The following is a 144,179-nucleotide window of genomic DNA, read 5'->3' on the forward strand; positions in this document are numbered from 1 at the left end:
CTGTACTGCCTATCTTCTACAGAAACTAAGTGATGAGATTTAAGGAGCGCATTTCACTTGTGGTTTGAGAAGATCTAACTTGTAAAGTATTGTTATGATATTCTAGTTTGGCTGCTTCTACATAGCATTGTCAATGCCCTCCTGGAATCCACAGTCTGGACTGCACACAAGAGGAGTAGCTGTATGAGAAAGAAAAAGTACCCAAAAAAAGTGCAAGTAGGTTTTAGGATTGAAATTAGTCACTTCTTAATCTTTTATTTTTTTTAAGGCTTTCATATTTAGATATGGCCAATAGTGATGAAATTGTAGTACAGAAGCAATTATTTTGATGAAAGCTATATATATTTACAATATCCATGTGTTTTTTTTTTTCTTGCTGTTTTGTTCTTCGGTTTGTGAAACAGAAGTTATTTCCCCCCCCCTTTGACCTAAACAATCTCAAATAACTGAATACAACTTACAAAAAGCAAAAAAGTGGATGCTTGGCAATGCTTCATTAACTCAAATTCATTAACAGCCACTGTGAATCCCCTCACTTCTAATCATGGCAACAACAGAATACACATCTACTTAGCTTCTCTAGGGTATTTCAGATCATTAGTTAATATGTATAAAACAGTATATGAGTGAATGCATTAATAACAAGAGAAGGAATTTTTAAGATGTCATACGCAACCTTAAGCGGCAAGGTTTTGGTAGTGGGGGGCCATAGGGGTGGCTTCTGTGAGAAGGATCTAGAAGCTACCCCATGTTTGGTAAGGACCCCACTGCTGACCAGAGCTGAGCCAATAAGCGATGTTGCTTTGCGCCTCTGTGAGAGCATATTTAAGTGAGGGGAAAACAAAAACAAAAAACAAAAACAACAACAACAAAAAAAACGCTGCGATACACAGCAGCTGGGAGAGAGAGAGGAGTGAGGAACAGCCTTGCAGGCACCAAGGTCAGTGAAGAAGGAGGGGGAGAGGTGCTCCAGGCACTGGAGCAGAAGTCCCCTGTGGCCTGTGGTGAGGACCATGGTGAAGCAGGCTGTCCCCCTGCAGCCCATGGAGTACCACAGTGGAGCAGGGTTCCATGCTGCAGCCCGTGGAGGAGACCACAGTGGAGCAGGTGGCCCTGCACTGATGGAGTCTGCGGCCTGTGGAAGACCCCTGCTGGAGCAGATTCCAGGCCAGACCTTTCCAGGGTGGACCTTTAGCCTGTGGAGAGGAGCCCTGGCAGGAGCTGCTGCCCGTGGGGGACCCAGGTTGGAGCAGTTTGCTCCTGAAAAATGGACCCTGTGCTACAGACCCATATCTGGAGCAGTTCTTGAAGAGCTGCTGCCTGTGGGAAGCCCATGTCAGATTAGTTCATCAAGGACTGAATCCTGTGGGAGGGACCCCACAGCACAGGGGATGAGAGTGACCGAGAAGGAGCGGCAGAGAAGTGCTGTAGACTGACCATAACCCCCATTCCCCCGTTCCCCTGCGCTGCTCTGGGGGAGAAGGTGGAAGAGGGTGGATATGGGGAGAAGGTGCTTTTGATTTCTTTCCTTTGTTTCTCGTTTCTCACTTCTCTAGCTTGTTACTAATACGTAATAAATCTTACTTTCTCCCTATGCTGAGTCTGTTTTGCCCATTGCAATAATTACTGTGTGATCTCCTTATCCTTATCTCAACCCCTGAGCCCTTTTCATCTTATTTTCTCCCCATTCCTCTTTGAGGAAGGAGAGTGAGAGAGCTGTTGTGGTGGAGCTTGGCTGCCCACTCGAGTAAAACCACTGCATAAGAACGTAAGCAATGGATTAATGTGGCTATGCTGTGTTTGCTATGACTGTTGTATTACTGATTTACATATGCAAATCTAGAAAAATATTTCCATTCCAGTAACTTTTAGGTGACTGCTGTGATCAGAGACTTATTCTGACTGGTACCATTATGCTTGCATAGTTCCCATCCCATAGAGCTTGAGATGCAGCAAATCTTTAGTCTCTGCTGGGGGTATATCTCTGCTTCAGAATATTACTTCTATCCCTATTTTTAAAAGTATACTCAAGCTCACTTAACAGAAACAAAACTAAAAAGAAAATGTTATCTTTGTGGTAGAAGAGGGAGAGATCTAATAATTAGAGTCAGAAATCCTTAAAATCTTCTAAAAACCCTCTAAGGATCAAGAGGTAGCAAGACATAAAGGATCCAGATAATTCCACACAGTGATGCTCTCTGCTGAGGGAATGTGGCCAGAACAATATTCTAACTAATCTTACTTTTCTTAATAAAGCACTGAAAATACTGTCTCTGCATAAAGCAGTGAATAATATTCATCTCTCTGAATTTCCCTGCAAAGGAGTTGTCAATACGTTAGCTGAGATTAATATCAAAAAAAAAAAAAAAAAAAGATTTCAAAATGGCAATACAAGCTTTCCACTTTCCCCACCCTGGACAGAATTATTTGCATTGTATTTGACCTTTCACTTCAGTCTCTTTAGCATTGCTGAAGGATAGCGTCCAACAGCTAAGGAGTACCCAAACCTTCAGAAAAGAAGTAAAAGTTTCCTTTAGCATAAGGAGTGCAGCCCATTGAATTATGGAAGATTTTGTGAAAATGTTCTCATTGAGACACTGTATTTTAGCAGTATTAGTTCTGCTTGCTCATAGCTAGGTTTCATGTAAGGGAAGAGTGGTGGATGGGAGAACATATTTTTATGTATTTCTAAGAGTAAATATGACCATGTATGTTGTTGACACCTTACGAATGGCACTGCATGCACTTTTAAATTTAAATCTTAAAATATTTCATTGGCTTACTCTAAGGACTGGCAGTGTTTATGTTGTCAGATGTCAAGAAATGATGGGGTCTCGGTCCAATTCCTTTCTTGAACTAGCATTCACTCGACAAAAGCCTACCTTCTCTGTGAGCTCTACTCATGTTCCATGTTAGTAGACTGTTACCAGCAAGCCAATTGGTAAACACCACAAGAAGTGACTAGTTTTCAAAGGCACATTAGGAGACCCTTTAAGTTGTTTTATATTTCTTTCGGCTATTGGTCTCCTGTTGGTCATAGGGAAAGTTTTTTTTTTTTTTTTTTTTTTTTTTTTTTTAAAAGAAGAGTTCAGTTTTTATTCCATCAATGATGAAGATGGGTAGACTATCACCCAAGAGAATTTTGGCTTAGCACATTTAGAGATCACAGAAATACAGTAATTGTAAGCTGCTGTGAGTATTCTGGGACATAGCACACCAAGGAGGTCTCCTGGATTTGCACACTTCCTTTGTTGAGAGCTGAAGGCCTGCTGATAGAAGCTGAATGGGAAGTTCTACTTAAAGAGAGTGACTTGGAGATAATAATCATGGAGAGACCTACAAACATTTCTCTTTGCTGCTGGCTTGATTTGAAGCCATTTTCACATTTTCTGGAAAGAAGGTATATTTTGCAGTGTCTTCTTCCTGTTTCTATTGGTAGCAGCAAACTAACATCCAAGATACGTTCACCCAAGTTAATACAGCTATCTATTTATATACACTGCTTGTTTTCACATGGTTAGTGAAGCTTCTGACTTTAGGCTAAGCTGGGCTTTTCTACATTCCCTGTTTTGAGAAAACAAGACCTTTTTAGCTCATGCTGCCTTCATGCTGCATTTGTTGATCCCAGGAAAAACAAGTTAAAAAAACAAAAATTTCCTATCTTTTGGGTTGATGTTTGCTGTCAGATGAAGCAAAGACAAGTCAAGTAGTCCCCCTGTGCACTTCCAGCCTCCAAGGATTTCAGCCCCTGGCTACAAGCCATTCTATAGCCTTGGGGGCAGTAGAGGCAATCAGCTATGCATCATCACTTCATGCTTCCCTTGTCTTGTTAGAAGCAATAGCTTCCAGGATTAATGAGGTCAGGAGTGTGCTTGCATTGCCATAGGGGCAGTTAGATAAAGCAGGGGAAGAGTACCCGAATGGTATGATGGGAGGCAAAAACATCCCTGAGTCTCTTTGAAAGAGACTCAGTCTCTTTTCTGTCTCCCTGTTTTCTGTCACAAGAAATAAGACGCTTTATATTTGTATGTGTTTTGCATTCTGTATTTTTTTGCTCTTTTTTCCTCACCCTCTCTCCAGAAGTATGCAGGGCCCATACTGGCGTTTCCTCTGTCCTTCTCAATACTGTACGTGTGGGTCCTTGTAGGAGGCTTGCTAGTTTTCCCTTGCTTTGGTTTCTATGCATTTCCATTGGGAGAATGAGATATTAATTTGTGGCATTTGTTCCACGAGAATAACAATGTGGCAGTGTCCTGCCATGCGGTGACACAGCTGTGAGTTAGCTGCTGTAGCTGCCTTAGTATAGGTGTGTATGCTGCAAGATCATTGTTTTAGTGTTCAGGACTGTGGCAGAAAATGCATCAACAATGCACTACAGTTGAAATATGGATAGTGGCAGAATTATCTTCAACAAAACAGGGGGCACAGCAAACTGTTGCAGAGCTTGTTGCTGAACTCCAGTTTTCTATCTTGCTGCAGAGTAAGGTGGCTTAACAGTGTGCACTAAAAGAGTGTAAACATCCACATGGGCTTCTCTGGTTGTGTTTCTTGCCTGTTCCTGAAGGGCTTTATCCTCCTCTGTCTACTGAGAACTTTCACTTCACAGGAGAGTGATATATAGCACAAACCTAGAGACTTTCTGTCCTGTTTTGATAGCTGGATGGAACAAATGAGACCAATACTGTTGTCTGTGGGATGGCTGCGACTTGCAGAAAATGGAATCCACGATCAATAAGATTGTAAAGTAGGTATGTTTATTCAGTGCTGGGCAGCACAGGGGGTAGTCCCACCAACATCGCGCGCACTTGACACAGCAATTTGCTGTGGGTATATGCAGCAGAGTTACATATGCATGAAGTTTCACAATGCACCTATAAATATTCACAACCGGTCCCCACTTCATATTAAAATTAGTCCCAATAAGTCATTTCCATAAACCCCTCCCATCTGCACTTGCTCAGTGTATCCTGGTGGTGGTCATCAGGGGTTGTGGGGATGAAGATTGAATCTTCCCCGTCACCGCTAGTTGACCTCTTGTTTTTGTGCAAACTCAGTTGCTCCTTGGCTCTTGTCCATCCACAGGACCAGTTCCTAATAGTTTCTTAAGGTAAAGATAGGCTCACACTCTTATTAGGAGACTGACCTTGGTAAGGGGCTGAAGGCTTCTTGCTTTAGTTAATTTTCACAATGCACCGTAGTTAGTAAAGACACTAAGTAGCATCCTAGTTTAATGCTGTCAGCACTCTATCTCTACTTGATAAGATTCTCCTAACTCCCTCTCTCAGCCAGGTGCCATCAAATGCCCTAAGTGTGAGCAATAGAGAAAAGTAGGAGAAAGGAGAAAATAAACTACTCATTTCTGTTTAGCCTATATGAATTTTGATGAACAAATGACGTAAAAGACATACAGATTAAAAGGTAAATATCACAGTTTTGGTTTTATTTTGAAAAGATTATTTGAAGATGGTATCTTATATCTTTGGTTTTGAAAATGTGTATATGTGCTGTGTCATGAAATTGATAGTGTAGGCTCTCATGTTCCTCTGATCATTCTTTTAAGAAAACTTTTGTGTGTGTGTGTGTGAAATATTCCAAGCATTTTCATCATTCAGCTTCCATGGAGGCAGGAGTAGGGTTCTAGCTGTCCTTTTCAATAAAATCTGAATATCAAAATGCTCAGAATACTGAGCTTAGCTTTCAGAAAGAGAAAAAAATTACAAATATTTAATTAACCTAAGTCTGAGGCCAAACACAGCATGTAATTTTTACATGCTGATAGATCTGAGATCTAAAGTGTGAAATTTCATTTTAGCTTGCTGTCACAGGACTGCTAGAGTTCCTCGTATGTTCACATTGTTTTTCTGTTAAGCAGTATATGCTATGCTACTATAATATCTAAGCTCATCAAGAGGTTCTGCTGACAACGTATCAAGAGCTTCTCAGCTGATGAGTAACTTCCTATGTCTTATAGGGGAGTAGTTGGTGAGTTTGGACATTATGATGGGGGGTGGAGCAAAAGGAGTATTCAGTTATAGTTTGAAAATTTACTGTAATAGGTATTGTAGATCTACTAGCATGTAAAAGATAGTTGTGGTTTTGATAACCCCCAAACGGCTGTGACTAAAGGAGAAATGTAGTTAACAAGATTGTTGTGTCTACAACCTAAAAGTGGTTTTCTGTGCATGTGTGCATATTTAAACAAAAGTATGTGTTTACATTGCGTGCACATTTTCATGCATATTACTAAAGGAGATACTAAAGAAGATTTTTCTTTAGTATTTATCATAAAAGCCTTTAAAAAGGCTTTGGAAATCCAAACAGATTGAATAGGGGATTCTAAGGTCATCAGACACTAGAGGAGGTAAACCTGTGTGTTTGAATTCCTACAGGCTTTTTTGTTTGGTTGTTTTGTAGCTAGTGTCATTCAGTCATTTCACTGTTTTGCATTGTTTTGAAGCTTAACATTAACAGGAATGTATTGTAAGTCTGCATAGGAGTACAAAGATACTAATCTTTTCTATTTACAGCTTCTACTGCATATAGCTGTAAAAAAAAAAAAAAAAAAAAAAAAAAAAAGGAAAATAGCATGGCTTAGATAAGCATTCATTTTTTTTTTTAAAAAAAAAAAAAAAAAAAAACATTGTCACTAAGGGGTCAGCATTTTGATGATCATTTTATCATTTTGCTCCTAGTAAGTTGTATTCAGTTTTCACTAATTTTAGAGAGGGTGTTGCAATGCTGAGAGAGATGAATAGGTTTCTCCGAAAAGTCAAGAGGCTGTTCCTGGGTTTTAACACATCAGTGATCCTTGTGTTTCATTTGTTCTGCTCTAGTTCCTAACAGCAGTCAAAAAGAGTTAGGACTTCTTGGGAGAGTCGGATAATCTGTGAAACTGTGCAGGTAGTGCTTAAGCAAGGACAAAATCTGGAGGTTCAAGCTTTAGTCCTATATCTGGGTATTACTACAGATTTCTAGCCCACAAGTCCCAACTCAGTGCTTTCAAAAGGATTGAAAGTGTGTCCGTGTGCCATGTCACATTTGGGAGTTTGCAAACTGTGTGTGTTGCTTATTGTCTGCAGCTCTTTACTATGCTGTTACACTGCCCTGTCTCTTTAGATTTAACTTATAAATTGAAATGGATGGCAAACCTGCTGTCAGTTTTCAAGTTGGGAAGGGTTTCCGGGAGCAATGAGAGCTTCTTATTGTTTGTTGCTACATGGTTACAGTGTTATGGAATTGCGTCAGTACTAATGGCAAACAAAAAATGATTTGAAATATATTAGCTGGAGAAAAGTGATTTAACCTTCAGGCTGCTAGCAACAACACTTCATATTTGGTGTAAATTGCTTGAAGCAAAATCTCTTTTGTAAAGAGGATTATCATCAGGAGTTCAGTCTGGCTGTGAATGTGCCTATCTTTGAATTGTAGGGTTTTATTTCTTTGAGCTCTAGTAGCATCATTAGTACCTATACACAAGATGGATTATGTCCTTCCTTTTAATTCTGTAGCTGTATGGGAGAAGGTTAATCTTTGCCTGTTTATTGTTTCTTGGTTAATAATGTTATTAACTATGGAGATTCAGCAACCCATAAGTATTCTTTAACTTGTTCCTACACCATTTTAACATCATCTTTGCCTCATTTTCTAAAATCTCCTCTATCTCTTTGCAGACATCAAGTGTCACAAACTTTAATGTATCTAAAGACCTTCAACAATATATTACATAACTTCAGCGCATCATTGTTGTTACTATGTAACATCATTTGTTGTCACAAATGGAGTGCAACATTGAACTAACATCCTATCATATTCTGAGATACTGTTATTTGTTACTGAAAATGCAGAAAATCTTCTTAATGTAAAGGCTTAAATCAGAACTATTTTTCATTAATCCCAGCTGAAACATTCATCATTGATGTGGTACTACACTGGTTGTGAATTTGGCCAAATAAATCAAGTCATTGGAGCTGAGTGGCTGAACTAACTCCTTGTGTTACCAAGAAGCCAGGAGATAAGACACTATGATGAAAAGCAAGTCATTACTTCAGATATTGCTAGTGTGCACAGTATGGGACCATGCTGTGTGACTCTAAGACCATAGCATGCTCTATTATTTCCAGATGTCTTGGAGCTAAAAATAATCTGTGAAATCTCTGAAGTAGAGCCTGGTAATCAAAAAACCTTGAAATCCATATAAAACATATCAAATGACAGAGCATGCACAACAGAGGCTCTTGCATACACTCAAGATTTCATTGTGAATTGACAGCCATTGTTACATCCTACGGTTTCTAGAACAAGTGTGTAAATAAAATATGTAGATGCTTATTACATTTTTCCTTTGTCTTTTTAATGTTTGTTCTTTAAGCACAGAACAGACAATTGTGTTCCTGAAGGAATCGATCGGTTAGAAAGTTGCTTTCTTTCAGTCTTTTCAGTCTTTTGCTCCATAGGACTTGGTGTGCAGGTGTCTAACTTTCAGCTATTTCTGCTTCTTCATCCATATACATGTTCTTCTTGGATTATACTGATTTGCTTCAGACCATGCAATTTCTGTTTATGTATTAATGTTGGAGGAAAACTGCTTGTTGTTCAAGTACAGCATCTACTGACCACCAAAGTGAAAAGGTCAAGCTGTTCCTAACTGCTCGAGTCATAATCATGGGATTCTTTATTTGCTGGTGATTAACTAGCAATAAATTATACACAGATGTTTTCGGGCACATTAGATGGCATGCACATTAGAAATAATTGGTTTTATGTATTGTAATTACGTGTAGATTTTGTGGAGTCTTTGTCACACATTGCGGGGGGGGGGGAGTGGAGGGCGATGATGGCAATTGTATGAAGATACATTATTCAGGCATTCCCAGTATTAGGTCCATTTTAAACTCATAAAACGGTTAATAGACTAAGGAAGCAAACTGATGAGATTGAAAAAGTCTGTGTCCACTTTGTATTGCTGCTTCTGACCTCAGCTGTATAAGTTATCTGAAGCAATACTGGAATTTTACTTTCTCTGAATGTCCCAGGTTAATTATGAATCCTCCAGAATCCTGATTAAAGAAAACTGTCTTATGTATGGTGGGATATTTTCAGGATTAAAAAATTATATTCAGAAGTGACCAAAAATATTTTGTCTTGAAGGAATCATGCTGTCTGTATTTTTGTTTTAAAAATGCTTCTTATTACATTTTTTAAAGATGGCTCATCACACTTTATATGTCTAAAAATTTAATATTGATATTCTGACCCTCTTGTTTATAGAAATTACATCCCTAGGTAAAGTTGTGAAAGTGCATCAGACATGAGAAAACTCATCTAAACCAGACTAAATAGAAAGAGATGCAGAGAGACCACTTTTGGGTCTAGACATACATAGATTTGCATACTGTCTTTGCTCTTGCTCTGAGCTCTCTCCTTTTTCTTTTTTGATTTTCATTTTGTGTTGCTGAGTTGAAAAGGCAAATATCTTAACAGATTTGCTTGTGCGATAGCCCCTGTCCAAGTTGAGTAGGGCATGGAAATCTTAGTGTTGAAAACCATAGAGAAATATATTAGCCTGACCTGGTATAACTAACTCTTGCTGTTTGTGCTCCATCTTGCCATTTCTTCTTAATATTCTGTAGCCATGGACCTACTCTGGGCAGCAGGAGTAGCAACGGTGAACGAGATTCAGATATATATTTCCCTTCGTATTGCTGTCGCTTTGATAACAGCCTAACTTCTGGCATTGCACCATCCTAAGATTTGGCATCGTTAAAGTACAGGAAGTACAGGGATATAAGTTGTTTTGTTAAATATCAGCTCAATTGTATCCGCTCTTGGGGGCGGGCGAAGCTTTACTTTATGCTTCTGTTGAGTTTGTGTGGGTTTTTCTTTTGCAGGAGCAAAGTATCAGGTCAATAGGAGTCCCATCTTTTCTGTTGCTTGTCTCACCCTTTGGCATATGCCCTTGGCATAAGACTGCTTTGTAATGCAGTGCTGCAGATCAACCTTTATGTCTCATGTACAGGAAACTGGTACAGGTATCAGTAACAGAGCTTTACCTTTAGAGCAGCGTTTGTACTTGTGTCTACAGGAGATCTTGTGTGATTCTTAGCTGTGTGTCTAAAAGGTGTGTTTTTTTTTTCCACATTATAGTTTGAAATGAGTCAGCATCCGTGAGATGTCTACTGCTGCAAAGATGCTGTGTTCAGTAATTCAAATGGCATGGCACCAGTGATTACTGTCCTACTTTGATTAGTGCCTAAACTGTATGAGTTGCCTGCAATTAATCACCTGAATTGGACTTCAGGAAGTCTGTGTGTGGGCTATTTGCCACAATTTAGTGGCTTTCTTAATGCCAGTCAGTTCTGGAAGCAACAGGAACCCCAGGCTCTCCTTCTTCAGCTCCATGGGGGTCAGCTCACTGGAACTCCTGACTATGGTTCAGACTTCAAATAGTTTTCTCTTACCACATGTTTAATTGGTTGGGAAATAGTTAATACCCAGTGTTGATTGCTTATTCCTTAAAATGAAGAAGAAAGTATAAGTTTCTGCAGGAAACGTGTGTGTGTGTGTATATATAATTATTATTACATTCAAATAAATAGAAAAATCCGAAAGGAATGTAAGCAGTTCTTTGTACTTTGAAATAGGCATCCAAAGGTTCAGCAGGCAGTGCTTAAATCACACCTTTTGACACTAGAAATACCCTTGTTTCTTAAAATTTCTAAAACTTTGTTAGCATTTTCTTTATAAAGAACAGACAATATCCATTAAATCAGAGAAGAATACATATTGCTATGAAATCACACTCTTAAAAATACATTAAAAATAAAACTCTTAAAAAAAATAAATCAATATTCCCTGACATTGAAAGACAATTAACTTATTTTTTTAAGGGCATATCCTGAATAGAAACTGGAATCTGCATTTGAATTTGGAACCTAATAAAAGCCTCTTTAAAAAAGCCTCATTAAATTTGTTAGAACTGTGGAGATTCAGGGATCTGCCTGAATGTAGTGGATTGCAGAATTGTAGTTTTTATTTGTGTCATGATCTCAAAACATCAATTTGTTCAAGCAGATTAAGCAAATACAAGATTCTCTTTGATTACTGTGGCATGAACTGGGTGCAAGATAATTGTGTGTTTTTGTTTTTTTTTTTTTTTTTTTCTAAATCTAAATTAGGAAGGGGAAAAAGTAGTAGAGAAGACATGAATCTGATCCTGTAATAAGCAAATATGATTGCATTCCTCATGGATTTTTATTGTGGATGATGTCCTGAGCACCCTGATTCAGCTCTGAAGTTGGCTCTGGTAACTATATGCTGCCTGACTTGGACTGCATTATTATGGAAAACAAAGTTTATTTTTTCTTACCTTTTCTTCTAACCCTACAAGGTTAAGCAAATAACTAAGTGCAATCTGCTCTAGAAGTTCACTTTTAGATTTGTTTGCTGTTTCCATTGCCATAATATCAAAATTGTTTTGAAGATGCATATACTTGTGTGTGTTTTCCTATTTTTTTGACTTTTTTTTTGGAGACAGACATTTTAGATGGTCTTATACTGTATGGGAATACCTGTCAGATGTCTTTCCAGAAATCATTAAAGAATTCTGGGTGCAGGGCTAATTTTAAGTAATGCTTTGTAGTAGTATGACTTATTTCTTCTTTCGTTATTCTTCTAGAAGGCAGCAAACATCTGTCCAAAACAAATAAAGCCAATTTGGATAACTCAAACAGAGAACCCCCATGAAACAACATAATAAATTTATGTCCACGGTTGGAAACTTCAACAGCTATTTTTGCAGTAGTCTGTAAATGTAATACAAAGAATTAACACGTAATGATGCATTTTGGAAATGTTCTGTGCTACTAAAGTGTGGGAAGGAGACCAATTATTGTTAAATATTGTAGTAATCTCCAAGTCTGTCATGGAAAGTACTTCAAAAATTTGCCTTCTTTTCCAGCAGATTATTAGGTTGAGGTTAGGTTAGATCTTATCTTGAGAAAGTGAGTTCAAAGTAAGTATCCTCCGACTGAAAATGGTCTTACATTTCCTCTTTTTGTTTCCTTATGCTCAGTAGAATTTTTATGGCCTGTAGAGATTAAGGACTTTTCTCCTTAATTTGTTTACTTTGCAGGACATGTCATACTCTTAAGTGTTTTGTCACCTCCATCTTTATTTGCCGGAACTAGCACATACTTTTGGATTGCACACCCTTCCACATGCTTTCAGGTTCTTTAAATTTGTCTTCCAATATCACTCAGTCTTTCCCAACCTGAATGAGATGACTTTTTATTATAAATAATTATCTAATAGTTTAACCTGTTTATCCTTCTTCCCAAGTGGCCAGGTCTTTGATAGAAACAGGTTTTTAATAGGCCTGTACAAGCCTGTTACATTCATTTAAGCTGTGATCTAGGTCATATCTGAAAGTAGGCTAATACCTGAATTCACTGAGCCAGAATACCCACAGCTAATAATATGTAAAATACTGTCCTTCAGAAGTTTTTCTTCTTGACCCACTTTCTAAACTTGGGGGTACACCTGATGATTTGTTAGATTTCTTTCAATAGAAATTTGGGTATTTTCATTAGACGCTAGGTCTCTAGTATAGCCTACTAGAAATATGTTTTTAGTGTTTTACATGTAGCTATACAGTTACTGTGAAAACTGGCAGAATGAAAAGTCAGATATGGGTAGATGCACCAAGTGTAGATGTGGATAATGACAGCACACTAACACAGATTGTGGATTGTTTTTTGTTGTTGAGAGTGCTTACGTCTTTGGGAAAACAATCCAGCTAAAGGCATTCCTGAGTTGTTGCAGTGAACAATGTATACCTTGTAAGGATGATCTGCATTGTCCTTCGTGGTTCGCATAAATGGTGGTGAATTTTCCAGGTGAGATACCTCACCTGTTCCTTAGGAAGATGTCAGAAGGTGTGGGCCAGTGGACAAGACACATTTCTATCACAATCCCATGTGATAAAGGGAATTTAACCTACCGTCACATGTTCTCGAACTTCTTAGAGTGCTTTAAACTCTTTGCTCTTGTTCAGCTATGTTGGTCCATACATCACATAAGGTGTTTCTGCATGAAGACTCGCAGTTTGTGCTCTAAGTTCAGTTACTTAACTGTATCTGAATGGCTTACTAGGTCTCAGAAATGCAGAACAGTGGGTGAGAAAATGGAATCTTGGCAGACTGCAAAAGTGCAACAAATGCTACATTGCAGATTCTATATATTTGTGCTTTTGCAGCTGAGGAATTAGTGTACAGTTGTCCAGGTCTCCCCTACAGAAGGGGAGACCTGGAAATTGTCAGATGGTGGTTGAGGTTAAAATGGACCTTTCTAGTCATTCCACATCTCTCTTGTACTGGCAAGCCTATAACTGTGTATGGTACTCCAGATGGGGTCTCAACAGGGCTGAGAAGAGGGAGATCACCTCCCTCAACCTGCTGGCAACACTCTTCCCAGTGCAACCCAGAATACCGTTGGCTTTCTTGGCCACAAGGGCATATTGCTGGCTGTCATGGTTCTCAGGCACTTGAGTGACTCCTCTTGTTTCTGTTTTGAATTTAGTAGGTTTGTTTCAAAGCATTTTTCTATTTTATGCGATCCTTTCACTTGCAATGGAAGTGTTTTGAACATGTTGTGAATTCTGTAGCACTTCAAAGATAGGTGGGGGTTTCATGAGTTAGCCTATTAAAGAGAATGGCTATTCCATCAGGATTCATTTCAGATTTCAGCCTTGTTTGAATCAGCATAGCTGGTGACATGCAGGCCTAAGACAATTGTATCTAATTAAAAAAATACTTAACCGGGACACTTCGTGTGGAAGCCTAGTCATGTCAGCCCCCTTGTATAGTCAGTGGAAGGGGTCAAAGATCTCTAGCAAGCATTTCAAACCTAAACTGTTCATGGATTGTTAAGAAAACATATGACTTTTATGTTCCTTAGAGTTTAGTGGAATGAGTTTTGGCTTTAACAGACAATCAAATAGGTGATGACCTATGCCCAAGGTCTATACTGCAGTCTTGCAGAGCAATGTCATTGTACTGTGTCTTCCATGAAAAAGCGTGTTCTTCATGAATTCATTGCAAGCAATGACAATAGGGAAAGACTGAGCACATTGCAAAGCGATAGCTGACAAGAAATGAGGCTGCTTGGCTGTGGTGATTTTACTCAGCTGGGCAGCTGAACTCTACCAGAACCATTCTCTCACTCCCTCTCCTCTAAAGGAAAATGGAGGAAATATGACGAAAAGGACAGGGACATCACTCAACAATTATCATCACGGGCAAAACAGACACAGCATAGGGAGACTGATGTAATTTGTTACCTATTATTAACAAGTAATTAACAAGTAATGTTTATTACTTGTTAATAATAAGTATGTGTTGTGTCTGTGTCATCCCCACCCCTCTTCCCGCCTCCCTACTGGTGCAGGGAAATGGGGAGTGGGGGCTGTGGTCAGTCCCTAAAACTTTGTCTCCGCCACTCCTTCACGGTCACTCTCTGCCCCTGCTCCACGTGGTGTCCCTCCCATGGGATGTCATCCTTCCCAAATTGGTCCTGCGTGGGCTTCCCATAGGCAGCAGCTCTTCAAGAACTGCTCCAGATATGGGTCCGTACCACTGGGTCCATCCCCCAGATGGCTCCAGCATGGGTCCCCCACGGGCAACAGCTCCCCCCAGGCCCCCTGCTCCTTCATGGGCTCCTTTCCATGGGCTACAGCTCCGTCCCAGGGCCTGCTCCTGTGGGGGCTCTCTTTGGGCTGCAGCCTCCTCCAGGCCACATCCACCTGCTCCACCAGGGGCTCCTCCGCGGGCTGCAGCATGGCGATCTGCTCCATGTGGGACCCACGGGCTGCAGGGGGACAGCCTGCTACACCAGGGGGCCTCTCCACAGGCTACAGGGCAACTGCTGCTGCATGCCTGGAGTGCCTCCTGTCCTCCTTCTGCACTGACCTTGGGGTCCTCGGTGCTGGTTCTCACTCCTCACTCTTCCAGCTGCTGTTGCCCAGCAGTGTGTGTGTGCTTTTTTTTTTTTTTTTTTTTCTTGAATCTGCTATCACAGAGTCTCAACCAATGTCACTCATTGGCTCAGCTCTGGCCAGCAGTTGGGTCCTCTTGGAGCTGTGTGGAACTGGCTCTGATCTAATGAAGCAGCTTCTAGGCTCTTCTCACAGAGGCCACTCCCGCAGCCCTGATGCTACTAAAGCCTTGCCATATAAACTCAGTACCTTGGCACAGTGGAATTCCACAGGAAAACACAGCATTTGAGCCTGCAGTGTTTGTGAGGAGATTCCTACTTTGTCTCATAGGGATAACTGCATATCTTCATGGCCAGCACTTAACAATGAATGAGATAAATGTGTTTCTCTTCATAACAAAGGCTTGGAAAAAACTCATCTTTAAAATTACTATTGACTGACCTAATATGAGCTGTTATAGCTGACAGACTGGGAAAACCTATCTCTGACTACAATTCCCTAATAACTGATCTGTCTTATCTCAAAAGCCTGCTTTTTGTATCTTCTCAGGTACCTCCTGCAGGCAGTTAAAGGAAGGACAACAAAAGAAAGCACCATGTCTTCGGTCTCCGCTTATTACAATGGAAAGACCGTACTTATCACAGGAGCCACAGGTTTCATGGGCAAAGTGCTGGTGGAAAAGCTTTTGCGCTCCAGCCCTGAAGTGAAAGCAGTTTATATTCTTGTAAGGCCAAAGGCTGGACAATCAATGCAAGAGAGAGTGGCCAACATGTTGAAATGCAAGGTAAGTTTCTATATTTTATTCTTAAATCTAGTCTGAAATCCATTTAATCTGGTATGCTTATAGGAGTTCTGTTTTACTCAATTCATAAGAACAAAATACAATCTACTGTAATCTTTGCATAATTTTTGTTTTATCTATAAAATGAAAAGCATGCATGAATCTGAATCTGTCTCATTTAGATGTGTGATACAGGATTTTACGTTGTACTGATATACCTTTTTTCTTCCTTTTTCTGTATTGCTGTCTGAGATTTTTTTTTTTTCTGAAAACACGCCATGTTAGGAAGTGTCCTTTTTGGCAAAAAAAAAGTGGCATTTTGTTTTCATTATCTAGCTCTTTTCCTTCCTCACTTTCAAAACTTATGTTTGAATGATAATTGAGTGATAATATTCCAATATTGAAACCGAGTGAGCCCATTACACCCTTCTCCTTGCACTTAAGGTGTTAAACTTGCTTCAGAAGAAGCCTAGGGGCAACAAATAGTGTCTGTGCTTTGCTGCAGTACAGTAGGGCATCTGCTATCTTCTAAAGTCAGCTATAGTTTCACCTCACTTTGGAAATGACAAAATACCGTCACGTTTTGGGGAGTAGGGGGGAGTTTTCCAAACTTTTGGTCTTTTGCTGCAGACAGCATAAGTTAATCTGCCTTGCGAACTGAAGTACAGACTTTTATGACTTCCACCCACGTGGCTTCCCTCTCCAGTGAGAACCACATCTCTAGTATTAGAAGGATGTCAAAAGCCTCTGTTGCATTAAATGTAGAAATGTGTAAGAAGACACTGGTAGACCAGTTATCTAGAGTGGACTCCGGGTCCTCAGGAGCTTAAGCCAGTGGTTAGGTCATGAACTTGCTCAGACTCCTCCAGCTGTGATAAGTGGCAGAGTTCACGCTAATGCTTCCTGCTAGTGTGAATTTGTATGTAGACAATGTGGAATGAGAGGACGGAACAGATCTGACCCTAGGAGGCAAGAAATCACTTGAAATTAATCCAAGACTTGTCAACATATCCTTAGAGCATTGGTTTAAAATTCTGAGTACGACTTGACTGGAAAAACAATTCTACTGGAGTTGGAGGCAAAACAGGTCTTATAGATAATAATAATAATAATAATAAATAATAATAATAATTAAAACAAACAAACAAACAACAACAACAAAAACAAGTAGAGTTTGGAGAAGGCTTTTTTCTCTATTGTATTTAGGCATCCAAACAATGAACTAGAAAAATCTTTAATATGCCCAACAACAGTTTGATTTTTTTGTGTTTTCAGCAGATGATAGATTATTTTCCTGTTTAAGAGAACTTTTGCATTCATAAGTGCTATAAAAGGAAACCATCATGCTAGTTGCTTTTTTGCAAGTCTGTCAAGTGCACAGTTTTTCAGTACTTTTCCTTTCAATGAACATTTTCAGCTTTCATCACTGACAACTGTGGGTAATGGTTTTCATCATCAAACAACAAAGTCCCAAATATGTCATGCTTGCATGGTTTTTTGCATTTTGATATTTTTTTTTTTCTGTTTTGTTGTGGTGGTGGTTTTCTTTCTTTCAAATAACTTAGAAAATGAGGAGGAACCAAGCTATTTTCCAGGACTTCTACATGCTTTGTTTGCATTTTCTATATAAGTATTACTGTTTTTTCTTTAGTTTGTCAGTACATCTTAGTGTTGTTGTTAGCTCTAGGTGAGGTTCCCTAGTAGCTGTTTTATTGATGCAGCTGTACTAGATGTACCCTTTTTTTTCCTAGCATGTGTCAGCAGTTTTAGGCATGCCAACAGCAAACAGGACTTGATAACCTCTCCTTGAACCTTTGTCAGACAGCTTCAGTGAGCCTTCAAGTTTACTTGTTTTCAAACAAGTAAAAGGAAGAGGAAAGTGTGTAGGCCTTCAAAAGGAAGAAAAAAAAAAAAAAAAAAACTCAGTGGGTATGATCACAACTCATCCAGGACCCCTGAGGAAGAAGGATGTATCTTTGATGCTATTCTTTTAAAAATAAAGCAATAAGATAACTGGCTCCTGTGAGAACACAGCTGTCTTCCATTCAAGGAAGACTGAGAGGGCCAAAGAGTTAAGGTTTCATATTTCTTCTACATTTCTTCTACGTACCTAGATATTATGTCTTTTGTAGAGATGTAGCATGTTACATGAGGGCTTTGTCCAAAACCAAGAAAGATTCTTGTTAAAGATTAGGTCCTGAATAGTCTCTAAAAGAAGAGAGCATCTTTACTTTGATTAGTATAATTGCATCTTTTGTTACTGATATAGAAGTGAGCTCCCCAGTGCTAAGGCACTGTTATACATGGTTAATGTATAAGTAGACCTCAGCTAATCAGCAGGGTGTGAATATGGTATTGTAAGTTCAAGGAACAGCAGATTCTGTTTAGCAGACTGGTTCAGTTTACAGGGTCTGTATCTCACGCAACCAAAAATTTGAACTCCTGTTGTGAATTGGTCAGGTGTGCTATGCTGTGGTCCAAGGAACAGTGGTGGGGCTCAAAACACTATGGAATAACCTCAAGAATAGTTTTCCTCCATGCATGGGATAGGAAAGTACAACAGTCCTCCTTGGGGAAAGTATGCAGAAATGTATATGTGTACACACGGATGGCCCTTACCAAAATAACAGGCTGACAAAACATATAGGCTCAGGCACTTTAAAATGTTCATTTAAAACTAATAATAATAACAAAGTTTAGGTCCGTTTAGAACTGAACAATTAAACCGTCTCAACAGTCTCTTGCAGTAAGGGTCACACTGCTTCTAAAGATCCCATTTAGTCAGGCCTGAGGTGAAGTTTACTGCACGTTTGTGCAGTGTATTTTCCCTCAGTGGTCTTGTCCAGAAGGGACCAATCAGGAAATGGTTCCAGAAAAGTCCATCATGACAGGAGGAAGGCCACAAAGCACTATGGCTGGTCTCCCAGTTCTGCAAGTCCCCTTGACTCCACCTGTAAGAACTGCTTTTGGTGCTGATCCCAGCTATGGGCTTTGTAGAAACCAGGATTTAGAGGAAGAATGCTTCTCCAAAGCAGAAACCTGACTTGTCAAAGACAATTTCCATATGGAAATGTTGACAGCGTTTGTTTTTTTCTTTTCTAGAGATTATATTGTTAGTTACAGAAATTCATTCTTGGTAGGTGAAGAGTGCAAGAAGCATTAACTTAACATTTTTGCAGATTGTTTCCAGTTAAGTCATCTGCATGTCTATAAACCACATAATGAGTTATTCACGGTCTAAAGAGTACACTTGCCATTTACAGTTTTGGTTTGCATTCTCCAGTTCGGCAAACCTCTGAGCTACATATCAAATAAAAATGCAAGAAAGCTTATTCCAAGTCTGTATGCAACATTTGCATTTGATGTTCTTGATTATAATCACTGATGAAGAATGCGTGTATTAGAGTATGCACAGAAAATTTAGAATTAAGATCCTTCCCTTCCTTATGTATGTATAATTTCTGATCTCTTCTGCATCATTATTCTTTTGCTCCACATTATGTTGGATTTAATGCAATACATTTCTTGTATATGTTCTTAGGAGAAAATACTTTTTCTACTTTTATATGTAATCTTATTTACTGACCAATCACACATCCACTTTAAAAAATAACTCTTCTTCTACATTATGCCTTGACCCATATTATCCTCTGGAATTTCTAATTTTTACATCCAGAAAATAAATTTTTCAGGAAAGACAAACCAGAGAAAACCAGGTTGCCAGCTTCTAAATATTCTGGACAAGCAGATAAAAATATTATTTAGGATGAAATAAGATGAAAGTAGAGAATTAGATTGTTACAAATGAGTTGCACTGCCTAATGCCGAGGTTCTTCAGGTAATGTCCTCTGGGGATTCTTGATTTCTGGTAGTACGTTACGCAATTTATTTCAAAAACACTGTTTAATTTTTTATTTCTCTTCATGTATCTCTTAGCACAATCTGTGAAAAAATAAATATATCTATTATATCTATAGGGGTTTAAGCTTTGAGGCATTACACCTGTGAAACTGCCTTTTTCATAGTATGTAAATGTGCATATGGTGGAAGATAACTCCTGCTGAATAAAAAAACAATCATAAGTAATGAAAGTGTGATGCAATGTGAAGGAACCAAATACCTTAGTGTGTTCTTTTAAAAATATTTATTGTCTGGAATTTTTCAAATTCTAAATCAAACATGAAGAATAAAATTATATATTAAAATGATTAGAAATCAGATTTTTTTTTTTTTGCAATGTATTCTGGAGTAGATGAACAGATGGCATTAAAATGTAACAATACTGATTTTTCTCAGATCTTGTAAAATTAGTTCTATATGAAGTTGTGTTATTGCATTAATATGAAATGTATAATGAGCAGATCCTTAATTACCTCAGCATTAATTCCAAAATGAATGTGTGCATTGAGGAATGTATGGTGCACGGTGACCTTGCCTGTTTATGAATGGAAATGTTCTGTTTTCCAGTAGTAAGTCTCCAAGGGAATCAGGCTATTACCCCGTGCTTAATGAAATGCCATGTCTTTGTGGCACAGGCAACAGCTATTAAACACACGCACACACACACACACACACACACACACACACTAAAATAAAATAAAATAAAATAAAATAAAATAAAATAAAATAAAATAAAATAAAATAAAAAACAAACAACAACAACAATGATTGTGTCCATAGATGAGGATCACAAGGCAAAGCTTGACAGATGTCTTATTCATTAGCTGATGGGAGGTGTATATTTATCAGAGGTAGGGCAATGTTTGAGTGTTCTTTGTCTCTGATTCCTCCTCATGCTGAAATAGGCAGGAATGCATGGAAGTGGGATGTCTCAAATTCCATGGAGAACAATTACTGAGCTAATGCTGAGTCACTTGTACCTTTCAGCAAGGGAGAGCAGAGCATGCCCTGCATGCATCAGACTTCTGTCACTTGCAGTTGTTGGGCTGTTTCTCAGGTCTCTTCATCCAGTGCTCCTAGTTGGAACGGTCAGTTAAAGCAGGGAGTGGAAAAGACTCTTGCTAACATGCCTGATAGTTCAAAGGGAAGAAGGAGAGGCTCAGAACCTGTTGAAAAGGGGAAGCAGATATTGCAGGATATCTGCTATATCCAGAAATACTATATACTATAGTATATACTGGATATGTATAGTATATGGTTATATAGTATTATATATATATATATAGTATGTATAGTTATAGTATAGTAAATGGATATATACTATATATCCATATATCCAGAAATACTATAAAATGCTACTGCTTTTTAATACTAACTACAGTTTACCCTCGCACTGCCAACAGTTGCAGAGAGAGTTTCTATCCTGTGCCTCTTTCTTACAAAGATTTGTTTGGAAGCCCATGTTATGATTCAAGTCTGAAAACTGAACACAAGTCCAGCATTATCAGACACCTTTCCATTCTTCCTGATCAAGTATGTTATATTTATCAGCAAATACACAGTAGAACTCTGGTCCTATAAATTAAGCCAAATCATGGCAGATGTCTCTTCTTCCACTTCCCGTGAGTGTCCCTACTTTCACTCCTGGGCTCATGCATCTTGATCATCACCATAAGCTGTTGAAGTTCTCCATGTAAAACCACTGCAGTGGCACTCCCTCTGGAATAGTGTCCCCTAGATTTGCTGTGGCCACTGCAATGGGGTATGCATCAGTACCTGGAAGAGAGTAATGAGATTTTTGGTTGATGGAGCAGGATTCCGCTCACTCAGTAAGAAGTGTGGAAACTGCTAATGTGTGCAACAGAGGTGAAGATGTTTTCTGTTTTATTATTTATTTAGCTTTTCTTCATTTTGGTCAGTAGATTATCCGACATAACTTTGATATTTATATACTGAGGGGACTTGAACAAAAAATTGTTTTTATTTATTTATTTTGCTGACTCCATGACTTGTAAAACATATGGTAAAGAGGAGCTAAATCTTAGGGATGCTAACATAACAGACATGAATGTAGACCAGGGTCTTGAATCATTCTGTGCCTCTTTCCTAAGCTAACACTATCTGCCACCTTGTTCTATTTCATTTCTTTTTCTCATTTTCTCTCTTTTCTCATTTTCTCTTTTCTCATTTTTCCAGTTTGTGAAGAAGAAGGCTGGTGAGGTTTTTCTTTGTATATAATCAGGTCTTTGTATGTAATCAGCTAATAGACTGTTTCATGCAGCACAAGAAAAGGAAAAAACAGCTGGTGATTCCAGCAAGATAACCTTTCACACTCAACAACAACAAAAAACACAGCTCACTGGTGTGATCGCAGTGTCGCTTTCTGCTGTTGAATGTTTGCAGCCCTGCTGCTTCTGCTGCTCCTTAGCTCCAGGCTCTGCATGACCCTGGGCATCTGGAACAAGCCAGGTGCAGTAGCACTGATTTTTCTGGTTATTGTGATAAAGTGAGTGCTAAGCTGCAGTCTTGTATGGTGACAGTTCCTCGTCACCTGATGCACATTCAACCCATATTGTGACTCAGGATGTGGAATCTCACCCAGCAGCTTTCAGCTAAGTTGGGAGATCTGGCAACCCTACCTGCTGTTTCATCTGTTCTCTGTTGTAAAATCCATGTGTACCAGGAGGGTAACTGAGAATCATAAAGGCCCATCTTATTATCAATTAGCTTCAGCAGAACTTGGCTTCCTACAGCTCCTTGCTCTGTTGCATTTGCAAGGCTGTCAGCACAGATTGTAGTCTGGAAGTGCTGGAAGAGCAGCTAGGTGGAAATGAAAAGACATTGTTAATGCATGCTCAAACATCAGAGGAGAAACCGTGAAAAGAGAAAAAGGGAAAGAAATGTGATGTTTGAAATTGTCATCCATTGCATCAGTCAGGTAAATTCAAGCTGTGATCAGCTGAGGAAGAATGAATGTGTGTGTGAGACTGAGAAAATTCCCAGAGAAAACAGGTTTATCTCACACTTCCATAGTCAGAGTGCAGTTTGCTGCTTCCAAGTGTACATGGATGCTGCACAGTAATTTACAACTTCTCCACACACTGTAAGTTGATCAGATGCATTAGAATTACTGATTTAGAACAAAACTCTGCAAGTGATTAGTGACAGTTTTGTAACTAATAACTATAATTTTCTGTATATAATGTATTTCTTTGCTAAAAACTGTTTCTGGTGAGTCTGACTCATCTTGGTGCCCTTTTGTAGACTAATTCCCTTTGGAATACTTTAGCTTAATCTTGAAAATGGAGTCCCTCAGTATCAACAATGACTCTGAAAACACTGGTCAGCTTACATATTTGAAAATGTTTTTCATGTCCATTCTCTTTTTTCAAACATACAACAGCGGGTAAAGAAGAAAAAATCTGGTGAGGTATCTATACCCTTTTTTTTTTTTTTTTCTTTCTAATGAAGCTGGAGAGAAAATACAGGTGACAGGATTGTGATGCAAATTAAGTGTTCAGGGACAAAGAGGAAGCAGTTAAATAATGAGTTGGTGTTATTGCTAAAGAAAGGACTTACGTGTGTTTTTTTTAAGAAGTTACAGTGAACATCAAGACATACAAAAGAAGAGATGCAAGCTAAGTTCAAAGACAGGAGAGAGAGAGGGAGAAATGGGTCATGATCAAAAGAGTAAAGAAGTTTATGACATAATGGTGACAGCAATGGAAATATTAAGAATGAGGATAAAGCAGTACAGATGCGGAATTAAAAAGGCTGCAATAGAATTGAAACCTTAGAGATCCTGAAGAAATAACAAGAAGGGGAAAAAAAAAAAAAAAAAGAGAGCAGGTCTGCACGGGCTATCAGAAAATGGGGAAAAAAATGTAAAAAGCATCAGAAAAATTATGAAGAGTCTTTACTGTTAGTGAGAGCATAAGGATCTGGAAGAGAATGGGATTGAGGATCTAGAAGAGGGAAAAAAGTAACAAAATGAGAAAAACAAAAACAAAACAAAACAAAAAAAAAAAAAAACAAAAAACAAGAAAAGATGTTGATAGGGATGAGGGAGAAGAGGAATCATCGTTCTTTTCTGAAATCAATGTAATATGTTTTATTTACCTTATTTTGACATTCAAGATCTATAGGTATGCAAACACAGGTCTTTGCACTAAAAATCTTTGGTGAAAAGTCTGGTCATAAGTAGAAAGGAGAGCAGTAGTTTAGGGTGATGGGAGAAGTAGCTTAAGATAATGAGAGAGCCAGTCAGAGTGAATCAATATCACAATTTCTGGATTACAAAAAGGATTATACCTGATTTAAAACCGGAACCCTTATGCCTGTCATATAGCTCTGTTGAATTCATCAGTTCTCTTATCTCAAGAAGACAAGACAATGTTTTCAGCCTTATTTCAGTTTATGCCAAATACATTCATCTTCACTGAGCTTTTAGGAGTATGGGAGAGGAGTTTTCAAGAAGCTTAAAGAACTTGTCAAGAAGCATTCCAGAAAGAAGGCTTCTGTCTTCCACTTAAATGTTACTTTTAAATTTTTGTGGTCATTTATTGGGAAAAAAAAATAAGTTGTTGATGAATATCTACTAAACTAACCGTAAGTTATTCTTTACCCCTTGGTCTTAATTATGTTGCTGAACAGAAGAGATTACATATGAGTACTACCCATCCAGTTCTTCTCTACAGTAGTTATCTTCTCTGCAGTTCTACAAAGTTATTCAGATACGTTATTTTGCAGAACAAGCTCTAAACTATTACCTTTTCCTTTAGCCAGTTAACTTTTCTATTCCCTTTGCTCTCTACCTGTCATGATATCATGAAGACATTCATGTGGTCTGAGTAATTCTCTGTTCCTCCCAGTCACTAATATCAAGAGTTTGAAAGAGGTAGTGCTCCAGTTTGAGAGGAAAATGAAGTCTCTTTCTTGTCTTCTAATTAAGATCATTCTCTGATACAGTCACAATATAGTAGCCATTCCCAGAAAACTTCATCTCCTAATTTAATTAGTAGGGAATCTGACAAAGAACACTACAGAGATGATATTATTTTAAAAACAAGTCTATTTGCTGCAGTTTCAGCTAGATTTTTATGAACATGAAAATGCAAAACTTCTTCCTTCCTAACTTGTTTTCACACTCCTTTCTCCCTTTATCAATCTGTGCAAAGGTGCATAGAAAATCATCAAGGTTGCCAGGGACCTCTGGAAAGACCCCCCACTCTCAGAGCAGGTCAGATAGAGCCACTTTGCCCAGGACCATGTCCAGTTGAATTTTGAATATCTCCAAGGTTGGAGAAAAAAAAAAAAAAAAAACAACTCACAAAACTTTGATGTTCATTGTTTCTTTGTGCATTGTCTCTTATCCTGTCATTTGGTATCCCAAGGAAGAGTTTGGCTCCACCTTCTTCTTTGCTCTCATCATCAGGTATTTATGCACATTCATGTGATCCCCCTGAGTCTGAGTCTTTTGTTTTCCAGGCCAAAGAGTCACAGCACTCTTTCTTCATCACCAAATCTCACCAAAGATGTAGCAAACTAAGATTTCAGTTGAATTACAACTTTAGAGGATCTTCATAACATTGCTTGAGTTTGCATTTATGCCTGCATGCTTTTTGGTTTGCATCCAAGGCCTAGCTCCTGAAATCAGTGGAACTTCCAAAGCTAAATGAAAAAATACCAAGGATTAAGTGTTTTGTGAAGGGTGGATTTCAGAGGAAACCTTGGAGAGAAGTAACTTACAGTTGTCTTTTAAATTATGTGTAGTGGTGGTGGATTTTCTTTTTGTTCTGGATGTGTTTTTTTTTTTTGCTTTCTGAAAAAAAAAAAAAAGCATTTGATTTTACTGCCAGTATTAAAACTTCAGTTGAGTTTGATTTAAACGTAACAAGAAGTGCTTAATACAGGAATGCAAATGCATTTAATCATTCTCCTATACCTGAGAAAACAACATTGCCTGACTCCAGCCCAAAAGCCTTGAAACATTTGGAGCATTGGCAAGATAGGCAGTGTCTGAGTTGGGAAGGAACCAAAAGCAAGATGCAACATTTTTATCGGTACTCTCATCCACTTCTTTTGCCCTCACAGTTGCGTCTGAACATGACCCAGGGCATTTTCAAATATTTCTTAATCTGTTTTTCCGTAGTGTGTGTACCAGGGCCTGGGATGAAGGGTCTCTTTTCTCAGGGTGTCCCGATAAATGCATACAGGCACAAAATTGGCTTCCCTTCAGTGTAATTTTTCTGGAAGAGAACAGAGTGGTGAAAATGGAAATCCAATCCTAATGTTTAACTTATTTCAGGAGAGTAAAGGGAAGATTTAGATTCTGTAATCCAATAAATTAACTCCTCTGCTAGTCAGAGATCTCTCCATCCAGAAATTCATCCGTTTTTGGATGTCACTTTCCTTGCCAGTAGAAAGCTTTCAGTATCACCAGTACTGTTGTCTGCATGTCCTAAGCAGTGAAAGTTGAGGAAGTGGGAGAGTGTGCATGAGAGATATGAAAGAGGCACAGTTGAAGGTGAGTGTAAAGTGTTCAGTGTGAAGTTTTCAAGAGGACAGGAAAAGCACAAAGAGCATTGAAGAGAAAAGCTCCGCTTTATAGGCTTGAGTGATTACATCAGTAACAGAAATAGGACTATTTCCCAGCAACTTGTGCTGGCCTCAAGGCCGTGGAGCAACATCATTAGAGAAGTCCTGTCAGGCATCCTTTGTAACCTTCAGATTTCTCCCATGTTCGTGTTTTGCTCAGGCACATAGGAAAGCTGAGCTGTTAGGCAGCTGCACAGCATGTTTTGTGTTCAGAATTTTGCCAAGTGACCCGTTCACCAATTAGGCCTTCAGCTAACATGTTTTTAAACAATGTTTGTCATTTTGCCGGAGCCTGTGACTTGGCTCTCAACGTGTGCGAATTGGCACAATTCCTTTTTGGGCTGTTGCACTTCAGAACTATTCTGGACACCCATGGAGCTGCTCGTGTACTAAAGCTCATATGCAGGCTTGGGTGTTCTGCATTGAACTGAGGTTGAATAAGGACACCTAACCTGGGGCAACCTCTGTTGGGAACATCTTGGCCTGCAAATCATAATTAAGAATAAAGGCTTATGTTTTTTCTTAAATGGGTCAGTAATGCACCTATCAGTCAGCACCCAAGGAATAAAATTTGCTATTTGGTCATTCAACAAAATGTAGAATTATCATGTTTCATCCTTCATGTCCAATTTATTACATTCTGACCCAAGCTGCTCCTTCCAGATTTTCTCAAAGAAAGCTTTTCCATTTTCCTAAATTTAACCGTAGGCTTTCCTACTTATTTTTTTATTATCTGCCAGCTCACTGAATGATGGATGCTAAAATCAGTTCTATGCCAGAATGCCTTAAAAAGAAATAAAGCTTATTGTGAAAAAAAATGTACAGTTTAAGAACAAACCCTAGATACAGTGGCACAGAATATTCTGTGTTTTATTTTGCCTTTCCAGTCAAAGCTCTCTCATATGGTCACTGGATAATGCTTTCTACAAATAAGGTTGTTAAAACAGAGGGGAGATAAGAGTCCTTAAAGCTGAGAATATTCAACGTAAGTAAGGTTTAGAAAGAGCTCCTGCTTGTGACACTGATACATCTTGAAATGCACAGTCCAGAGTATTTGATCTTCCAGGCTTCCTGCCTGCAGAGCAAAGTGGCTGGCTCATGCAGAGCCACCATACTTGCATATTCATCACCCTTCTCCCACTCCCTGGCACTATGACTGAAATAGTGAAAGCAGTCATAGGGTAGTCCTGTACAGCAGAATCCTGTGGCTGCTAAGAAGGTGATCATAAGGTCACCTTCTGACAGGTACTGATGGCTGAAAGAAGTACCAAAAAGCTGACCCAGAATTGATCCCCTACAAGACCAGAGATATTAAAAGTTGTCTGAAGGTCACCCTCCACTGCAGTTTAGCCTACAAAATCTAGCCTATTCTTTTCATTTCATTTACCAGACCCGTTAGGACTGCCAAATGTATTAGGGAGAATGATTTATTTAAAAACTGTGAAGTTCTGATTGACATCATTGCAGATGCAAATCAAAATGTCTGAGTTGTGCCAGGGAGCCCAAGTGGGAAAATCATTTCTTGGTAATTTTCTGGGGATTGCATTATGTTTTTTATTTTCCATTAAGGGAAATGGAAGGAGAGGGGGAAGGGTATTATCAGTGTTAGCTGTTTGTAAATTAATTTGGCTTCTTGAAAGAAAAACTGCTGCAGAAAAGCAGCTCTTCCATTTGTACTTAAATGTGAATGATGACATGATTACAAACACCAAGTGATTGGTGGCAACCAAAATTCAGAGTAAGCTGGTCTGATTTTGTGAAAGGGAACCTTGCTAACTCTGTGAAAACGTGTCATTCGCTCCCACACTCTGGATTGTGGAGGTAGCTGTCCAGAGCTCATTTGTGGCCAAACTTGTGTTTGTTCTGGAGTCGGTAAAGGGAAAGGATTGCTCTTCTAGCTAGTTGGTGGTGAGTTTTTATTTGTTTTTTAAAGTCTACACATGCCTCATGCACTTTGTTAAAAAATTATCAGACTGATTTTGATCCTAACAGCAGACACATTTGTTTAGTTACTATAGACCTCCACTTTTAAAATCCTAATGATAAGACACCTGATTCCAAGTGTTACTTTTGGGTTTGAATGTTTTCCTACATCACGGCCCCTAGCACCACCATGCCATGTCAGGTAGCACTTTGATTAATTGGCAGGGTTTCATGTTCTCTGTCCCTACTTGGCTGTCACTGCTTGTGTCTGTATCTCTCTTGAGATAGAATTATGTGATTTCCATTCTTTTCTTGTGTCCTGTGAGTTCATTTCACCTAACCAGTAAAAAGCTAAAATAGCAGCAAATCTGCTGGGAATCTGCAGCAAATAATGTGGTAGTGGCTTCTAAGGAAGTCTGATTTGATCTAGGGCTTTATGGTGGTGGAGGCTGTGATACTCAGGTACCTGAATAAGAGTCTGGGTATTGTGATGAGAAATATTTTATGAGCCTTGTGGTATTTGTTTTCTTTGGAGGGATTTGGTGTGTTTCTCACTGGCACGTCATTCTTGTTCTGTAGTTTGGGTCAATATTATCCTAAATTCAGGAAGGTCATGTTGAACTGGATGTTGCTGAAGCATTAACGTAATCTTGTTTTGTGTAGATACGGACTGAATTGGGTGAGTTTTGCCAAATATGTGGCTCATTACTTTAGGATAGGATTTATGAAATATAAATGATATATTCCTAAAATTTTTTTTTTAAAGTTTGCGCGGCAGTTCGCGCGGGCAGGGTGAGCGGGGGGCCCATCGTCGCTCTGTTGCAGCTGCCTCTCCCTTCGGTGCTTGTAACCTGCTTGCGTAGAACCTGACCATGGTATCAACCAGGCAGAAAACCGTGGCCTCCGCATCTCGTGCGGCATCTCCAGCCACGGTCGCCAGTGTGGCTACTCAGACGGAGGGCTCGGGGAAACACGCAGCCGTCCAGGTCCTGGGCTGCAGAGTGTGCCCCAGCCTTCTGTCGGTCTCCGACAGCAGTGGTGGGTATGCCTGTGGGAGGTGTGCCCAGGTTGAAGAACTGCTCAGCCAGGTAGCGGAGCTCCGGGAGGAGGTGAACAGGCTCAGGAGCATCAGGGAATCAGAGAGGGAAATTGACTGGTGGAGGTGCACTCTACCCTCTCTGAGGCAGGCTCACGAGACTGCCACAGCACAGACGTCTCCTGTTACGCAGAAGACGGAGGTTCCCTCCTCCTGCCAGGCAGCGGGAGGAGACCTAGATCAAGGGGGGGAATGGAGGCAGGTGCCTATTCGGGGTGGTAGGCGAGCCCTCTCTCTGCCCACCTCACCTTCTCATTTACCCTTAAATAATCGATATGAAGGACTAGAGCAAGACAATCTAAATGACAAAGTAGACAAAAACCCGTCCCAGTTGGAGGGGGCGCCTAAGACAAGGCGACCTACACATCGCATTGCCACATCATCCTTCAAAAAAGAAAGAAGGGCTATTGTTATGGGGGGCTCCCTCCTGAAAGGGACAGGGGGACCGATATGCCGACCGGACCCAACCCGCAGAGAAGTCTGTTGCCTCCCTGGGGCTCGGGTGAGAGACTTTGCCAAGAAAGTCAAGCGCCTGGTACGGCCCACTGACTACTACCCGCTACTGGTCTTTCAGGTTGGTAGCGATGAAGTAGCAACGAGAAGTCCGAAGGCGATCAAAAGAGACTTTAGGGATTTGGGGCGACTACTTAGAGGATCAGGGGCGCAGGTGGTGTTTGCCTCTGTCCTTCCGATAGGGGGGATCGAAGCTGAAAGACGTGCCGTTCACATAAACTCATGGCTTTGAGACTGGTGTGACTGGCAGAGTTTCAGTTTCTTTGATCACGGGAAGGTCTACGATACACCGGGCCTGATGGCACCGGATGGGATGCGCCTCTCTCGGAGAGGGGTAAGGATCTTTGGTCAGGAGTTGGCAGGGCTGATAGATAGGGCTTTAAACTAGAGTCGAAGGGGGAAGGGGCTAAAACCAGGCACGCCGGTGAAGACCTAAGGGATGGTACGCTAGAATCAGAGGGGCTGTGTGCCAGTGAGGTCCTTCGGTCAGATCCACAAGGTGCTGAGTGTAAGGAGACACACTTGAAATGCTTTAACACAAACGCACGCAGTATGAGGAATAAAATAGATGAGCTAGAAGTCCTGGCCCAGTCCAGCATCTACGACATCATCGGCATAAGCGAAACCTGGTGGGATGAGTCCTGTGACTGGGGTGTTGCGATAGATGGTTACAGGCTCTTCAGGAGGGACAGGCAGGGTAGGCGAGGTGGTGGGGTGGTGATGTATGTGAAGCAGGGGCTGGACTGTGTGGAACTTCAGGTCAGTGATGGCAAAGTTGAGAGCCTCTGGGTAAGGATCAAGGGACGAACGAATAAAGGGGATGTCATTGTGGGAGTCTATTACAGACCGCCTGGCCAGGACGATAGCGCTGATAAATTATTCTTTACAGAACTAAGAGAGGCCTCGAGATTAACTCCCCTTGTCCTTATGGGGGACTTCAACTTGCCGGACGTTAACTGGGAGTGCCACACGGCTGACACGAGCAAGTCCAGGAGGTTCATGAAGCACCTAGATGATAACTTCTTGGTGCAGGTGCTAACGGAGCCAACTAGGAAAGGTGCCCTCCTAGACCTGTTGCTAGAAAACAGAGAGGGTCTGGTGGGAGATGTGGTGATTGGTGGCCGCCTCGGTCATAGCGACCATGAAGTGGTTGAGTTCAAAATTTACGGTGACAGAAGGAAAAGTGCCACCAAAACCTCATCCCTAGATATGGGGAAAGCGGACTTCAGGCTGCTCAGGGAACTAGTCAGCAAGGTCCCCTGGGAAACTGCTCTTGAAGGCCTCGATGTCCACCAGTGCTGGTCATTCTTTAAGCGATGCCTCCTAGAAGCACAAGATCAGGCAATTCCAAAATATCGCAAGTCAGGCAGGCGGGGCAGGAGGCCGGCGTGGCTGACCAGGAATGTTCTAATGGAGATTAGGCGGAAACAGAGAGTGTTTCGCTACTGGAAGGAGGGCCAGGTGTCATGGAAAGAATACAGGGATGCTGTTCGTGTTTGTAGGGAGAAAGTTCGTGTGGCCAAAGCACAGCTAGAGTTGAAGCTGGCCGTGTCTGTGAGAGAAAATAAAAAGGGTTTTTTTAGATATGTAAATGGAAAAAGGAGAACTAAAGAATACATAGGGCCGCTCCTTGATAGGGAAGGTCTCCTCACAGACGATGACATAGGCAAAGCAGAGACGCTTAATGCCTTCTTTGCCTCTGTCTTCAATGCCGATGATGGGCTTCGGGACCCAGGGTGCCCTGAGCTGGAGGGCCGGGACGGTGGGGATGACAAACTCCCAACTGACCCTGAACGTGTGCGGGATTTGCTACTCCACCTGGATCCCTACAAGTCCATGGGTCCGGATGGGATTCATCTCCGGGTGCTGAAAGAGCTGGCGGACGTCATCGTGGAACCTCTTTCAATTATTTTTCAACGATCCTGGGAATTTGGAGAGGTCCCGGTAGACTGGAAGCTGGCAAATGTTGTGCCGATTTTCAAGAAGGGTCAGAAAGAAGACCCTAGCAATTACAGGCCTGTCAGTCTCACGTCAGTGCCTGGTAAAATCATGGAGAAGATGGTTCTCGAACTTATTGAGGCGCACCTGGGGGACAAAGCAGTCATTGGTCCCAGCCAGCATGGGTTTGTGAAGGGTAGGTCCTGCCTAACTAACCTGATTTCCTTTTATGATAAGATCACTCGTATGGTGGACCAAGGGAAACCAGCCGATGTGATTTTTTTGGACTTCAGCAAGGCTTTTGACACGGTTTCCCATAGGATCCTACTGGACAAAATGTCCACCATACAGCTAAATAAAAACATCATACGATGGGTGAGCAATTGGCTAACGGGCAGGGCCCAAAGGGTTATGGTAAATGGGGCTGTGTCAGGCTGGCGGGCGGTCACCAGTGGGGTCCCTCAAGGCTCCATTTTAGGGCCGGTACTTTTCAATATTTTTATAAATGATCTGGATGTAGGAATAGAGGGTATTTTGAGCAAGTTTGCTGATGACACCAAACTTGGAGGAGTTGCGGACTCAAATGAGGGCATAAAGGCCTTACAGAGGGATCTGGACAGGTTGGAGGGCTGGGCGATCACCAACCGCATGAAGTTCAATAAGAGCAAGTGCCGGGTCCTGCACCTGGGACGGGGAAACCCTGGCTGCATGTACAGACTGGGTGATGAGACGCTGGAGAGCAGCCCAGAAGAGAGGGATCTGGGGGTCGTGGTAGACAGCAAGTTGAATATGAGCCAGCAATGTGCCCTGGCAGCCAGGAGGGCCAATCGTGTCCTGGGGTGCATCAAGCACGGCATCGCTAGTAGGTCAAGGGAGGTGATTGTCCCGCTCTACTCTGCGCTGGTGCAGCCTCACCTCGAGTCCTGTGTGCAGTTCTGGGCACCACAGTATAAAAAGGACATGAAACTGTTGGAAAGTGTCCAGAGGAGGGCTACGAAGATGGTGAAAGGCCTGGAGGGGAAGACGTACGAGGAACGGCTGAGGTCACTGGGCCTGTTCAGCCTGGAGAAGAGGAGGCTGAGGGGAGACCTCATCACAGTCTACAACTTCCTTGTAAGGGGGTGTCGAGAGGCAGGAGACCTTTTCTCCATTAACACTAGTGACAGGACCCGCGGGAGCGGGGTTAAGCTGAGGCAGGGGAAATTTAGGCTGGACGTCAGGAGGGGGTTCTTCACAGAGAGGGTGGTTGCACACTGGAACAGGCTCCCCAGGGAAGTGGTCACTGCACCGAGCCTGTCTGAATTTAAGAAGAAATTGGACTGTGAACTTAGGCACATGGTCTGAACTTTTGGGTAGACCTGTGCGGTGTCAAGAGTTGGACTTGATGATCCTTAAGGGTCCCTTCCAACTCAGGATATTCTATGATTCTATGAAAAAATCCCCCAGCAGCCTGTTGGTGAGCAATGATGATGGAAGAGTTCAGATTTTTCAGAAGATGAACTGGTAGGGTCAAAAGATTGAGGCTGGAGAATCAGTAACTTGTTTAGCATTAGAGGCAGTAAGAAAAAGTCAAAGTTGGGAAACCCACTGATGCCAGTGCTAATCTGCTCCCATAGTGGTAACACTTTGAAATATTTAAGAGAGCACAGGATTACAAAAATATAGAACAGGACAAGAGCACATGAACAGAGGATGCACCAAGACGAATTAGTAAAGGATGAAGACACCAGACAGACAAAGGTAGAGGTTTGACCCTGCCTGAGCAGGGGAGTTGGACTAGATGATCTGTGCAGGTCCCTTCCAACCTCAACCATTCTGTGTTTCAGTATACTTGCAATGCGTAGCATGTTGTATCTGTGATAACAGCAAGATACTGGGTCTGTCGCTAGAAAAGCAAAATTTACCAAACAGTTGTGGTCATCATTCTTCTACCATAGCTTGTTGGATTAGAGGTGTGCATTTGAGAGCAGAAATTACTGATTCCAATAGTTTTCATTTGTCTGTGTCTGATTGTACCAAGATGTAAGGTTTAAAGGTAGGTACTCAGCATGGTGTACTGATTTCTAGATGGGACAGTGCTGAAATATAAATAACAAATAATAACATCTACATGTTGCTTTAAAAAAATAAAAAACTTTTGATGCTAGCTAGCTGCGTGTGTACATTTAGTCTGCATTTTCATGTATTTAGTCACATCTCTCTTGTCTATTCTGCTAGTTGTCTTCTTTTGTTGCCATCATGTTTTTTAAAAAGTGGTTTCAGAGCTTAGTTTAGGGCATAGTCTCTTACTTTGTTTTCCTATCTGCAAAACCCTATATTCTGTTTTCATGCCTTCATGATACAAAAGAGCTCAACAAAACAAGAGCCTGTGTCTGGCTCCAAGTAGAACTTTATTGGGCGTTACAATTGTTTATAATACTGGGAGTATTACACACACACACATATATGTATGATATATATAATGTAGTGTTTATGATAAACAGTCAGTGTCTTCCAAGTAGGGAAGGAAAAAAAATAATAAGGAAATAGGCTGTAAGAAAATACAGCAGGGGTGCGGCATGGTAATAAAAGGTTTTCTCATACTGATTTCTGTGGTGACCACCTCTGTACCTAGTGGTAAGGTCACATTTCACAATACCAGGAGGATGCAACTGTACAACTACTGCATTTGCTCTGGTATTGTATGTGAACCCACACCCAAGTAACAAGCCACCTAAATTATCCATCTGGAAATAATTCAAGAGCTGATCAGAAAGGGCATTTTAATACAAGGTATGAGAATTTTCAACAGAGGAGCAGGAAAAACATTTTAATGTTTCTGATTTCTGTTTGGAGAGGCTGTTTGCATAAAGGAATTAACCTTTTAAAAATCTGAACTTTTAGTATGTTGTATTCATGCTTTAAGGCACACTGTCTCCTTAATGTTTGATTCCCAATTGTATGTGAACTGTTTGCAAGCTAGTGTCCTTACCATGACCTCTGGAAATCTGTATTTTAGTAATGCATTTTAGTGTTATTGTTTTGTTTTAATTAAGTATTTTTTTATAGCAAATATATTTTCTACAGGAGCAAGGAGTATGAAAATCTATGTATTTCAGTTATGTGAGAAGCCTCTAGATATTCTAGATTCTAGAGGACACTTGTGGGTGGAGAAGGGACAGTGTTGCACCCGTCAACAGGAAGGTCAGGAAGGACAATTCAGGAAGCTGTAAACCAGGCAGTTTCATTTCTGTCCCTGGAAAAAAATCACAGTGTGTGTTTTCTTGGAACCCATTTCTGACTATGTGAAGGAGAAAGTGACAGTTGGGAATGGTGACCAACCTCGTTGTGTAGTGTGATAAAACGACTGAATTTGTAGATGAAGGGAGGGTAACCTTGACGTTAGCAAAGTTTTCAACATAGTCCCCAACAGTATGCCAATATCCAGATTGGGATGTTACAGACAAGATGTGGGGGAATAATTCTGGCTGGCCAGTCATACTGCAAAAGTAGTGATTAATCATCATGGAATCCCGGAATCCAGTTATAAGTAGAATTGCCTTGGAGTTTGTCTTGGGACCTGCCCTGTTTAATACTTTTTTTTTTTTTTTTTTTAAAAAAAAAAAAGTCTCCAGGCAATACTGCATTCTCTCTGTTAGACTACATATAACCAGCAGTGCCTTTATAAATAACATCTGACTTAAGAAGATGGAGATGAGAAATGGGGAAATAACACTATTCTGCTTGTCTACCATCCTGAGGTCTGGTAGCTTCCCTTAGTCTTTTCATATATATCTTTGCTTTTTCTCTCTTGCAATTTATGTGCAGTGTTTAGTACAAAGAAGTTTCTGTGTGCAAGAGGCTACTTCCTAAACAAGCTGTAGTTGGACAGGCACTCCTGAGAGCATCAGGCATATCCTTTCAGTGTGTTCTAAGTCAAAGGAATTACTGCAATTGGTGATAGTGAAGGAAGTGGACAGCAAAAGGATTAAAATAGATGCAGTGCAGTTAAAAATACTAACATACAGCTTCCAGCCAAAGGTGTCAAAGACATGCTTGGAAGCCTGTTGTAATTGAAGGTCTAATTCAGTGAAGGGTTATGCACCTGCTTTAATTTAGAAATGTGAAAGCTACATACCAGAACTTTGTACTGTTAGGATTTTAGGACATCTACTGAAGTAACTGGCTGAATCATAATATCATTCTCTCACTTCTTTGTCTGATAAATTAATATTATTCTCTTTTTTTCTTTTTCTTTTTTTTTTTTTTTTTTAATGAGGGAGGAGATAGGTGTGTAACTTACAGACCTTATGTGTCAAAAGCAGACCTAATACAAAACTTGATGTGAGTTTCCATTATAGTGAATTAGTTTTAAATAAAATACCTGCTTAGGCCTTTTACTGAGGCAAGTGCCAAGTACCAGAGCCCATCAGTGGCAAAGCAAGAACTGGAACTCGTATCTCATGAGGTCTGATCTATGGCTTTAACCCAAAGACCTTTAATAGCAAGGTTAATCTTCCCTAGCTTTAGCTTCTAAAAGAGGCATTTACTTAAAGGGTGCAGTTTTGTGGTTGACCTGAGCCAAACAAAGTTCCTGGTGGCTCCAACAAAAAGCATGGGTTTCACCATGTGCCACATAATCCGTCTACTTTTCATATGCTGCTGTTAGCCCTTATACATGAGTATATTATAACAAATCAGATAAGTAGTTGGTCTGGTTGAAAATCCACAGGCAACTCTTTCTAACCACTGGGGGGGGGGGAGGGAAGGGGGGAGAGATGACAAAGAACCCCCAAACCTGACACCAATAGCAAGAAAACCATTTTTGGCTGAAAATTTAACTCCTTGTACTGGTCCATCTCCTGATGCGGCTTTCAAAGGCTGGTGCTAGCAGACAGGAAACTGCTATGGGAGAGGGGCTGGACTTTCAGTGGTAATTTGGACTGTGATTCAGGCTCTCACATGAAATTAAAGTAGCTTAAGTGCACATGCACTTAGTTCAAAATCTTTAGCCCAATCTGGGAAGCATTTTAGACTGAATGCTGAGCCTTTAGACATCTAAAGTTAGAAAAGATGTTGCAAGTATGTGAGTCTTGGAGAAGAGTACACCCATGAAGAGTATGTCTTTTGTGAATGTCTTTTCATATTCTAGGGGTAGAAGTTTTTAACCCACCAGATTTCCACATTGCACAGTCCCAGGATAACCAGAATGTGGTTTTAGAGCTCATTTGTGTGACTGCTAATTCAAATATTCTCTTGCTATCTGCTTTCTCTCTAATACTTCATATACAAGGTGCAGCTCAGCTTTTTAGGTACTCTATTCAAAGGATATTAACCAAGTTTCTAAGAATATAGAGATGGTAACTACTAACTTCTTGTAAAATATTATCACCATTTTTCCTGACTACCTACTATGTTAAACAATCTCTATATGCATGATCCTAGGAGACCAGAACATAAATTCAGGGATTTGTGTTTTGCTAGGGAAAGAGAGAAGGATTAAGAATTTCCAGGCTTGCATCTTTACAATACGTAAATATGTATCCTTTTTCATTTTGACTTCTAGGAAGGCTGGGATGATCTGTCCTTCAAAGCCATGTGGTGTTATGGAAATTATACAGAGACAATAATGACGCATGAGATTTTAACCTAAGCAACTACGTACAGTTTAGTCAGAATGGCTTAGATTTAGTTTGATTAGACTTAGATTTAGTTTTTAGGCTTAGATCCACACCATGTCGTCTTTGAGATATGCAAATACTCCTCTGTGAAAACTGTGTTTACTTTTATATTATTTTCAAGGTAGTAGAAAAATTGAGGGTGTTTTCTTGTTTTGTGGGGTTTTGGTTTTGTGTTGGTTTTGTTTGTTTGTTTTGTTTTGCGGTGGCAAAAAGGGCACAGAACCATACTTGTGTTCTGTGTCACAAAAAGTGGGAAAGATTAGAAATTGCCTACAGTGATAATCTGTACTGTAGATAAGAATTTTGACAGGGATGTTGAACATGTCTAGGCATATCCAGAAAGAGATGCAGAACAAATACAGACTTGCTGAAATGACTGAGAGACAAGACTGTCTTCTTTGTGTCCATCCTTTTGTTTCATTCATCTGCTCAAGCTTGTCATCATGTAAGATCTTAAAGAAAGGCATTGTCCCTATTGTCCCTGTGCAGGGCTTATGCTCTTATTTATTAAAGTACAGCCAGGTTTTGATTTCTGATTTTTATGGTGATTTAAAGTGTTAGTCCTTAGCATTCCATATGAAATATCAAAATGACTTTTTTTTTTTTTTTTTCTGGGGCATTAATATAATGTTTTAATCACTTCATAAATGTATGGCAAAATATTGATTTAGCATCTCTTTCAAGCATCAAATAGTAGTTATTTATCATAAAGAACATTTGACAGATTTACACTAAGAAAGGATGTGCGAGAGGTCAAAGCATGGAAGTTCAAAGGAAAAATAAATCTTTTGTTTTAAATGCACATGCAAAAAATACTGTGGCATGTTCTCTCATTCTAATATTTTAACCCAATCTATCTGATCCTTTAAAAGATTGATTTCTGCTAGAAATTCTGAATACTGAATCTGATTGTCTCTGTTCTAGCATGAGCAGAAATACAAACTGTGATCACTACCAAAATGTTGACTTTGATGTCCAAAAGGGCATCAGGACACGGCAATTGTAGCCTGAATACCAAAGAAACAAAGAATAAATGAAGTTTACTGCAGTTCAGAATTTTTAACAGCTTTATGATTTTGAAGTTTTATCAATGGAAATTCTCTGAGCCTTAGGGCATGGTAATTAGATTCTTCTCTGTCAGTTTTTTTCCATGTGCACAGTACATTGAGTGAGAGGACTGTAACCATTCTTAACACTGCAGAGGCCTTGAACTTCAAGGCGCATGGAACCGCTAAATCATTTTGTCAGCCTTCCAAGAATTTTCCTTTCAGCCCTTCATTTTGAATCTTGGAAGAGTATGCATCCTTCCCCTATTACTTCTTCTATTTCTTTCGGACAAGCAGGGTTTGCTGCTTTAGGGTCCAGAAACATATTTTCCTAGAACTTTCCCCTAGCCCCAGAAATTTCCAGGGAAAGTTTTGGTTACATCACTCTAACATTCTGGCTGCACCATTACATTTCCAAGTCAACACTGACGCGAAGTCTGTGCCCAGTTCTACTTCTATTTTCCATGTAATGATCTGTAGAGTGTTACAGCCATCATCTGCTCAGTTCCTTTTCCATGTCTCCTTCAGCTGCCAGTGTTGCCAGGTCACCCATTCCTCCCACATATTCCAGCAACTGCAGTCAACAGTAAGTAAATTATTTGCCATTTCAGTGTATCATTGCAGATGGGGGGAAAAAAATAAAGGTGAATTTGCTGAAGTTTGGGGCATGCTATCTCTGTGTTTCTGTGCACATTGAGCCATCAACACATTTGGGTGATAGCCAACAGTGCTTCCTGTTTCCCTTTTCTCATCAGCCTGGGCTTTTGCAGCTTGTTTTTCTCACTAACAACACAGGTACTTTTGGAGGTTTCAGTTTAAACACGGTGGTAGAGTTGCTGTTTCCTACCAGCAGCCTGTGGTGTTGCATACAGTCTTTGTGAAACTCAGAAGAAATGAGTATATGTCTTGTATCTTGGGTTTAAACTAGAAAATGCATGTAATGAACAGCAGGTGATGGTTTGTACCTGCTTGTTCACTTTTTTCCCATTCTCCAGACCATGCAGGTAAAGCAGCTTTCATTAAGTGCTTATGGCTAGGGAGCTTTCACAGCCTCTACTGATTAGTTTAGGGATAGCCAGTCTGAGTGCATCTGCCCCAGAGTGTTTCCCAAAGAGCTATTCTGACTATTCAGTGTCTTTGGAGCTACTGAACAAGGATGTTCACACGTAGAGCGCTCAATTATATCTTGGCAGTTGTCTAAGCTGATGTGCTGTGCATGTATGGCTGGACATATGCCATGTCTGAAATGAGGCAACAGAGCAATGGCACTAAATGTGCTGCTGAGCAGTGTGCTGTTCCCTTGTCTGTACACGTTGCACTGTCCACCTTGCTAAGACACCTATCTTCTGTTTCCTTTGGCTATGCTCCTGTGCTCTGGCAAGTGTTGAATAATGCTTTAAATAGCCTAGCTTGCAAAGAAAGAGGCAGCCATTACCTTTACTGATATCTTTTGAGGTTCGAATAAAGCAATATATTCACAGGGGGGAGTGGGTGTGGAATACTTCAATTGTTCAGCAGCAGTCTCTTAAAGAAAAAAGTCTAAAATTTGTATTTTTAGTGCTATCTCAGGTATGTTCTTTCTGTAAGGCAGTGCTAACTCATCTCATGTTTACTCTCATAGATATTAATCAAATTCATACCCAAAGAACTCATGTCCAGGAGGACCTGGCTAGCTGACCTTAATGGCCATCTGTCTTTAAGAAGCAAAGTTCTTTTTTCCATACCCTTTTGTTTGCTTTGTCTCCCTCTCAGTATAATACATATCCTTTACCTTTTTTTTTTTTTTCTTTTTTTCTTAAATGGGATTAGATATTTGCTCTCCCTTTTTCCCCTTCCTTCAAGTAAAGGGTTTTCTATGTGCCCTTCTTCCTAGTGCTTGGACAGCCATGCTAGAAACTTATTTCTCATTTCTCACCTTCCTTTTTGTTCTTCTATTTTAGTTCATATTTTGATTGCTTTGGTTATGGGCTATCTTACTTCCCTGAACTGGTCGTTTCCTGCGTTTATATATCTCACAAAATAGTACAAGCATGCATACTGATATTTCAGGACAATGTAATTCTGTGCTAGCATCATAATCTCAACAAAATAACCAACTTAAGTACATTTGTATTTTCCAACTGCAGCCACAAGATGAACGCCATATTCAACAGTGTCAGAATTTGATACCTCACCAGGGACAGAGCATGATCTTATAAGGTCCCTTCCTCCTACTCTGATTTTTTTTATTTCTATGTGTGAATTTTTTTATTTTTTTTTTCCTAAAAAGGACACATGTACACTGGGGCTACTGTCTACCCCATTTGAGTTACTTTGGCACTTAATCTGAATGCCATAGTCTGAGAGTCCTTAGCAGTTGGGAGGGGAGGTGTAAGGGGGTGACTAGCACTTGTAAAATTTACTGACACATAGAAAAGAAAGTAGCAAAATAGTAGGTCAAATATACAACTCAGATGTGCTGCAGGTAGAGTAGCTATATAATAATTAATAATTCTATACTATATATAATAGATATCTATAATACATATTCTACAATATAGATTATATTATTATATATAATATAATAATTCTGTGTTTTGAGTTTTGTCCAATTGAGAAGACTTTCCAGTAGGACTACATCAATAACTTGATATGCTGAGCTCACTCTACTTCATGGCCTAGAACAACTTTTCTTTTTTTTTTCAGGGAGTGGCTTAGGTGTTATATATATCTGCAATGAGAAGTTATAGTAATAAAGATATAGATCGGTTGTTAAACTGCCTGATGTAGACAGTTTTCAGTTTTTACATTAGACAGCTGACACATTTCAAAGGTTATCATTTCCTTAAGAGCCTTGAAAGAGAATGTGTTGCCTTCAGGTCGTTATCTTATCAGACAGGAGTGTATTTAATGTTAATTTGCTGTAAAATATTAACCATAAGTAAACTACAAAGGAATTTGTTGATGGACATGTTCCCATCTTCTGATGTACACTGCAAATGCGCTCACGTTTGTAAGTAAAAGGTACATCACACTGAGAACCAAGATGTATGAAACAAATGAGCCTTTGTAATATTCGCTTCACTATCAACCATGCAAATTTCGCATGGTTTAAGCAAAATGAGAGCTTATTTCTATAGCATTTCCAGTACTGACTAGTATTAATTGATTATACTCTTCATATCCTATCACTACTTTATCCATACCATTGAAATATCTGCATCAAGTTTAGTTAATTTTTAGTTTAGGTGAACCCTCATGATGTTCTAATGTTCACGTTTGTATGACACGACTGGAAAAGTTTGCTGTTATCCCAGGTGATCTAAATTGGATCATTCTAAATGGATTCATACTGTAATAAAATTAGAGCAATGTTAAATGTTAACATTTATCGGGATCTCTATTTTTAATTATGCTACCATGCTGCTGTATCAAAATTTGATAGATTAGTCCCCAGACCCATTTAGATTGTTTAAAATGGATTGTGTGACCAGGGACAAATCAAGCTGTAAGTGCTGCTAGTGATAACGTAAGGATACCAGTTAAAAGAGAAGAGGTTTCTAATCAACATCTCAGTGGGAACAAAAGAAAGAAAAAGAAACCCTGACAATATGACATTACTAACGCGGCAGTATCTGGTTTTACCTGTACAGTTGTTGTGCCTGTATCAATCAGTGCACTGTTAACTCTTCTATTATGTTCTTGGTAGTGAAGGGAATGCTTTCAGTCTTTTCCTGTGAGCAGACTGGGGAACAGTCTTATATTTCAGCTTCTTCTGAATCTCTTGGTCTGTTCAGAAAGGAAAACTCCAGAAGCCTACATAAACTGTGAGATTTTTCCATTTTCTAAAAAAGACTTCATCTGGGTTAAAGGTGAGGGTTAAGTGGTATAAAGGGGGGAGTAAACCAACCTGTCTGTAAGGCATTTTCCTTTGCCTTTAAACCACAGGAGCAATGCCTCACTTCATATTGTTCATGTCCAGCCCTCCTGCATCTGTGCCTTTCCAGCACCATTACACACCTGCTGCAAAGGAAATGGGTAATAAAATAGCATTTATTACCTCCAAAACAAAGAAGTATCAAGAACAGTAAGGGAGGAGCATCCTGGAATAGAAAAAAATATAACAGTTGCCTGCAAGTGAGGGTGCTAGGAGCAGACCTCAGCATTCTGGGTTTTAGGATCTGTGGGATTGTGTAACCTGATAGGCAGCACTGGGGGCATGCAGGGATTACTGGTAAGATCACAGTCTCCCTGGCCCATGGAGTTCTCCAGTCAGGACAAGAAAAGTTGAGAAGAGGTAGTGCCATGAAATTATCCCCATTCAGGTCACAAGCAGCCTTCCTTAAGTGCTGCTTCCAGATGTGGCCTCTCTGCTGTCTACACTATAGTGATATGCTAGTTCTGTCATTATCCTGTGACATCAGATATACCCCCAGCTCCACCAGCCTGCATTCATTCTCAGCCATCCTTCTGAGAGCACAGATCATTTCTGTTTGCATTTCCTTTGGTATCTAGAACCATGCTTCAAAGGAAGACTTTTATTTCTCTAGAAAGCTGTTTAAAAAAATGAATATTACCCTTTCTCCCTTTCCATTATTTTCTTCATTTTAGTAGAGACTCCAGAAATTAAATTTGTTTACATATCATATGAGGAAAGAGGTAGAAAAGAGCATTAGCTGAGAATATCAGCAATAAAAAACAAGAGCACAAATTTGAGGGGAATGGCCACAGCAGCTTTCTTTTTTGAATTATGAATGTCTAAAGGCAAAATTCAGAGTGTACATGGTGCTCTGTAAGAATCAAGTCAGTCATTTCACAAGGTCAGGTTCAATTCATAGTAGCGTTGCTGTCTGTGCTTTTACACAGCCAAGGGTTGTCTCTAATTTTGAAACTGTTAGGCACAGTTTGTCACTGAATCATTCCAGGATGTGTGAGCTGAAGGTATTCTGGAGTATTCTGGAGAGTGCAATGGAAGGACAAGATGGAACATTCATAGGTACCTTCTCCTCCCACCCCATCCAGGAAATGCAAAAACAGTTGTAGGGCAGCCTCTGTGACGTTAAAGTAACTGACGCATTGCATATAGCTCAGGAAGAGAAATCTTGAGGTTTTTGATCAAGTGTATGCAAAAGGCATCTATACACAGCAGATGAAAATGTTTACTGGTATGCAACTTAGGTGGGAGTAGGTTAGATTTGGTAGAAAGAATGAGCTGGGGCAATTCCAGTGCAAGGCACTTCTGAAGGGAGCATATTGCAGCCCAGGGGAAGATGAACTGTAACTAATAAAAAGCAGCTCCTGTACGTTCTTGTTTTATGACTGACATCATTTAAGAGGGAAGCTGGGTATTACTTAGGCAAAGAGGAAATAACTCCTAGAAATCTTCTCTAGTGTCCAAAGGATACTATTAACAGTGTCTTTTAAAAGAGCTATAGCCAGCCTTCTGCCACTACAGAGGTTTTGGAAAAGATAAAAGAGGAACAAAAATACAGTGACCAGACTCATGTGAATGTCCTGGAAGAAGAAGAGATCCAACCCCCTTATCCCTGGAAAGAGAAGGGGAACAACCATGATTCCCCATATTTTGCTTGCAAAGGCAACAAGAAAGAGTAAAGACAAAAGTAGAAGCAACAGCAGTGATATACCTTTGAATCTGTGTAGTTCCATTAAACAACGCAACTAAGGCTTTCTTTCTACATGCATGCAAATGTATATCTGTCCTCTCTCTCTCTTTACCAACCATGTTTTTTTTAGTAAGAAATAAAATCACAAAGGGACCAGGCCTCCAACCTGGATCAGACCCTACCTATGGAGCTGGGACATGCTTCCTGTCCTATATGCTCTCTGGTGTGTTTTGCCCCTTGTCTTCAGAAAGCAGTGGCACTGCTTCTTGCTCTTTTGCAGTCCTTGTCATCCCATAATGCTGCAATTGTAGAAAATGCAGCTATCTGAATGGGTTGTAAAATCTCATCTTAGTGACAGCATGTTTGGTTAAAAACCTGCACACTTATTCTTGATCTCTTCCTCGTTTTATTTTGGTTTTGAAATGTGTTTCTGCTCCTGAAAATGGCAATGTGGGAGCCCATCTGCTTGTTAGCGATAAATAGTAAAATTGTAGATTATTTCCAGTAGATATTTATCAACATTGTGCAGACTTGTACATATACAAATCTGGATATCATATTTGAAAATAATTTAAACATGTTAACTTCATTTATTCTCCTTTAATTACTTCTACACCTCTTTGAGTGCCTTTCATTTAGGGAGGTTGTTTGGAGAAAAATATATATTATTTTGAATGTATAAAGAAGTCCTTCCCCCTGTATTAGCATGTATTTCATTAGGGAAGACTGGGTGATACAAGAAATCAAACTGGAGAACCAGGATCAAAGAAAATCGTGGGTTTGACATTCATCCTTTAACCACCAACACCAGTAGTTGGAAATGTTGCCTTGGAAACCAAGCTGAAATCCAAAACTGATCATATTTAATTTTAAATTTAACAGAAAAGACAAACAGAAAAGACAAATTGTACGTGGTATTACCTCTCCACGTCTGCCATTTTGTATTTTAAATAGCAATATGTAACCTGAAGTAGGTGCACATAAATGTGGTTATGTTTGTTTGTTGACCCTGTACATTGTTTATCTTTGATTCAAAGATGAACATTTCCCAGCTGACAATAGGAGAAAGCAAATTATTTAAGTAGAAGTCACAGCTTTTACATGGAAATACATGTAGTTAAATGACTTTTTGTGCTGGATGGGATCAGTTGCAAAAGATATGCATTCATAAGTAATTTTTCAAAATAAAATTTATGGCAAGATTCCTGGGGACGTTCCAGAAAGATCTTTGAGAGAACGTACCTGATTTGTTATTTGGCATGAGAGTGTGGAGGCTGAGCAACTATTGCAAAAGCGAGCAAACATTTTTGGTGCTAGAGGCCCAAAGGTGTGGCTAAACTGAAGCTTTGCTTATGTCTGTAATAAAGTGCAAAGGTAAACCTCCTGCTGAAAGAGACATGAAAGAACAAGCTCTGTGAGTCCTAAGACGTTGGTTCCCTGCTGCTGTTTATAGAAGTGGCACACATTTAGCCTAATCCAATTGCATGCTACCAGCTCATTTAGACAAAATCAGCAATATGAAACGTTCTTGAAGGGATGCTTTTGAAATCTGAGATTGTTTTTCAAGTACCATTGCACTTCTACTTCAGTGCTGATTTGGGATCCATACTGTATCAAATAAGAGTTGACGTAGCAGCCTCAGTGTTGATATGTGAATTACAGGGAGGATTCTTCTGATTTTGTGCCTAAGTTGGTATACATATATTTATTTAATTTGCCAGTGTATGCCTCAGTCACACATTGGTCTCTCCTCAGTTTCTCTCCCATGTCATCCTTTGACAACAGTTTTCACCATTCTCACCTGTTTTTAAATTAAACCGCTGGATCACCTAGTGTCAATTTTCACATTTTCTAGCTATGTTACCTCTGCAGGACACATTAGGATTTCTGCCTTTAGGCAATTTTCCTCCAAATAAATGTTATCTCATTATTAGAATAGGTTGAAACTCATTTACTGGGTTAAAAGGCCTAAAGAGCAAGGTATAAATGTAGGAGAGGTTACATGCATCTTCCATGAACTGTATTTGCAAACTTTTAACTTTCTTTCTGCCTAGAGCTTAATTGGCAGATAGGAAAGTTGCACATTAAACTTGTTTGTACCTTCCTGTTTCTCTTTACATACTTGTCAGCATACTCAACACCATGCAGCAGGTTCTTTGTAGCTTACTCCATCCCTTTCCCCCATTTCTTCTTCCTGTAATCCAGTAGGGCAGTGATTTGTATCTTCTTTCTTTATGAACTTGGATTGGGGATGAGCTATCTTCCCAGCCTGCTTAAAGGCCTGTGGAGGCGTTCTCCAGCTAACACCACCTTTAAGTATTCCCCAGAGTGCTAGTACTCTCTCAGGCTTGCATTGCTCAGCTTCACCCATTTGCTTTCCTCTTTATTCTCCCTGGAGGCATGTGGTCTCCTCGCAATCAGCAAAATAACAATGCACATCTGAAGTAGAGAGCTTGTCACGTTTATGAAAAGAACAGGTTCTTTCACAGGTCTGTCATCTGTGTTTGTTACTCTTCAGTCCAATGTATCCTGCCTTTATTAAACATGATTTCGTGTGCTCCAGTTACAAAGAAATAATTTTCCTAATCCTAAAATGTGTGCACAGTGTGGGTATTTTTTTTTTTTGTGAACATGGTCTGATTTTGAGTCTGTGCCATAATTTTAATGTTAACATAGCTCTCAAATGCCAGTTCTTGTGAAGGTAACAGTTAAGGAAAGAGTGGGACCTCCAAAAGGTATTTAGAATAGCTGGGTTCTCTTCCCAGTTCCTCTACTTCTTAATGATGTGACCTTGGCTAAGTCATGTCAAAGGTAGGTGACTGTTTCCTTCTCTGAAAAATTATATGGGTCTTCTTTATAAAGAACTTACTGAAAAAGAAGGTTACATAATACTTACGTATTAATGGAATAGTTAACCAAAACCTATTTGCAGTCCAAAAGACATATCTAGAGATCTTTAGTTATCCTTCTGTGTCAAATGCAATCTGGAAGGTTCAGGAACATCAAGCAATATTACTCCCTGGCCACTCATATTATAACTCTGAAAGCATCCTCTTTAAAAAACAACAAAAAACAAACAAACAAACAAACAAAAAACACACACAAAACAACAAAATAAAAACTGCCTTGTCATGGGCTGTGGACCTACTGAAACACTGAGTTCCTTGAATGCTGATACTCTCTAGGAAAGCAATCAGCTTTGTATACTTGACAAATTGCTCATGCACAAATAGATGTTCTAATCCCTGGTATCAGGAGAATCAGCAGAAAATGAAACTAGAGTGGCCAAAGACATCTATGCTAAAAATAAATAAAACCAAAATAAGATAAAGTCAATGCCCAGATAAGGGGATATTCAGTGAAAGTAAAAGTAGATTTAACACTGAAAAAGGAAAGACTATGTTACTGAAGAACAATTGGATTTTGAAATTAATTGTATATATTGTTATTGAGACAATGAAATGAGGTTTCAAGCTGTACTAAGCATTCCAATGAATAAAAAATAGTATGAGTAAAATACATGTACGTATAGAATGTTGGGCTTGTATCACAGATTTAAACACTTAAAGCAGTCCCTTCCTCCTAAGAAAATAGGATGAGGTCTAACTGTTAAAACGTGATTCCCCAGCTTCCCAGTGCCAAGTTTATCTTGCTTTGAAACACCCCTTGCATCTGCGTCAGGTGTGGGCTAAGAACAAACGCACCTTACATCTGTTGCTACATAGTATTTCTTGCATTCCTGTATAATTTCTCTAGCTACACCCTGCTTGGTGTTCCTGTCCTTCAGCAGGAATTATCCTTCAGCATTTAATTTCCCCAGAACACCTTTTCTTTATATTAGTTTTCATTCTAGCAGCAATGCTAGATCAATTTCAGCTCCAAAAGCATAGCTGAGCCTCCTACACTGGTAAGATACTAGGGCTCCTAAGCTTATAATATCAAAAAGAAGTATCAATAAATGCCATTTCTCTTCTGAAAACCTTAATAATTTATTAAAGGAGATTAGATTTTCTCTAAGGCCAACAGCACAGTTCCAGGGGGCTGGTTCAACAGGTCATTTAGGGACCGAGTGGAAATACTGCATAGTACAGTGCAAGAGAAATGTTTCTTCTATAGGATCCCTTTTGATCTGAAAACTGCTACTGGTTTTCTCATTCTTCCATGGGTTGTTTTCAGCTAAAGGCATGTCATGCACTTTTACATTCTCTTTTCCCCTGCAATTTGTTTTCTCTGTTGAGTAACATAAATGAAGGTGACAGCTACCCATGGTGTACTTGGCCTGGCAACTGGTGAAGCATGAAGACATAGCACAGGCTGTATCCTGGCTTCTAGTCTGTCGTCTACATCCTGTGCTTTGGTTGAGGCCCCATACTTCAATATTATTTGGCAGCTGTAAAGGATTTGATGGAAGATGATACATTCATAGCAGATCTATTAGCTCTTTCAACTTAATCCGATTAAGCTCTCCCAGAAACTTACTTAGTTAAGGTAGACAAGATGAGTCTGAGTTGGAAAGATTAGATGATTTCTATAAGATCACAAAAAGGCAGAGGGAAGGAATCTGAGGAGGATCACCTCTAAACTAGCACAGTCAATGAAATTGTGGTGGGGGTTATTGGGGAAGGAGGAGTAGCACAACACCATCCATGCCTTCCCTATTCCAAGTTCTTGCACATGTCTGGAGCTTTCAGTAGTGTAGCGAGGAAGTGAGAATCAGCAGACAGTACAGAGTAGGGAGCTGAAGCTGGGAAATCCATGTCCAAATCCCACGTCAGTGGATTAAACTCTGGGCTTGCTGCCCTCTCTGTATTGAAGTCTGTGTATTGTACAGTAGGGATCCTTCGGTATGAACTTTATCATATAAAGAAATAAGGAGCTATGTCCTCAGATGAAATGCATGGCATCAGCAGAGCTATTCCCATTTGCACTGACTGAACATTGACACAGACTGTGAGATCATACTGTCTCCATGATGCAGAGAAGGAAAGATAATAAAAACAATGGTGTTTCCTCTCTAAAATATTTTTCAGGTGACTGGCAAACAGAAGTTGGACAGATTTCCTCATCCATTGCTTGTGATGATACTGCCGTTGTTTAAAGCATCATTAAATTATGATTAGGATTAAATTATGACTCTGGGAGAGTAAGGCCAACAGGTTTACTTACCCTCCAGAGTTGGTCCTTGAGAAGCAGGTATTGCAGGCTTTAAAATGATTATGAGCAAAGATGTGAGTACTTGTGTTGTCTCCCTAGGGACTCATGTCACCTAGTTTTTATAGTAATTTCTTTTCTAATAGAAGAAACTCGTTGTAGGTGTAATTCTACTGTGGTGTGTAGGAGGGAAATCTTGGGGAACAGATGGTTCTTGGTGAACAGACTCTGGTGACTAAGACCAACTCGCAAAAAGGAATGAATGTATCAAGCTGATTTACTGAAGGATAAAAATATGAAAGATAACCATAATATAAACACGAAAGTGAAGTGTGAAGTAATGCTGTCTATTAAATACTTAATAGTGATATTTCTCTCTGGTAAAGAAAGTCTCTTTAATAGCTGTCTTATGAAGAGGATTCTCTGGCATATTTTTTTTTTTTTTGAAAATACTGATCTATTTATTATTGAGCACAGCAGGGCAGAAAACAAACAAATAAAACCTTGAAACATTAAATTAAAATGAAATACCATGCCCAAACAGAAAAATTTCCTCTATAGATATGCTTCTATCTGTTTGAAAGTGGTATAGGAAACCAGAGAGAATTTCTGATGGAGGTCAATATAAAAATGCTTTGTATTTATGATTTCCAGACAACTTGAGAGAAAAAAAAAAAAATAAAATCACATCTAGGATGACCAGTAGGTACTTTTGAGCCATCGGCAAGGATTCAGATGTGATTGTCTTGCCTGCACAGCTTTCTACCACCAGCAGCACTGATCTGTTCACTAGATGACTGCCCTGTTGTGTGGATCCCCAGATGTGTGTGGAATAGAGACAACTGGAGACTGTGCTGTATGACTGTCTCAGATGCATCCTGCTACAGAGTGGTGGAAACCATTAAAGAGAGAGGGACATTTACTGCCTGGGAGCCAGGCCTAAAATTGCCCCTCTCTGCAGCTGCCCAGGATGGAGCATCCCATCATTTGCATAAAGAAAGATTTCAGAATGCATCCTGTAGCCCCACCAATATTCACACTAAAAATAGGCAAATTCTTAAGTTCATTTCAGTTCTCTAGTGTTATCAAAAATGTACTTACTCTGTGAAGGATATAGTTTCATTACCAGTGCTGATAATAACTTCCATGACCAACACAGAGAAATTTCTGTCACTGGGTGTCTGAATGGGTGAACTGTGGGCTATTTTCTTAGTCACAGTAGCAGTACAAATGTCAGTTTTTTGAATAAATGACTGTATGTTCCCTGAACCATTCTTAGCTACAATGACAGGTATTTAACTACAGAGCAAAAGGCTACTCAAACAAAACAGCCTGCACTAATGCTTCAGAATTGGCATCTGGCTTTGTAAAATTATACCCTAAACTGGCAAGGACTTTTGAGCAACATACAAGAAAATGCATGTATCTATGAAAAGCGGCAATCCCAAAGTTAGATTAGCATCCCTTTAAAAGTGGACTCTAATCTTAGAAATGATCTCATGAGTTTCTTTTTCTGTAATGGCATTGAGCTGCTCTCCATACCTCATAGGGCAGAGGTGCATTCAACATTGTTAGTGTTTTTGTTCATGAGCTGTTATTTTTCTTAGTTCAGAGACTAATGATCAAATACTATTATGCGATTTGACCTTTTCAGGAGATGCTTTTTGGTATGTGGGAAGGAAGGAAACATGGTGCTTTGGAGAGCTGCCTCTTCCAGTGTAAAAAGGCAGATATTCTCATTTTAGTACATTTTTACTCTCTCTGAATTAAACAAAATTGCAATGCTCTGAGTGATGAACCGAGTAAATGAAGGGGAGATGATAGCTGTACTATTATGCCTGGAGAGAAGATGCCAAAACTGAATGTTTTTCACTTGGAATGCATGAGCTACAGTAAAGTGTTCAATGTAAGGAAAATTGAATTAACTTGAATATTCCTCAGAACCCCACGAATTTCATGATTTAAAAACAGTTTTGCTGAAAAAATGTGTCAAAAACATACCTCTGAAGATAGAGGGATACGCATGTGAGATATTTGGTCTTAACTTCACATACTATTGGAGAATCCAAGACACAAATTTACCATTAAGGCATGCACCACCTCAAAGACCATTTCTCACAGCTTTAGCACAGCAATGATTCTACTTTCCTGCTTTGGCATCCAATGTAATTGATCAGTGGATCACAGATCTGCCAGCCAGCTGCATGTGATACGTGGGTCCCAAAGAGGTGGAGAGGAAGTGATGTTGCAGTACCAGAAAAAAAGATGCTGCAAAAGGAAGGTAAGAGGGAGAGCAGGGAACCAAGAGAACATGAGGAATAGAGAATATGTAGGAATAGAGGGTATTTTGAGCAAGTTTGCTGATGACACCAAACTTGGAGGAGTTGTGGACTCAAATGAGGGCGTAAAGGCCTTACAGAGGGATCTGGACAGGTTGGAGAGCTGGGCGATCACCAACCGCATGAAGTTCAATAAGAGCAAGTGCCGGGTCCTGCACCTGGGACGGGGAAACCCTGGCTGCATGTACAGACTGGGCGATGAGACGCTGGAGAGCAGCCTAGAAGAGAGGGATCTGGGGGTCGTGGTAGACAGCAAGTTGAATATGAGCCAGCAATGTGCCCTGGCAGCCAGGAGGGCCAATCGTGTCCTGGGGTGCATCAAGCACGGCATCGCTAGTAGGTCAAGGGAGGTGATTGTCCCGCTCTACTCTGCGCTGGTGCAGCCTCACCTCGAGTCCTGTGTGCAGTTCTGGGCACCACAGTATAAAAAGGACATGAAACTGTTGGAGAGTGTCCAGAGGAGGGCTACGAAGATGGTGAAAGGCCTGGAGGGGAAGACGTACGAGGAACGGCTGAGGTCACTGGGCCTGTTCAGCCTGGAGAAGAGGAGGCTGAGGGGAGACCTCATCACAGTCTACAACTTCCTTGTAAGGGGGTGTCGAGAGGCAGGAGACCTTTTCTCCATTAACACTAGTGACAGGACCCGCGGGAACAGGGTTAAGCTGAGGCAGGGGAAATTTAGGCTTGACATCAGGAGGGGGTTCTTCACAGAGAGGGTGGTTGCACACTGGAACAGGCTCCCCAGGGAAGTGGTCACTGCACCGAGCCTGTCTGAATTTAAGAAGAGATTGGACTGTGCACTTAGTCACATGGTCTGAACTTTTGGGTAGACCTGTGCGGTGTCAAGAGTTGGACTTGATGATCCTTAAGGGTCCCTTCCAACTCAGGATATTCTATGATTCTATGATTCTATGAGATTACCTCTATCACAGTTATGCATGCAGGGGAGAAGATCTATTCATGCTGTCATGGTTTCCGTAGGTTCACAGGGATGACACCATGAAGCCATTTGCTAAACTCTTAAGATCACAATCACCAGTAGGTCTGCCATTTTCCTATACAAAAGCTAACCATCCTGAGCTGAGTACAGCAAGCCAGAGAACAGAAACATCAATGTTTTCTTATTCCTTTAAAAATACTTTGGATCTTTTGGGTTGCAGGTATCATTCAGTGGGAGGATGGAGGCAGAGAGAAATTGGATGGGAGGCTGAGCATCTCTCTAGAGATGGGATGAAGGCTGCCCCTGTTGATTAATGGATATAGCTGTTTTTTCAGGCTGGTGAGCCAAAGCTGGTAGCTGTATGTTGCTTAAAGTGTCTGATTCTCTCCTTCAGGTTGTAGGCTTGAGACATAACTGAATTGAGAGTATGTTTTTAAATTAAGCTATACACTACTTAAAAACTAATAGAGCAATTAAAAGATAATTAATCTAAATAAACTCACAACAATGAAGCTACTAATCATCACTTTTAAGTCTTAAGAATCACACCCAATTATTACTGAATTACAACACTATCTCCTTTTCCTTCCCACTATTTAGTACCAAGATGCAAGTCCATCTATCCTTTTTCCACTCTTGGACACCAAGTCCAAGTCTTTCAGACAAAGGCCTGATGGAGTCTCCAGTGGGTTATCTAATTGTGATCCCTCTGGCATTCTTGTGGACTTGGATGCAAAGCTCAGTTTCATCACCTTTGGTAGGCATCCACACTCCTATTGTCAAAAAAGCTTGCCCTTTTTTCTGTACCTTATCTCCCATTTTTCTATTACTAAACCCACCTTTTCACCACTCTTGTTTCTCTCTTTTTCCATCCAAACTGCCCTCAAATAAACATGGGCCCACATTACTTTTTTTTTTTCCTATTTGTTCCTGCTTCTGCTGCATCCATGCTCAAGTTTGGTGTTTCCAGTGCTGTTACTGGGGCAATCCTGACTTTGCATGGTATTACTTATATGGTTGCTTGGGTACAGGTGTACCTAGGTATACCTAGTATACCTAGTATACCTAATATAAGACTCTTCTACCTAGTACCAGTTAAGCAACTTTTTATCTTCTGCACAGTGTACATACCAGAGAACCAGAGTAATGTGTTTGCCACTTCAGTTTTGTGCTTATGCATTGTTGTCTTTGAGTTGTCTTCATCATTTTCCTGGTTCCCAGCAGAGACTTTAGCTCATTATGAGGCCTGGTGCTACAGCAGGACTTCCTGCTTACACCTTATCACTGTAGTAACATCTATAGATAGCTGTATGCCCCAAAGTTGCTAAATTCACAGACCTTATAGTTTGGGTCAGATCTTTAAGCACTGGAGTAATTTTTGTTTGCTTGTTTGTCTATTTCACCAAGGGAATCTGGGAAAATGATGGGTTGCCTTTACAGAAAATGGTAGAGCACATGGCAACTTAATGTAGGGATGTGCCCTTCTTCCCTCAGTTAAAAATGCAAGTAGTCCTTTGCGTGAGGCTGTATATCCAAATTATAAGTCCTTTTCTTATTTGTGAAACCATTATGTGGGATGAGAGATGCCTTTCATTACAGGTAGTTGGTTATGGTATGTTCTTTTTTCCTCTCCACTTGTTAAGCCTGAGTTTTCCACCAGTAGATTAAAGCATTAAAGTAATATAGAACTTGATAGGCCTAGAGGGCCAAGGACACAGGCTCGTTAATGGTAATCCCTTCTCAGACACAAAGGGAGACTTTTGTGTACAAACAACTTTTTGTTCAACCACTAGTTGAAAATGTGGCTTGTTCTGGAAACACATGGGCAAGTGTGAACACCAGAAACATAATTGGTCCAACTGCTCACTTTCCTGACTTGTGTGAGCATAGAATTAGTTGTTGAAATCTAGCTCTAGAAGTTAAGGGCAATGAATGTAGAAAACATCAATGCCATTTCAGCTCACATGAGTTATCCCTTTTGGTCTCCATTGCAAGGAGTAAGAGCTGAAAATGCACTTGCAGAGAAAATGAACTTTTCTATTTATACATGTATTTTATGAGTGAGATGAACATGTCAATATGGAAGATGTCTTGAGTCACAGATCAGAAATTTTTAACAGTATGGTTTTAGCTTGAACAACTAATAAGAGTGCCAGAGATGGTAAGTGAGGGTTATAATGGGTGATTACCCTCCGACAGCCTCTGAGAGACATCAGAGTGGGCTAGAACCTCAACATGGCTTAAGAACACTTGATAAGGCTTTCCTGATCCTCTTTAAATGCATTTTCTTCTTTACTGAAATACCTGGATGTTTCTACCAAAGAAGAGAGAGGGAGAAAGAGAGAATCCTATTGTTCCTATCTGGCTGCAAATACAATTCTTATCTTTTGCTTAAACATGAAAAGCCTTGCAGACCATGTGAAACATCAGCTGGCTTGTCTCTTGCCATCAGTGCTGTCAAAGCATTCTAGTCAGGTACAACTGCGATGGCAGGTGAGGGAGAAAACTTTCACATCGTGTAACTGAGCCATCTGTGGCAACACTCTGATCTTTGTAGTGGGAAGTGAGTGACATCTGCTCCTCAGAAAAGTGTTACTATCACATACTGACAGTAGCTTGCCCTTCTAACAACAGGTACCTTTATTGTGAAATAAGACTACACCTCCTACATTATCAGACCAAGCTACTGGAAAAGGGAGTATGCATACCAGAAATCTAGCATGGAATTCATGGCCCAGATTTGCCTTTTCTTTACATTGGGATAATTTGATAGAATTCAGTGAGACTAATTATGTTTTATTTCTACCCCTGCTAGGAAGAAGTAAATTTTAAGAGCATTTACTATGGGCAGAACCAATCTAAACACTGTCAGAAGAGGTCTCAAATACTCTGCTCAAATAGAACAGTCCATGTTTTGTGTAACATGCAAAGAGGTTGAATTCAGAACAAAGGTGTGAGCTGTGAATCCAGCTGTCAGACTTACATGTGTGATTCTGCAGCCATTTCTGAAGTATCTCCATGGATTCTTCTAAGAACTAGCCATAATCTGAGACATTAATTACAATGGGTCTCTGCTAAAAGTGGTACTTGCAGAGCCAGTTGGTGTTGTAAGTAGCCAGACAGTATTTTGACAGATGGTTCTATCTTCTTAAGGAAGTTTTTAATTCCCTAAGCTGAAGGCTCCTTGGATGGAAATCAAGGATTACTTGTAACTCTATACTTCCTTGCTTACTTGGAATAATGACACTACATAAAATCAATTTGTAATGGTTAGGTCATCTTTTCTTAGATGTTTCTTAGAATAATGACTGTTTTCTTCTTCACTAGACTCAGTCTCTTCTCAGTCTCTTTTTCACAAGTGCATTCATTTCCCGTAGTATTCCTGCTATCCTCCCAGTCTCATAAATTGTATTGCCTTCTGATCAACTCCCAGAAATGTTCCAGGTTATTTACTTACTGTATGTGCTGCACATAACCTTACCTATGAATATGAAATATGATTACAGTAAAGTGACAGCAAGAAAGAAGATATTTGATGGGCCTGAGGTACCTGGACATAGTGCTTTTAAGCACTGCTCAAAAAATTGTATTGGTTGAAATTATTGCCATGATGAACATAATGAAAATGTATGTCAAATAGCATAAGAAGACTAAATTATTTATATTTTTGGCTGGTGGGAATAGATACCAGCACACACTGGACACCAAAGAAAAATGATGAAATGGTGCATTGATAAATGCAAAGGTTTCATGTTTAAATGATCATACTGTTTGGTAAGGTCCATAAATTATAATCACAGAAACACGGAATTATAGAATAACCTGATTTAGAAGGGACACACAAGGATCATTGAATCCTGCTCCTCGGTATGCATGGGACCACACCAAAATCAAACCCTATGTCTGAAAGTATTGTCCTAACGCTTCTTGAACTCCAGCAGGCACAGTGCTGTGACCACTGTCCTGGGGAGCCTGTCCCAGTGCCTGACCACCCTCTGGGTGCAGAACCTTTTCCTAACACCCAGCCTGATCCTCCCCTGTCCCAGATCCATGCCATTTCCTCAGGTCCTGTCGCTGTCCTCAGAGAACCAAGCTCAGCACCTGCCCCTCCGCTCCCTTCATGAGGAAGCTGTAGGCCATGGTGAGGTCTCCCCTCAGTCTCCTCTTCTTCGGGCTGAACAGACCAAATGACTTCCGCTGCTCCTCATACTTCCTGCCCTCTAGATCCTTCACCATCTGCATAGCCTCCTTTGGACACTCTCTAATAGTTTTATGTTCTTTTTATACTGTAGTGCCCAAAAATGCACACAGTACTCAAGGTGAGGTGGCACCAGCACAGAGCGGAGCAGGACAATCACAGCCCTCAACCAGCTAGCAATGCCGTGCTTAATGCACGTCAGGATATGGTTGGCCCTTTTGGCTGCCAGGGCGCACTGTTGACTCATATTCAACTTGCTGTCAACCAAAACCCCCAGACCACTTTCTGCGTGGCTGCTCTCCAGCCTCTTGTCCCCCAGTCTATGAATATATTTAGGGTTGCTCCGTCCCAGGTGAAAATCAAATGTTCTTGAGATGAATTTCAGGGACTGAGACCAGCTGACATGAAATGGCTTGTGCTCATTTCATTAAGATTTCTTACCTTCTAAAACATCATGGTCACATATGTGCTATCATGTGAGAAAACCCTATGGCCTAGGATAACTCCTCAACTGTGCTAACTCCTCAGCCCAAGGAATAACCTGCCACAGTTTAATTTACAGGTATAGATATTTCCACAGAAATCATTGGCTGTCTTGGATATCAGTAGTTCAGCACAAGACTCTTACCATTTGCTGACTGCACATTCCTTGTGTCCCAGAAAGCGTGCTTCATGGTTAACATACACACTTCCCAGATTTTCATCTCTCTAGGTTTGAGAACCATCTCTGGTAGGGCCCAGATGCATCCATAGAGTTGTCCTTGCAACAAGATTCTGAATTGCATGCCGACATTGTGTGTTAGTACAGGTTATGCACTAGCTGCCTGAGCAATATCTGTGTGACAACTAATATGACTGGTTGTCCTTTTTAGGAGCAGTGTTGTAGCAGATGGAGAAGTACCCTAAGGCTCTGTCTGAAATAAGGTTGCCTGAATGTGGGGATCCCTCAGTTACGTTTTTGGCAGAGGTCTGTTTTCACTGAAAAGTGACAGTGTGAGTTACTGTGTCTGGTCTAACACACAAAAATACCAGAAGGCAGACCCTAAGACTTCTGTGGGACTCAGCCAGTTTCAGTCATTAGATGATATGGTCATTTGTATAAACAAGGTCTGCTGTGCAAAGCATACCCTGGCAGCTGATTACATTGTGCTGGGTCATCTCTTTCACAGCTGGCTGAGGATGCCATCATGATACATTTGGTCTGTGATGGACACCTCTGCTTCACATCATTCAGTTCTCTGAAGCATCACAACTGCGAGTGACTTCTCTGTATCCAGGACATCTCACTCATTTGCAGGGTTGCAGTGCATCTTATTTCATTCTCTGTGATCTAACGAGCCAGGCATACCTGGTCAACCAGATGTGTGTTTGTGGGTAGCTGTGTCTGACTTGTCTCTCCCCACTATTGTTCTCATGAAAGGGAGTAGTAATACCTGAAAGTACACTTTGCAGTTGCTGGCTACATCTGATCTCCCAATTCTCCAAAACCCTACCCTATGCCAATTGCATGACTATAAGCATGAATCTTATATTTTCAGAGGGGAGGAACCTCAGAGTTCTACATCTCTAATATATAGCAAGATCTAATGTAATTATAAATGAGACTGTACTAGAGATCACTCTGTCTAGCTCGTAGGTACTCCAATCTCTATAAATTCCTAAAAATCGACCTGATCTGAGGTACTTTAAACTGGGAAGACACTTAGTCATCTCTTTTAATGGCTCCAAGAAGTAGGCTATTTATCACAGCCTTTAGTCCTGGCTGTTTAGCCTTTGGAGACTTAACAAATGCTCCTAAAGTTCCCTAGTACCCATGCAAATCTGACACTGAAACTTCAAAGATCTATAGGTATGAAAACGCAGATTCAAATCCTATGTCTTGATAGCTCTGTACTTTTTAACACTTCCAAGTACATCCATCTTAAATAACTGATAGTGAATCCTACATGGCAGAAATTGAGGAAGAGGAGATGGATGGGTCTCTGGCTGGTCAGTCTTTGGTAACTGACTCCCCTTGCACCTTTCTCCTGATACATTTGAGTGTAGCTATGGTGGAGGGATGAGAAGGTAGACAGTTCTGGAAAATGCATGTAAAGAACTATGTTAATTAGTTCCTGTAGGAAAAGCTTGAAGTGTTACCATTCTCCTTCCCTGTGCTTAAATTCTGCCCTTACGTAAAATGTCAAACGTGCCATCAAATTCTGATAGTGATACCTGTCTAAATACAACAGAGGCAAAAGAAATATCTGTGATGAATGTAAAAAATGTCCATATTTTCTGTGACTTGTCCACCCACTTATAGGATGGTACTATAGACCACAGAAATGTCTGTCAAGTCTTTAATACTCCTGTCTGCAATGCGAGTCTTCGAAGGAGCTCTTTTTACTGTTCCAGATTAACTGACATGTAACATGAGTAGTCTTGCTAGAAAACAGAAGGCTTTGTCAGCAGCCAATTTTCGAGGAAATTGGCCATTTAAAACCACATCCTAAGTAGCTGGCTATACACATTAGCCTTAGCTGACCTATATCGAAATTTACTGTCATCTCTTTGTTTCTGTTGTTTTTATCTTTAAATAATCAGCTGTTTTGTGTACTAGATGTTGGTCATGGGTACTGTATTTCCACTACATTAGCTCTACTCAGGGGAAAGTAATAACTTAAGTAATTGAAGCATAAGCCATTTGTTTTCCTTTAATGAAGAACACTCTGCTGTATGCTTTCTAACTGATTATGTGAATTATGCTTTATTTGCCTTGAGAAGAACCATACTTAAATGCAACTTTCTGAAGAGGAAATGAAACGGAGAGTACACAAGGGAAAAAAGAGACTATCCTGATTACTGCTGCTTGACATTCATATTCACACATTTCTTGACTGAAAAATCCTGGTGCTTTCTGCTGAAAATGTTCCAGGATAAAAATTAATTGCTGGCTAATTACTTTATGTCATGAAGCTGGCTGGTTATTTCTCAGATTTACTACAATGGCAATTCTAAAAGTGGTCATGTACCTTTCTTCAAGCTTGTAGCCGATAGTTTTTATCAGTGCCAAACATGACCAGAATGTATTTGATAAGTTCTTTTGTCAGATGAAAACTGCAGAGATCAGGAGGTTTTTACAGAGCTATTTTCATTTCTCAGGTACCATCAGGAGTTTGCTCTCTTGCTAGTTATTTGTGTCCACTTATGACACTGCCATTGAAATCACAGAGGAGTGTATGCACCAGGGCGTTAATCTATGTATGTCTATATAGAGAACATTCCCTAGCATTTATGCACTGATGCTCTTTTCTGAAGAGGGTACTTCAATTGCTTCCTTTTGAAAATTGCTCCATGCACTGATGGACACCTTGTTCTTCAAAGGAATTGTTACCACAACTTTTTACCACTTGGCCTATGTTTTGCCTGGAATAAATTATTTATATTTTCTTTACAGAAATAATACATGGTTATATTCTCCTGAATTGTGTAAAAGCAACCCCTTCCATTTCTTTGTCTGGAAAGATGGAAGTTTTTGTTTGTTTGTTTTTGTTATTCTTTTGTTATGTTTTTTAATTGAACTCTCTCCACTTTAATCCTCCCAGTAATCCCTCAAACAGGAGACGCAGTTTGTAGGAATTCTCTGATTTTTTAAGTGTTGTCTTAAAGTAATAACTTAAAATGTGCATATTATAATGTAAATTACCATCTTAATGCTAATTCTCTTAGAGAAGCCTAATATTCCAGCCTAATATAATTAATATTATTAATTAATATTAATTAATATTAAACACACCTGATTCCACTGTGCACCATTTTGCATTGGTCTTGTCCAAAAACTAAAAAAATAAAAATAAGAATAAAAAGTTGGTGCAACATCTGGTAAATAGTTAAAATAGTATAATTTGCATGCCTCAACTAATCATTATTTTTGTACCACAGGAGAAAAGAAAAAGTTACCTTTCTAGGCCATACAAAAAACTTTATGCTTTCTGGGTTGGTCACCAGACTGGTCCTGATCCAGCAAAGGGAGCAAGCAGAAACTTGGTTTTAAATATGCTCCCTGAAAGAGCTGTTAATGTCAACAGGAGCGTTCAGGGTAAGGAGTCTCTTGCAGAGGAAAAGCTGTGCCTGCTATTACAGCAGCTGGACATAGAATAGTAGCTGACCTTCACCACAGTTTGCATTGCTGGGGCATAAGATGTTTATACAGTGCTTTGGAAGATGCATCCTTCATATCACGGGAGAGGGCAAGAAATAATTATATTAATAATAATATATTAATAATAATTGCATGACCAAGCAAATAGGAATACTGCTTTCTCTCAGAGTTACACGGTGAAGTGCCATCCTGCATAGTGCCTGCTACATTGGTCTTTCAGTGCTAAAGACTGGTATGCCCCAAAAAGGAAGGACTATGCAGGCTTCTTTAAAAAGCAGTAATAATACACTGGTTTTACCAAACTCATGTAAGTTCTTTTTTGAAGTAGATCATGGTTTAGGCACTCAGCTTTTAATTATTTTGTCATTGCTTCACTGAAAATGTCTCCTGAGCAAGAAATGAAGCCTTTGGCATTTTACTTTGTTCAGTGATTCCTGTATCTTTCATCCGTGCCATTCCACAGATGTGCAATTTGCTCTTTCTTGGAGGTTTTTACATCTTTGAGATATATAAAAAAAAAAAAATCTGATTGAAAGATTGATGGAGAGAAATCTCTCTGAACTATTACATGCTTTAAGGCAAAAACAGAGAACAGAGAGTTACAGATGTGAAACCTTAAGTGGGAAGGAACAGGAAAGAGATGCCCCTCAAACATGTTGAAATATTATGTTGGGATAAATTCTAGAAGTCCTGTTTCCATAATAAGGAGTTGATAATGTAAACTGAAGTCACAGATTAATTTTATAAGTGGGAATACCTAATTATAAAGTAGGAAGAAATCAGCAAATTTCAGAGTGAAATTCTCATCTCTGTTGAGGGCAGCAAAAATTCTGCAGAAGCTGAGTCCTTTCATAAGGATTAAAATGAGAATAGATTCTGCTGGGTTCATTTATTTCCATTTAGCCAAGGCAGCAGTGTTGCCACTGGAATGCATTAGGATACTATGGAAGACACTGAAAACAGGATACATTATTATTGATTTACCTCCATTTACATAACACTGGACATGGTTGATCAACTTAAATTCAAACATATTTTCCTTTCTCCTCAGTATAATTTTTGATAATTAATATATCACTTCTGCAGTATTGCTGATTGGGTCAGTGTTTTCATGCAGTTCCAACAATACAACATACCAGCCCACTTCTATCCATCATATCTATTTTGTATGGGCAGACAGCTTCTAAAATGAAAAGACGGAGCAATCCTAAGTCCTCATGCAGTTGTTGGGGATTTAAGTTATTGGGGATTTATCATAGATGATGTCCATTAGTTAATTAGAATTTAGAGTTGTCATTATTGTGTTATTATAGACTCAGCATCATCTTTATGTTAGGCATTCATTCAGGTACAGGAAGCAGCATAGAATAAGCTGTATTTGTTTTGTCTTTAAATCTTCTTGCACGTTCCCATAAAGCACTGACAAAACTTAAATCGTCAGATTCCATAAAAGAGGCAGCAGACTTGATTTAACAGCTGCTCCTGTTATCTGAATTAATAGTGATGATGAACTGAATGTTCTAGTGATCCAGAAGTTTTCCAAAGCAGCATGTTGCTTTGTGAGCTTGCATTTTAAAATTGCCCTACTCCATCAGAGGAATACAGTGAATCATTGGGAGGGAGTGAGAAACTACAGCTGTGGAGGGATGCATAGTAATAAGCAATACTTAGCAGTAGGCACAGAAACTAGAGAGGATATTATCTGCAGTGGGAAATTCAGGAGGAGATGGGGTGTAGGCAGAATATATTTGTCTGAATTCAAGGCAGGTTGGCACTGCAGAAATGCTACTCTTCTATTTATATATAGCATGGCTGAAATGGAGAAAGAGATGATTTATTTTTTTCTCTGCTTTTGCATTATTTATGCCAAAGTAAAACAAGTATAATCCTAACTCTTTCTTAGTGCAGTTTTACACTCTCTTTGCAATAGAACAAACAAATGAGAAATTGTTCTTAAAATTCTTAAATGATAACTATCATTTAAGTAACTCTCAGATTGTCCCCTGAGAATCCTTTACATTTTGTGTCAGAGTTTGCTCATGTGTAACCTCTCAAACAATGACTCGTATTTGGAAAGCCACTCTGGCATCCTTCTGTTAGAAGACAAGTTTTTAAGGACATAAATATTTCTAGGACCTGGTTCTGAACATAAGTCATTGGAAATTGAGTTACTACAGTCTATCTGGCTCATACCAACATCTTTGTCCGTAGATAGCATCCCCTGTCTAGAAATCTGTAGTCTGGCCTAGACTACATTTCTGGAGTATGTATTTAGTTGGATGCAACTCAGAGAAATTAAATGACATTATCATGTCCTACCTTCCATTAACTTGCTAAGGTTTCAGGTTAATGAAGGACATTCATCCGCGTGTTAAAGAAAAATATGTGGCAAAGTGCACAGTATATGCTGCCTAGTGGGGAAGACTGATGTTTTTCTTTATCACTAAGAACATAAAGGTTTATCTAAATTTGGTTCTCAGCTAAGCAGAAAGATCATATTCCTGTAGTCAAACAATAAAATGTTGCTATTAGTAAAAATTTAATCTTTTATATATTTTTTTTTCTTCTAATATGTTTAATCTGTGACGCTCAATTTCCCATTTTTACATAAACACCAGGCAAATCAAAGATAAAGCAATCTTCAGGAAAACATGATCATAATAGTAAAGAGATGTACAGGCTCAACATTACCGGTGAGTAGGCTACAAAGCAGAGGAAACAACCAAAAAATTAGAGCTACCGAGAAGTCAGGCGGTCAGTCCTTCTGCCCTCAGGCAGGCTTAGCTATTCCCTGCTTTTCCTGACAACGTTAATCTAGACAGTTCTCAAATGCATCCAAAGGCAGTGTCCCACAGCTTATTCCAGTGATATGTCTCAGTACTTAGTCATTCCCATCAGTGGGCTAGTTAACTTTGAAATGTGATTATCCTTTGAAATATAGTTTATACCACTTGAGATCCCACGGACTCTCTATTCTAATTATTCTTTCTATCCTTGCTGTTGCCACTCTGCCCTCAAAATGAAGTACCTGTTACTATTATTTCAGTTGAAGTTGCCCAGATACAATGATATTGGCTGGCAATACAAAACCCTTAGAGTAGACACTTTTAGTTTTGCCCTATTATACCCAATATAATTTTATCATATCCTACTGCAACAAATTCACACCTGGACTATTGTGTCCAGTTTTGGGCTCCCCGGTACAAGAGGCACATAGAAGTACTGGAGCAAGTCCAAAGGAGGGCTACAAAGATGTTTAGAGGACTGAAGCACCTGTCGTATGAGGATAGGCTGAGAGAACTGGGCCTGTTTAGCCTAGAAAAGAGAAGACTGAGGAGAGAGCTCATCAGGGTATATGGATATCTGAAGGGAACGTGTCAAGAGGACGGAGCCAGTCTCTTTTCAGTTGTGCCCAGTGACAAGATGAGAGGCAATGGGCACAGACTGAAGCACAGGAAGTTACACCTGAATATGAGGGGGCACTTCTTTACTGTGAGGGTGACAGAGCATGGGAATAGGTTGCCCAGAGAAGTTGTGGAGTCTCCTTCTCTGGAGATGTTCAGAATCCTTCTGGATGCCATCCTGTGCCATGTGCTCTGAGCGATCCTGCTCTGCACGGGGTTGGACTAGATAATCTTCAGAGGTCCCTTCCAACCTTGGATTCTGTGATTCAATGATAGTGTTTTGACATTCAGGCTTCCACACCTTTGCTTGTGTAATTTACCAAATAAAAAGTCTCTAGATGGACCATGAAGTAACTGCCTTTTTTCAGGTCACAAGCACAACTGCACCCAGACCTGGTATATGACCTGTTATCATTGAATATGAGGTAATGAGTAAAATGTAATTACTTTACAAATTAGGAATGGGACCTAAGGAAAGTGTTGTTTTTATATAGATTTTTTTTCAGATTATGACAATTTTGATTTTCTTTTCCTTTCGGAAGGGTTGCACATAGCTGTCTTGCTGTTCAGGGTACCTGCTCTCTTGGGTCTTAGTCAAAGCAAGATGTCAAATGTTTTTGAACAAGTCATCCAACAGACAGTATATGGAAATATAGGGATCTTTTTAGTCACTAGAAGCACACTATTGTCATTCTGCAGAAGACTGGGAAGAAAACATGCATTTGAAAGGGCTACAAAACATAGTCATAGAAAAAAAAAGTCTGCAAGATAGCTTAAGAGGTCAACCAGCTGCATGTTTGTCCAATCATGTTACTTCAGCAGTATACATTCTTGAAGTTCCTCGTCTTTCCATTCAGAAGGCAGTTTCCCATAAATAAGACTTATCTTACATGAACGAAGAATGAAAGGCAGAAAGTGGCAGTAAAGAAAGAGCAGGAGCCAGAATGAACATTAACTCATCTTCTCTCCTCAAGTTCTTTGTAGAACAATCAAGAAAATTACTAGAGCTAATGGTTCATGGGCTTTCCCAATCTGTACTCTGCTTTCCTCCTCTTTAATTTCCTTTATGGTCCTGTAAGCAGCCCCTGAGGTCAAATAAAAACTGGTTGCAGGAGATGTGGAGATACAGCAATTTTAGCAGATGCCCTAGGAAATGAGCGGTCTAGAGAAGATTCATTGATCTTTTGGAGGCAATACATTACCTTCTGTATTTTTGTTCTGTTTCCACTGAAAGTTTTTTTCTTGGAAGGAAACAAGTTAAATCTCACCTTTATGTCATCTCTGAAAGAAACAAGGATTCACTTTTGTGCTAATTTCATTGATCGATGTAATCGGACCAGCTACTAATCAAAGTGATTTCAGTAGCCTAATTCTGTTCTTTATGTATGTTTCTTTGTGCTTCAAGGTCTTTGACAGGGTTCGAGAAGATTGCCCTAATTTCCACGAGAAGATTAAGCCTATTAATGCTGAACTCACTCAGCCCAAGCTGGCCATCAGTGCTGAAGATGAGGAGGAGCTTCTGACTCGAGTCAATATTGTCTTCCACTGTGCAGCAACAGTACGCTTTGATGAACCCTTGAAGTATGTTCTGCTTTCTGTATTTGCTAAACATGATTCAGAATGCATAATGTTCCATATTACAGTATTCAGTGCATCTCTTGCGTACCTGCAGTAATAATTCTCCATTTACATTTTCATGAAATGTAGCTCTTCTCTGAATGTGCAATGTAAATGCTCTGAAAATGTCATGTGTGTATGCATATCAAAAGTGAACTTGGCAAATTTCCATGGAAACATAAGGAAATACTGCAGGCTTAGGTTGTAAAATAGTAAGAGAGAAAAGTATGACTTAGAATTGGGATAGTATTTTAGATCAAGTGGGACATGTTTTGGCAGAACTATCTGGAGACAGCTTGAAGTGAGATTACGTTAAGTCTATCTCTAAAGTTAGTGTTAATGGCCTTTCTTTGTCAATGAGCAACTGAAGGGGGAAATGAGATGTTGTTTAACAAAACAGCTTTTCACAAGCTTTAAGATATCCAATATTCAGTGTAATTAACTGTTTAAAATAAATGCTTCAATTTCTGAAGGAACTCCTTTGGGAGACCCTGTCAAGGCAGGCTTTCCATTAAAACAGAGTAACAGAATTAAGCAACTAAATCAAGATGAGATGTGCATGTTTCTGTGCAAAATATAAAGGTCAACAGGCTGAGGTGGATGATCCGAATGACCAAATCTTCCCAGTTTTATTAAAAACACTAGAGCTGTGAGAATAGAAAGTACAGTTATTGATGTTTGCTCTTCATTGGCTCCTTTGCAGGCTACATGTAAGCAGATATCCACGGTGTCCATCATAATTACTTTTTGCAATAAGTTACTAGAGAACCCACCAGAAAGTAAGCAGCTCCATTAATAGAACCTGGCTCGAGTTATAACTAGCAAAGCACTGCACTGCATTAATATCCATAAATGTTCTTAAATTGATACAGTAATGAATGTCCTATAAAAATACACCACAGTGACATATATGTATAACATCAAGGGGTAAGTACATTTTTTAATAAGAGAGATAGCTAGAAGGAAATTAAAAGAAAAAGTTTAAATGGTCCTTTGCTTGTGGGCAGTGTAGAAGCTGTCTAAATGCTGATTGCATATGATCCGTCAAAATCTCTCTATGAGAACAAGGAAAATCCACTATGATTAAATGACAAAATATGTGAACTTGTTAGAATTAAATGATTCTTGTCTGAATGAGAAAAAATATTTCTAGAAAGTTAAATATGAAAGAATATTACTGCAGCTCAAAAAAGTTTTGAGCCGCAACTTTCTAACACAAAAAAATCTATATATATTTTAAACACATGAGAAATCAAAGCCTACCACAGAATACATAGAGATGTTAGGTAAATGAGTACAAAAGCAGTGCTATGAGGATACTAAAAAAGCAGTAGCAAATAAACTAAATGAATTGTTGGCATCAACAGGCAATACGTTAAGGGAATTCTCCAGATGGAATTCTTGAGGGCAGAAATCTGAGAAACAGTGTTATAGTGAAATATTAGTAGATGCAGCTTCAATATAAATAGAAAAAGTGAAGAGCAACAAATCATCAGTTAAATAATATTCCCCTAGAAAGCTAAAGGAACTCTGAATGGCTCAGCAGAAATGCATGCTGAGCCTGTATACTGAATGCAATTCTGTTCACCCCATCTGAGACAGGATACAATGCAATAGAGATGTACTGCAGAGAAAGAAAAGTAACTTTCATATGAAAGGAAGCTAAAGTATAGATCTATAGAAAATGCTATTCTTTAATAAATAAAAAAAAAAAAGTAAGTATTAATCATTAATCATAGTCTTAGCTTCTGCTTTCATTCATCTGGACTATTTACATTTTCTCTTCAGTGTTGGTGTAATTAATTTCTTTAGTCTACACTGTACTGGATAACATTATTCATAGTCTTGTACGTGTTGTTGAAAGTTTCTTCTGGGCTGAACAGATTGCATATTCCTTAGCCTTTTCCCTTCTCCATTTGAAAGTGTCTTTATTCCAGTACAAAGTGTGTGACAAAGTTGAGCATCTGTTCACTGAGATCCACTGCAGATAATCTCTAGGATAACTTCTAGCTATTGTGGGTGCTTCATGATCAACCTTGCTAACCAGGAGTCTTTTTCTCCTCTTCTTCATGATCAACCTTGCTAACCAGGAGTCTTTTTCTCCTCTTCTTATCAATCCTTTTTTTTTGTTCCTTGGTAATTTAAGTTATTATCTCTTGTTGTGGCTTCTTTCAGTATTAATCTGCTTTTCTGGGCCCAAAAACCCTTTGCTGAAACCTTGTGTTTATCTGGTTTAGCAGTGGTCCCATAAGGAAAAAGTTGAATGGGGCCTACAGGAGCCATAATGCCTAAGTGGCCATGTGTGTTGGAATTGTTTGTTCCAGGAAAGGATGGCAAAGTATGTCAGATTTAGAGATTTTAGTGAAATGTTACTGTCCTGGTTTCAGCTAGGATAGAGTTATTTTTCCTCCTAGTAGCTGGTAGGGTGCTATGTTTTGGATTTAGGATGAGAGTAATGTTGATAACATGCTGATGTTTTAATTGTTGCAAAGCAATGCTTACACTAAGCCAAGGACGTTTCAGCTTCTCACTCTATTCTGCCAGTGGGCAGGCTGGGGTTGCAGCAGGAGCTGGGAGGGTACAGACCCAGGACAGCTGACCCAAACTGGCCAAAGGGGTATTCCATACCATCTGACATCATGCTTAGCAATATATAGGGGTAGCTGGCCGGGGAGTTGGGACCAGCTGCTCGGGGATAGGCTGGGCATCAATCAGCAGGTGGTGAGCAATTGCATTGTGCATCACTTGTTTTGTACACATTATTATTAGTAGTACTATTATCATTTTTTTTTCTTTTCTTTTCTCTCCTAATAAACTGTCTCTATCTCAACCCACAGGCATCATTTTCCTGTTTCTCTACCCAGTCCCAGAGAGAGAGGGTGGAGGGTGAGCGAATGGCTGTATGGTGCTTAGCTGTCAGCTGGGTTAAACCACAACAGTTACCTCTGATCCTTTGAACTGGAAAAGTATTTGAGTTGCATTCTGTGGACAGAACAGTGGATCCAATAGCACTGCACTGAAACTTGACTTAACCATTGCATTTCTCTGAAGCTTTCTGTTCTGCTGTGATCCCTTCCTTTCCTTTACTTGCCTTTTCCTTATTTGCCAGGAAAGTGGTTTTGGGTACTGCTTAGCTTTGATATATTCTTTCCAATGAAATGCATTTTATTTCTTTCCCTTGATCTCTTCAGACATGCCCTGCAACTGAATGCAATGGGCACTCAGAGACTTCTAGAGCTGGCCCGGCAGATGCAGAAGCTGGAGGCTTTCATACACATCTCCACCGCCTATGCAAACTGTGTCCGGAAATGCATAGATGAAATCATCTACCCACCCCCAGCTGAACCCAAGAAGCTCTTCGATTTAGTGGAGTAAGTAGGAACAGCATCACCTCTTCTGGTGTTAGTTTTATATCACTCCGCAGAAGACTTCTGTATTGTTCACATTACTGATACTGTAGATTTTTTGTTCATTATTGCTGTTATTGTTGTATTGCCTTGCCTGCACACACTCATGCCAGCAAGAAATGCTGTCCATAATGAGAGGGAGACCAAAGGAAGAGAAAGCTTTTATTCCGTGTTGTTTTGAGATGTGCATTCCACAGAAACTCATCTTGTAACTGTGTGCTTTCTGTATTTTCTCTTGAAACTAGCTTTACTGAAGTTTTCTGAAAATAATAAAAAGAAATAGAGATTCTGGGTTGAAGCACTTTTATCCAGAGAGCTGCTGAAGTTACACTTGATAATCATTTCATTGAGCTTAACAGTTCCAAATACAAAATGCAGTTCAAATGCAGTTCCAAATACAAAAGAATTACAAAATAACATAAGCCATACTTGATGACTGTGATTTCAATTACTCCTACACATTTTTCCACATACCATTTTAAAAAAGACTTTGTGATTTCATGAGAGTCCAGCACTAAGTTATGCACAGTGCATTTGCTACCAGGAATGGAGTTGTGCTTCTTTCTAAAGTTGTCAGTTCTGTTGTTACCTTAGTAAGATCTGACATTTCTTATACCTTATATTCACTTCTTTCTCTCTCCAGCTTCTCAACATCAATTCTACTTATTTCAAGAATTCTGTAATGCTAAGCTGGAATTGTGTGTTGATGAGTAAGAAACAGGCTGTTTTAGAAGCAGTTTGAAAATGTTGCCAAGAGATGCTAACGCTCCAAGGTCTGCAGCTAAGACTGCCGAGTTCACCACCTAATGACTGCTTTCCACAGGATAACTGTCTTCACATGGCTTCCTTGTTCATCCACAGAAATTCTCATTCTGTGGTTCCCTGTTGAAAACTACAGCTCAGTGTGAAAATTTAGGAATTTAACAGAATAACAAAAATGCATGTTTAATTGACTTTACCAAAATGAAGAATAATTACAAAGAATAGCAAAATCTGATGTTTAACATCCCAGTAAGCCTTCCCCTTACAATTTTCCCACAGATATAACTTTGTTTGTTTTGTGTTCTAGTGCTATTCCACTTGTGTGATATAAGCAACTAACCTGTGAACTAGTAACCCAAAGAACTGGTACTTATTCTTTCTTCTCCTTGATTCTTGTCAAAAGAAATTACTTCACAAAGTACTACTCCAGAAAATGTAGTATGAATCTTTGTTTTCTTTTAAAATTTTTCCTGTAGCCTATAGTCTTGAATATTTTTGCTTTCAGCTAGAGTTGTCTATCATTTGTCATTTATTCAGCAAGTGGAGCATGATAAAAACGTAAGAAATGCCCTGTTTCATTAGAGTGATGGACTGCTTGGCCCAGTATATTGCCCTCAACAGTGGCAATGGTAATTGCACGAGCCTGGATATTCTTTGTGATCCTTTCCCCTTGTAGCCTCCCAGAAACTAGAACCATTGTATGAGGGTTTTTATATTCTATTCTTTTTATATCCATTTTTGAAGCCCTGAATTTGTTTAATCCCATTTTGAAATTTTTGGTACCTTGGCTCTGCAGCTTGCCTATGACAGCAAGTTCTGGAAGTGTACTAACTGTTCTGAGAAGATGAGCTTTGTTTTATGTTTCAAACTGTCATAATAATGGTTTCATTGCTTGTCCTGTAGTTGTAGCATTGCAATATCTGCAGTATTTACCCTATTCAATCCCTCTGCAGTTTGGTAAAACTGTATTGCATTCACTCTGTATCCTCTCTTCGGCAGACTGTAGAGTTCCAGTGTTTTTGCTGTCTCCTCATACGCCAGCTGATCTGTCTCCTTGATTTTACCTGTCCCTTTCTCTTTGCCTTTTTTAACTCCTCTCTCTCCATGAAGATGAGGGCCATAGAGAACTGTGTGCAGTACTGAAGGTTTGGGCACCTAAGGTTTTATTTAAATAGCTTCAAAATGGCACCCTTTGTCTAGTTCTCTATGTAATAATATCCAGTACTTCAGTGAATTTTTTGTTGGCTACTACTTGTTGACATGGAGATTTCATAGAGACATCAGCTGTGCTCCCAATAGCTCTTGCTGAGTTCTAACTGCCAGTCCTGGGTTCAGCAACCTCTAAGACCCGTTTTGCCTGCTCTTCACTAAACATATCACCTCCCATTTATCTACAGTGAAACACAGCTGCCAACTTTTTGCCCTTTGACTCAGTTTTACAAGGTCATATGGAGTTCATCACCATCAATATTACCTTTCACTGCCCCAAAAAGCTTATCACCACTTGCAACTTTGGAAACAATTAGTATTGATGGCTCAGATATAATTATGCTATTCAGAAACATGCAGAAGTTCCTTGCTACTCCAGAGGTTGCTACTTCATCTGCTTGACATAAGACAGTAAAAATTCATTTATCATAGTTCGTATATGCTGCAGACAGAATGACATCTAAAAGACAGGCTGAGTGACAGAGGATGCACTTTCAAATGTGTCCTTCAACGTGTTTCTCTTGGCAGTACATTTGGTTATTGTTTCTTAGTCACGTAATTAGAGATACTTTTTTCTTGCCTTTTTTTGTTTAGCTTTTGTGATTTACAGTTTTTCTTGTGTCCTTACTTCAGAAGTTCGCCACCCTCTGATAATTCTACTGAGATAGAAGTCACAGCATGCCCTCAACTAGGATGGCATCTGTTCATTTATAGTGTTTGGAGATAGAGGTATAATTACTCACAGCAAAGACAACCATTGCTTTCAAAGGCATTAAAATCAGGTAGTCCCCATTGAAAATCACTGTTTTAAGGGCCATTGGTTCAGAAAGTGTTCTGCAGATCAAATCAATATATTAGGGAAATGCATGGAGGAGCAGGAAGCAGAAGGCCTCTGGGATGTTAGGACAGTAATGTAATGAAAAGACATGCAGAATAGAACAGGTGCTGGCCAGTGTCATTTTTTTAGGGGTTAATTACATCATGAAACTACAAGTAGAAAAGAACTGCAAAAGCATCAAAAGCTGTGACCCCACAACTGGACTAAATAACAGATCTGTTCAATGATGCTTTGGCCATGCAATTGGTATGTGCTTATGATTCTGTATTCAGGTGAAATCCCATACACAATTCCCAGCTGTTTCTTTTTCTCTTCTTTTTCTCCTGGTATATCCTTCCTTTCCAGTATTTTCATACTTTTTCTGCTTTGAAAACCTTAGATTTTATCTGTGTAAACCAGAAATCATTCTTCTAAGTGCTGCCAGACTGATAGGGAAACATATAATCTGCCACATCAAGAAAGGTTTGCCTTAATCTAAAGCTGAGGGAAATCAGCTTTGAAGAGTATGCTGAGGTAAGAAGCACAGTACACAATTAAGTGTGGGCTGAAGCAAAACTGTTTTTACTATTATTGCAGAAAATGTAGAACTGTCATCACTTACAAGAAAGAGAGTCTTTGCAAAACAATTAACACAGTAAGATATGTTTTCCTATGGTAATTTAGTGCTTGTATGTGGTGGAAGAAGGGGCTACATGTTGTTTGCATCTCTTGCTTCTATGGAGCATTTTTAACTGTGAGTGAAAGCAGTAGCTTTATGATTTAGCATTTCAGGCTCTTCAAAGTAGGTCACCAAAGACAGAAAGGAGTAGCAACAATTTGCCTTTCTGAACAGTCAGCACAGCACTTTTGTGATGGTAATGCTAGTAGATCAAATCACCTGGTGTGGTCCTACTGATGACCACTTAAAGTAATGTGGAGGCTTGTCTGGAAGGATGAGGGAAAGGGGAAATTGCTTCTGCTTGTAGTTCTACACCTGTCTGCTTTGTGACATCTGCTAACCTGTAAGTCTCTATTTAAATAAATTAATTAATCAACTTAAATTTAAATAGGAAGAGGGGCAGAAAAAATCTTTGTATGCAGCTCAATCTGAGCTCATGAATCAACCTAGACTTCCTCCAGAATCTGAAGAAATAGATGTCTTCTTTTGGTAGACTGTTAATTAATTACTTGAAAGATTCAGACAATGACAATTTAGCTGCAACCCTGAAGAGGCCAAGTTCCATGACTGTCTAAACAGCCTTTGTAAATTAAGTCAATATTGTGTGCTACTTATAGCCTCTTCTTAGTTAAACATTTTAACAAATAAAAATTAAACAATTAAACAATTTTTCTGCCTTATTTCTAGAACATGGGATTAAGGTTGCAAAGGAAAATATTTGTGTCTACATATGGCTTTGATTTTTCTTTAAAAGATTTAATTTCTATATACTAAAAATGTCAGATTCTTTTCAGCTAGTTCTGCAACTGAGAGATTCACTGAAGTTCGCTCTTCTCTGTAAACTGGCTGTTTCAAACAGTCATTGTTTTCTAATACAAGTTTTACTGTAATATATTCGGCTGTGGTAGGACTCCAGTCAGAGTCATCTGAAAAGCACCGTGCCAACAGAGGTGTTTCCACAATTAAGTTGATGTGATCAAGTAATTCTCCAGGCATGACGATCTCCAACTTATTCCTCTCCTCATGACCTACACCTGTTTCGGAAATTCAAGATAAGGAGGGGTGAACTGAGGATCTGCAGGAAACAGTATCCTTGTAGTGCCCCTAGGAAGAGTACAATCAGTCAGTCTGAGCTGTAAGTCCATTGACTTAATTACAAATTGGATTGTAGGAGTTAATCTTTGATTTTGTGGTGCAGCATCAGCCTACTGAAAACCTGTCCTGGATTGGCAGCAGCATGTGAGAGCTGTGGAAGTACAGCCAGTTCCTGTCCTTTAGGCCTAAATGCTGGCAGAACTGGTAAAGTATTGCTGATGAGCCAGGGAAGAGCCCTAGGTTCTCACCACAGCACTGTGGTAGTAAGGACCACATTTTTAAAGGTATATATGGAACTGTTTCTGATGGACTAAATAACTGAATACCTTAATAAGGTGATCTGGTTGATTTTTTTTTTTTATTTCTTTTTAAAGAAGCTAACACTGACAATTTTGAAATTTTCTGTGTGAATAAATCAGTGGAAAACCAGGAGAAAGGAGCATCTAACGTTTTTAAATAGTGCAAGTGGAGTACTGTTGCTGTAGTACCTAGTTTTAGCTTTTGTAACCTTTGCAATGGTACTCTGCTCAGTAACTCAAGGTTACCAAGAATCCTCTGAAATGTACTTTGAGGCTTATAGGGACTGTATTGGCTAAAGAAGAGCGCTACCTAGCTAGAATGCGAGGTTGGAACATTCCATCGAAGGAACTGTAAACCACAGGTACTCAACAGATTGTACTGAAACATAAAACACGTGAGATTGCTTTACAATGAGATAGTGTAGATGTGTAGTTCAGCTGGACATCACAACATGAAGCTCAGAGTTATCTTGTACTTCCAAGACAAAAGTAACCTTTTCCCACAGAGCTATTAAGCAAACTCCAAATTCAGTCACTCCTTGCTTTGTCTTAAATGTCTTTGACTTTGTTTCAGGTGAGGATTCCTGTCTTAATTGGTCTTTTTTGCCTCTGTATACTCTCTGTGTGACAGATAATGATGTTATCCTTCTTGTTTTCTGTAGGTGGTTGGATGAATCTATCATTCAAGACATCACACCCAAGCTGCTTGGGGACTGGCCCAACACTTACACCTACACCAAAGCCTTGTCAGAATACCTGATTCAGCAAGAGAAAGGAAATCTGAACATTGCTATCATCAGGCCATCCATTGTGGGAGCTAGCTGGCATGAGCCTTTCCCAGTAAGCATTAATCCATAGCAATTACCTGCTGAGAGTCGTTTGATGCAGCTGCAGTTCTGCATGGAAACTGTTCCTACTTCTGGTAGTGTCCACTTGAGAAACAGGTACCCCAGTTCATAGGAAAGCATATGGGAGAAGTGGAGGATCTGTGCTGAATTAGAACAGTAATTCTTCAACATCTTGACATATTTTTGTCTGTGTGTGGAAAGAATGCATTTAAGCAATACTAAGAAGAGATAGAATAGTATTTGTGTAAGATGCTGGACTTGCAATTGACAGTCATACGCAGAATATTATGCCCAGGCAGACACATGGGAGAGTTTCTGTACTGGTTTGGGGAAACACTTAGGAAATCTGAAAGTTAGTCACAGTCATGCTGCATTATGGTTCAATTTTTCCCATGTTCCAGACAGCCTGTTAATGAGGCCCTGATGAGCACCCTAGACTTCACATGGTCCTTGAAAACATTTGATAATGGCACATGACATGTGCCATTACTAATATCTTTGTCTTACTTTGGTAGTTGTTGAACTCAGTGGATTCACTCTTGTATGGGCCTGTTGCAGATACAAATGTGTCAGGCACAGTAATTAAATGCAGCTGTACTTCTGGACTGAAACAATTCACCAGGCTAAATATACCAGTAGGAATAATGTGCACTAATACTGCGGCCAAATTGGAAAGGCAGCATAAAGTCACCTTTGCCTGTCATAAAGCTTGAACTGTGCCAAAGATGGCTGAGATACAGTCAAGGCTGTGGGCCAAATTCCTCATGTCATAAAGACAGACTGAACTCTGCTAGGTGTTATAAACCACTTCAGGTCATACAGCTCATTACTGCTCTAACTCCAGCTCCCCCAAGGGGCTGGAATAGGATGGGATTCAAAATTTTTGTTTGTTTGTTTTGGTTGATTGGCTGGTTTTGTTTGGTTTTGTTTGGTTTTTCTTCTTTGCCTTAGAAATTAGTTGAAGTAATCAAATCAGTCTTAATGGCATCTGAATGTTTTATGTTGGTGGATATATAACATGCTGACAGTTTTCAGCAAGTCTGACAGCAATAAGACACTATGGTGTTTTAAAGCCAGAGTTTATTCATGTAGCCAAGTTGCTGGAGGAAAGAAGTGGTTTCTAAAAAACAAAGTCTGTGTTGTTGATGGGTAAATTGCAGACAGTATGAGGTATCATGCAAAGCATCCCATATTTAAAATCAATTAGATACTTTCATTCCAGTTAGCTTCCTGGCAACTGTCCTAGATAGGCTGGTATCTGTCTTAAAGAAGCAATGAGGCAACAGTTATCTACACCACAGCATTATAACCATTTTGAAGACTGTGTAAGCAACCTATCATAGCAATAAAGAATAATCATCCTTCTTTTTTGCAGGGTTGGATTGACAGCTTCAATGGGACAAGTGGAATATTTGTTGCGGTATGTCTAGTACTATTTAAAGTTCCCTTAAAGTGGAATTAGTTACTAAAATAGCAACTCTAAATAATACTCTGAAGTCCTGCTTAGAAACTGTGTGGGGGAAAAAAAACTGTCATAGCAACTTCCTGAATCTTGTAGGAAGATGTCACATGCCTGCCGTGCACCTATGTGCACATGGCACACAGCATACTATTTATGCTGCTCTTGAAAAAGGCCATTGGAAGAGTATGCATGTTGCATGTTGTTCACTAAACATTAATTTCAGTTTTCAGGGATTTGGAGAAATTTGGCCAAATTTTCAAAGAAATGGCATAGAACGCATCCCTGAAACGAGGTGTAATTCACAGATGTCAGAGATTGAATCTTTTAACAGAGTTTAACTTTCTGGCTGGAATACCATGCCACAAATTTGAGGCAGCATTACTTATACTTTGATTTATCTTCATATATATTATTGCTAAGTCCACTGCTACAGTTTATGACCACTCTACAGTAACGAAGATTCTGTGTCTTGCTTGACATTGCTTTGTGCAGGAGTTCAATAGTCACTGGTGCATAATGGTGATGAGCAAATCTATATAATAAATAATAGAATAAATAAATAATGAATAACTTGAGAAAAATATTCCCTCAATATGAAAACTATAATTACAGTTTATCTCATGATAACAGTAATGTTGCATGTCTTTTCTTCTGGCTTAGATATATTATTATTTTTTCTGAATTAAAATCACTGCCTTAACAATGCATTATGTTGTGTAGCTATGCAAAGATATTTTTCATATATGTTTTGTCCAACTTGATTACTTTGTAAAACTATGTTTTAATCAACCCTCTGCAGTGTATAAAAGGATGAGTAGTCTACGGTCATAGGAGAGTAGAATAAAATATATGTATCTCATTTTAAAACCTCATTTGTATGTTAAGTACAATATAAATAGAAACTATTACAGTTACTTCTGGAATCCGCAGGACTAGTTAAATAGTGGGTTTATCCTAGCTAATGCTTTCATCTGAAACCCCAGTTACACATTTCAGACACTTCTCAAAAGCCCTCAAATTATGTTCACAAAGTGTTACTAGTTCCTATTCATATGATAGTTTCTTTCAAATAATTATCTATCAGTCTTCTATTCATTGCTGACTGCTCAAAATCTTGTATCGCCTCTCTTTGCTTTACTCCTAGAATCTTGTGCTGTTTTCAGTGTTCCCATGTCTTCACCACAATAAAGTTATGCAGTTCCTTAATTTTGCAGATCCACTACTTTTTGTGTGACAGGTTCTAACTTCTGTAACAATATCTGTGAGCTTTGAATTTTTATGATTAATTTTGAGCATTAAAAATCTGCCACAAGAATTTGTCTATAATTACGGTTTACAAAGAAGATGTTATACAAAAAAAAAAAATTGCATTACTTTTTATCCTCACAAGTGGGTTACCTAAGTGACAAATTATAGCAGCTAGTTGTCATACATGTATCATATGCCAATACATTATGAAACATAGGCTAAAGTTTATATGATTTCAGTCGAATAAAAACATTCGAATCAGATCTTTTGTTAAGTTAAAAAAATAAATCCTGCTTTTTATTGTTATAATCAACAAGTAAATAACGCCTAATGGTTAAGTATTTGAAAATTTTGATCATACATCACTGTAGGTTTTTTTTTTTGTTTTGTTTTAAATAATAGTGGCTACTTTTTGAACATAAGCCAAAGCTTGCATATATTTTATATGTTTATCCTTTACCACTCATACAAGTAGTGATTATTTTCCATTCTTCAAAGTCAAAGATGTGAAATATAGTTATATCAAGATTAGCCAAGAAACAAAGAAAAAGCAAAGGCAGTACATCCTGGGTGTAGTGACGAGGGTGTTTGGTGGTTTTCTGGCCCCATGAGCAGCAGTGTTGGTTGGAAAGAATTGGGGCAAAGATACTGTAATGTAAAGGGAGAGGGGATTGCCAGTGCTGATAGTGTTTGTCTTGCACCATCTCCAGGTGCTACTGATTTTAGTTGAACTGGTACTACTTATCTAGAAGTGAAAGGCATTTATTATTACTGAATCCAAGAGACTTTTTGTATTTTGCGGTGAGGGAACATTCGTGTTTGAATTAATGTGCTTGGATGTGGTGTATTTAATTCCTTTGTGGTAGTTCAAAAAATTAGCCCATGAATATCTGTGTTATGCATTAGTTTAATTATCTCAGAAATGTTTGATTAAAAACAACTCTCTGGGTTGACTGTATTTCAAAGTGTATTTATTAGTCAAGTAGGTTAATTATCACCTTTATTGGAAATTTGGAAATTATTTCAAATTGAAATTTGAAATATCCTTAATTATCACCTTTATTGGTGATAATTAAGGATAGAAAAAGCAGAGAAGCTCTGGTGTTTGATTTTTTTAAATGTCCTCCCATATGAAAATATTCACTTCCAAATTCTAACCCAAGCTCATCCTACATGGAGGAAAAAAAAACAGGTTTAGATTTGTTCAGATGATCTTTAGGTTCACTTGGGTATAATCTGAACTTCAAACTTTGGAATACGTTTTCTTCTGTCACTATGATATTTGAGTCTGACTTATTCATCATTTAATTCCACAAATAAAGTGTTTCTTTTAAATATTAATGAAATATGTGATTTCAAGATGTCCATGATCATAGAATATCCTGAGTTGGAAGGGACCCTTAAGGATCATCAAGTCCAACTCTTGACACCGCACAGGTCTACCCAAAATAATAGTGCAATTAGTTTCCTTCATCTACAGTTTGTTCAGCTGCTGTAGAGAGAAACTTTGTTTGTTGATGGAAAAACAAACTTAAGTTAATTACATTTCTGGTGGCCTATAATTAAGGCATTTTGTCTCACTGTTCCATATTACATGTAAAGACTTTCTTCCGTGCAAGGTAATGAAGCTGTAGGGCAGAACCATGGCTTAAATGGTTCTGAATATGTTCTGAATAGCAATTGGCCCCAAAGCACTTCAGCTGGGAGGCTGTCAAAAAACGTCAGACTCAAGTTGGCAAATGGTTTCAAAGGCTTCAGCTGAAGTAGTTTCTATTTCACTAAATAGAAAAAAAAAAGTAACCACAAGTAGAAATCAAGTCACAACCAATAACCATTTCAAATATTAAAAGTACTTTACAACCTTTAAACCTGCAGTCTGTACTAAATATAGAATATACTAAATGTCCAATTCATTCTTGTGTGTATAACCATCACATGCTGCTCTGAGTAGAGATGTTTGCAGCACATCCATCAAAATACCTGGTTTAGAAACCTGACCCCAAAAAAGTCAAACCTTTTTTCTACCTATTAAAATGGGATAGTGGATCACACAGTGATTCAGCTGAGTTTCGTTGTCTGCTTTGGGTCTTTTTAATTGCTTTTTATTCCATTGAAAGTAGCCGTAAGAACAATAAGAACTACAAAAACAGCAAGTAGTGATGTTGCAAGCAAAGGTTTTCATGTCTAAACATAACTGTGGTTGGTTCAGGTTAAGACAGCAGAAATTAACTGTGCATGCCATGGGTTTGAGGAGGATGTTTGGAGTCATTTGGAGAAGATTACATGGTTGCTTGTGTCTGAGTCTTTCTGTCTGTGAACCCCAAACCAGCTGCTCCAAGGATAAGATGTAACAGTTCAGAAGCCTTAGCTCATGAAAATTAAATCAGTGTTGTAAGTGGTACTCCCTTAAGTAGCAAGTGCAATGAGTACATCCAAAGGAAAGGAAGAAAACTTTTCAAAAAGCCTATCAGGCTTTTCCAAAGCAACTGTTGTCTTTGAGGGATACTCAGACCTTAATCTGCCTGGGTTATTTAGGAAAATGGAACTTCACTGGGAATTTTATTCCAGTTAATTCAAATACATTTATTTCTTAAAGTATTTCTTTCATATTGAGTTAACTAAAAGTGACTGATTTTCTTGTTATATGCAGCACGTGTCATCATGCTTTAGACTTCCTCTGAAAATGCAGAACAGTGGGATCACATGAGATCCATGTTTGTTTTCACAGAAACCAAGCAATCTTCTGCATCAGGTGACAGTGTTGAAAAGTGCTAAAGTGAAGGTCTACCCATGCTCTAAGCTAATTAAATGTTTGTGTGGTGGTACTATCAGTGACTGTTTTCCCTTGTCCCACAGGCAGGTAAAGGGATTCTGAGGACTGTCATTGCCAACAATGAAGCAGTAGCCGATATGATTCCAGTAGATGTTGTCATCAACCTCACCCTTGCAGCTGGGTGGTACACTGCTGTGCACAGGTGGGAAAGCACTTCTGTTTCTTCTAGGCTTAAACATTTACTGATTGCACCAGGACTTCAGGAAGAACCTAGAAAGAAGCTAAATGAAGCTTTGTTGATTCATTTTCTGGTTCACATTTTCTCCCCCAGCTTTGGCAAGGATTAAGAGCATACAGAAGTGATGAAGGTAGACTTTAGAGTCAGGAAATCTCTAAAGCTACAGGGAATACCTGTTTCTCAGTAAAACGTAAGCTCACTTGACAAGTCTCTCTCATAAGTTACCTTTCTGAAGTGTTTGTTTTGTTTTGTTTGTTTTGTTCTAAATGCCTCCATTCTCATGCAGCTACATTGAGTTACTTTTCAACTGGCTTCTGGAGTTTTCTTGGTGAAAATACTTTGAATGTTTTCCTTGGAAAATAGTGCAAAATATATATATATTATAGACTTGTATGATAGGAGAGATGAACTAAAACCTCGTATTCTTTGCTTTGTTGAGAAGGGTATGTATAAGTGACATTAAGGTTTTAAGTTCTTTTCTGTGAGCCTCCATCTCTGACCTTCGATCATTATGTAGGAAGTGCTACAGAGTAAAGCACATGAATTATTCTAGACATTTATGCAACTGAGAAATACTAAGCAAATAAGTGCAGAAGTATTTTACTTTGAAGGACAGAGCTCTCTACTGAACTGAGAGTGGAGAAAATTATCATACATTAACCTCAATACAGAGATCCTAAAAGGATCTTAAAAGGCAGCTCACCAGCTTTTCAGATTTATTTCTTTTGTAGCTTCTTCCTTTTTCACGTGCAACAGACAAAGTATCACAGTAGGGAAAATATATCTTCCTATACACAAACCCTTTAGAACCTCCAGGTTAAGAGGGCTACAGCCTGCCCAAAAAGCTGGGAAAGAAAAAAAGCATGTGCTAATGAAAAATATCTAGAAGTCTTGTCTTCAGCCATAGTAGAAGTGCCATTTTTTCTGACTCTTTGTTGGCAAAAGATGCATGTTTTTTATTTTGATCCCACACAAGTAATTGTTAGGCTAAAGGAGCAAGTGCAGAACTTGATTTAAAGCTTTGGCTAGCTGAGCAAGACCCCAAGGTTAATAAATCATGTTTAAAAAAAAAAAAGCCTGAGCCTTCTGTAAATTTGATTTATCTGAGTGAGTTTCACATTTAGGTGTTGTCTCGAATGATAGTGTGTATGGGTTATTTATTTATTTGTAATTGTCTAGTTAGAAAGTCAAAATCCTTCAGGGCAAGTGATATTGCTGGGGGGAATTCTAAAACTTAGAGAACTGCAGTCTGCACTACATACTGTAGAAGCTCTATGCTCTACCAAGACCACTAACTCAGCTGGAGGGTGGAGAATGGAAAAAAAATGTTTAACTTTTTTGAGAATTTTGTTGAAAATGATTGATTTATAGTCACCACCTTGACGAATGGACTTCAAAAGTATTGCAGATCATAATCATTAAGTAAATGATTGTAAAATGCACATTGTTTCCCTGTGGTTGGTTTGGGCAAATTATTTACAGTACACTAAGAGAAACTATTAAAAACAATCACAAACTTGTTAGCATGTATGCTTTTTATAATTTTAGATAAGTGATATATGGATAATTTATCTTAAGCCCCATCTGTCTTTATTAACTAAATAATGCTCTTCAGAATCTGAGTGAATCTGATTAAAACTTCGTGTTTTACATTGTTTTCATAGTTATGAAAAATTACCTCCTCTGCAATTTTTTTTAATGAGCTGTTGTTATTGTTACTTGGGCTGTTAGTTTTTATGCTCCATTAGTAAATCTTTGTGTGCTTTTCTTCACTCATTAAAATAATACTTCTTTCTCTTTCCCAGGCCAAAAAATATGTTGGTGTACAACTGTACAACGGGTGGAATCAACCCTTTCTTTTGGGGAGAAATGGGTAAGGTATAATTTAAAACTAGAACATGTCAACCATCAATAGCATTCCTTGGCCAGGCTTTGGAAAGGTGGCTTCCTGTAGTTAGATGGCATTCTGCATCTGTCATTCAAACCATGTGTGGGAGGCACAATTGTAGTTAGTGAGGTCCTGTAAGCAAAACCTCCTGGTGCTGGGCATTCAGCTCAGGAAAGCATTTATTCAGTTTTCACTGTAGGCATTATCATGTAACAACCAAGCAAAGTACATGCTTTGCTAAACTAAGGTATTAATGTGGTGGAAAAGGGAATAGAGAACCAGTCACTAAATTGTAGAAGAAGGTGTTTTACATAGCTGTAACTAGATATTTTCCTTTCCTGGTTACTGGGTTTTGTGTTTCTTTTTTTTTTTTTTTTTTTTTTTTGTGTGTGTGTGTGTGCTCTGAAATCTCTTGGAGAACCTCAATAGTGAATCTTGCATCAATATGAAGAAAGCTCTAACTTTCAGAAAACTAGTATATTAAGGCAGTAGGATAGCCTTTCTTCCTCCTTCTGTGCAAAACCTTTTAAACAGAAATAGTTTGTGTAGACCAGAGAAGGCAAAGTTTAAAATGACAGATATGCTTCAAGAACAGTTTGACTTTTGATTGTGAATCAAATGATTAATTGGTGGATCAGGAATTTGCTTGAAGGTTGCACGCAGGGAGTGGTGGACAATGGCTCTATGTCCATGTGGAGGCTGGTGACAACTGGTGTCCCTCAGAGATCTGTCTTAGGACTGGTGTTTTTCAATATCTTTATCAATGACACAGACAGTGGGATTGGGCGCACCTTCGGCAAGTTTGCAGGTGACACCAAACTGAGAGGTGTAGTCGATACAAGAGAAGGAAGGGATGCCATCCAAAGGGACCTGGACAAGCTTGGGAAGTGGGCCAACATGAACCTAATGTGGTTCAGCAAGGCCAAGCACAAGGTGCTGCACCTGGGCCAGGGCAATCCCAGGCATGAGGACAGACTGGGAGAAGAACCTGTTGAGAGCAGCTGTGGAGAAGGACTTGGGGGGGTTCTGGTGGACCAAAAGCTCGGCATGAGCCAGCAGTGTGTGCTTACACAGCCCAGAAAGCCAACTGCATCCTGGGCTGCATCAACAGAGGGGTGGCCAGCAGCAGGTTGAGGTAGGGTATTATCCCCCTCTGCTCTGCCTTCTGAGGCCCCACTTGGGAGTCCTGCATCCATGTCTGAAGCCTCCATCATGAGAAGGATGTGGACCTGTTAGAATGGGTCCAGAGGAGGGCCACAAAGCTGATCAGAGGACTGGAGCATCTCTCCTACAAAGAAAGGCTAAGAGAGCTGGGGATGTTCAGCCTGGAAAAGAGAAGGCTCTGGGGTTGTAACCTCATTGCGGCTCTTCCGTACTTAAAGGGGACTTATAAAAACAATGGAGAGTGACTCTTTGCTCAATCAGATAATGACAGGACAAGGGGGAATGGTTATAAACAAAAAGAGGGAGATTTTTATTAGAAATTAGGAGGAAATTCTTCACTCAGAGGATGGTGAGGCACTGAAACAGGTTGCCCTGAGAGATTGTGGTTGTCCCATCCCTGGAGGTGTTCAAGGCCAGGTTGGACAAGGCCCTGAGCAGCCTGCTGTAGTGGGTGGCATCCTTGCATATGACACGGGCATTGGAACTAGGTGATCTTTAAGGTCCCTTCCAACCCAAGCCATTCTGTGATGAATGTTGTCAGTGGAAGAATTCAAGTGATTTGCATGGTTGTCTTTTTCAAATGTCTCTGCTTCTGAGGCAGGGGTGAAACAAAGGGAAACAAATCCTGACACCATTTCAGTTGAAAACTGACACTGAGGCTAAGTAGCAGAATTTGCCCAGCTGCATACTGTGAAATACCAAGTAGACTCACTACACTCACGGACAGATGTATATAGCCTGATATGCTTTCTGTTATACAATCATTCACATTTGCAATTAAAATGCAGGATGCTGGCAAATCACTACAGTGATATTTCACAGTTCAACCTTTGCTTTGCATTATTTAACCGGCAAACTGTTAAGTCAGCAGAGAATCAGACCATAAGTGCATTTTCAGAACAAGACTTATCTGAAAAAAAACTACTAATGTCCTACCATGCAATTTGATCTAGCAAGGAAGAGGCTTCACCAATTGGTAGAGCTGTGAAAAAATCAAACCAGGTTCCTGACATTTTTTTAATAAGATATCTAATGTTGTGGTTTGACAGTCTAAGAGAGGTGAAGCATCACAGATTAATTTTTTGAAAATGCAGCCTCGTAACATGTAAATTCAGATCTTCTGTGTCTTTTTCACAAGAGTAAATGGAAAGCTGCTTACAGGCTGTTACTTTAGGCAACAGCCACCATAATATTGCCACCTGAGATTTGCCTTTCTAATCTATTTTCAATATAATTTTGCTGATGAAAACGGTGGTGTATTAATGCATTGTGATTGATCTTATTAAGTTACTTTGCTTGTAACTGTGAATTTAACAATTAAATCATCTGAGCACAGCAGAGGCTTGCAAAAGCAGTTCAGCGTTGTGATTGGACTGAAGGCAATCTTTTCTCCTTGTGTGACACTGTGTGATCAGCAGGCTGCGGAAGGGTATGAGGGGTATATTTCTCTATATACTCACTGTTTGGCTTCTGGGCACCCACTCTTTTGGCATGAACTCACATCTGGCTTTTTAGACCTGTGCTCTCTCTGAACTATGGGCTTCCACCATATAGTCCAGGCCCTGCAGAGACCAACCAAACTTCACCTGTCAGTTCCTTCCTTTGCACACACAGGGCAGCATCTGCTGCTACTCAAGTTGTTACCCCTTCTGAAAGCACATTTCCAATTGTGTTTAGATCTGCAAATACTTCACTTTGCAGGTTGAAAATGTTATAGCTGGGTGTCTACCTCCAGATCAGGTCATGGAGGCAGGCAACTGATCGTAGAGATGGAAGATTGTGAGAGTGAACTTGGAAGAAACAAGACTGGGGACTGGGGGTCATCTAGTGTGGGACTGAGCATTTTAGTGCAAATCTAAATTGGAGTTTGCAGAGGGAATGAGCTGGAGCACCCGGTTACTGAGACTTACACCAGGACAAACTGCAGGAATAACAGGAAGCACAACACAGTTATGGTTCTTTGGTGAGGAGGAAAGGAGAGAAAGACAAAACAGAGAAATTGAGACTGAAGTGGGCTGAGGATGCCCTGGGTAGGGAACAGAAAAGACTGGCATGAGAACATGAGTGATGCACTTGGAAAGAAGGAAGAGAAAGATCTAAAAGAAAATTATTTGAAAAATATGTAAGTCTAAGTAAGAGCTTAGGCTGAAACATACATTGCAGAACAGCTTATTCAGTAGATCTCCAGATAAAAACAAACCTCTGTTGCTAAAAGGATCTTTAGCTGGTTTATTTCTTTTATAAAGAATGCTATGCCTTCAGGTTTTTTTTTGTCTTCTGTTACTGCAGTTATTCTCCCCACTATTACAAAAATGTGGTCAGACAACTGAGTATTAAACTGAAGAAGTGTATTCTACTTTGCTGCAGTGTAAGTCTTACTAGTCTGACTGTGTAAAGCACATTTTGTTATTTCTGCTCAAGACAAATTCTTAAAGTATACTTTAAAATAGTGTTCAGTGTGTGGGAAAAAAAATAATTCAATTTTTTGTGGTCTGTCTAGGAGAGACCCATGTCTGATTCTCCCCCTGCTAAATATGCCCTTGAGTTGTAGAATTTTCTGTTGCGTTTTCATGCAGTGGTAGGAGAGGAAAGACCACCCACTGTCATTTCAGTAGCTCCTAGAGGTGGTGTGTTTCTGGATCAGGATTCTTTGCTTGCCTGGTCTGTCTGTTGGACTCTCTCTCCAAAAACAAACTGTCATAGTATAAAAGGCTATTATTAGTCTTGTGAAGTTTGAATCTTTTCCAAAAACTAGGAGATAGCACCATTGCGCTGAGTTGGTGCAAGCCAGTATAGGGAAGATTTGTAGAGAAAACATCTGTAGGATTAACTGTTCCAAGTTACGTAAAACTAGCATTTTTCTAACTCTTTCAGAAAGTCTTTCAGACTGGTCTCACTTCTGTCTTATTTGCTTTCTAAAACAACATTGCTTTCATTCCTGACTTCCAGAATTTTTCTTGAGTTTTCAGCAGTATCTCATCTGTTCTTGATATAGGTTCTTCTCACACCAAGAGAAGAGCATAATATTGTTGCTGTACTACAGCTGCATTTCTCAGTACAAGCCTTAAGTAACTAAAATGAGAAAGGTGTTGCTGATCTGAGTGAATTCTGTGCATGGTTGATGGTCTGACATGACACGGGATGTACTTTCTGCTTTTTCTGCCAAAAATGCAAAGAGAAAACAAAGGCAGCAATATCTTTAACGTCTTACAAAAGGTCACCTCCACAACCAGTTTACAGTTGAAAACTAGATTTGTGGTAAAGTAACGTCAAGATTTGAATTGAGACTGAGCCATGCAGGCAATATCGGAACTATCACAATTCAAAAATATCAGCGGTCCCCAGCAAGGGAACTGAGGCGATCGGCTCCGGGGCAGACGCGTTCTGCAGCGGAGCGGGGTACCGGGACAGGCAGGGCTTCTTTCCCGGCACCGAGGCAGCCGAGGGAGCCGCCAGGGCCCGGCAGCCCTCGCGAGGGAGGCTGACGAAGCGTAGGCGGAGCCGGCAGCGCCCCCTCCCCGGCCGTTCAAAAGCCGCCCCTGGGGAGCGCGGCGACCTGGACGGGCAAACAGGGCAGGGCCGACAGTTTGCACGAGCAGGGTGCGCTTAGGCGGGGCAGAGCGATCCCCCCCGCCCGTAAGAACAACTCATCTAATGGCTGTATACCACTAGCTAGGCCACAATGGTCTACATTAGGCAGAGAGCTTCTCTATAGGAAGTTTGTAACTACCCAGACTGACTGCCCGCTCAACCGTGCGGCAGTTCAGGTCTTTGGATGCAGGGAGTGCCTGAGCCTGTTGCTGCCGTCTGAGGGAGGCAGAGACACCGTGTGTGTGAGGTGTGAGCAGGTGGATGACCTGGTCCGCCTGGTGGCAGGGCTCAAGGAGGAGGTGGAGAGGTTGAGGGCCATCAGGGAGTGTGAGCGGGAGATAGACTGGTGGAGTGACTCCCTGCAGGGCCTGAAGGAGAGGTACTGGGGTGAGAGACCCCAAATGGGGGTGGACCCCCTGCCCTGTTGCAGTTGGGCTGAGGGAGGGGACCTGGGCGTTGAGGGGGAATGGAAACAGGTCCCTGCTTGACCTCGCAGGCACCCCCCCCCCCCCCCCCCCCCCTCCCCCGCGGCCCCACCTTCCCAGGTGCCCTTACACAGCAGATTTGAGGCCCTGGAGCTTGAGAGACTGGTGGGTGAGCTTGAGGTAGAAAGTACACTCAGGAGGATGCCTAGGGTGATGAAGTCGACTCCACGCCTCAAGACTGCCTCCACCAAGAAAGATAGAAGGGTAATTGTAGGTGACTCCCTTCTCAGGTAGGAAAAGGATGAGGTTGAGGGTCTGGGCAGTAGTCTGAAGCTGGGAAGCAACCCTGTGAAGCGTGTCAAGATTGGGGGAAATACTGAGCATAGGGATCGGGGCTGAGCAGAGCAGTGCATCACAACCAGTGCCACAAAAAAAGAATGGAGAGTCTAAGTGATCAGAGAGTTCTTGCTGAGGGGCACTGAGGCTCCCATTTGGCGCCCAGATAACCTACCCAGAGAGGTGTGCTGTCTTCCTGGGGCATGTGTCAGAGACGTTAGGAAGGATCTGCCACAGCTCATTAAACTGGAGGATTACTATCCTCATGTTGTCATTCAGGTTGGATCCTGGGAAGCTGCAACTAGAAAAATGAGGAATGTTAAAAAGGACTTTGCATCCCTGGGAAGGTTGTTGAAGGGATCAGGGGTGCAGGTAGTGTTCTCCTCTGTCCTCCCTCTGGGTGACTGAGACCCAGGAAGAAGGAGGAGAACGGGACAGATGAACGACTGGCTGAGGGGGTAGTGTCTGGGCCAAGGATTTGGGTATTTTGATCTTGGGCAGCCCTTTGAGAAGCCAGGTATGTGGGCTGCTGACTGACTTCAAATCAGCAAGTGGGGGCACAACTGTGTTGGGGAGCAAGCTCTCCGAACTTATTACCAGGGCTTTAAACTAGGTTTGATGGGGGAAGGGAGGGGAGCTAAAAGAGACAGAGAAGGGCTGGGGGAAGTTGTCGCTGCTGTCACTGTTGAAGATAGGGAAAAACCTCTGAGTTGTCCCTTAGGTTTGGCTGAGGGCTCCTCAGAGAAGGTAATGATCGTGATACCCATCCGGAATTTTCTTCTTGCATCCCTCCAAGGGTAACTATGCCGACTGCTTCCCTAAAGTGCCTGTATACCAATGCACGGGAAATAAACAGGATGAGCTCAAGATCTGTGTTCGGTTGCGGGGCCACGATCTCGTTGCAATCACAGCCTCATGGCCTAGGTTGCTAGAAAGCAAGGGTGCATGTGAGAGCTGGGCAACATTTAAACAGCACTTCTTCCAAGCTCAGGATCAGTGCATCCCAAAGAGTAGGAAATCGGGGAAGGAGGGCAGGAAACCCGCGTGGATGACCAAGGAGCTCATCGATGAGATCAAAAGGAAGAGGAAGGTTTATGAAACGTGGAAAAAGGGCCTGTCCTCTTTGGAGGCGTATAGAAGTGTTGTCAGGGCCTGCAGGGACGTGACAAGGAAGGCTAAAGCCCACCTAGAGATGAGGCTTGCAAAAGAGATAAAAGATAATAAGAAGGGTTTTTTTAAGTATGTAAGCAGTAAAGGGAAGACTAGGGATAATGTGGGTCCCTTGCTGAACGAGGAGGGTAACGGGAGATGCCAAGAAGGCGGAGATTTTATCATACCATGTTGGTATGGCTCTTCCCAACTCAGCCAAGTGCTTGATTTTAAATTCCTGCTCTCTTACAGAACAGTATGTCATGTCCACATTCAAAAGAAACCCACTGGAGCAGGCCTTCCGAACACCCAATGCTCACTTGACATCAAACTACTTGATAAACCAGTACTGGATAACTGTCAGTCACAAGGCTCCAGCCATACTCTATGACCTGTACATGAGGCTGACAGGAAGAAAGCCCAGGTAAGAAACTGCATACCCTCAATTATCTGCGCATCAGCTGCTGTTATAGAGAGTCTAGCAACTCCTGAGAACTGGCTGCCCCAGCATGGAGTTCCTGGTCTTCCTCCCAACTCCAGGCCTTGTCTTGAGATTACTCAAAAAGAAGAGGAACCGAATGGCCATAGTTAAGGATAGCCTAGCATTCCCAACATTTCCAGTGCTCAGGGCACACCATAGGTTTTAAACTCAGCTTTGCACACTTCAGAGGTTCCCAAGCCAGCAGAAGAAAGACTGTTAGTTGTTCTGTCCTCCAAGATTCTCATTGTTGCAGCTTTGTGATGTGATTGCTGCTATGAGTAAGGAATCAAGCTTGTGTGAGGACTTGAGACTGGCAAGGTTTAGAACAGTTCTAGGTAACTTTTTTTTTCTCTCATGAATCAGATTCATAATTAGCAGTTAACAGCACTGGCCAAACAACTGGAAATCTAGGATGCATAACAATTGTTTCTGAGTATGAATAAATTCCAAATTGTATTTACAAGGACAGGTTACCATTGCAATTGGTATTTGAGCCTTGGCAGTGTCATGGCTAGGAGGAACATAGCTATCTGTGTCCTGTGTGGAAGGAATCCTAATGTAAATAACACAACTCAGCCAGCTTCCTTCTTTACTCCTTGCCATTATGGAGGAAAATTTATTGTGAAAGAACAGAGCAGTGTGCTGGTGCTCTGCTCCATGTCAGCCTCTGTACACTAACTGCTAGTTAGAAAGCTGGCTTTGGCTGTTTGCAGGGAAATCCCTGGCTGATGCATTGCTCTGATTTCTCTGATTGTCTGCTACAGAAGGAAACTGGTCTATAAAATGACTTCCACTTATTTAGTAGGCAAGAATTTCCATAAAAATAGAGGTAAACTGAGGATGAGGAAGAATAGGCTGGAATCTCAGTGCTCTGTTAAAACAGGCAGCAGTAAGATCTTGCTATTGATATTACAACTGACATTTTTGATAAAGTTGATTGCAGGTAGCCAGTGGTTATTGGCCATAAAACCATACTTGAATTTCAAGTAGAGTTCAGCATGAACTCATGCAGAGAAGAATCTTTTCTTGTGCACTTTCAGATCTGTGACCTAAGCAAACATGGCTCAGGAATGAACTTGTTACCTCACTAAGTCTTGTTTTTTGTTTGTTTGTTTTTTTTTTTGTTTGTTTTTTTTTTGGTTTGTTTGTTTTGTTTTGTTTTTTTTTGTTTTTCTTTATAATTCACATTTCTTTTTACAGGGCTACTTAAGCTTATCCAGGTACTGCAATAATGTGAGATAGAGAATGGTAACAGCTCATTCTTTCTTTTTTTCACCTACCTAAATATCAGGTCTTTATGCCTTAAGAGCAGTAAACCATATTCAAATATTATTAAAAAACAAAAATAAAATGTGTCAATGAACCTGCTTTAATGTTACCCTTCATATTTTTTCCTCTGCTTTGAGAAAGCTCCTGGACTTAACTTTCTTCCCACTTGTCACTCCCACCTATCAAAGAACGAGCCATCTTCATGGCTGCGACAAAATCCATCTCCATCAGCTTTAGACTTTTATATTCTGCCACTCCTGAGAATCTTACTTTCACTGTTAGTTCACTTCACATAAATTACTAGGTGTCTAGCAAAACTGCCCTAAATGGATTATCTTTATTGCTATACATCCATCCACGTCTTAGAAAAATAATGTGGTTTATATACTAGTCTCTTGAGGCAACCTGTCACACCTGAGAATCTGCTTATGCTAGGCTCAGTATGGGAGAAAATAAATAAATAATTTCTGTAAACAGCTTTCTAGAAGACAAGATGGCTTTCTGAAGTGTAACTAATAAGGCTATTGGTGACAGGTAATCCTGGCCTCTCAATTCATCCACAGTGGAGAAAACAGATATTCTAAACAAAATTTTTCCTATAGCTGCACAGAGTGCAGCTATGCATTTATCTCCTTGGTTGATATTTTTTAACATGGCAATCCTTAATCTAAATTAGTAAATATTTTAAATATGGTAACAACATTTGAGCTGAACCCGTTACAGTGAAAAATGCAGTTCTTGTGCATTTCTGTTTAGATGCCTTCATTTATCTCCTTGATGAATACTTCCAGCTACTCAGATAAGTTGCTTTGGGTAGATCTACAGGCAGAGCTCATTCTGCCCACGTTGACAGGAGGCCATGTCAATAGGATATTTGTTTTCAAGTGTGACAGCCTATTTTCAAAACAAAAGCAGGGATACACTTTTAATTCCTTTATGTTTTTTCTTCCTTTCTTTTTCTTTATTTTTTTTTCTGACAGATTCCATTAACCCTAAGCACTTTAAAGATACTGATGGCTTTTTAAGAGCCAGTTTAAGAGGCAACTCGATCTTTGCAATGCAATCTAATAGGTTGTTTTCCAAGTTTCTAAAAGGTATTAAAATACTCACAAAGTTCTTCCTGTCATACTTGCCTACACGTGCACAACCAGGAAGATTAATTTGAAGCAATTTTAAAGTAGTTTTGATAAACTGTATTTAATCAATATGCACGTAACTATTCAGAATGAAAGTTTCCTAAATCTGTTGTATTGCTTCTAAAATGAGAGCCACTTTAATTCTGAGTAGGAGTGTCTATGTAAGGTTTCTGAGTGCTTTAAAATCACTTTTAGTAAGCTGCACAGCTCTCCTCTGAACTGATGTACTCATTGTGTCTTTTTCTGCTGTGCTTGGTTCTTATCGAAGTGGCAGTCACATCTGCACAGAGAGAGGGCAGTCACATCTGCACAGAGAGAGGCCAGCCTGGCACCATTCTTCCACAGACTGCCGCCTTTTATTTGTCACACTGACTTTGTTACCCTCTAGGCAGCTCAGAATTCCTAGTGAAAACAGCTCTGTTTTCCCCAGAAATCAGCCTTTTAATCCTTTCCCTTGTCCTTATCCAGTCTGAGAGAACATGGCATTCTCTCAAAATGGACTGAGCACTGCACATCCCACTTTAAAACAATTGCCTCCCACAGGCCTTTCATACTCATGACCATTGGAATATCTGTAAAATAATCCTGAGGTAGGACAGCATTATTGTCATCCCCTTTTATGTAAACATGAGTCATAAAGAAAAGCCAAGACACATGAAAGACCTCAACCCACATTTCCAAAGTTCCTGTTTAGCAGCCCTGAATCAGCTTTCATCTTTATGAGGATGCTTCAGGAAGATATTCAGATAGTTTCACTGTGCCCTCCCATTCCTCCCACACCAAAATAATGTGTACGATGATTTCCAAGGTCATCCACCAGGACTGCAATGCTATTAGGCTCTTCCTGTGTAAGGAAGGACATAAAAATCACTCCCAACTGCCACTGTATATTGCACAGGGAGAAGGGTGGCCTTTAAGTCAAATGGAGAGATCAGAGAAACCTCATGATTTTTCATGAAACATGAAAAAGATGCCATTATCTGAAAAGTGAAGTTGAGCAATAGACTTAAGATCTTGTCCATGCCGCAGAGGCAGTCACCTCTGAATTAGAGCTGGCTCAGTATGGGCTAACTCCAAAATCAGAGCCTCAGTTCAGGAGTCAACTCTAGCTTGAGAACAGACAAACATTTGTGTGGTAGAAAGAGAATTATCTGCCTTGTGAGGCAAACAACACACCTTTGTGGTTTTGTAATCTGCTGTGCAGACTTTGTACTGGTTAAGATGGGCTCTTCACCGCACACTACCATGGGTAGTGTAGCCTCTTACCCTTTTGCAGTTCAGGACAGTAAGTTAAGCCTCAGTCCTGCCCTGGAGAGTGCTTGTTTGCACTCATATTCAGAACAAAAATAAAGGCTGAGCAGCTGTAGGCTCAGGACCTCAGCTGGAGCAGTTGTTAGACTCTTGCTGAGCTAGTTTTCAGTGGAGGGCTCATCAGGCTTTGCAAGTCCTATTCACCTGTGAAAACATCTACACATCAAAAATCCAGTTTTTGTGTAAGGACAAACTTCAAGTTCATCTCTGACTCTCCTCCTCTATTTTAGAATGATGAAGATTATCAATCGACTGCACAAATCTATGATGCTCCTGCAGTATTTCTCCACCCAGTCCTGGGATTGGTCTTCAGATAATATGAATATGTTAATGGGTCAGCTTAACACAGAGGACAGAAAGGTAAGTATGCCCTGCGTGTGGATTGTTGAACTCCACCTCTGTTCATCTGCAACAATTATTTTTTGTGCTGTGTTCAGCCTTCGAATGGCATCTGCCTAGATGACTGGTACTGACTTTGATCTGAAAAGATATATTCCTCCTTGTTTTATTAAAGAACTTATCAGGAACCTTCCATTTGGAAGATTTTGGAGGATGGTTTCTCCTGAGATGTATTACTCTTTCTTCTCTGAGAGTTCAGTCAGTGAAGTCTTTCCATTTAACAAGGCAGCTCTCTGCCTTTTGTTTTCAAGTTCCTGTTTGGCATATAAATAACCTAGATTTGCTTTCACAGACAAAATGGCCTGCACAAAGGGAGCTATAGTGGTTTTACCCGGCTGGACAACTAAAACCTACCACAACCGCTTTCTCACTCTCCTTCCTCAAAGGAAAAGGGGGAGAAAATACAATGAAAAAGACTCAGGGGCTGAGATAAGAACAGGGAGATCACTCACTGTCACAGGCAAAACAGACTCAGTACAGGGAGATTAATATAATTTATTTCCTATCACTAGCAGACAAAAGAAACTAAAACAAAAACAACAACAAAAAAAACCTTCCCTACAGCCACCCTCTTCTACCTCCTCCCTCCAAGTGGTGCAGAGGAATGGGGAATGGGGACTGTGGTCTGTCCCTAACGCTTTATCCCTGCCATTTCTTCACGGTCACTCTCTGCCCCTGCTCCCCATGGGGTCCCTCCCACGGGATGCCGTCCTTCCCAAACTGAGCCTGCGGGGGCTGCCCACAGGCAGCAGCTCTTCAGGAACTGTTCCCACACGGCTCCGTACCACAGGGTCCATCCTCCAGGAGCAAACTGCTCCAGCATGGGTCCCCCACGCATGGGCGGCAGCTGCCCCAGACCCCTTGCTCCTGCGTGGGCTCCTCTCCACGGGCTGCAGCTCCGGCCTGGGGCCTGCTCCTGTGGGGGCTCTCCATGTGCTGCAGCCTCCTCCAGGCCACATCCACCTGCTCCACTGGAGGCTCCTCCATGGGCTGCAGCATGGAGATCTGCTCCATGTGGGACCCATGGGCTGCAGGGGGAGAGCCTGCTCCACCAGGGGCCTCTCCACAGGCCGCAGGGGAATTTTAGCTGCCTGCCTGGAGCACCTCCTGCCCTCCTTCTGCACTGACCTTGGGGTCTGCAGGGCTGGTTCTCGCTCCTCTCTCCCAGCTGCTGTTGCCCAGCAGGTTGTTTGTTTTGTTTTGTTTTCCTTTCTTAAATCTCTCACTGAGGCACAACCAACATTGCTCACTGGCTGTGCTCTGGCCAGTAGTGGATTCCTTTCGGAGTTGTGTGGAACTGGCTCTGATCTAACTTGAAGCAGCTTCTAGAGCCCCTCACAGAGGCCACTCCTGCAGCTCCCCTGCTACCAAACCCTTGCCACATCAACCCAATATAGGAACATAAATTTATATCCTCAGTGAACCAGCTGTACTCAGCCCTTTGAGTTGAAGGAGTTAATGGTATCATATGTAATGGTGGCAACTTTATTACATCCCATATGGTTGTCTACATAGACTGGAATACCCAATGGAGTAGGACGGATAACAGCACTCCTTTTTGTACAGACATTATATTTCTAGAATAAATGGTCAGTTCCAGTTTTCATATTACAGCTCTGGTTCTCAAGAATTTCAGACATCACCTGTCATGGGGAGATATGCCCATGTAAACTGTACATGTGCTGTACAGTTACTTCTGAAAGACAATATCAATGGTAACATAAAGTTATGTGCTCAGGTTAGTTTCATTGCAACTAACTAATCACTGGATAACTGTGTAGCATTCTCAATAGCTTCTCATCCTATTTTTCTTAGTGTCTCACTTTTAGAAAGCTAGAAGGCTCCTTTGTGTCACCTTTTCCCTCATCTCCTCTGGCAGTATGAAATTTGCTGGGTGATCTGGAAGGAAACCACTTGAATGATTTTGGCATTTTCTTCCACATTAGTTTTAATGGGCACTGCATGGGCACGTTTAGTTAATACATGCTGTCTTAGCCTGAACAATATGAAAAAGAATTATGTTTGATTTAAATTCCCAGGCAGCAATTTATTTGCACGGTGTCAAGTTCTGTTGTAGTCCTTATAGGCTTGAAATACAACTCCTTAAGAATGGGGTTGTAACTGAAAGACTGAAGGAATACAGGCAGAAGGTCTGAAAAGCTTGAATGCACTTTTGGTCAGTATCTCCTTGCAAAGAGATACTTGGACATTCACATCAAATTGGTCTCCCATCATAAAATTCTCACACAGATTCCCAGCACAAAAGTCTAGAGGTTTCTTCCCTAGTCTGTACTAGTATTGTTTGCAACAAATTTGAATGGTTAAGGGCACTGGTACTGCTGTGACTATAGCAGATGTAGAGGGAACATAAGTGGTAATATAGGAGCTTGTACTGATGCAGATAAACAAAAAGTCACAGCAGCAAGGACTTCAGTGCAAGCTAGACAGTTTTTCATGCTTACCAAGCTGGTTATGAAAACTATTGGTATGCACTGCATCCTATGTTGCCACAGGTACATTGCAAGTAAGTAGACAAGCTAGGTATGGTATGGGCAGCACAGTTCTCTAAACATATCTAATGCCCATGGTGATCTGGACAGTAGCTAACGTTTTGCATTTGACATAGTTAGGTAACCCCTCTTCGCTCAAGTTGTTGCTGTCCTGATACCAAAGTTCTCATACCAAACCAACCAGCCTGGCTTGTCATGAGAGTGAAAAGAAGGTATTTTTCTGAGTATCCGTCCTTTTAGGACCTTGTAAGTAAGAAGCACCATTCACTTCACTGCTTCATTAAAAAAGAAAGAAAAAAACAAAAACAAACAAACAAAAAAAACAAACAAAAAAACACTCCACAGCAAAACCACTTCCTCTTTACAAATCATTTCTTTGCTCTAGTAGACAGACAACAACCTGAGGGCTTGCTATCAATTTTTCCAATATCAGCTTTTGAAATTAATTGGGGTACTTAGCTCTGCAATGAGATTTCTTGATGCCAAACAACAGAATAACCCATTCCTTGGATTTCTATCAATCTAGATGATGAAAGAAAATGGAGCACAGCACAGAGTAGTAACCACTGCAGAGGTTCCTGTTGATTCAATGTCCAGTTCATTTACTTACACCTAATTCTAGTGACATGCAAAAAACCTGCAGGGAGGCTTTCAGTTGTATGTTTGCTTGAGTGGAATGCCATGTTTCTTCCAAGAAAAATGTGTACCATACGTGTACCATACATGTGTTTATGTACAAGTGGCGACCTGAAAGACAAACTTACCTTTGTTTTCTGCCAGGTAGCATTAAATTTCTAATTTCTTTGCCCAAATTCTCAGCTGTTTAGCTCACTGATTGACAGCTGTGAAATATAGTTTTTTAAGTGTCCATGTCTTCTTTGAAACTTAGTGGCTTTAAGAACTTAATAGAGAGGGCCTTGTCAGGAGCAGGTCAGTGAAGAATGAGGCTTAAAGTGAACTTGTTTTGAACTCTGGCATAAAACTGCTGCTCTTTGTCTTTATCTCCCAGTTATACAACTTTGATGTTCGTCAGCTGCACTGGTCAGAATACATTGAAAGCTACTGCCTAGGTGCTAAGAAGTATTTGCTAAATGAAGACATGTCTGGCATCCCAGCAGCAAAGCAGCACTTACGAAAGTAAGTCATACCCAGTGACAAGGACCAGAGCTCCTGGCTATCTTGAATGTATTCTGAGGAAAATTATCTTATTTGCATTGAAATATGTTATTGTCGAATAATATGGAGATAAATATAGCATAGCTTTTTTTTTTTTTTCTTTTTTTTTTTTTTTTTTTTAATGATAGAGCATTGTTGGTACTTCATGTTTTCATCCTGTGAGAAAAAAGGACTCTTGATGACACTAACAGTCAGGGGCTAAACATTATGCTTTCACAGCAGGTGACCAAATACTGAAGTTGCAATACATAAGAGGAATTTATGAATGTAGAAGTTCCTGGTCATTCACAATTATTATAGAAAACTAACGGTCAAATTTAGATTTTATGAAACTCCTAGATAGTTTTTTTGTTTTGGTTTCTTGTTTTTTTTCCAACGGAGAGGGATTGCATAAAAACTTTAAGTGCTAGTGCAATTTTGAATTTCATTTAAAGTTGAAGTTTCTGATTTCTTAGGAGGAGAGAAGATGCAAAATGGAAAAAACTCCAAAACTTATTCAGAACTTATGTATTTGAGGCCCTGGTGAAAGTTTTATGAGCTTCTAAATGAGATTGTCCTCCTCCTTTTCAGTTAAAGCTCTTCCTATCTTCTCCAGTCCTTTTACTGAGGAATGTAGGCAAAATGAGCACAGCTCTCTTGGAGTTTTGTTTTTTCCTTTGAGAAAACCATTCTTGTGCACTGAAAATACTAGAAGTAGAAAACATCTTGTTGCCAGAGCAAGGAATCATAGAATGGCTTGGGTTGGAAGGGACCTTAAAGACCACCTATTTCCACCCCCCCCGCCATGGACAGGGACACCTCCTACTAGACCAGGTTGCTCAAAGCCCCATCCAACCTTGAATAATTCCAGGGATGGGGCATCCACAGCTTCTCTGGGAAACCTGTGCCAGTGCCTCACCACCCTCACAGTAAAAATTTCCTCCTAATATCTAATCAAAACTTTTCTTTGGTTTAAAATTTCCCCTTTGTCCTATCACTACCCTGATAAACAGTCTCTCTCCACCTTTCTTGTAGGCTCCCTTTGTGTACTGGAAGACCACTATATGGTCTCCCTGGAGCCTTTTCTTCTCCAGGCTAAACAAACCCAACTCTCACCCTGACTTCACAGGATACAGCAGAGTACGAGGGGAGAATCACCTCCCTTGACCTGCTAGCTACACTTGTTTTGATGCAGCCCAGGATATGGTTGGCTTTTTGGGCTGCAAATATACATTTCCAACTCATGTTGAGTTTTTCATCAACAAATATCCCTAAGTCCTTCACCTCAGGGCTCCATTCACCACCCAGCCTGCATTTGTGGTTGGAATTACCCTGACCTAGGTGTAGGACCTTGCACTAGGCCTTGTTGAAATTCATGATGTTTGCATAGGCCCTCTCACAAGTCTGTCTAGGTCCCTTTGGACTGACACAGAGGACAATATAACTAGCATCTTAAAGAGCCAGTAATTCAGTTTAAATATATGGTGTAAAAAAAAAACAACACATGAAAACAAACAAAAATACAACTAATCAACAGTGCTGCAGTACTGCAAAAGTGAAGACCTTTATGATTACTGAATAATTTCCCAGCATTAAATGCAAGGTTTCATACAAATAAGAGAATCTCATTTATCAGCTGTAAAATTCCTCCAGTTTGTCACCAATCCTACATAGTCAAAAATAACTGATACACCAAATCAAAGCAGAAGGTATTGGACTACACTATCATGAAAAAACAAAACAAAACAAAAAAACTCTCAGCATGACTTCAGTATCTATTCTGGTCTGAAAGTAGAGTTCATGGAGCAAGAAAGTCTTAACAGTACAGATATTCCATCTATTATATTAACTAGGCACTACATCGTAACTTCAACACAGTCTTGGTGGTTGGTAGAGACATCTTAGACACAGTATTTTTACTAAAATAGTAGAGGTAAAAAGCCCAAGAGCTACTTATAAACAAGATTTCTTAGAAAATTATCTGTAGCAAATGAAGTAAGCTGTTAAAGTTTTTGTTGCTTTTGTCTTCCTCCGTAATATGTCTCTCTCTTTTCTCAGACTGAGGAATATCCGATATGCATTCAACACCACCCTCCTTGTGATCATCTGGCGCATTTTCATTGCAAGGTCACAGATGGCTCGAAACATCTGGTACTTTGTGGTGAGCCTCTGCTACAAGTTCCTTTCCTACTTCAGGGCATCCAGCACCCTCAGGCACTGAAGCCATCCATCAGCAACCAGCCTCTTCCAGAAGGACCTCCATCCCTTCTAATCAGCAACTATGGGCATCGGGGTCTGAAAGTAGCAGAAAAATCCACTTCTTCTAATTGCAGCCTGCATTTATTGTGCACAGTTACGTGTTCACCTTTTTAATTTTAACTAATGCTTTAATACATGGTGGTCTTTCTTCCATAGGACCTTACCGATTTTTAAAGCCATAAAGCTTTAGGAACAGATCAAGCTGGAACCTTTCATCCAGAGCCCAATGTGCAAGAGTAAGGATTAACCAAAGTTACAGTCTTCCCATGTACTATCTAGGCTATCTTAATTCAATCTTCCTTTTTAAAGGAAGCAAATTTAAAGCTTAGAACCTTAGAAGAAAGGGATGCCATCAGAGAAGAATCAGTCAAGGAAATTAACCTGTGAGAGGTCTTCATAAAGAGGCTAAAGGAAATTAACCTGTGAGAGGTCTTCATAAAGAAGCTATTTATTTCTTCATTCTCATTCAGTGAAATTGTATTTTATTGAAAATCATGATTTTACATTTTCAATTTTTCAAAACATAAAGGGGGAAAAATCAGTTACATTAGGCCAGTGAACACAATGAACAGCTTTCAGATCTTGAATTATATTGCTACTGAGGACTGATACTTTCAAGCCATAACTGAAGACACACATAGCATTCATATACCTGTGTTAACTGTTCTCACTCACAAACTGTTTTCTTACAGAAAGGCATTTTTTTCTCTCTTTGGTTAAGATTACAGATCATCTTCTACCAAACAGCCCTGATCTTGCATTTATCACTTTTGCTTGGAACATTTCTTTGTCTTGTAAAATGCTCTATTTACTCAAAGGATGAAAAGAAGACTTCCTACAAGATTGAAGAAAAAAAAAATCATAAACTTGTTACTATTTTTGAGTGAGTCCTTTTCCCCCTTCCATTTATCTGCTTGTAGTTCAAAAACAGCCTGATACTGTCCTTCAAGATTTCATTACAGCGAAATAACTTTGCAGTTGAGCACTTGCACGGGCAAAAGAAAGTATACAGGTATGTATTGAGGGAATCCTATCAGGCCAATTCTGCTACCACTTGTCATGAGGAACTAGAGTCTAAAACTTGTGTTTTTGGGTTTTTTTTGAAGTTAAGAGAGGTTTTATTGACTTTTGAATAAAAACAGTTATGCAATATGAAGGTAATATTTTGTCCTACTTTACATTTTAGAAAGGAATCCAGGGATCTTCCTAAAGCTCAAGGCTATTGGAGATATTTGTTTTACCTAGTAAAATATAGATTCCTCTGGAAGAGGAGGGAGAAAGAGAAAGAAGTTTCTTCAAAGTAGCTGGTGCAATTACACTTAGTGCAACAATTTTTTTCATGCTATCAGATTTTCAAAGTAAAATGTAATACTGGAATATATTTTATTCAGATTACACTGAATAAGCACTTTAAGATTATGAGACTTTAAAACAGCTAGTTTTTGAAACAATTGCAACATCCAGTTTGTCTAGCCTTGTGTCATACTAGCTGTCTGAACGCTTTATCACAAAAAAAAAAAAAAAAAAAAAAAGACAGTGGCTGTCTTGAGAACTGAGAATAGCATCTACAAAGCTGGCATTCTTTAAAAGTTGTACTTGGTTTTGGCAGTGAAGGCAAGAGCAAGTTGTGATGACAGTGTATATATTTACTTGTGCATCCAAGCTGATTCAGAAGTCTTTCTAAAGTTTCAAGGAATTAATCTTCCCTTGTATGCCCCAGAGGTCTAGTTTTAAACCATTACTAAATGATGCCTGTAGCAGACCTTGACCAGAAGCACGGTGTCCAAAATGGCAGGATCCCTAGCAAAGGCCCCTATGTCACACATTACTTCCGATCTGTGTTCAATTAAGTCAAGCACCCATTTTATAAAGATGCAATTTTTGTAAGCTCTTGACTTGAAAACATATTTTCAAAATTAAACTGTACTGGTTGTTAGCTATATGCTTTCCAATGCCAGAAAGTGAGCAGTGCATGCTGTGCATTGCACTAATGTGAGGTGTCACTGCCTGGGAAACTAGGAGGTACAGGTTTCAGTGCTGGTGCTCAGATATTTCTTTTACACTGACTTTAGCAGTGCGTATGGTGAAGGTCAGCTGCATTATCCTTGACTAACTGGGCTATGCAGAGACTGTGGCTATCTTAACAGCACAAAGCAGGTCATCATAGGGATGCCTCTAAAAAGACTGCATTCCCTCAAATAAATAATCAGGTCATCTGCTGGCTTCCAGACTTCTTATGTGAAAGGCTTAAAAACAAAAGAAAGCTGCAGACTATTTTGAAAAAGCTTCATTTAAAAAAAAAAAAAAAAAAAAAGCTATCTCATATCCAAGAAGTCTTTTAAGTGCCAGACTTATGTGCAAAGAGAAACAACAGCTAAGGGGATCATATGTCTTAAGCTGTCCACATGATAAGACAAAACCGCTCAGTGTCACAGAAAAGTCAAATACTGCAGGCCTGCTACACCTACCCACAACACTTGACTGATGTAGAGCAGACCTACTATTGTTGGGCTATGAGTGAAGTTTTCTGCCTTCCCTTCACCAATGCTAGTCACTCCATGCATCCCTCAAATATGCTTGCAGGCATTCACAGTTATTTGCACAGGCTGTATTGTCCCAGCAAGTCTGAAGTATCTTATTCTGAACATATCCGGACCTGTCTTCTGTATGTGCAGAAAGACACTTTGGGATTCACTTAGACAGTAGTGGTATCACGTTCTAAAGCAGTTCAGCATTTTGCTGAAGGTAACAGCCACAGCAAAGCTACTACTCATCCCTGAAAAACAGCAGGCACTGCTTGGAATGTTGCAGAAACATAGATACTGCAGATGGTGTATGCTGTTCTGGAGATCTTTTGTAGCCACACACCATTGCCAGCAGCTGGCTGCAGAGCTCTAGCCTTGCCTATGGGGGAGATTAAGCTTTCAGCTTGTTTCAACACAGACATAACATGCAGTGAAGTTTGAATCTTTTCTCTTGTGGCTTGATATATTTTCAGGTGATTGTCTGAAGCAAAGCAGACACAAAAAAAAAAAAAAAAAAGGAAAAAAAGACAATGCAGAAACTGACACATGGCAATGGCATTTGGCTGCCAGTTCTGACAGTAATAATGGAAAGTTGGACCTGGCATAACAACTGGTTCTCACCTCAAGTTGTAACTTACCTTTGACATTTTTAATTTGTGTTTCTCAGTGTATTTGTATGTGCTCTGAAGAAATCCAAATCTTGGGGAAGATATCTAAAAGAAAATGCCGAGTTGCAGATACTTTTTTTTTTTTTTCTCATATTCCATCTCTCTCATGTATACTCACAACCTTTTTGCAATAGAAAAGCAAAATAGATTTATTAAGTTAGATCAGAGGTACTGACAAATTAACATGAAAAATTCAGGAGTGAATACTATTCATGGTTGAAGGCTAGAGATATTATAGATAGCCCACGGTTGCCTCCCAAGGGGCAGGGGAAGAGCTCCATCAGCATTTTGTCATCAGTTTGGTTTCTTATATTAAGATGGATGAATTAAAAGGCTCCCCTGTCCTTCCCCCAACAAGCAATAGGCAGCAAAAAGAACAGTATTGACAGTCATTCTGCAGAGCCATACAAGAAAATATCTGCCACAAGACTGTATAATGAGATTATCGTCTATCGTTTTTGTACCCTATGAACTTGCATTGTAGTTACGTGCTCATAGTGTTGGAAGCCTGCAGTGCTGCTACAAAAATAACAAGGACTACTGCTGAATCCAGTGTATTAATGTTTTGTTAATACCATGCACACACATGCTAGTCTGTAGGCTATAGCTATGAAGTGCTGTGTGAAAGCAATGAAACACTGAATAGCATTTCATTGTCAAAGAGCAATGAGCATAAGCTTGCAATTAAGAAGTGTTGCTTTTTTTTTTTTTTTTATTAAATCGTTGTAACAACAAAAAAAATCCCTAAAATTAATCGGAGTTTAAACAGCTATTTGACTGACAACCAAGGCTGCTTATTTCCAGCGTGTCTGTTATAAAAAATAAAATTTCTCACCCCCTCCCGACACTTCAGTAACTTTGTTAAGAAAAACACAATTCTTTCTTGGTAAAAAGAATTCTTGAGTAACAGACATGCCAGTATTATACTGGTTCTTGGCACATTACCCACCTCCTCAAGAGATTCCTTATTTTACATTTTTTTACAAGGAAACATAGTTGTCTGTGGGTGTACATGTATTTACATCTTCCTGCACTACTCTTCTCATTCAACATACAGAGAGTGTAAAATAGTGGAGCTCATATTGAAATGCCGGCTGTGCTCGTTTGGTATGCCCTTTTCTAATTCAGTTTAAGATGAAGTGATAAAACCTATCCTAGTTTCCAATGTAAAGGAAACCAAACCTGTAGTACTATTAAATAATCAAATCATTATCATGAATAAGCAACTGGGAAAAGAGGGAGGGGGGGCAATCTTTTTGTTTGTAAATAAGCTACAGCTTCATGGTTGAAAGCATGCTGTTGCTCTTCCAGCATTGATATTCTACTGCAGAAAGCAAGGGTGAATTTTTGTTACAATTGGACCCTTTATTCTAGTTCAGAGTAAGTAATATACTGTACATTCCCCATAAGTTAAAATGGTGAATATCCCATTATATGGTGCTAACTATTGGTATGAAGGTGATATAGACTTACTTGAGTCAACTTAATTATTCCCCAAATACACTTCTTTCTATTTTTAAGTGCTATCTGGCTCTTCTCTGTTGCTAAAAAGTCAACTGTGAATTGAGTTTTGTTCAGATTAACATGAAACTGCCTATAAAAGGTTACTTGTTCTTAAATAATCTTGGCAAACCCTAGTTTATAGTAAAATATTCTCACTCTGTCCAAAGTTTATATGGTTCTATCTAATATTTCTATTCTCTTGTTAGCTATGAGACAACTTACTGTTATGAATCTTACTTACAGTTTCTAATGTAAAGGTGTAATCTTTTGAGCTCTCAAATCAGATAAAATGTTAAATTCAAAAATTGTGAGAACCTCAGCCATAAAATTGTTACTATGATGTTTATGTTATTTTAAACATTTAATAAAACAAAATATTTTAAAACTGTGGTTATTTTGCATCAGTTTATGTTAGTTGCTAAAGGAGCTGGTTACTTGCTGGCCATCGCAGTTAAGCACAGGCTGCATCTGAGCCAGATCTGTACCAGATTTATACCATGCTGCTGCCTGGGTCCCATCCTCTGTGGAATCACATCGCCACCTACACCTACAAGAAGCTGCCAGCATGAGAACCTCCTGCACAGGCCAGGATAGGAAATAAGCAAAGGAAAAATCCCAGCTTTTAAAAGTAATGATGGTGAGACTTTAATTCAGACACTCATAACCAGGACAGGAGCATCTCAGCTATGTGCCCTACAGAAGGTGGTAGGGACAGGTCTTCAGCAAGGAAAAATTGGTAACAACCCAAACAATATCTGGTACAATTTACTATTTCCGTCTGAGAATATTCCCCAAATTCTTAGCTTTACAAGGTAAGGGCTTTATTTTACATTTGGTGTTAACATCATTTGTAAGGTTTAAAAGTCTATAGAAATACAGTATGCTTTTTCTTTAATATTACTTTATAGGCATTTCCAAAAAGTGTACATAATACTACTTCAGGCTGTTGAGCAAACTCTTAATCTACCAGTTCTTGGGATTGCCAAAACCATTCATACACTCAGACAAATACTTGAGTGTACTTCAAAATGTCTTCAAGGCTGTTTTAGAAGCAATGGCACAGTAAGATAGATAAGGAAACCACCTTGACAAGGTGATTTCTAGCAGGAGTAGCTAGAAAGTTGTTTTGTTTATTTAGAGCTGTTTAGAGCTATTTAGCTGTACATGTATGTTCAGAACTGTTTGGAAAAAGTTCTTGCTCTTTCCTGTTCTGGAAAAAAAAAAAAAAAAAAAAAAGTATTTCTTTCTGAAAAAAATCTTCATGGTTGGCAACTTCAATAGTCAAAATTCTTCAGCTACCAAAGGAAATGGTAGTTTATGAAGTTAAATCCAGCTGGCCACTGGTCATGAGTGGCATTTTCCCAGGGGTGGTTGCTGGAGACAATTCTCTTTAACATCTTTATTAATGATTTGGGTGAGAAAATTGACTGCACCCTCAGTAAGTGTTCAGATGACACCAAGTTGGGTGAAGTGTTGATCTGCCAGAGGGTAGGAAGGCCCTGCAGAGGGACCTGAACAGAATGGATCAATGGGCAGAGGCCAATGGGATGAGGTTCAACATGGCTAAGTGCCAGGTCCTGCACTTTGGCCACAACAACCCCATGCAGTGCTACAGACCTGGGGGGGGGGGGGGGGGGGAGTGGCTGGAAAGCTGTGCAGAGGAAAAGGATCTGGGGGTGTTGGTCAATGCTCAACTGAACATGATCCAGCAGAGTGGAATTCCCTGTGGCTGAGGGAACTAAGGTTGTTTAGTCTGGAGAAGAGGAGGCTCAGGGGAGACCCTATCTGAAAGGGAGTTATGGTGAGCTGGAGATCTGCCTCTTCTCGCAGATAACCAGCAATAGGACTAGAGGGAATGGCCTCAAGTTGAGCCAGGGGAGGTTTAGTTTGGAAATTAGGAGACGTTTCTTCTCAGAAGGAGTAGTCAGGCATTGAAAAGTGTTGCCCAGGGAGGTGGTAAAGTTGCCGTCCATGGGGGTGTTTAAGAAAAGGTTGCACATGGTGCTTAGGGACATGGTTTAGTGGGTGATATTGATAGTAGGGGGATGGTTGGACCAGATGATCTTGGAGGTCTTTTCCAACCTTTATGATTCTATAATTCTATATCCTGTCTCAAGGTTTGAGGTCAGAAACTCTGTCAGTATGTTTATAGATAAAGAGAATGCCATGTCCCTCAGAGGTCTCTGCTATGAAACCTTCAGAAAAGAAAAACAAACAAACAAAAAACACAACGACAATAACAAAACTGTGCTTAAGGTTTTAGTCTAGTAAATGTTTCCATCTACCTGCTTTGGAAGAGCCTGAAATCAATACATTTCCATTCCCTTAGCTGCTGCGGCAATTGTGTTTTTAAATGTATACATGTATGCACAGCACAAGCTAACACCAGTTCCATACACATCTCCTTTAGCTGTCCTACTGCATCTTGATCTGTTCCCCAACACTTCAGGAAGATTCATCATAGGAAAATCTGACCTTCTTCCAGGGCTCAGCAGAAGCACAGCAGAATCAGTCAACCTCAGCACTGAGAACAAAATGTTATTTTTCTGTGGTTCACCACTCCCATGTTAATCAGTGACTGCACTTCCTTGCAACAATCTCATTTTTAAGAACCTTTTACTCAGAAATATATACGTGTATATATTCTTACATACATATGTGTATAATAATACATCTATTATACCTGTGTCTTAAGGCAGGACTGGTCAAAACATTTGACATTTATGTATTCATGAAGGAACATATGAATGCATTTAGACACACACACACACACGGAGTGTTGGAAATCAGGGAAAGAGGGCTGATTTCCTTATAATTGTTAGTAGTTTTTAATTTTTTTTGGGGGGGAAAGAAGAACAGTGGTGTTTTAATATTGACTGCCATTACAAGTAAGTATAACAGGAGGGTAGCGAGGTGCAAGCATACTGTAAATAGTGACATGCTACACAATGACAATGAATGTAATGCAAAACTAATTTAACAGAAAAAATAGCCAGAGCTGAATTTCAGTTCAAAGGTAAACCATTTCTTTTTAAAATCACATTTACTTAGTGATCAAAACTTTAGTGTCTATTTCAGATATTATTTTGAAAGCTGGAAGTTAAAATGTCTTTCAACAATTTCTGTTATTAAATTCCAAGAGGGTTATGGTGGCCCAGACTTGGAGGTGGTAGAGGTGGATGGACTAATGGATTATTTTTCATTTTCCAACACTAGTCAGGAAAAAAACATTTAATTTTCATAAAACTAAAAACGTATAAATTGTTAAGTTTTCAAAAGCACTGGTTACCAAAAAGAACACTATAAAATAGTTTCTACAAGTATTATTGATAAAATATTTTTTCAAGAATTAGAAATAATCTCACTATCGCCTTTCCAACAACTGTATTTATTATAGGAAGTTGTCATGATAGTCTCATTTCACCAAAGCACAAACACATTTTCCTTCAGATTTTCCCATGACTAGTTTTTTTTTTTTTTTTAATTTATTTATTTTTTCTTTAATAACTATGAATACCTAGATAAAATCAAACCAAGAAAGAACTGGACTGACTGAAAAAAAAAAAAAAGGAAAGCTGAGGTGGTATTTGGCACATATGACTAATTATGAATGAGAATTTCTTCCCACCATATAAACAGACAATCATGCAAGCAGTCTGTTGCTCATCATCAATTGGTCTATTTCTTTTAATCACTGTGGTAGAAGTTGTCTTGTGGAACACATAGTGTGCTGACAAATACAGATATTAGTGTCTTCTCAACAACACAGTCTAAATAAATATAAAAACATCTCTGTGTGTTTGTGTGTGTACTTGCACATAGATATACATCAATTCATACACACATATTTGTCTGTGCATGTGCATGTGCATGTCCATATGCATGTATATAAACTGTGGGTTCTGCAAATTCTTCAGGTATAATCCAATGCTGCTGTTAAGGGTACTTGACCGATCATGACACTAGGACCAAATCCATGCTGTTACATTTCTGAAAAGCACGTCTTTGCCAAGACCAGTTTGGCTGTTTTTCTGTTTTCCCCAACCTCAACAATACTTCTGCTATCCCAGCTTCACATCGTTCACATTCTTTGGAAGGTCGTGCAGCTCCTGAGTGTACTCTCTCTTCATAATCTGTTTACACACATCTCTAAACATTTTGATATAATTCCTTTATTATAAGAACATCTTCTGTATCAGAAAGGAAGAAGAAACAGAAGAGGGTCAGTCCAGCGAGGCCCTGTGGTTCAAGCTTATAAGAAAACTAGCTCTTCCAAGCCTCACTATTAAGGGATTGTGAGAGAAGAAAGAGGGCTGAGCATGACATTTCTCAGCTCCTAGAATATCCAGTTGATGGTACATAGCTATTTGATGTAGATTAAAACAAAAGCAGAGGCAAGCAGAGAAAGAAGAGTGGAGCCAACCCTGTTTGCACAGAACTCCAGATAAAAAGAGTGGCTTTGCAGCAGCTTCCTGATGCTGCTATGGCCACCATAACCTTATTCCAATCTTGTCGACCAGAATTTAGCATGAAAAACAAAACCTGATCTGTGCTATTCAAATTAGACAGAAACAATTTGTCGTTGTTCTTCTCAAGTTAAGGAGACTTTTAGTGGCTTTGATTTATAGTGGTATTGACTTTGGAATGACATGCTTTCAAGAGAACACTATATTCCTAGTCTTGCTCTAGGTTTTGAAATATATATACTGTGTTTTCTAGTCCCATGGGAAAAAAATAAAAAATGTTGAGGGTTAATTTGGTTGGTTTGTTGTTGTTTGGGTTTGTGTTATATTGGTGGAGAGTTTTGTTTTGTTTTGTTTTGTTTTACTTTATTTTTTTATTGTTTGTATTTGTTTTTGGAACACAAATAGAAGATAAGTCTTTCAGCCCTATTAGTTTTGAAAATCAAGGACAGAGGATGCTCCTGATAATGTTGGTCTTCTGTAAAGCAAGAACAGATATGGTCTAGTAACAATTTCCTACTTCCTTGCAATATAGCATAGATTTTAATGTGAGAAAGTCATAGCATTATCGTGTGCCTTTCCTTAATGAAAATGATTTCAAATTGTGAAACATAGGGCATATATACAAGCCATCATTTTCATTTTGTTAGCAAATCTTTCCTTAAAATATCTTTTTTTTTTTTCTTTTATGTAAATGTGATCTTTAGGGAGAAAAAAAAATCAATTTTCCATTAAGATACATCAGTGAATTAAAGTCATCTGCAAGAAAGTTCAAATTCATAAAGAATAAAGACTTAAAGGTCAAAATGCAGGCTTCAATATTTAAAGCTTTTCTTCTGACATTCTGACGACACAGTATTATCAAATCAAATAATCAATTAAATAAACTAGGAAAATTGTATTACTATTTATTTTCTAAAAGAGATAAAACAGAAAGGGGGAGAGGGCAGCCTGCTCTAAGGAACCTGCTTTGGCAGGAGGGTTGGACCTGATGATCTTTCGAGGTTCCTTCCAACCCGTTCAATTCTGTGATTCTGTGATGTTATGTAGGAGAACAAATCTTTAGCTATGCAGTTTAGCTTATATGACAAAATATTTCCAGATCTCAAATGAAGGGATCCTAGCCAATCATTCCCATCTCCCTCAACTAAGGACAATCAGAAGTTACTGCTACTCATTAAGAATGGACTCCACAGGTCCCACTTCATAACAACTGCCTGAATCAGGGCTATTGGACTCTGGAAAGTTGTATGGCACACTGATAAAGCAGGATTCTGGACTCCAGCATTCACGCTACCTAATGGGATACCAAAACAAAGGAAACAATGAAATAACCCATGTCCCATTCACAGCCACAAGAAGAGCACATGCTGATCTAGTTCTCTTGCCAGGATTGACTTGATGGTATGAATTCTTGTAGCTTCCTTCAAGAGCTGACTTGCTCCATCCAGGGTAACAGCACAAAATACATTGCTAATTACATGAGCTTCACTCAGACCCAGATGCCAAACATGAACACCAGAGAAATGTATCTTCTATAAAAATAACTCAGAATGAAGATTATCTAAGACAGTGTCAAAGTAAAAATCTTTGAAGATGTTTTTGAAAAGCCACCTAGTAGTGATTTTTCTAGCTTGCCTAAACATAAACAGAGCAGGGAAAAGAAACAAAACAAATCACTTTCATGCCATTATTCTGCATCTCTACCTACTGGCCTTGTCTGCGTATGTGAGGTAAATTTGCTGATGACACTAAATTAGGAGGAGCTATTGACTTCCTTGAGGGTGGAGAGGCCTTGAAGAGAGATCTTGACAAATTAGAGGACTGGGCAATCACCAACCATGTGAATTTTAACAAGAGCAAGTGCTGGATTCTGCACCTGGGAAGGGGCAACCCTATCTACATGCACCGACTTGAGGATGAGAGGTTGGAGATCAGCCTTGTGGAAAGGGATCTGGTGGTTTTGGTTGATAGCAAGCTGAATATGAGTCAACAGTGTGCCCTGGCAGCCAAAAGGGCCAAGAGTATCCTGGAGGACCTCAGGCACAGCATTGCTAGCTAGTAGAGGGAAGTGATTGTTCCGCTGTGCTCTGCAATGCTGCCACCTCACCTTGAATACTGTGTGAAGTTTGGGGCACCACATTATAAGAAGGACATAAAACTGTTAGAGAGTATCCAAAGGAGGGCTGCTAAGGTGGTGTCTAGGAGGGAAGATGTATGAGGAGCAGCTGAAGTCCTTTGGTTTGTTCAGCCCAGAGCAGAGCAGGCTGAGGAGAGGCCTCATGGTGGCCTGCAGCTCCCTCACGAGGGGAGCAGAGGGGCAGGTGCTGAGCTCTGCTGTCTGGGGACAGCGACAGGACCCGAGGGAACGGCATGAAGCTGGGACAGGGGACGGTCCAGCTGGGGGTTAGGGAAAGGTTCTGCACCCAGAGGGTGGTCAGGTACTGGGACAGGCTCCCCAGGGCAGTGGTTACCACACTGAGCCTGCCAGAATTCAAGAAGATTAGACAACACTGTTAAGTGCTTGATTTTTAGGTAGTCCTGCATGGATTCAGGAGTTTGATTTGATGATCCTTGTGGGTCCCTTCCAACTCAGGATATTCTGTAATTTTATATGTATTTAGGTCCCACTGAGGTAGAGGAGGGAGCAAAAAAAAAAATAAAATTATAGTTGAATGTCCACAGATTGAGATTTCAGGCACACAGACACGAGTGAAAGTCAATGTACACAGAGATTAGTTTGCATAAAACTCCACACTGGGTCAGGTCAGAAAGTAACATTTAAAAACAGCACAAAACAAAATCCACCCTTCTGCAATTTTCCTTAAACACGGTATGCAGAACACTTTTTGGAGGGCTTTTGTCAGAATTTCCCACCTCAGCTTGTGACCTGCTGCTGTTCTGATTAACTTGTCACTGCAATCTCCTCCTCTCTAAATGAGCTGCTAGACTCATAACCACTCCAGGAGAGCATAACCCCTTGAGAATTACTGGCTGGTGCCAAAGTGCAGTACATTTAATTGGATTTAATGTATAAAAACTGGTTAGAGAAGTAACGGCTGGTAGAAATGCCAGTAAAAGGAGCAAAAAAAGGTTTGTAGGAAGAGGTTTTGTCTATTTTTAGACCAGTAAATGTCATCAGAGAACAGACAAGAAATTTAAGGCATGTGACAAATACCTTGCTAGTTACAATGCTTGTCCTTTGCATTGTCATTTGTCATTGTTTCTGATGGTATTTGTTATATCAGACACTGAAAGCTCCTGAAAGAAGGGGCAAATACCCCAATGCCTCTGCCAGTTAAATCTTGACAAGTAAGAGAAAGCTGCTGTGTGGAAAAATTTTGCAGAGGTGGATTTAAATGTCTCTGTCTTACTCTCATTGTCTCAGGCCTTCAAAAATTAAGATGTTTTGTAACAGGGAACTAAAGAAAAAAATATAACTAAAAATAGTAAAAAATAGAGTTTGTAATTGTAGAGTAATAAAGTTTGGCTACTTGGAAGTATAAATGGAAGTAACTTATTCAACAATGACTATGTTTATGGAACACTAAGCTTATTGGAAATATTTCAGTGAGTTAATCTTGTGTCTCCACAATCTGTGATTACTGATCATTTAGGACATTTGGTTGTTCCCCTCATGCCTCCCCTTACAGCAGTGATTGATGTGACAACAGGTCTGAGAAAAGAGAAGTTTCAGCTGGAGGTCTCTGGAAACTTTGCTAGCAATTAACGCATCTGGGTAAACTTTGCTGACAAATAAAAGGCTGCCAGACAAGATTTGCCAAGAAAAAACATTAAGTCAGCAAAAAAAAATTTAGCAGTGAACAGACTAATAAGGTAAGCTAGATTGAAAAGGCAAGTGAGGCTGAAGTGGCAGTAAGTCAGGGATCTGGTACTTTACAGGTCAGGAAAACAATTTTGCTGAAGCAGGGCCAAACAATATAAGTCAAAAAGTAAAAGAGAGAAATAAACAAATTTTTCATCTCAATCTAGTGAAAGTAAGCAGATATACACAGCCATATTACTTATGACTTACAGTTCCATTTATTACTAAACTAAAGTAACACAGATTGACTTCACACGCCAATTTATAGCCCTAGCTGCTCAGCAAACCTTTTATTAACTGTGTCATTTGTAAACAGGGTGACAGAAACAAAACCTTTAAAGTTCTGGGTTTTGTAATGCTAAATAGTGACTAAATTCTCCCAGAACTACTGGAGCACTTGGACATGTTCTTCCATCCATGCTGATTGAGTGATGTAAGGGGAGCTAGAGAACAGATTTCTACTTTGTGACCAGATGCCTTCACATCCTGTATTGGCCACTGTTGAGAAGAAGAGACAGCCTCCAAACCCCTTGCTCTGCTCCTGGAGCTGATCCCTTTACCCTCTTGGATTTCTTAGTGTCTTAGAAAAGCAGCTTCCTGCCTCAGCAACCAGCAGCGAGGAACCTCAAGGTAATCAAGTAGCACATGATGTATTCCCAAAATACCTCAGTCCCCTGGTACAGAAGCAATCAAAGTTACACAGCACATTGCAAGACAGACTTTACACAGTTATGAATGCATCTGCTGGTGGTATGGTCCTTAGACAAACTTCACAAACTGATTTTGGAACCTAGCAGACATTCATATGCAAAACTAACTAGCTAGGCAGCAGCTCTAAAGAAAATTATATCTATTTATATCCAGTCAGACAAGTTGGCCAAATAGCTGCTTCTGGGCAGTGAGTGCCACGCATTCCCTGCATGCTATCTTGAAAAACATGTTGTAATCTCTCACTGTTTTTGTATTTTTTGAACTTTCAATTCAATTTTTTTAATTATATTACCATGAAAAAAGTTATTGTAGGCTTAAAGTTTCTCCTTTGCTGCAAGGGAAAAAAGAATAAAAATGATAAAATAATGATAAAAAGAATAAAAAGAATAAAAATTTTTACAAATCCAGTCAAATTTTTATAATGTGAGAATTAAAAAGTCCCAGTAAAACTGGGTTCTGTGATACAACCTTATCAACCCCACTTACCTTCCTAAGGTTCATGGAGTGAAACAATGCTAAATAAAGGACAAGATCTAACCACAGCAGCAAACTTCAATCCAGTACAGGTTATCCTGAGTCACCAAACACTGTAATCACTTTTTCTTTTTTTTTTTTTTTTCTCCTCTCCTTCCACCACACTCATTTTCCAGCTTTTTTCAAATACTCTTTCTCCTCCATGAGCCTCCTTACCTCAGCTCCCCTCCTGGAGCTGTACAGCTCCTTATTTCCACCTCAGCACTAAGCCAGGACATCTCTGTATTGAATCATCTCCAAGGTCTTCAGGGCATTCTTCCCAATTCATCAAGGTCATTTCAAATTCTAATCATATCCTCTGATGTTTCTGCTCTTGCTGCCAGCCCGATGTCATCTACAAAGTTGAAAAGCACACATTGTACTCCACACATTTAGATCATAAATTATACTACGAGGCAGTGCCAAACCCTCTCATTTCCACACACCACTGCTTTTCTCCCTCTCCCCCTTTCACCCTCACATCCTTCAAGGGGAAATTTGTGCTCAGCTGTCACTGATGACCAACACTGTGGGCCAAGCACCTTTGCACCTTTCCACGTGCCATGGATGACAGCCCTCCACAGAGTCATCCATATGTGCAAACAGCCACCCCCAGGAATGAACACTGGTTGTTGCCCCGCCACCACTGCAGCTGCTGCCCTGCACCAGCCGGCGGAGTTACACATGCACCATCCCAGTCCACCTCCTCCTTTGACCTCCTGCAACCCTTCACCCTAAAGGCATTAGGCTGTGTCCCATAGTAATGCTGCCTGCACTCACCAGCGTGGGGTTCTGCCAGCCTTGGGCAGTGTTAGTTTAAAGCTCAACACTGCTTTGTGGATTTTGGATGTGTCTCTGAGCAGCTGTCCCCTCCAACCAGATGAAAGTCTCTCAAAAGACAGGCAGACAGGTGGCATTCGCCTGTCAAAAACAGGGGAAGCCAAGCAGGGTTGGATTATGGCTACTCCTCTATAAATAAATACATACAAAATGGAGGGAAGCTGTCCCAGTTTTTAACTAACAAAGGGGAAGGGAAAGGGAGACAAAACATGGGAGCAAAGTAACAGTACAGTAAGTTGGGTCTCTGTTTTTACCCTGAAAAAGATCATCTTTCTTGGGAAATAAAGTGGGGTTGCAGCAGAGAATTTTGAGAGTGGCAAGAGTCACAGACATGAGATATGGACCATAATGACACCAGAAGGTGTAACATGCAGCTTTGCCCCCTACACCATGGGGCTGCCCAAGGTTATGACCAGCTGCTAGAGGGGATGGAGATGAGCAGCAGCAGTGGTGGTAGTGGACATGGTTGGGAGTAGCTGAGGGGGTTGAGGTAGCTTATTTTCTTGAGGAAGAGGCATGTCAGGGAAGCACCACCAGTCCTATCTTAAACCACAAGCATGAAGAGATGTGCAGATAGACCCCGACTGCCACATTCAAGTAAGCGCATCAGTTAAACAGAAAATACGTCTTGAAAAATAGTGAGTTGAGCATTTCACCTTGTTAAAAATATGGTTTCTTTGTGCCGTTCTCTGGCTTACAGGTATATTTGAGGCAAAGAGAAAGATGTCCTTTCCATACTTCCCCATCTCAGGAAGCACAAACCTGGTACTTCACAGTTTCTGGAGAGCCCCTGCTCAGAGCTGCTCTATTCTCTGCCTTTGGCAGCATGACCTCCTCTTCATTCCATGCCTCCAGCTAAAGATGTTTCACCACAGTCATTCATCCTCTGCTTCCACTCCACTCCGTGGGAAATAGATATCTCATGTTCATATCCTCTCATGCTCAAGAAATATGGCAACAACAAAATAAAATTGAAATAAAGGATATTAGCCTGCCTCTTTCAAGCATGTTAGCTCAAGAAGGCAGAAAGTGGGTTTCCAGTTGTGTGATTGCCTGCAGCTTTTGAATTCATACTGACCCCAGCAAAGAGACACAACATGGAGTACTACACTGGCAAAATTTCACATAGCCAATGCTCAAGGGCTGAGCACTGTTCAGATCTGAATGTACCAGAACACTATTCAGGTCTCAAAGGACAGTGAGACTCTCATATATACATATATATGAGCTTGCTGGACAGTAATGGTAGCATCTGAAAAAACACATTTGTCTCAGATGCAGTCACATATCTGTGACTGCCTTGAAGGTAAAAAGCCCAATTTTTTCAAGTTAGAGGGGGAAAACAATCAAACATCTTTTGCAACAAGAGAGGGTAACCACATGTGCACGGAGCAAAGCCGTGCAAGCAGAGGTCTCATTGTGACCTGGTCAACCAGAAAGCAAAGAAATTGTTTGGCAGGCTGGATGAGTCAGGGCATTAGAGGGAGAAGCCAGCAGAGAAGAGAAACTGGAAAGCAGAGAAAATTAAGCTCACCCCAGTGCTGTACTACAAACAGCTACACAACCTCAGAGGATTTATCCCCAAAAGAGACCCAACCTCAGGAGTGGTCCCAAGCAACACGAAAGATTTCATGTCAGGCAGCTGCTGCCCATACCAGGTCAAGTCTGCCCAGACCTCCGCTCTGCTTTCTCTGCTGCAGCTCCAGATTCACCTGGTGCCCTCCTGACCTGCAGATTGGGATCCCTGTAACACATTTGTTCCACACTCCAGGGGAGCATGGGGAACACAGCACTTGGCTGGCCAGGGGACATCCTTACAGAAGGATGCCTTTTATCCCCACTGTGCATGGGACCTCAGCTTGTAGATCGCTACATAATCACTTAGAGCAGTCCAGAGAAAAAAGGTTCAGGTTTCTCTGTGTCCATGGAATGTGAATATCCAATTATATACCCAACTGGCATTGGAAATAAAGTTAAAATATCTCCCCAAGTCTGTGTTTTCAGTCACCTGTAAAATGTACTCTTTTTTTTTTTTTTTTTTTTTTTTTTCCCCTTTATCTTGCTGAAATATATGTGAATTTGGATTAAGGAGTTGTACAAACCATAGTAGAACAGAAACTGAAACATTTAGAGTTTTTTTTTTTAATATTATTTTTTTCTAGGATTATTTTTTTTTTCCCTAGGAATTGACATAATTTCTCTCTCAGAAGTTTTTGGAGGTAAAATAGTTTTATGAAAAATTCTTCACAATCTTCAGATTTTAATACAAGCTTGCTTATTTTCTAAAATATTCTTAAAATGCATAACATGCATTAACCCCACCCATAAACCAAAATACTGCACTTTCTACTATGTACATTTATACTATTATATTTTTGGTACTGTTTATAATATTTTGGTAAATAAAACTGGCAAAAACATTTTAGACATATTCTTTTTAGTCCATCATCCATGGATGTTATTCTATGTTATTATGTTATTCTATGTTATTCTATGTTATTACCTATCTTTTTGTGATCCAGTGTATGTTATTGAGGTAAAGCAGTGTATCATGACAATGTTTGAGGGATCAAAATGCTTTCTCATCAGAGAGTCTGAAAATCAATATATCACACCATGCTTAATTTCTTAGTGGATTCAGCCTTCTTGTCAAAAGTTCTGAAAACCTGACTGATGCTAAACTCTCTGCATTCTGATGTGTTCTGAAATACTGTTTGGAGAGATGGAGATGGACCAAGTAAAACTGAGCTCTCATCTAGGACTTCTTGACTATGATAATAGCTATCAAGTGCTAAAGGCTGCAGGAGAATGTTTATCAATAATGCAGTGAATTGCCAGTCTGTATTTTGCTTAAATCTATCTGATGCAAGTTGATTTTTGCAGGTTTTGCACTGGTTGAAGAGGGGTACAAACAAACAAACAAACAAAAAGCGACAAATATGAAACAATAAATAGCCATTTTCAAAGGACTAGTGAAAGTTCAGAAACATCAGATAAATGAAAAGACGTGGAATTATCAGCTGAGCATTTAACAGAACATAAGGCAAAGCAAGTGCTTTATTAGAAATAATTCCAGTTACTTTGTCCAAACTTAGTATAGCTTGTCTTTTTTTTTTTTTTTTTTTTTTTTTTTTTAAATTTATTCCAATCACAACTTCAGCAAAAGCAAAATCCTAGTTATTTCCTGTTGTTACTATAATATATTCCATTACCAGGTTTTAGTTATGAATATTTTACAACCTAATTGATTCTGTTACTTCAAGGGTCAGTGATAGCCCAAAATATACCCTGCTAGGCTGAAAGCCAATCAGATGGTCTGTGCATCATTGGGCAAACATGGATGGAAAGACATTAATGATTATGATGGAAGGAGCTGATTCTTTAAAAACAAACCATAAGAAAGGAAATTCTAAAAGCTTTCTAAGTTAAGATTTATTTAGAAAAAAAGTGAAAGTGAGGGTTAAAAAGATGAAACTGGTTCATTCGCAAGCAATCTCTCCATCATCAAGATTCTGAAAAGATTTAACAAACTTAGTAGTAGCCAAAGGAAAGAGAAAGCTGAGAGAGAATGTGAGTTTGGATGTCTGATAGAAAGACACTCCCAGTGGTAGGCCAACCACAAACTAACACCACTAGATAATAGAAGCAATAGCTACATTATTATTATTTTAGTGTTTGGCATTAAGGTGAGTCTAGTAGTTCCATAAAGAAAAAAAAAAAATAAATCCCAAGGCTTCATTGATTACTGACTCAAAATAAAGGACATGAAAGAAAGCAAAAGAATTAACTTGATTTAATACCTATTACATTAAAACTAGCTTCCATTATTATTCATTTTAATTAGGGTATTCTTTAGCCTTAGAAAGCAGTATAAAATTAGCCATTGAGCAATATAAAATAGCAAGTATGTTTTGGTATGCAAAGCAAGAATTTTCTGCTGATCAAGTAGTGTTTTATTATAGCAATTGGCATTTTATTTTGAAGTGCTATGTTCTGTAACAAATAAAGAGCTGAAGTGTTAGAAAGTTTTACTAAACTAGACACATACATCATTTTTACTTGTTAGCAACAAAAAGGGGCATGAACCTTTTGACTCCATTCTCACTGGCAGTCTTCCATGATCACATAAAAAAATAAGACAGTTCAAAAAAACTGTATGAACATAAGTTAGAAGTTAACCTCACTATCCGCACCTTTTTACACCAGTTACAGTTAAATTAGCAGAGGAAAGATTTAAATGTTGTGGTAAATTTGGAGAGACAGAAAGAGCATTCTTACGGGAAGAAAGATCAGATCTTCCTAACTGGTCTATGAGACATACAAATACCGCAAGATCCAGTCATCACCGTCATTAGCAAACAGATGAGTGAGCAATAGTCTTTTCAGCACGTTGGGAGTGCATATTTAAATATTCTTACTAGATGAAATTTGCAAAGTAATGTGGCTTTGCAAGCTAATATGTCTTGGGAAATCTCCAAGCCAGAGACAGTATGGAACTACACACTCAAGACTGATGAAGAAAGCTAAAACCCAATGATTACTTTCCTGTAAGACTAGCCCTGACTTGATGCACTAAACTTGCACTGGCTGAATGGCATGGCTCTGGAGACCCAGATATTAAATCCCATGTTGTACATACAGTTTGTCACTGTTAGAATCACACCATTTAGCTGTGCAATTAAGCTACATTAGTACTTTAGGGATACAAAGATGATTAGAGGACTGGAGCACCTGTCATATGAGGACAGGATGAGAGAAATGGGCCTGTTCAGCGTGGAAAAGAGAAGACTGATGGGAGACCTCATCAATGTATACAGATATCTAAAAAAAAAAAAAAGTGTCAAGAGGATGAAGGCAGTCTCTTTTCAGTGGTGCCGAGCGTCAGGCAAGAGACAGCAGGCAGAAACTGAAGCACAGGAAGTTCCACCTGAATATGAGGGGCACTCCTTTACTGTGAGGTGACAGCACTGGGACATGTTGCCCAGAGAGATTGTGGAGCCTCCGTCTCTGGAGATATTCAAACCCCACCTGAATGCCATCCTGCGCTACATGCTCTAGGTGATCCTGCTCAGCAGGGAGTTTGGACTGGGTGATCTTCAGAGATCCCTTCCAACCTCAGCCATTCTGTGATTCTGTGATACATATTTTCATGGATGTTCACATATTTATCATTCTAAAATGAAACAATTAAAAAAGTATATAAGTGTGGAATTACCTTCAGCACACTGATTTTAGTAACCTAAACCTTTAGGTCTTTATAAGGCACAACTGCAAGAATGTTAATTGTGTTCTATAACATCTTTTAACCTACAGAATATATTATCATTCTATGATTCCAAATTAAAAATCAAATATTCATAGCAGGAACTACTCATTCTGACCCCACATTTCTCTGGTAAAACTTCTACAAACTGTAAGATTAAGTAGTCTGACTCTTAGTTCAGTCATCACTACAACAGATTATCACATTCCCCTCTTTTCCTGCCCATAGTTGTGCTGCTATTTTTTCATAAATTTAGTAGTGTAAAAATTACATTTAATCTATCATATATATATAAGAACAATTTACCTTGCAGAGAACAAAAATTCATTTTGTTACAACACAATAATATTACAACCCATTCCTCCTAGCAAAGAGAGTCAGTTACATAATTTATCCATGAAGTCCACATTTTCTTATTCAGCTAAACAAGTGGAACAGTCTTTACATCCCCGGCCTAGCAAAGATGGAAGGACAGGTCCTCACCTGGGCACTAATTCTACTAATTATACTAAATCACCAACATGAATTCAGAACCAAAGTTGCTTAAGGAACAAGTTTTAGATAAAGGACAGAAACAACAAAAACTATTTCAAAGAACTAAAATTTGAATATTACTTACAAACATTAATTACTGAAAAATGTAATAAAATACTGGATAAAATTATAGTAGTTGAGTATTGTAAAGATAGCAGGAAAAAAATCTGTCTGAACATGGAAATTATTTTAAGATGGTAATATGTGGTAGATGGCTCATCAGGTGGGATTAAACCTTGCCCATATATCATATGTGAAGATGCAAGGCAAACAGCCTTTTGTTACCTGTCTGAATTTAAGAAGAGATTGGACTGTGCACTTAGTCACATGGTCTGAACTTTTGGGTAGACCTGTGCAGTGTCAAGAGTTGGACTTGATGATCCTTAAGGGTCCCTTCCAACTCAGGATATTCTATGATTCTATGATTCTACCTGTAGGTGGAAATCTCAGTAAGATATCCTTGCATGCCTCCCAGGCTACCTGCCCTTGCTTCCACTGTCTGTAGGCCTCCTTTTTCTGCTTGAATTTGGCCAGGAGCTCCTTGTTCTTCCATACAGGCCTCCTGGTGTTTTTGCCAGATTTCCTCTTTGTTGGGCTGCATTGCTTCTGATCTTGAAGGAGGTGATCCCTGAATATTAACAAGCTTTCCTGGGCCCCTCTTCCTTCCAGGGCTTTGCCCCATGATATTCCACCAAGAAGATCCCTGAAGAGGCCAAAGTCTACTCTCCCAAAGTGCAGCGTAGTGAACTCGCTGTGTGCCTTCCTTGCTGCCCTTAGCATCAACGATTTCATGGTCACTGCAGCCAAGGCTGCCCTTGACCGTTACATTTCCCACCAACTCCTCCTCAACAAGGAGAATGAGGTCAAACATAGCACCTCTCTTTATTGTATCCTCTGTCACTTGGAGAAAGAAGTTACCATCAGTGCATTCCAGGAATCTCCTGGATTGCCTATGCCCTGCTGTGCTGTCCCTCCAACAGATACCAGAGTGATTCAAGGCCCCCATGAGAACCAGGGTTTGTGAACACGAGCTATTTCTATCTGTCTACAGAGGGACTCAGCCACGTGTTCTTCCTGGTCAGGTGGCCTGTAGCAGACCTCCACTGTAATGTCACTGTCCCTGCCTTCCCTTTAATCCTTGCCCATAAGCTCTCTGTCAGCTCCTCACTCATTCCCAACCAGAGCTCCATGCACTCCAGGTGCTCACTGACATAGAAAGTGATGCCCCCTCCTCATCTTCCCTGCCTGTCCTTGCTGAAGAGCCTGCATCCTTCCATTCCAACACTCCAGTCATGGGAGCCTTCCCACCACGTCTCTGTAACGTCAATGAGGCCACAGCCCTATAATGTGCGTACATCTCTAATTCCTCTTTTTTATTCCTTATGCTAAGTGCATTAGCATAGAGATATTTGAGTTGGGCCCCTGATTAAGCTGACTCACTCTCTGGAGAGTGGCTAATAGTCATTAGGCTGTACCATGCTTGGTATTGTGTTGGTGACAGCTCTGATACGAGCCCTGGTAAGCAGCAGACTTCTCAAGAGTGGGTGAGATATTTATTATTTATTTTAGAGACTGAACTCATCCTTAAGAAAGATGCTGAAATGATGCTTCAACAGTAAACTCACCGTATATGACCTCCTAATGACATATGTCAATGAGGCACTGAGTAGGACAGGATTTCTCTCCTAAGTGAAGTCTGTGTCATTATGCAACCAGTGAGGCTTCACAGGAAAAAGAAAGTAGGAAAAATTGAAGTATTATTCATAATATGGTGGTTCAGTGGTTTAGATACTCAGCCCAGAGTGAGGATACTGTGCTGTTACTGATTCATTATTTTCAGTAACTTCTTAATGCACTTCCTGTAGAGTTCAAGGCATTTTTTCAGAGGTATTTCCTGAGCAGGGAGTTGAGTATCTAAGTTTCAGCCATCACCCACTTTAAGACCTTTAAAGACTTGCCAGAGCATCACACTCAAATGGAGACAGAAGAACCACAATGCATTAATTTCTTGCTCCAGGTCCCCTGTTCAAGTATGGTGCTTATCTCAAGCTGCAGCCTGCTTATCTCCCCTTTGTGACAATAACAATCTCTTCTAGCTGTCCTGACATACACGACAATTTGGCTGCTGCTGTCTTCTGCTGTCAGTGTTTTAGCACAGGGTTTTGCTTTCCTGTGTGGAGGTCTCAGCTGCTTTTGTCTTGAAGATGATCTTTGTAACTGGCTCCTTTCACTGGACAGTAGATGTTGGTCAGCCCAAGGCTCTTAGCTGTACTGCCCTCTGCCATTGCTGTGTGTTGCGGAGAGAGGACACCTACATCTTTTTAACCTTCTCCATACATGCTTACCATGATGAATAGAGGTGAGGGAGGGAAATGGAAGCCATGCTATGTTCCATTCAGGTCATCTTTATGACATTCATCTTGGTGAAGCCAGTGGAAAGGAGTCTAGTTTATAACTGGCAAACACTTCAGTACAGGGAAAAGCCTTGCAAGAAAAAGACCAGATCATGAACACAGAGCTCCACTGAGAATGTTGACTGCAGAGGCTGTTAAGGATGCTGTGTGTCCTGGTTTGGTTGGAATAGTTATTTTTCTGCATAGCAGCTGGTACAGTGCTATGTTTTGGATGTAGGATGAAAATAGTCTTGATAACACACCCATGTTTTAATTGTTGATGAACAGTGCTTACACAGACTCAGACTCAGACTTATACTTCTCATGCTGCCTGCCTGCAAGATGACTAGGAGTACACAAGAAGCTGAGAGCAGTGAGCAATTGCATTGTGCATCACTTTTTTTTTTTTTCCTTTGGTTATAGGTGGATTTCCTTCCTTCCTTCCTTCCTTCCTTCCTTCCTTCCTTCCTTCCTTCCTTCCTTCCTTCCTTCCTTCCTTCCTTCCTTCCTTCCTTCCTTCCTTCCTTCCTTCCTTCCTTCCTCCCTTCCTCCCTTCCTCCCTTCCTCCCTTCCTCCTTTCCTCCCTTCCTCCCTTCCTCCCTTCCTCCCTCCCCCCCCAAATCCAGCTGGTGGTGGGGGGGGGGGGCGTACAGTGTGCTGTGTGGTGCTTAGCTGCCTATCAGGGTTAAACCATAACACTGTGCCTAGACTGCACAGCCTAGTTGTCCAGAAGAAAATAAACTACAGTATTATCATTCTCTTCAGTAGAAAATTTAAGTCTCAGCACTGACATAACTCCAGAGGATACATGTCAATACTGCCAACATCTCATGGAAAGAAAAAAAAATATGCATGGTAAGAAGCCACAATTCTGCTTCTAAGGGAAAAAAAAAATCCCAAAACAAACAAAATAAACAACAACAACAAAATACGTTTGAAAAATAGGGTGCATTTATTTAAACTTGGGTCATTTTTTACTTCCTTAAAACTTTTGTGTGTGTGTGTGTGTGTGTGTGTGTGTGTGTGTGTTTTTTGGTAAGGAGCGCCATCTGTGTGCTTTCACGCAAATGACACCACAAAGAAGAGGGATACATTTACATAAAGATATGGTAATAGGAAGATGAAGATCAGGACTGGATCCATAAAACATAAGGAAACAAGGAAATAGAAGAACTGAAATTCAGAAATTTTGCCTTTGACTTACAAAGAGGGAGAAAAAATAAAGAGACAAAAGATCCCTGGCAGAATCTGATCCTAGAGGACATGAAAGGCAAGTCAAAAGTTCACTCCTCACTTCTGTTCAAGAACCCACAAGACACGTTTGTGGCCATACACATGTACTTTGGTATGAGTACGTGCGTGTGTATGAATTAAATCCATGCAAGAATAAATGTAAGTACGTAAAATCAAACTCATTGAGTTCATAAAAACAAACAAAAGCTACTAGCTTCCCCTTCCATAACATCTGAGCTACTAGCTTCCCCTTCCATCACATCTGAGATCAGATGTGTTAGGCAAAGAGACTGGAACAAGGAGCTGACGGAAGAATTGCAGGCTCCAAGACATGCATACATTAGAAAACATTCAGTGACAAGTTCTTGAGAATTTGCTCTTGTTAAAACACGGGGAAAAGAAAAAAAAAAAAAAAAGTGTTCTTTCCCCAAGAGCTTCACTTTTTGAAACAGATGAGCCCCCAGTATTCAGACACTCCACTCACCATGAAATGTGTACTAGGATCATTTAAATAGAAACATTAATGCACAGGAAAGATGACAAAATGCAATTACAGATGCAGGGTATAACAGTCTCATGAAAGCTAATACTAGCGTAAAGTGACATTTCCCCTTTAATTAAATTATCCTTATCTCAATCCATGAACTTTCTTGAATGCATTCAAGAGGAACAAGGAAGCTTCAACACACACGCTTGGAAGTCTTTTACATAGCTCTTCAGTATTTGCCCTCACAGTTGTGAAATCAGAATTTAAACGTTTTAAACAATATCTACACTCCTACAGGAAAACCAGGCAAGCAAAATGTCTTAAATGTCTTTTTACAGACCTCCATTCAGAGAACAGTAAGCCTACAAGCCCAGATACCAAGTCAGCAGAAAAACAAAAACAGATGTATCTAGGCACTAACTAGATGTATAAAATCCTGCCAATAACCTACTATGTAACACCTAATATTTTTTTAAAAAATAACTCTCAGCTCTGCATATTTCATGCCTAGAACTTTTGCCAGTTAAGTACTCAGAATTTCCCATACAGTCCTGAGGAAAAATATTGCAATTTTGATGTTGCATTGAACACTGAGGACTAGAATAACTTGTTCTTCACTAGAAATGTTTTGGTTGAGACAGAGTTCAGCCTCTGAGCTATGTATTCACAGAGTATTTCTGTTCCCAGCTGTTCTCATTCTCCCATAATTAAGAGCTTTGCCCACTAAAGTGTGTTTTGAGGCCAACACCAACATAGGAAGACATTTCTTAATGGTACCATCTAGACTGATCTAGACTGCAGTGCCCACAGGGGGAAGACACAAGGGGAAAGTGAACTATGGAGAGACTGGTGAGTCACCAAGAGATAGGTGATGCATTAAGGCAAGCATTTTATTATCACTGTATTTTCTTTCTTCAGCTGTCTGTAGGCAGCACAATTTCTTATGTTTCTTCTGATACAGCTGAGTATTTATTGACATTGCTCTTCCTATGCGGCCTTCTCCTATTTTTCCCTCCTCACTTCTTTTCTTTGATTTACGCACACAGGGAACATGCATGTTTCCTCAGATTTGCTTCATTTGTCGTGATTTTTTGGATTAAAAAAAGTCTGAAGAATTTCTCTCTTCAAAATCAGTCTTTTGGATGTTGTAAACCTCCCCACTACCCCTGGGAGGATATCAGATATGGCCACATGCACCAATACACTTTTACATCATCAGAGTACTGCACGGAAGGCATATAACATCCCAGAAACCTTCCAAAATAAGCAAGAAGCCCTCAAGTCTCACCCTACCTAGGTACAGGCAGATTTTTCGCAGCAGAGATGCTTTTCAGTACCATTTAAGTGTTTGTGAGTAGAGAAGAAAGATTTCCAGCTTCAATTCTCACTTACTGAGAGGGAAAGGCCTAAAAATAAGAAGTGACAAGGTTTCTTGTGCTCCTCTGTTCTAATGCTTCCTCCAGTCCCCAATACACTTACAGTTCAGAGATATTTCAGGTCCATTTCCTCAAGTTCAGACAGGACCAACATACATTAGAAATCACCAACACAAAAGGATATAAGTTTGCTACAACCTGCTCCTGAGCCTTGTAGCTAAGAGAAATATCATATACAAACTCCCTCTTCACAGAGAAGGCTCCTTAAGACTAGATAGAATGTATCTGTTATTTAAGGCCTAAGTTGCAGAAATGACAGACTTAGTTATCTTTTCTTCTGAAGAACTTTCCAAGGACAGAAATATTAGGAAATACCTAGACGCAGGGAAAAGGGAAGAGAGGGAGAACCAGGAGCCAGGAAAGGCCCATACATTCGAGTAACTGATCTCCAGTTCAGATATCACAGTCTAAGTACTGTTGCTCTTTTATGAGGGGAAAAAAAGCTCTCGCGATTCATTTATTTAAAAAGGCAACACTTTAATATTGAACATCTTAAAAACACTGAAATACAAAGTTCAACTGTTGTTTTGAAGAGAAGATTCTGCTTCTACACAAAAGCAAATTGAACATCCAAGAAATTATGAACAGTGTCCAAGAGTTTCCATAGATTTTTAGCAACTCTTATTGTAGCTCTTAAGTCCAGAGCCACATGACTCTGATATGCTTAACTGATAGAAAACAAACCCCAAACATTTCAGCATACTCCTCCTTCACTTTGAAGGAATGCACTTTAAGGCCTCTCAATTTACCTTAAATTGACTCTATTGACTTAATATAAAATCCTGTATAATAAGAACTAGTGTGTTATTTTTGAAGTCTGCCTTTACACACACAAAATGTGTCATATCAGATCCCACAGGGTTTTATCTTTGCACCAGAATCTGACATCACTCTACTTTACATCACCAACAAGATGACTTGTTAAGAGTAGTAGTGTTTCCTATTCTTAAAATCTAAATCGTATTTTATTCAGTACTAACACAGATCATTTTAACAAAGCATCTTAAAAAGTGAATGAAATTTTCAAATTCAACACAGGTTCAAGAGAAATACTGGTACAGGTGCGAGCCACGAAGCTTCTTTATACATACGGTGTATTATAGTCAACTTTGCTTCACTTTTGAAGCTCAAAAGCTCTGACACTACTACTAGACTGTGTCGGGTATGACCAAGGAGGTAGAAAGGACCAACCATTCTTAAAACTCTGCTCTTACTAACCTTAAAAGGCCTCATGTTAGAGTCTTGTAGGGACAATACTTTTTCCCCCACAGATTTCACAAGATGGTGCACCTGAGCTTCAGTGTTCCTCTCCATGCAGTAATTATTTCCCCAAGTCCTACTACTACTCCCAATGAACTAAGACAACAGCATGCAGTAACAAAAGAACAAATGTTTTATAACTCTTGTTGACTTATCCTCATGAAATCTCGGGAAGCAAGGTAACCCTGAATGGTATTTTGTTTTTAAAGAAAATAATAAATCTAGTTTTAGTAGTAATGCTGGCCTTAGAATCAGTTAAGGTCACCTAAATTTAAAGCCTTACTGAATGAAAGAAGTTTTTGTAAATTATGCTGGGAATAGTGCTGCAGTTGATTTTAACCCTTTACAGATTTATATAAGTGACACACTTATATAAATTAGACTTAATAGGAGTTGCTTAAAGAATCCCTGAATATTTTATCATCAGCTTCAGCTCATTAGGAGAGGTCCAGTGACTGAAGTACATATTAAAGATGTACCATTTAGGAATCAATGCTTAAATTTAAAGCAGTATCTTGTATGTGGATGTTCCATTTAACTGCACCTTGGTGATAAAGATCTCTTGGGTTGCCCTGACAAAACACATTGCTGGCCAACACCTCCGCATACTGCAATGAATAAATGGATTTGTTCACCTTCCATTAGATGATGCATCCTTCAAAATCTGATAGTAAGGTCAGCATCTGCAAAGGTATGACAGTTTCAAACACGTTTTCATTCAACATTACAACACAGAGAAGACAGTATAAAATGGTATTTGCATTTGTTTACATTTGACACATTCATAGCACAAAGGTGATCAAGTTGTAGAAGCTGCAGGAAATTGAGAGGTTGGGTGCTGACTGGAAGGGAGAATTTCAGAAGCAGATGACTGGGATGAGCGATGGGTACTTTCAGGGAGGAGACTGCTTGGATTAAGAAGGGGAAAAGAAAGAGATGCCATTGCAGCAGCTTGCCGTCCTAGCAGCAGTCCTAAACTATAAACATTTGAATTAATGAGATCATTGCCTGGCAGGAGTATATTTAGTTGTTTCTGAATTTGTTGCAGGACCTGCAGCTGACTTTGCTGATTCAGAAGAAGCATGTCCATATTTTCCCTCATTTTCTTCACTGTACAAAGAAAAGAGAATGTCAATGTTTGCTACGTAAAAATAATTTGCATGGCAATCTAGACACCCTTTTATACTCACACTCTTCAAAAATAAGATCTGATTGATCTATATCAAGTTTCTCTGTACCACTCCTTTGCTGTTCTTTATGCTGCTGAGATGTACGTTCAGAACAGTATGCACCTAAAAGGAAGACAGTCTGAATCAAAACCTATTTCACCATCAATTGCTAGATCAGTATTTTAAGTATGTTTTCATGCAATAAAAAGGCAGCTTAGTAACAACCCTTCCTCTCACCCATACATTAAAACTAAAACTTCACTCAAGTCACCTGATGACCCAGACTAAGCCAAACAAGAACTAAAACTAAACAGACATAGCCTCCTGAAATATTACAGACATGGGTTTTAACACATTCAAAATATGTTCACAACTGTATCTCTCACCTGCATTCCAGTAAGCTATGAAGCTTTCTTCTTGCTTCCCCCATGCACACTTTTCTCCTTTTTGGGGGGGACAGGGGAGTGAAAGCACACAGGGTAAAGAAGCAAAGTTGGAGGAATGTGGCTCTTAAGGCATCATACAGGCACTGATTAACAAAGCCTAAATCCCTTCCAATTCCCTAAGCTTAGTGTTTTGTTGATTCATCACTTCTGAAGACCTAGTGCTAGGACATCAGGCAATACTATGTATCAGGAGTAAGGTGGACTTGAGAGCTTTGCAGTCTAAGGTCCCGAGCAGCCCTCATGATAAAGTATAAAATTTCAATTCAACTTCAGCACTTGCAAGGTACTTCTTTAAATGCCGTATATAGGAAGGGGAGGGGAAAAAAAAAAAAAAAAAAAAAAAGGGAAAAAAAGGAAACTAAAAAACCACCATACCCATATCCAAAGCAAGGAGGGGCTAGCACTTTGTAAGGACCGGAGACCACAGTGTCCAATACATCCCGTGCAAGTTTGTACAGCTTCACATAAAACTCAGTAGATCTTAATTCAGTTACCTGATGTGTTTTCACTGGGGGTCTCTGTCACATGAATCCCTTGACCTTTGATGAAGCCTGAATATGGACAGATGCGATTTCCACACTCAGCACACCCACAGGGCTTCTCATCCACATGGGTTCTCTGATGTTGAGACAGCACTGTACTTTCACTTTGGCTGTGTGTATCACAAGAAAAGGCTTTCTTTTTTGCATGGATTTTGCGGTGAGCAATAAGATTTGAACTACAGCCAAAGCTCTTCTCGCATTCCTCGCACTTGTATGGCTTCTCTCCTGTATGGATTCTCCTGTGCACTACCAGGCCAGCTTTTCTGTTAAATCTCTTTCCACATTCTAAACATTCAAATGTTTTTTCTCCTGTGTGGACTCTCATGTGGTTCAGGAGAGTAGTGGTCCCCTTGAAGCCTTTCCCACATTCAGTACACTTATAGGGCTTTTCATCTGTGTGTAGCATCTGCTGATTAGCAATGAGAGTCAGTTTCCTGGAGCCTCTTCTTGCTTTGTGAGCAGGTTTATTGCACGTTGCCCTCTGATGCTGTTGTAGTCTGGCTGCCGCCCAGTCTGGACTGTGGGTTTCGGGTAGCTGAAACGGTTCATTTTGCTCATGGCTTTCCAGGATATCACTTTCTCCTTCACTTTCAGTCAAAATGCAGTTCCCTGATGGAGCAAGACAGCAATCTGTTACTTCTCCTTCCCTAAGACAAGCAAGCATTTCCTTGTAAAACAAGCGAGTTTCTCAAGCCTAGCATCAACTTGCATCAAGTTCCCTTTTCACAAAGTGTAAGGGAAATTATGAAGATTGAATCAAGAAGACAAGGAATGGAGTGGCAGGAAGCAGTACATGGAAGAAGAGAAGGGTAAAATCCTGCCTTTTCTCTGCCTTCCTTTCTACATTTTCCTATTCTTCCTCCTCTCAGGAAATGGAGAAAGAAGACTACCAAAATGAAGGAAAGAAAAGGAACATGCTGAAACATCTCAGCCATCACGAAAAGCTAGTTTTAGATATTCATTCCTGAGGGCAACCCAGAAGACTTCAAGCCTGCTAAGTGAATATTAAAACTCTATTTTAAACCTATGCGTTTGGGCAAGGAGGGTTCATTATGAAGTCTCCTTCACTGGGCGAAATAAAAAAGGTTTAGGTTGTTTCTCACTTTGCTTAAAGTTTTCAAGCTTCTTCAACCAGCATGAGTATTTTTCCTAATAACCGCAAAAAAAAAATATTACAATCACAAAAAAATTATTACAGGGATATTGTATATTATTGCATCAGAAGCCAAAGGAGTTACATCTTTAGTGGTAAAAAAAATAAATAAATAAAAATAATTAACTCTATATCTGGATCTAATGACACCTACTTTTCATGTAGTGGCAAGCTAAATAAACATCACTGCAGGGAAACCTCACAGCAAACATTTAGCCATGGCTTTTTATTTCCTAAAGAAAGCAATTTATGTATTGCATAAGTGATAATGAATGAACACACAACCCACAGTTCGGCTATTTTACTCTGCTAAATTTTCTATTTACATCAGTTCAGCATTAATAGAATTATTAATTAGTAGCATCTAATGCATACTTATCCGAACTTCATTTTTATAATTATCTTAAGATGATTAATATTAATACAAATGGAGGATTTAGAAAGGGCTTAGCAACTCTGATTTAGCATTGAAGTATTCAGTTACTTACACTATATATGCTTCAGTTTGATACCATGAGTTTTATTTTTCCTCCAACAAAAATCAGGGTATGCTCAAGGTATCACTCTGAAATGCAATTTCAGCCTATTAAAGAATTAAAGATCTTAGGTAACATGATCTTTAAGACCAAAACACTCTCTATTTACACAGCCACAAATGCCAACATCTAAATATCAGCAATAAAAGAAAGACAAAGAACGTACATGTCAGTGAAGGCATTACACCTGAGCTAGCTTTCTCTAAGAAGGATGAAGAAGCTTCTTACTTGCAGGAGCAGGTAAGGACATTTTCTCACTCGACAACCAAACAACCGGTAATTTGCAGAAGCTCATGCAGAGACCTCGGGTCGCTAACAGTGAAAAGAGAACCTGAACAACACTCCATTATCATCCAGAGCCCATGCTGGGTAGGCATGCAATTCAGATGCTGCTAGGCAACTCCTTCAGACCTTCCTTAACTGAAGAAGCTTCTAGAAAGAGATGTTGGTTTCCTTCATTCCAAATTCACTATATTATTTTAAAACAGTCACCAGAAAACCACTGGGGAAAAAAAAAATAAAATAAAATAAAACAAAACAGAAACATGTAATACCAACCCCTGAACCATTTGCACCAGCCTAGCACACAATACACATCCCAGCAAGCCAGAACAGAGAGGCCTGCTGGAAAGAGGCAGCACTGGGTCCCAGACACCATTTTGCAGATCCCTAAGGTTCCCTCCACATTTTAACTAGCAGAAGGTACATCTTACCTATACAACCTGCAAAAAAACTCTTTTCATGCTTCTGGACATTAGAGAATGTGGTTTCTTCTGCTGGTTCCATCTAGAAGAAGGGAGGAGAGGTGGAGTGTAAACCCTTCCTTCACACATACAGCAGGGCAAGGGGGAAGGGTGACACAGGTGTATTGCATTTTAACTACAAACAGGCCGTCTAATGGAGCAAATCTGCATATGCTATTGACTCTTACTTTATAAATAGAGAGGACGAGGGGCTAGGAAGACCTGAAGTATGCTGCCTTGCAGGTTGGAAGATTCAATCATGAGCCAGAAAAACAAAACAAAACACGGTATATAACCTTAACACAAAGAACAACAAAACCCTTCCAGGGGCAGCAAAGGCTCTCAGCACTGTGGCCTGCTCCTCAGCCAGCCTCAATACCTCCACCTTTAGTGCTGCACCTCTGCTGGTAGCTCTCCCCGTTCCCTCAAGAACCACCCACCCCTAGCCAAAGCCCGGCGTGCGGCCGGACCCCAAACCTGCTTGCGGCCATCCAGCCCCAGGCCCCTACCTTCACCCGCACGGAGCTTCGGGGCTGGCAGCTGGCCCCAGGGCTGCGATGTGTCAACCCCAAGCTCCCGCAGGGGCCCGAAGTGCCCGGGACACGCCGGGCCCGGCCCAGCCGCTGTCTGTAGGTTCCCGGCGCGGCTCCCCGGCCCCTACGGCCCGACCCCTGCATGCTCTGCCCCCGGGGCGCCGCCGGGCTGGGGAGGCCGGGAGTGGGAGCGGGGCGGGGGGGAGCCCTGGCTGCTGGTGGCTCTGTGTTCAGCCAGGCGGCGGCCAACGGCCTGCCTTCCCGGCTAGCCTTCGGTAATCGCTGCTTCCTCAGGGTAAGGTGGGGCATTAGCTTCATGGCTCCACAGGTAGCCGTGGGTGCCCTCCAGTAGCTTAGTGCTTTGGCTAGCTTGTGCTCTGAGGGCATGTGGTTATTTGGGTTATCTGGCATGTTTCACCTGTCCCTTCTGATGCAGTTGCTCTGAGAGCAGGATTATTTTACTCACTGCAAGTACAGCAGAGAGCATAGGAAAGGTCTGAGCCTTGCCTGAGGTTCAACAGCATTGACCCAGGAGAAACACTTGCTTTTCGTTACAGACATATGCAGCTGGTGGGGAAGACCTACCTGCCTCATGTATCCAGATGCAATGGACAATATGCAGCAGCTACTGGAACAGAGTGACCCTAAAACTCAAGCTAAGGAACAAGCCACTGAGGTAGTGGTCTGTCTTTCATGATGAGCAGCCCACAGAGCCACAGGAACTAACCACTGCTTAGTTCTCCTGGCAGCCTCCGTCTCCTTAAGGCATCCCCTTGCTCCTTCCTTCCACCTCTCCCTTGTCTTCATCAGGTGGGAGGAATGGATGAGCTGATGGACGTGGTGGAAGGTATCACCTGTTACTGCACTGTGTGCTCAACACCCTTTGCATAGGCTCTGCGAATTAGTCACATCTCCCCAACAGCACACACTTCCTCTGAGATATTTCTGTGTGGGTGATGTTTTCAGCCTTGTGTGTGCTGTGAATGTAATGCTGCCAACTCACAGTGGAAGGGGGTAGGAAAAGTGACTCTCTGTGGCTCTGCTTTCTTCCTTTCTTGGGTTTCCAGGCTATGGAGCCATAACCACAGCTTTTCCACAAAGCAAGACCAAGCTCAGAAAGCTGGCCTGTTCCACAGCATAAATTGCCCCATAGTTCTGCTTCCCCATTTTGTCTCCCAGAATAACTCTGTGAGGTGCAATTAGTGTCTTCATAGCAGCACCCACAAGCTGTACAAACCCAAGGGAGAGCAGCTGGAAATCCCTGCTGCCTTTTCCCAAAGAAAAAGGGCTCCAGGTCCCTGCCATCTTTCCTCAGTAAATTCCAAGCCCTACAAGTGAAGGGAATGTTGCCACTCCTGCCCACACAGTGGCTATCAGCGATTTCACTGAATTTCATTTCCAGACTGTACACACAAGTCAAGAGCTCAGTGAGCAAGGTAGGCTGCATCTTTCCCTTTGTCTGTGGAACCAATATATTCTCCATCCACACATTACAATAGAATATTCTGTTTGCTTTCAATGGCTACTCATTTCCAAAGGACCACTAAAGTCTGTCCAAACCGGAACATTCCCCCCCAAAAAAGTATTTCAGTTTTGTTAAAATAGTTTTTAGGAAAAAGAAAAAGTAAAACAAAACAACAACAACAAAAATTGCTCCATAAACTCTCTTTTCAACGATTTCTGAGAGTCAAGCATAATCCCATAACTCCAAAAAAAATACGTTAAAACATCATTGTACTTGATTGCAAAGTCACAAGAGTTAAATACCAGTCTCTTCGTACCAAATCTTTTATTTGCCTCATCTTCATTGAAAAAAATAAAGGAATTTTCCTAGGTGGAGCCAGTTCACCTTGTCTGAAGACAAAGGTTCAGAGGAAGACTAGATCTATCACAAGATCCTTCTTTCCTCCTGAACAGCAGCCCTTACAGCTTCTCTTTTTGCTTCCGTTACAGCCACTCCTTTTTTCTTTCTGAAGGCCTAAGGCCTTCTAGGGGAGAAACAAAGCCACCAGTATGAAAGTAGAGATCACGACTGACCTGTCAGAGAAGTGATCCAAGACTCACCTGCAAATACACCTGCCAGTGGGAAAACTTTATTATAAATTAAACATTGCCATTTTACACTTTTTAAAAAATAAAAGAAAACCTATAGTTATTTTGAAAAGCTGGATTTCCCATCTGTGCCAGATGCAGCCAATTTATGGCAAATGTCCCTTTTCAGGAGTCACTTTAAGAGCGCTAATAATCATCCAAGTACAATCACAGCAGATTCTCCTGCTGTAACTACAAATGTAGAAAGTAGCAACATAAAGCTTAAAACTCCTGCAAAAAAAAAAAACAAACAAAAAAAACACCTAGGTATTCATTTTTTACTGACATGAAACCTAAATAGAGAACAAAGACAAAAATTTGTGTCATCTTCCCCAATGAAAAGCTGAAATAGTTGCTTTTCCATCTCAGCATTGCAGAGCTACTTGGAACATGCCCAGGAACTCAGTTGCATGTCTGTCAGGTCACCAGAGGATAACAAATTCATCAGCTTGAGTATTACATATGGTTCTTTCTTTCCTAAAATGAAGAAGCAGAAATTACGGTTGAAATAATTTTTCCCCCTTAAAATTCAGTGGTTCACTCTAATTTTCATTGTAATGTAGGAAAAAAAACAGCAGGTGGAGACCTACCATTGTACTATATTTACATTACAAATAGTTTCTTCATGACCCTGTACTGGTCAAAGACATAACTGTACTTTGGTATTTTACTAACTCAAAATGAAGTAGTATTTTTTGCCAAAATTGTATTTTCTACACAGTAGAGTGACATTGACAGAATTCCCTCAAGTGGAGAAACACTCATACACAATAGCATGATTTATTGTGTACTTTTGACATTTTGCAATTGAAAGCCTGAATTTCAGCTTTCCAAAATTATCCAGAAAAGCCTCATCACATTTCCAAGGAAACTAAGAAATTGTCCAAAGCTCAGTTATATACAGTATGGCTGTTTGAATAATTGCAGATGACAAGAATACTTGCAAAATTGTAATGTAGGAATAATTAGAAAAGCATCAAGGGAGTTTAAGATTAGTATTAAAGCATGATTTATCACTTTTATTTTTATTCCATGCATTTTGGTTTTGGTAGTATATTGTAGATCTATTTCAAAGTTGGGTAGACCCCCCATTTTTGAGGATTTCCTGGTTTTGCAAGTGTCCTGGTTTCAGTTAGAACAGAATTAATTTTCTTCCTAGTAGCTGGTGGAATGCTGTGTTTTGGCTTAGGATGAGAAGAGTGCTGATAACACCCCGATGTTTTAATTGTTGCAGAGCAGTGCTTATACCAAGCCAAGGACATCTCAGCCTTTCGCTCTGTCCTGCCAACAGGCAGGCTGGGGGTGCAGTAAGAGCTGGGAGGGGACAGACCCAGGACAGGTGACCCGAACTAGCCAAAGGGGTATTCCATACCATCTGATGTCATGCTAAACAATATATAGGGGTGGCTAGCCGGGGGGAGGGGGCCGGACTGCTCGGGGCTAAGCTGGGCATCGGTCAGCGGGTGGTGAGCAATTGCATTGTGCATCACTTGTTTGTACACATTATTATTAGTAGTACTATTATCATCATTGTATTATTATTATTATTATTATTATTATTATTATTATTATTATTATTATTATTATTATTATTATTATTATTATTATTTTCCTGTCTTATTAAACTGTCTTTATCTCAACTCACGGGCTTCACTTTCCATTTCTCTCCCCCGTCCCAGAGAGGGAGGGGGGAGGGTGAGCGAACGGCTGCGTGGTGTTTAGCTGCCAGCCGGGTTAAACCACGACAGCAAGGAAGAATAATTAAGTGAATTTCTTAAATGCAAAGTATTTGAGTGTTGGTGAATGTAGATCATGCTTACAGAATAGGAGATATGGGAAACAGACTCAGAAAAAGTTTTCAGAAGTCATGGTGAATATCAGCAGAACATAAGCTCCAGTTGTGATGCTGTGGTGAAATAGCTAGTGTAATTCACAGAAATATAAACCATGAAACATTACATAAAACCAAAGATTTTCAAAATATTCACCCCATATTTATAACTCGGGCAATTACTTCTAGCAAGCAAGAACAGATTCGCTGTTGGGTTTGAAATAAGAGTTAACACAAAAAAGTTCCTTGGCTTGTATTAAGAAACAAGTCAAACTATCACGGTCATCTTTTCTGAACTCTTCCCCGCCACCACCCCCAAAAGCAAAACACAAGAAACACAAGAAAGCAAAAACAAGCAAAACACAAGAAAGAAAACAAACAAACAAACAAACAACAAACATCCCCTGGTACTTAATTGTCTGGTACCCCACTGAAATCTATGAAAATATTCTTAAATAAAGGATGTCAGGACCTTGAAGGCTTGAGTAAACCTTTGTGGCAGGAAGAGGACACATCAAGGAGACCGACAGAGGATGAAAACACAAGAATATGGAAGTTGTACCTTCAAGAACCAAGCAGTGGGTCCTGGAGATTTTGTGGTTAGATGGGAAGTTCTCATTTGGAGCATCAGGGAGAGTTCCCAGCACCAATGGACAGGTATTTCCTTCCAGGATTGATTCCTCACCTGGCAGAAACTTTGGGACAACTAATCTGTGTGTTTTCAGCATAATACAACAGATGCTAGAGTTAATCTGACACAAACATTCTGCAAATCAATAGCATTTAATTAATTTAAGTAAGCATACAAGCTAGTAAAAATTCTCCCCAAACAAATCTTGTCATTAAACTTTAACAAAAATTTAGCAAGAGAGGTAACAACAGATAACTCTTGTGCTAATAGCTAATTGCACTCAAAAGCAGAGATTTATCAAAAGCAGAGAAAGACATTTAAATGGCTTAAAATGTGTGAAAGAGTAACAATTTCAGATGAGGGCCTTTTTTAACCCACGTGGGAAACAATTCGGTTTCGTTGCAAAACCAGTCAAAACGACTGATTTGATATCCTTCAAAAGTGCCACCTCCTGGCCAATTTAGGAAACAGCGTTTCAGTCTAATGAAAGGAGAATTATTGGAAATTAGGTTTTGGTGTAGCCATCACGATGGCTTAGGAGACAAAGAATCACAGATGGAATACATGATAATGCAGTCTTACAGTCTTGTTGCGTAAGTCATTGGAGACAAGAGAATGTAGACCTTTGTAGTAGATAGTCCATATGGGTGTTGCATCACAGCATAACAACAATGAAAATGGTGCATCTGTAGGTGAAATCCCTGGGTCAAAACCCATGTCACTTTATAGTCTGGGATATGTCCTGTGAATTAAGGACTAAAACAGTCTGACTCAACAAAGCCCTGAAAAAAAGGTAAATAGTGGCATATCCCATCTTCATTTGCACCCTCATACTGGTGCATGTAACTTACTTGCATATATAATTATGTGACATGAACCTATATGTATATAAAATGGCATTGTGCTGTTAGCATTAATCCAGCAAATGCATCTCCATTATATTACTGAAGTTGTAAGAAGGCCTCCTTCTCCACATAATGTTTCTCAAGTTTTATTCATTCCTAGATAATCACTATATTCTGGCTGAATTGGAACTGAAATAGAGGTAAAAGAATTGTTCCCGCACTAAACAGGTATTTAGGGACACCATATGAAGCTTATAGCTCACAGAATCATAATAAATGATACTTCTTTTATATTTTCCTTTCCATGTGGCTGAGAAGAATTTTTCCATACTCAGACTGCTGTTGTCCAAGTCATCCATGGAAGCACTCACATTCAAAGTTGACTTCCTGAACCTAGATTTGTGGACAGAAAGTATCTGAATTGGAAATGGTGAAGTACTGAATTTGGATCTAAGACTATGGCCTCACACACCTGAAGAAAAAGTGTATCTTGCTTTTTTTTTTTTTTTTTTTTTTTTTTTTTTCCATCCAAGCCCTGACTGTAACTTACACTTACAAGAAAGAATTGGATTATGATAGTAAAATGCTCTTAATAAGAACACCAAGGAATCAGTAATTGCTGATTACTCTTGAGAATAAAAACAAAAAGCCACAGCAAACATCACCCTTACAGCAGGAGCTGGTTGCAGACTCCTGCAAGCAGATGGTGGCAGCAGACTCCCAGCAGAAGTGGCTGCCAACCCATTTGCAAGGGGTGAGTGTGCAGTAGCAGGAAGCAGTCAGCAAGGCAGAGGCCAACTGCAGTGGTTAGTTTGATTAGAGCCCTTTTTATTCTCGGGACACTAATCTCTAAATAAAGAAAATCATTGGATTTTATAATGTAACTCTTAGTTAACAAACTGCGTAAAAGGGAAATTGTACAGCTCAGCAAATGTTAAACTACATCAGGAATCCTGAGAATGTGAAAACCCTTACAATAAAGGAAAAGGTTTCTGGTGTTCCTGTTCCAGTTCGTCTAGTTTCAGCTTGTTTTTGTAGAGCTACCAAGAAAGAAAAGCATGCTGCCAAGCTAATTTGGTGTTGCCAAAATCTGTCTCCGTTTTAGCTATTGTCTGGGTCTTGACCCTTCTACTGCTCAGTGGAACTTTTGTCTTTCATAAGTAGTCATGGATAATTTTGTTGATGATTTGTGTCATATATCTATCTGGGGAAAAGTAGAACTTGTTGTGCTGTTTTAATGATATTTATTATTTTCCTATTTAAAATACAATGGGCAGTCTATCATGTTGGTTGTACAGCTCTTTATATTCAGTCTCAATCAGTAGCTATTATAAACACAGAATTGAAGCTGTGCAAGTCATTGGAGACAAGAGAATATAGACCTTTGTAGTAGATAGTCCATATGGGTGTTGCATCACAGCATAACAACAATGAAAATGGTGCATCTGTAGGTGAAATCCCTGGGGCAAAACCCATGTCACTTTATAGTCTGGGATATATCCTGTGAATTAAGGACTAAAACAATTTTATAGCTCAATAAATTGAAAACCTGGCATAATATACAACACAACTTCACTAAACTGTCCATCTAGCTTGTAGCTCTAGTGCAGATCTTTCACAAGAACGGTCAATTATTAATTTAAAGACTACACATAACAGAACAATCTCTAACATACAAAGACAGATGTTCTAGTGAAAACAAACAAACACAACAAACATATCTTATTTCAAATCCAGTTTTGTCCTGTTTAATTTCTACACACTGGCACATAATATGCCTTTGTCTGCAAAATTAAATAACCCATTCTAGTCAGAAATCTTCACATATGTAAAACTAATTTGGACAAGAACTGTATTTTTTCAACAGTCTATTAGTCTCTTATTCTGTGACAGATTTTTCCTGACTGCATACCAATTTCACAGTTTTGTTCTAAACCAGTCCCTGTTTCTCAGCATCTTCTTTTCTGTGTTGCCACCTGTATACAACTACCTTTCATTCAAGCTTACCTTGCTCAACAGCCACTCTGTGTGAATGTGCTCCATTTGCTCTTCTCTATTGGTTAACAAACCTCATGGTGATATGAGCCACATATTGCTTAAGAGGTCATTTTAATGAGCTATCTTAATCACCATCGAAAAGATCCACCTTTAAATTACTTTATTATTATTATTATTATTATTTTATTTTATTATCTTATTATTATTTTATTTATTTTTAATGACAGCCAAAGAAATGGTTTAGCACTGAATGAAGAATTTCTTGATGCAACACTTGGTTAGCAATGCTCCAGAGTACCAGCAGAGAAGATCAGCCTAAGTCAGACATACATTTCCTCTAGCCCCAAGGCTCTTGTTGATCGGGGCTGCTGCATGAGCAGGGGGAAAGCTGGAAACTGAGAGTGACCCCAGCACAGGCTGTACCCCCAGCACCTGATCAGGGTGAGCAGAACTGTGGCAGCAACAGTCACTGGTCCCAGCTTCAGTCCAGGGATCATCAGCTAAAGTGAAGGTTAGTAGTCAGGCCCTAGGAAAACCCTGGAGGTCCAGACAATAACTGAGGGAGAGCGCTGAGCACAGGCAAGACCTCCAAAATGGCTCAAGTTAGGACCAGGCACACAGATGTGAGATGAAATGGGGTTTTGGAGACCATGGGGCAAAGCAGAGGTGGGTCCTGGAGGAGGTGAATCAGGGCCATCCTGCCATGACAGGCACTAACCAAGGGAAGATGCTTAGGGAAATTGAGAGTCAGCAGTACTTATGACACTTCTACTACTCTCCCAACAACCAATTCATTTCAACATTTAAGGCAAGTCTTGAGCAGAACTGGGAGGGGAAAGCAGGTACTTAATGATGATCATGTCATTTTCTTTTCTATAACTACCCTGTTTACCTTTGAACCCATGTATACAACATTTCTTTGTGGTGATTTCTCACACCTTATACAAACTGTATGAAAAGCCAACTCCTCTGTTTGCTTTGAACATCCTCTCTACTATCTTGGTTTCATACTCCCTAGTACTTGTATTGGCAAGGATTGTGAGCTGCTGACCCCCAGCAATACTTTCCATGACACTCCATGTTCTCCATTTTGTTACTTTTTTACACATTAATCAGGCCTAATCTCTATTCTATTGGTCATCCTTGTATCCACATACATATTCATGCTTTGTGTGCTCTTTCACTGTCCAGGGATTTTATTTTTTTACTTTTTGACCTGGAACTTCCTGAGGTGGCCTCTATACTTTAAAAAGTCTTCAACACATTTTTTCCTCTTCATCTAGACGCTATTTAAACCTATGTAAACTTTTATCTCCATAATTCTACTATTTGTGAGGTGAATAAGTACATCTGTTCATTTATTTTGCTTGTTTTTAACACCGTATTGTGTTCATGTATTAAACAACTGTGCTCACTTCCTTCTTATTGCTTATGATTTTCAGTAATGTTTGTGTATTTGCACATACTTTTAAAATACCTCTGTAACTTAGCTACTATGTACTGTGTGCTTCATAGCTTCTAGAAAGGAGTAACATGTTTAAAATTTTAATGTTATGCAGGATTAAGTTGTGTGCCTCAAACAGTTTGTGCCACCAACAGTCAAGCAAGCCGAAGTGATAACACCAGTGTTTTCTCTCAGATGTTAATAATCGTGTTACCATTTAAAAATATTACAAAAGATGTTTCATACATCAGTCTTACTCATTATTTTGAGCACATCAAGGAGGCAACCTCTTGTTATTCAGCCTATTTAGTTTGATAATTTTCCAACATTTACTCCCTGTCTTCTGGAAATTCCCTCAGATTACAAGATCATATATAGCAACATGATAGTTTCACAAGTATGGGGTAGCTGCTTTTCTTTCTTTGACCTGAACGTACTTAATCCTATACTGATACCTTTTTCCTTTCAAATGCTGGGAGAGCATGAGCAATGGTTCAAATACATTATTTCCACAGCCTATTGAATCCACTTTTATTCCCACTTCATTGGTTAGAATTCTTTGATTTTTCCCTCCTGACGTGACTAGAAATGATGAGCCTAAAAATAGGATATTTTATATCATCTGAGATGCATAGAAGAGAAAATGTTCACTGACTCATATGCCCAAGGCTTGGTTGTACATCCTATCCGGTGACATGGATTGGTAGCCTTGTGTGCCATTTAGGATATTTGTTATGATGATGAAGATGTATGACTACTGTTACATTACATGGCATACAGCTTGTGGGTGCTTCTGAACAAGGTGGTGAGTCCCACTCTGGCCTCACAAGTTGACATCAGTGACTGGGAAATCTCCTCAGCAAATTCTTTTAGCAGTATTACCTTTGAAAATGAAAAGCATTTGCTTCTTTGCAGTCTCTCAGTTATGCTTTAATATTTCTAATACAAACAATAATAACTGTAAATTTGGTGACCTTTGCGATACATTATCAGTTGTAGGTTTAGTTTAAGATGAGAAATTCTGGCAGGAAGAACCCAAAAGATCCAAGTTCCTTGGCTCTGAGACCATGTGTTCATCTATTACAACCAATCCAGAACAAGTATCTCTGGTCAGACACCCATCCCGTGCGTCGACTTTAATAACTGAAGTACTAAAATAAAGCAGAAGATTTGGAAATATTTCAAAGTGAAAATGGAGTATATCTGCTTGTAACTTACAGAATGATCTTTGCTGAAAGGTGAAAGGAAAAAAGGGCTACTATTTAAACCATGAGAAAGATAAGACTTGCTGAAGCAAATTCTTTTATCATATTCCTCTTCTTCTTATGGGTAAAGAAAATGAGTCATGGAAGTAAAACCCATGTTTTAGAAGAATCATCCGCTAAGTACAGGCATACGTACATAAGCTTAGGTTATAATACAAAGTTTTTTTTTTCCCTGTCTCCCCACCTCTTCCTTCCCCTCCCCTTCTAGTGAGTCCCTTCAAATAGGGACCCTTCTTTACATTTCTGGAAATTTACTCATTTCTATAAGGCAGGAAATTATGAAAGTTTCTGATATCTGTCAAAGTGTGCACTGCCTGAGACTGGGAATAAACCAAGATTAAGTTTTATTTACCTTGAGACCTGTTGATATCAAGCATCTCTCTTATTCCTGGATGCTGGTGCATTTTGGTATTTTTCACTGGTTTTATAACAATATGGTATGAATGAGACCTGAGACTAGGCTTCCAATCTTTGTGATTCACTGTAGCCAGAATGCTTCAGTTAGTCCTATACTCAAAAATCTTCCTCATTATTTTTATTATGTTTCTTTAGTTCAATATCCAGCTATACAAATCAGATGACCAGACACAGCTCTTCAGTGCCCCATTGCCTGCAGCCTCCAGCACTCACCTGGTGGGAAACCTGGCAGCCCCTGTCCTGGCTCTCCTATATTCAAGACCACTGTCTAAACAATCATGCACATAGCAAACAGTGGGCAGCATCAGTTCTTCTTCTGTCAACAGTATTTTTTGAAGTGATGGGTCTAAATCCTTACCTTCTGCCAAGACAGGTACTTAAACAACACCCGTCTTCTTGGTATTCCTATTGCAAAGATTAGGTAGTTCCCTAATGGCACACTGTAAGTATTTATCATCAGTAAAGCTCAGTAAATTCTCTTCTTATCCATCTGCCCCTTGCCATGCATCCCACAGAAGGTATTCAGCATCTGCCTGTGATGTGCAAGCTCAGCTAGGCAGCAGTATACCTACAGTCACTGCTGAGATGCAAGTGATGCAATACAAGATTGTTTTGCCATTATTATTATGAAGGATGAGGCCTACCTTTCATTATACACACTAAAATATTAATTGCTTTAAAGGATGCAATCTCTAATGTTGCTGTCACTATCTTTTTTAGTGCAAGCATTCCTGAGATTTTGTTCCATGTGAAACAGTCCTCCATTGTACTCACCATCTCAAATTTATTTAATACCAAATATTGTCAAACTGCAAAAATGATGTATAAAGGGATACTATGATACATATCTTAGTTTCAGATGACAAATATAATAAATTGAAAGGAAAAGCTCCAAATCAGTTGGTCTTTGAATTAATTTTATTGTTCTCAAGCTCTCTTGTCATAACTTTTTTAAAAAATAAATCATATGTAGCTCATAACAGGGTGTTATGACACTGCAGAAAATGCATGGAATTATTCAGTACACCAAGTACTAGAAAGTAGTAAGAAACTGCTGGAAACCTAAAAAAGTTCTGTTTTTTTCTTCCAGTCTCCTTTGGACAATATTCTCATGGAATTGTTTACTGTAGTGAC

General features: G+C 39.8%; 1 protein-coding gene across 1 annotated transcript; it reads left to right on the top strand.

Moving 5' to 3' along the window:
- Nucleotides 1-15,584: 15,584 nt before the first annotated feature.
- FAR2 (fatty acyl-CoA reductase 2) lies at nucleotides 15,585-99,708 on the top strand (the record flags this gene model as incomplete). Its single annotated transcript, XM_084286015.1, has 11 exons — nucleotides 15,585-15,773; nucleotides 65,625-65,800; nucleotides 69,028-69,207; nucleotides 74,767-74,944; nucleotides 76,328-76,372; nucleotides 80,519-80,637; nucleotides 82,479-82,546; nucleotides 89,479-89,650; nucleotides 93,654-93,783; nucleotides 97,342-97,469; nucleotides 99,546-99,708. 11 exons carry the CDS (start codon nucleotides 15,585-15,587, stop codon nucleotides 99,706-99,708), a joined length of 1,548 nt encoding a protein of 515 aa, XP_084142141.1.
- Nucleotides 99,709-144,179: the final 44,471 nt, after the last annotated feature.

This window comes from Netta rufina (assembly GCF_964035555.1).
Source record: "Netta rufina genome assembly, chromosome: 1".
NCBI classification, from domain to species: Eukaryota; Metazoa; Chordata; class Aves; order Anseriformes; family Anatidae; genus Netta; species Netta rufina.